At 40.7% G+C, this 123225-nt stretch overlaps 3 protein-coding genes and 2 long non-coding RNA genes across 8 annotated transcripts; 4 read left to right on the top strand and 1 right to left on the bottom strand.

Moving 5' to 3' along the window:
* Positions 1–5238: 5238 nt before the first annotated feature.
* nanog (nanog homeobox) lies at positions 5239–8104 on the top strand. The gene is made up of 4 exons (XM_077508804.1): positions 5239–5752; positions 6688–7052; positions 7129–7266; positions 7479–8104. The coding sequence occupies exons 1-4, from the start codon at positions 5353–5355 to the stop codon at positions 7836–7838; spliced, it is 1263 nt and encodes a 420-aa protein (XP_077364930.1). The 5' UTR covers positions 5239–5352; the 3' UTR covers positions 7839–8104.
* A 72-nt stretch (positions 8105–8176) lies between these two features.
* tm9sf1 (transmembrane 9 superfamily member 1) lies at positions 8177–28879 on the bottom strand. The gene is made up of 9 exons (XM_077508803.1): positions 28430–28879; positions 25264–25475; positions 17549–17680; positions 17279–17401; positions 16756–17114; positions 14116–14270; positions 13862–14047; positions 10552–10825; positions 8177–9069 (listed from the first exon to the last, which is right to left on the bottom strand). The coding sequence occupies exons 2-9, from the start codon at positions 25468–25470 to the stop codon at positions 8676–8678; spliced, it is 1830 nt and encodes a 609-aa protein (XP_077364929.1). The 5' UTR covers positions 25471–25475; positions 28430–28879; the 3' UTR covers positions 8177–8675.
* Positions 28880–28937: 58 nt separating this feature from the next.
* On the top strand, positions 28938–89816 carry fen1 (flap structure-specific endonuclease 1). 2 transcript variants are annotated; one of them, XM_077508806.1, is made up of 12 exons: positions 28938–29096; positions 29377–29498; positions 29596–29698; positions 30068–30170; positions 30764–30827; positions 78748–78857; positions 79087–79223; positions 81097–81163; positions 87759–87890; positions 87956–88104; positions 88208–88322; positions 89580–89816. In XM_077508806.1, the coding sequence occupies exons 2-12, from the start codon at positions 29417–29419 to the stop codon at positions 89655–89657; spliced, it is 1140 nt and encodes a 379-aa protein (XP_077364932.1). In that variant the 5' UTR covers positions 28938–29096; positions 29377–29416; the 3' UTR covers positions 89658–89816. The 2 variants fall into 2 exon arrangements, with proteins under 2 accessions (XP_077364932.1, XP_077364931.1); XM_077508805.1 differs by having other exon boundaries at positions 87953–88104.
* On the top strand, positions 71552–75326 carry LOC144009433 (uncharacterized). The gene is made up of 3 exons (XR_013280919.1): positions 71552–71715; positions 72267–72468; positions 73403–75326. It is a non-coding gene; the product is annotated as an uncharacterized LOC144009433 (long non-coding RNA).
* Positions 89817–100168: 10352 nt separating the features above from the next.
* LOC144009463 (uncharacterized) lies at positions 100169–102989 on the top strand. Of its 3 annotated transcripts, XR_013280936.1 has the most exons (6): positions 100173–100884; positions 100998–101102; positions 101537–101787; positions 101979–102150; positions 102555–102703; positions 102804–102989. It is a non-coding gene; the product is annotated as an uncharacterized LOC144009463 (long non-coding RNA). The 3 variants fall into 3 exon arrangements; XR_013280935.1 differs by having other exon boundaries at positions 100169–100884; positions 100998–101787; XR_013280937.1 differs by lacking the exon at positions 100998–101102 and having other exon boundaries at positions 100176–100884.
* Positions 102990–123225: the final 20236 nt, after the last annotated feature.

Here is a 123225-nt window from a genome sequence, read left to right as displayed (position 1 = left end):
ACTAAACTAAACTAAACATTTCTAGCTCAGTTTGTTTTGATTGTAGGAATCTACATTACCACGATAAATATTAATTATGATGAATAACAATTCACACTTTATATCTGAAACTAATCTCAAAGCGCTCATAACACGTGATATTGTATCTGTTCATTCCAGGTGACACGATGAAGACTACTGGTCTAGAAGCCATCCAGAAGTTCTGGATGGCTTTTCTTGATCAAGAGATGCCTTTAATGGGACCACACCTTTTGTTTTTACACTGAGTAGCTGCTTTGTTCAGCAGCTATTACATCTTCAACCTTTAGCTTTTCATCAAAATATAGGAAAATTGGTACATTTAGAAACTATGTACCATGTTGCTTAAATAAATAACTCAATAAATAATGTTGATAGTCTACCTGTTTTCATTTTTCTTAGCAAGACACAGTGTCCAATCACTAGTGAGCTATTTTTAGAACAAACTTGAGTTCGTGGACACCTACACATGTAAATTATTATTATTAATATTATTTTGATTAAGTAAACTGTAAGGCACCAGTGTCTCTCTTCCTGCTGCTGCTTTGCAATTAAGTGCACGTGCAAGTTTGCATATGCGTTTAATTGCAAAGTATCAAATTAATGTGCAATATCGCTTCTGACGCCTGCGTATCGATACGTGTTTTGTAAAGAGGCCCACAACGATATATTGCCGTGACGATTTTTTGGACACACCCCTACGCTGTTGTAAGTATGACGCACCCGCTATACCTTCGTCTGGCTGTTCTTTCCTTTTATTTCTGGCGTCAGCCATGGCCAAAAATGTAGCCGTTTGTGCGTTTACAACAGATCAGATCATCAACCAACATCTGCTGTTAACATACTTGAGAAACATTACACTACTATATAAAGAAAAAAAGACTATGCACTGCTCCTCATGGGAAATGTGGTCTTGAATTCATATAATTTTAAACACTGCTGCTTTTGTCCTAAAGGTGCCACCATAATCATTGAAAACGAAACATTTTTAAGTACTGCTTTAACAATTTAAAAAAGTTAAAAAATGAATTGAACCACATAGGCCCCAGTAGAGTTTAAATTACCAACATGCATAGAAGGCCATTATTCAAACACTTGCACAAATGATAGATGAGTAGCTGAAAAGTATGGATGACAAGAGACTGGTGGAGGTGGTGATGTTGGACTTCAGTGGTTTTATTAAACAATAATTACAATGGCATGTGATGAATGATCAATTTAAAAAAAAAAATAGAATCAATAGTTAGCATTTCTTAAATTCACATCATGGAGCAGCAAACTATTTTGTTTGAAAGCTAAATTGATTTAAAAAAAAAAGCGCTGAAGTAATTTAATTTTATAAAATTGTTGAACAATTATTCCTTTATTTGCTCTACGTAGAACTACAAAAGAGATTTTAAAGTACCAAAAATAACTATGTTTAATTGAACTTTTAATAATTAAAGATTTAACCCTTTTACCTGCTAAACTAACCCTAACCCTTAGACCAGGGGTGTGCAAACTTTTTCATTTGAGGGCCACATCCAGAAAATCAGAAGGATGCAAAGGCCACATAATGTTATGAAGAGAAATTGTGTTTAGTCCTAAAATTGTACAAATAATTTATTTGTGCTTTTGCATATTTAGAAAAATGCTACAGTATATAAACCAATTTATTTGTAATATGGCAGTAGGGTTTTTATAGTTTTGGAATGTTTCATTTTAGTTAGTTTTTATTAGTTTTCAGGGTGGTTCTGTTAGTTTTTATTAGGTTAGTTCTTTAAAAAAAATGCTTAGTTTTAGTTTAGTTTTTTAGTTTCAGTATTGGTATTAGTTTTTTTTTAATGTGTATTACTTGTGCGCAATATTTAAAAAACACCATGGGAGGGATGTCATCTGAAGGTGCTTTTCTATTGGATGCTGCTAGATGACGTCACTTCTGTGTGTCATGCTTTCAAACGTCATTATTCCGGTTGATATCAAAATAAATCTACTAAAAATCACATTTAAAATAATCTCCAAAGGCTCATGCATTAAACTAATTACCAAAGACTAAAACGAAGGACATGTTTGCTATAATTATAGTTAGTTTTGTAAACATAAAATGTAGTTCGTTTTTATTTTATTTCGGGAACAATATTGTTTTTTGAATTTTAGTTTTAGTTTTTTCATTAGTTTTAGTTAATTAAAATAACCTTTCATGGCACCTGTTTTTCGATACCCTCCCTTTTTACTTTGACCAGCTCCAAACATTTTTCTTTTTTTTCTTTTATTTGAACTGAGTCAAATGCCATTTTGAGCATATGTCGCGGGCCACTGAAACATGGAGGGCGGGCCGCAAATGGCCCCCGGGCCGTAGTTTGGACACCATTCGCATAACGTCATTTAAAAAGCCACATTATCACAGGACGATTGGTCAAGATAATCTTTTCAAGAAATCCGATAATTGGGCCTTTGCTGAATGATTGGAAGGGAGGGAAAATTTGGCTCAACTTTGGCCCAATTATCAGTAAGTGCATGTACTACTTTACAAAAGAAACAAAGTTGTTCATTTTTAAATGTGCAATTAACATGAAAAACAATTCACAACCTAAAAAAAAAAACAGCTTTATACGCTTCAAATGCCACTCTGCGGTCTTCTGAGCACATTCCAATGCTAATGTGAATAACATCTGCCGTCCATTCACGCAAACACATCACACGCCTGTCTAGTCACAGATCACAAATGCTAACGCAGGCCATCAGGTCGACTGTTATCACATCAGGTCACTGCTAACTGAATCATTATCACGTCAATAGAAGCAAGGAGGGAGGGAACACAAACAACAACTTTGATGGAAACGGCCCGCCTAATCTGATTCATCTTTTTGAAAAGGATTGCAAACGAGGGCTTCAGCAATTCGTGTCCACACGTACAACCCAGCAGGGCAGACGTAGAGAAAGGTTTTCCTTTCAGGCCATTTCAGTCCTCTGAGGACCCTACTAAATCCAACTATTATTGCAAACATTTGTGGGTTAAATACTTTGGGGTTTTCATAATAGTGATAGACCGATACATTTTTTTTCCAGGGCCAATGCCGATACCGATTATTAGTCGTCAAGGAGGCCGATAACCGATATTTCAAGCCGATATTCATTCGCAGGAAAATAGAAAATAATAGCGTAAAAAAGAAATAATAATAATTCTTTTAATTTCAAACATATAAACAATAGACAGGTTTAAAAATTAAAATTTTTAACAGATATTGTAGGGACCTTCCAGGGTCATCAGCATGTGTTATGCTAAATTCAAAAGTAATCCATCCATCCATTTTCTTGACCGCTTATTCCTCACAAGGGTCGCGGGGGCTGCTGGTGCCTATCTCAGCTGGCTCTGGGCAGTAGGCGGGGGACACCCTGGACTGGTTGCCAACCAATCGCAGGGCACACAGAGACGAACAACCATCCACACTCACACGCACACCTAGGGACAATTCGGAGCGCCCAATTAATCTGCCATGCATGTCTTTGGAATGTGGGAGGAGACCGGAGTACCCGGAGAAGACCCACGCGGGCACGGGGAGAACATGCAAACTCCACCCAGGAAGGTCCGAGCCTGGACTCGAACCGGAGACCTCAGACCTGGGAAGCGGACGTGCTAACCACTCGACTACCGTGCCACCCAATTCAAAAGTAAGCAAGTAAATAAATATTTTTCTACTGTAAATAAAGTTCCAAAATTTCAACAATTTTGATTTTTTTTTAATTATTATTAAAAAAAAATTATAAATTAAAAAGTATTGGGACATCCCAATGTTCGCAGTGAGTGAATAAATAAATAATAATCGGCCTGGCCGATAATCGGTCTATCCCTATTTCATAAGAGCTCCTTCAAATGTTTCATTATTTTTTAGAATTGAATGGTTATCCTCTGACCTCGTCAAATGCCTACGAGCTATTTGTTGTCCACCCTTCACAAAACACGGTGTTTACATTGGACAATCACTCTAAAACCTATCAAATGATTCATTAAATTATCCATGCTTGAGAGCTAGAATCTTAATTTAGTGCATTAATCTAATGTTTACTCGGAACTACAACTATTCTTTATAGTACACATTGATGATTCTGGAACTACAGATTGTCCATAAAGTGTCTTTACAATTTAACACAGTGATCACTTGTTTTGATATTTCGTTCTCCACTCCTCTGTTTATCTAACACTGTCTATATCACCATAAATTTCTAGTCATGCATTAATTGACAGATGCATTAATTCCATTATTTTAATCTTGTAAGTTTGTCACATCTGCGTATCTAATGCATCTTTTTTCTTCAATAAATCACAATATACATTGTGGTACAGAAAATGGATGGTTAGATTAGGGCTGTGAGATTAATCTAAATTCAATTACGATTTTGATTACACTCCATGATTACAAAATTGGCATACTAATTAAAAAAACCCCACTATAAATATTAAATTTGAGTTGTCATGAGGCATGCACATATGAGTCCATATAACATACTTCAATGTATACATTTGCACCTTTTCTTTAAATTTTATTTTAAAATAAATAATTTTATAAATTTTGTCTGGTTCAAAAGGAGCTCGCATAGTGTTTCAAATAATATTAGTTGTCTTAATTTTTTAATTTAATTTTATTTTTTTACATGTTTAAACGTTTTCCGTTTTGCTCCAAATATAAATTATTGTTTGAATAATCAGGATGAATATCGTTAGCAAAATAATACTGATTAATACATTTGTTCCCATAATCGAGCAGCTCTGGGCTAGATTAGGATTTTGTTGAAATGATTTTTTTTTTCCATATGAATGTTGACATATTTCTGATTTCAGAACTTGTATGCAATACTTTATTTACAATGTGTTAACAAGAGCGCGATAGCAGCTCACAATGTCAATAAAATAAAATAAATAATTTAGGCTACTTTCGTTAAATGCTTTTTCAAGCATGTAGCATAAAGCAAGTAAAGTTGCTAATATAGTTTCTTCAAAACTGCATATTAAAAAAAGTGGGTTATAACATTAAAGCATTTTAAACAACACTAACGATTAACCCATGTAGTTTTTTCTTAATCACATGGGTTTATTCAAATACTGTGCCCATAGTAGTCGTAGCTCAGTTTATTCTGTGTAGTGGGCCAATGAAAGGATCGCTCAACGGCAGGTGAGAGCATCCGATTGGCTCAAATCTCAACACCCCCATCCACACCTGCCCAATGCCCAAAGGCGTCTCCAGAAAAACAACCCCCAATGCGGTGGCGCGGTTTACAAACATTTAACGAGTAGGCCTGATTGCGTTAGTGTTGCTTTTGGAAGCATTTTTAAAACAGCCTATTTTAAAGTTTCAAATGGCAGACTGGAAGACACAGATAAACTACAACTCATCATACCATGCCTACGCCTACGGCCTCGTTTATCAGTCCGGGCACGAACAGAACCACTGCCACGTTACCGGCTGGGGCGAGGCGGGTCCCCCTGATTTGAATAACTACACACCCGGGGTGGCGCAGGTCTACTACGCCGCCACCGCCAGGACCCACGAAGAGTCTCCGCCTCACAGTCCGGAGCAGTTCGTCGCCAACGGTCATTGCCATTACCAGGGCTCCAGTCTCGTCTACCTCCAGGAGAGTCAAGCTGGCCGCTTTCTTCTGGCTGGAACGCCCCGGGCCGCCTACGACGCACCCGCCGAGGAGAGCAAAAGGGCCGCCAGCGACTCTACAAGTGACTCGGAGGCTCACGCATCTCCTGGTACGTTTCGTTTTGCTCCAAAGTTAACATTTATTTCGCGAACGCTTACGATGGGCGGGTAGTTGTGGATAAAAAACAGATTCTACCGATTTTAGTGTTGCCAGTGATACGTTTTTTTTTTTTTTTTAATTCAAAATTAAGATCGCGTGTTTTCTTTTGTGTGGGCGCTATACGACATTTAATGCGCATGTTTACTAATCTGTTCGCACTGAAATAACAAATTTGCTCAAATTACATTATACATCTAGGTAGTCTGCCGATCAATAGGGACAATTACGAACATCCGGGCATTTCTGATATTTCCGCAATGCAAATGTTTTAACTCAGTATTGCTTTTGCTTGTGACTGACTAGCATAAAACCAGGCAGCTTGTTATAGTAGTCAGACGACATTTCATGACATTTTTAAATTAAAATAATTATCACAAGTCAAATAGAAAGTTCAATGAGTGGAGAGCTTCCTTTCGCCGAGTTGACCGCCATTTTGACTTGGGAGGTTGTCCATAATTGTCAACGATTTAACTTAAAAATGGTAAATATAGATAAGGTGCGCTAAACTTCAAGGGTTAATAAGACTTGTATAATTGTAACGGATGCCAAACACAGACACAGACCACATAACACTTCCTGTAGTTATTTCGATTGAATTAGCTCATGAATTCTAGTGATGTGAAACTATAGGTAAATGTCAGCATAACAAAAATAATTTTTCAAAAAATATGCAGTGAATATTAAACTTAAATTTTCATTTGTTCATATTATTTAATAATTGTGTGTAAATAGCCAAATGATTGGATTGTCAGTATTGCACAAGATGGCCAACATAAGATTCCCCTGTATTTGTACCGTATGTTTACAAAACTGTTTCTCACATACACAAGGGTACCCACTTGTCAGTATATATAAACATAATAGACTCTCTATATTCACTCTCAGATTCATGGAGTTTTAGAAGCAGCGGAGAAAGTGGTCCTCCACAGGCAGACCCCGACACGTGGGTGAAGAAAGACCTCAGCGACGATACAAACAGCAGGAGCCCGGATGCAGGCGATCATGTGTCCAGCTCGTTTAAGGACGAGCTGCCCTCCTGCATCGATATGGACAACCAGAACGCAAACATTTTATCACTACAAGCGCCCTTACCGGCCCTGAAGAAACAAAATACCCCGAAAAGAAAGGTGCGCGTCACCTTCTCCGAAAGCCAGATGAACACTCTTGTCCATCGTTTCAGCGTGCAGAGATACCTCACCCCAGCTGAGATGAAGAACCTAGCTGAAATCACAGGGCTTACGTACAAGCAGGTAAGCAGTTTGGGTGAGAATTTGTTTGGGGGTGGGGATAGAGGCCATCTTAAGTTTTTATTCTTCTTGCTGGTAGGTGAAGACTTGGTTTCAAAATCGAAGGATGAAGCTGAGGAGACACCAGAAAGACAGCAACTGGGTGTCATTACGCAACAGCACCGCTAAGAACCGCAGACAAGCTATTAGCGGAAGTGTAATAAACCACGCTCCACCTGTAAGCAATATACTAATATTGATACTAGTGATACTAATGCCCAGTCCAGATTTCCTGTTTGTTCATAACAGAAACAGAACGGCTTGGGCATAGAGTGAGGCGTCCATTATGGAGGTCTAACCATAGTTTGGTTAAGGCCTTAAAGGCGAGACGCAACACTATCAAACATAAAATAGAACTTGATTCTGACCCCACTTTTGTCATCTTCTCAGTATCAACCAGAGACCCAAAGACCACCATTCCAGCAATGCTACAATCACGCCATGATGGATGCAGCCTTCAAGATCGGTCCTCAGAACCTGGCCTTCTATCTCGCTAGGATGGGCAGTTCCGCTGGATCTGCTCCTTATTCCACATGGCCAACTGGCACACCTCAAGCTGCAGACCTAACCAGGCCCCAGACGGCTAGCTGGGCAGTGCCCCCCAGTATCAACCAGTATGACTGCAACCCAGGTGCATTCCACTCGAGCGACAACACTGAGCCAGACACCAGCTTTGATGGCAAAGATGCAGAGACGGTCACCAGTCAGAACTCATCAAATACTTTCATTTTACATAACATGGACCAGTAGGATGATTCTACTGTGCATACATTTTTCTTGGGGTGATTTTTTTTTTCTTTCTGCATGGGTGTATATACTTCATACAGTTTTTTGTTTTTTATTTTTTTTAAACCACCAAGTTTTATTTTTACATACAACTATTTAAAGTTTGATGGTGTACTTTGTAACACTAGCATGCATGCAGCTTTTTTGTAAATGTTAAAGATAATGGATTGATTAAATCTTTCGACATTTTCCCCTATAAATACTTTTGCATGGAAATCAACAATGCCTTTGTGTCTGTATTCAGTTGTATAACATCTCAATCTTTAAAATACCTTTCTGTGACTATGGTAAAGCTAGTAGTCTATTGCTAAAATGTTTTATTGAAAAGAGTATTTCAAATCAAAACAAATCACAATATTGCTCCCCTCACCAATATTCAACATATTTCCTCTACAAGGCATCAAAATGTCATCCTCTGCAGGACCAATGGAAAAACATTGCTTTCAAAATCTTTACAACAGGCTGACAAAAATAACTGTATTGCAAGTTACTGACAGTTTGTCAACATTTGTGGCCACTAACAAAACTACTCATTCCTGATTGAGCAGAGTAGCTCCAACAAGTCACATCATCCCTTGTATGACACTCAATTTTGTTTAGACGCTAGCACCACATGCATCCTTCAATTGACAATCTTTGATAAATTATAATCAGTCCTCAACTCGGACTGCTGGCTCCAGTTTTAGTCCCAGTTTGTTCTCCTCTCATGTCAGGTGTGTGCATGAGCATGAAAAGAACAGGAGACCAAAAGATTATCCTTTTGTGTGGTGAGAAAAACTTTTCACTGCTTCCACGAGTGCCCTAGTCCATCTTCAGACTGCGGTAGATGTAGCGAATAAAAGCCAGCGACGCCCAGAAGGACACGCTGCCCAGCATGAGCGAGAAGACCAGCGCAGTGAGCAGAGAGTAGCCGAAGAACTCCGTAGTCTGCACCAGGCCGCTCATGGAGGACCTGTTCCTGTAGTAGAAGACGGAGTAAACGAAGATGAAGAGGCCGGTGGAGCCCGTGCTTAGCACGCTCCGCCACCACCAGCGATAGTCCTCGCCCGACAGCAGGAAGTAGGTGAGGGCCACCGAGATGCAGGCGCCCACTGAGAGGAGGATGGCGAAGACGCACAGCAGGATGCCATACAGCGTGTAGTGTTCCCTGCCCCACACTGTGGCGAAGATGTAGTAAAGCTCCACTGAGATGGCGCTATGAGGGGAAACAGACGGAAAGCAACAATTGATATTTGGGAGGGGCGATAAATGGCTTGATACAAAGGAGTATTTGGGCCGAGTACTGGCCTAATACTCTCTCGTATGTTTCTTTCATGGGTGTCAAAATTATCGCGTTCTCGTTAACTAAAAGTGCCTTTAACGGCACAAAAAATTTTTTAACGCTCGATTAACAACCGCTTCCTTATTTGGAAGAGAATTACAGTCGCGAAGCAGCAGAAACGTCCACGTCAAAATGCCCCAATAGAAATGCACTGTACTGCACTGGAGCTACAATACACAATGTTTAAGGGGCAGAATGTTCGAGTGGAGGAGCCGTTTGGACGGTGGAGCACTTCCACCAGTTCCCTGCTTTGACAGAACGCACTCAGTAGCACCGGTGATTAGCGTTTAGCACATCAGCATAGCTGCTACATGGGTATCCTCTCAACCCCATGTAAGAGCCAAGAGCCGAATGGATGCCGTCTTGTCACTTGGAGTGACTCCAAGCCACTTGATCTTTTGATGTGAGATGTATTTTATTCAACAACTTCAAGAAAGTCTAACATCGTCTTCTCTTTAGTTGCAGTCACGCAATGTCGGGTGAAAGTAAGATTATGTGTTCGCTTGAGAGCGGCATCATGGTGCATCCGGGAATTTAACAAAATAAAAGCGACCGACGTTGTGAAAAGGAGTCACTATAACACTATTTAGCGGTAATAAATTAAATTATACTGCATATATTTGTGGGGACTGGGGTCAATGTGTATTTGACAATTTTAAAATGTGCAGAAGATCGCAAGTTCTTGTTTAAAATTAAGTAGCTCTTAATATGAAAAGAACACATCGATCGTTTCTGGTTCGCAAGCAGTAAAGAAACGTCATTTTACAGTGCGCATCCTATTGAACTTAACAAAATAAAAGCATTCAGCGTTCCGCAAAGGAATACTAATACAATTTCGCAGTAATAAATTAAATAACAATTCGTATATTTCTGGGGACCAGGTTGTATTTTACAGTTTTAAAAATGTGCATAATTTCACAAGTTACTTCATGTTAAAAATTAGACAGCTCTTAATATGAAAAGAAAAATGCACTGAGCTGTCACCATTGTCCCACAAATGTAATTATGCCATGTTGTAGTGACGGAAAAATGATCAACGCAAATCAGTCACACTTGTTTTTTGTTTTGTTTTGTACCGTACAGTACCTATTTTAAATTTTATTTCTTTTATTCAATTGTTATTAAATTACTGTATCTATGACTAAAAAAATAAAACCATATTTAAATTAGGACATTTTTTTTATACATTTTATTGAAAATTTAGATATAAATTGAGGTATAAAATGTGCGATTAATTGTCAGTTAATTATTGAAGTCATGCGATTAATTATGATTAAAAATTTTAATCAACTGACACCTATAGTTTCTTTTCATTCAAACTCAAAAGCAACTAAAAGCTGACTTCTTTTATCTCACCTGAATGGCAAGAAGCCACCGATGGCCATGTGCACGGCAGCATGCTTGTACCAGGGCTGCGTCGGGATCTGCCGGGCGATGTTGCGAGTGCGGCAGGGGGCCTGGAAGCCACCCGCTCGGTTCTTGCCCACGATGCCGCCGATGACCGTGAGCGGGAAGCCCACCAGCACCCAGGCGCCCAGCAGGAGCAGCACGGTGGTGGCCGGCAAGGCCTGCGTAGAGCCGCTCCACCAGTGGATGGAGTTGACGACGCTCCATGTTAGGAACAGAGGAGCTGTGGGAATAATGGCTAGTAAGTACAGTTGGGCTTGAAAGTTTACATTCCTTATGTAAACTTATGAGCATGCTGCATGGTGCGACAAAAGCTGCGGCAATATTTTTAGAGGTTGAAGTTGATGTGAGTAGAGTTGTGCGTGTGAATTTTGGTGACAATTCTTAGCATTTTTGTGTTAATAAGTGACATTTAGCTTTTGTACATTTGCAGTTGTGTTCAACAGTTATGTAAACTTCTGAGCACAACTGTAGCTTAGAACAGGGGTCAGCAAACTTTCCTCTCAAAAGAGCCATTTTAGGTCAAATAACGAAAAATAAAATCTGTCTGGAGCCGCAAAACATTTAAAGATTGTAATGAAGGAAATTGTGTGTTAGTGTTAGTCGAATGCACATGTGCCAAGATCCGGTCCTCGAGGGCTAGAGTCCTGCATGTTTTAGAGGTTTCTCTACTCCAACGCACCCGATTCAATGATCAGGATAATTATCGGGCTTCTGCAGATGCTTGCTGATGAGCTTAAATATGAATCAGCTGTGTTGAAAGTGTGAAACCTCCAAAACCTGAAGGACTGTGGCCCTCGTGGACTGCAGTTTGACACCTATGGTCTAATGTAATGAGGGCCCATGAGCTAATTAGAGCTGCACCATTACAAAATTATGAAGGCATCCAATACTTTGACATTCATATTTTTTCGACCTTTCGTCTTCAAATTTTGTTGTTATTGTAATTTTTCATACATTTTTAGTTTTTTTTGCCTTTCTGTAAAATTTCTGCCATTTTTGGCAATTTTAAGGACATATGGTAATTTTCTGCCTCTTCCTTTTTTGGACATTTAATGGCTATTTTTTGGACATTTTTTTCTGCCTTTCTTGCTAGCAATTTTCTGGCATTTTGGCAATTTTGTGGACATTTTATGGTAATTTGGGGGATTTTTTTCTGTTTTTTGATTTAGGATATTGTTTAGTTATTTTTTGAATGTTTTCTTTTCTGCCTTTTTTTTAAAATTTTATTTTATTAATACATTTTCTGACCAAAAATATTTTATAGTCATTTTCTGCCTCTCTTTTGTTTTTGGATATTTTAGGTTACTTTTTTTAACATTTTCTTTTCTGCCTTTTGTTTTTTCTCAATTTTGCCATTTTTTTGTCAATTCTCTGACATTTTTGACAATTTCCTGGACATTTTATTGTAATTCTCTGCTTTTCCTCTTCCTTTTGGACATTTTATGGCCAATTAAAAAAAAAAATCATCTTTTTCTGACAACTTAAAAATTTAGACTGACATTTTTGGAATATTGAATGACTATTTTTTTTTTATCTAAGATTAATTCATTTGAAGAATATTTTATCTGATAAAAAATACAAATCCATCCATCCATCCATCCTCCGAACACAGGGGGTGCTACAGCGTATATTAAAAAAAAGAAAACAAAATTATACTAATTTTTTTAAGGAGCCATAGGAGTCAGAGTCTTAGAATAATCACTGTTACAATGTTTCAATGTAAATCTTTAAATGCCTTTAAATTAGCTTAAATTTAATGTTAGTTTCTTACTAACCTCTACTGAAATGAAACCAACATATGCGAATTCTGCTCGGTCAAAGAGTGAGTACGTTTTATGGGCCATCCTGAGAATCTTCAAATTTTGTTGTTATTGTAATTTCTCATACATTTTTAGGTTTTTCTGCCTTTCTGTCAAAATTCTGCCATTTTTGGCAATTTTAAGGACATATGGGAATTTTCTACCTCTTTTTCCTTTTTTGGACATTTAATTGCTATTTTTTTTTCCACATTTTTCTGCCTTTCTTGCTAGCAATTCTCTGACATTTTGGCAATTTTGTGGACATTTTATGGTAATTTTCGGGATTTTTTTGTTTTGTTTTTGTTTTAGGATATTTTATAGTTTATACATTATTTTCTGGCCAAAAATATTTTATGGTCCTTTTCTGGCTCTCTTTTGTTTTGGATATTTTACGTTACATTTTTAACATTTTCTTTTCTGCCTTTATTTATTTATTTATTTTAAATTAAATTCTCTGACATTTTTGGCAACTTCATGGACTTTTTAATAGTAATTTTCCTCTTCATTTTTGGACATTTTATGCTTTTTAAAAACGTTTTCATCTTTTTTCTGACAACTTATGACATTTTTAGGCTTCATTTTTTTTTTTTATCTCTAGCATTCATTAATTTGAAGAATATTTTATCTAAAAAATACAAATAAATCCATCCATCCATCTATCTATTCATTTTTCCGAACGACTTATCCTCAGAAAGGTTGCGGGGGGACCATGTTAAAAAAAGGAGAAGGAGAAGAAGAGGATAAAAAAAAATTGACAATTTTTTTTTATGGAGCCACAGGAGAGGGACAAAAGAGCCAAATGTGGCTTCAGAGCCGCAGGTTGCATGATTCAAGGTAAAGCTTTAAATGCCATGAAATGACCTTAAAGGTGTATTCAAGGATCTTTTGTCGCTGCGTTTTCCGGGTGGATCATCTTAACGATTGGTTCTCTATCCCGTCAATCAATCTGCCGTAACGACGTCGTGCGTGGTCGTCCCTAGCTGCCAAGCGCACTTCGAGTGTTTTTAGCATGTAGCCGCTAAGCTTCGGGTTCAGCCATTCATCGTTGTAGCTAACCCCGACCACACGCATACTTTGAAAATGACTGAAATCCGCAAGAGGACATCCGTCTATGAAGTGAGGCCGGCTGCAGAGACCGATGAAGAAGATGATGAAGATAAACTCGCACGTTCGGTCCACCCCTCCCCAACCCCACGAAAGAGGGAGAGCTGGTAGATGGTCTGCTGTATGCGCATTTTTTAAAAAGTGACAAACGGACGTTTGGCTTCAACTTTTTGAGAAGATCCTTGAATACACCTTTAAATTTAAAAGTTAGTTTCTCACTAACCTTTACTGAAATGAAACCAACATAAACGAGTACTGCTCGGTTAAAGAGTGAGTAAGTTTTATGGGCCATCCTGACTTGTCATCTGACAGTAGGCGTGGCCTACCAGTAACATCCTTCTGAGCAGACTCACCAGAAAAGAGCGTTGAGGTCAAGATGATGTTCCACACCCAACGCTTGCCGTTAATTTGCGTGTAAAAGCTGCACGAGATGTAACCTGACACACAGCTGGTCAGAGCATACAAAACGATGGCTGCAGAGTTAATGGCACCGTGGCGGTGCACGTTGAACATTCCCAGGAGAGCCATGACAATGATTCCTATAACATCGGAACAAACAGAAGATCAGAACTGATGCCAGCATGTGCGCGGCGAGTGAAATAAGCACCTGTGGCAAGGGTAAGGAACTGAGCCCCCACACCGAGCACGGCACACAGTAGACTTTTGTAAGGGGGGAACCGAAAGACGTCAGTGTGTATGATCTTCCAGCCGTTGTCTCCTTGGTCCAGGTCATCACAACCCACATCCTCCTCCACGTTATACCTGCAGATGAGGCAAAGCATGTTAGAATCGCTTAACACCTAATAAACAAATAGGCTACTGGGTGTTCCTGTGCACTTTGGTCTCTTAAAGGGATACTTTACTTATTCAGACATTTTTTTGGAAGTCAAACAGTAATATTTTGCCTATAATAAATTTGATATTTTCATTATTTTCCATGTACAATTAGTACCTTTAAAAAACACATTTTGCAACTTGCTGTCGACTGAAAATGGGGCTCAAGTAACCAATCACAGCTCAGCTTGTGACCTAGAAAACAGGTGAGCTGTGATTGGTTACCTGAGCCCTTGTGATGTCATTTTCAGTCGACAGCAAATTGCAAAATGTGTTTTTAAAGGTACTAATAGTATGTGAAAAATAATGAAAGTATCAAATTAATTATAGACAAAATATTAACCAATTATTGCTATAATGGGTTAAGTATGTGAAGTATCCCTTTAAGTGTGGTGCCATGCATCCATGGTGTAGCCTACACGCTTACAATGAGAACAGAAGAAAGTTGCCATTGAATTCTATTAAGGTAACTCATTTTTTTCACAAATTGGGAAAAAATTGTGCCTTTGTGTAGCGTTATCTTACCTGTGGGAATGCGTTTCCACAGCATTTGTGTGTAAATATTCGTTATTTGAAGAACTATTACTCCCGAAGTTGATGCTAACTTCCTGCTAGCATTTGAATGGGATCCGTCATTCTCTTTAGCATTAGCGCTAGGCTAACTATGCTTTAAAAACAAAGCATGTTTGGTATTTAAATTCGGGGTGTCAGGCGATTAAAATTTGTAATTGTGATTAATCGCATGACTTCAATAGTTAACTCATGATTAATTGCAAATTTTATATCTTTTCTAAATGTGCAATTAAATGTACAATAAAATGTATTTATTGTAAGTTTTCATACTCGTGAATATAAAAGTGGATACAAATGTTAAACTAAGATTGATTCAGTAATTGCATAATAATTCATAAGATTCAAAAAACGTACTGTACTGTAAAAAAACAAATGTGATATGGTTTTGTGTCAAGCTAATTTTTTTTCTGCCACTAGATGGCATAATTGCATCTGTAAGACATAGTGCATTTTCTTTTTATCTTCTAATCTTTAACATGAAGTAACTTGTGAAATTTTGCACATTTTAAAAGTGTAAAATACAACATAACCCCAGTCTCCACAAGTATATGCCTTATTAAATATATTACTGCTAAATTTTGACGTGGACATGTCTGCTATGTTGCGACTGGAATTCCCCGAAGTAAGGGGCAGTCATTAATCGCGCGTTGAAAAAAATTAGTGGCGTTAAAGGAACTTTAACTCAAAATTAATGCACTCATTTTGACACCCATTATTTAAATATACACTGTATGTAATTCTCCTTCTTGTGCGTTAGTGTTACAGTTCATTCCAACTGTTGTGACAGCTTAGTGGACGCGTCGGGAGGAAGAATTACACTGATTCGCTCTGGGCTCGCTACAAGCAACATGGTGCATTCAGGGTTCTTTCACAATGTAGGAAACTTGTAAACGGGCCTCGATCATTACGTATTAAAACTCTTTGACCGCCAAAAACGTTTAATGACGTATTCTAAAATCCTAATGAATGCCGCCAAAAACGTTAATTTACGTTTAGGTTTTTTTCTCTCAATGGGCAGCGCAACGTCTTGTGCAGCGCTGCCTTGTCACCAAACGAAACATATTAGTGTCAAAGTCCCTGTTGTGCAAAACAATGTATCTTTTCACGAAAAGCTTGTTTTTCTCTTACAGGGCTCCTTTACTTATTTGGCCATTTTTGGCAGCCAAACATTCATATTTTGCCTATAAAAAATGTGATATTTTCATTATTTCTCATCTACAATTAATATCTTTAAAAACACATTTTGCAACTTGCTTTTGACTGAAAATGACATCACAAGGGCTCAGGTAACCAATCACAGCTCAGCTTGTGAATGTCACATGACCAAACCTAGAAAACAGGTGAGCTGTGATTGGTTATCTGAGCCCTTGTGATGTCATTTTCAGTCGACAGCAAGTTGCAAAATGTGTTTTTAAAAGGTACTAATTGTATGCGAAAAATAATGAAAGTATAAATTATTTATAGACAAAATATTACCTTTTTATTGCTAAAAATGGGCTTAAATAAGTGAAGAATCCCTTTAATATTTTTATATTTTCGCTTATGTCACTCAAATGACCTAATTTCAAATGGTGATTACTAAGGAATGGAATAAGATAGAAACATACTTTTTTTTCTCATGAAAGAACGGAATCCAAGCTTTCATGTGGTATCCACCATATTTATGTCCTCATACCGCACAATATCCTGTTTGCTTTGGAAGATGAGTGAAAATGCTCCAAATTGGCTGGCACCGTTGGGATTTTTTGGATAACGTTTGGCAGTCAAATAGTTAAAGATTAATTGTCCAGCCTTACTTCACACACAAAAAAATCAACTCTCTCTTTTAGCGGTAACAAACCTGGCAAAGTCGTTCTTTAGCACCCGCATGAGAATGATGATAACGAAGCCCAGCAGCAGCACCACCAGCACCAGCGAGTTGATGATGGACAGCCAGTGGATCTCCAGCGTTTTGGGGAAGAACGAGTAGTCCCTGAGGCGCTCCGCTCGACGGGCGTGAGGCAGGGTGGACTCGAACCAGCGCACGCTGTACGTGTGTACCACCGTCAGGCTTCCTCCGCCTACCCCCACGCCGCCCACGGCCGCTCCGGCGCCATCCTCCAAGGGCACGGGTTTGACGTCCTTCACAGAGACGTTGGCGAAGATCACAGAGTCGCCGTTGTACTCGATGTTGAAGTCCAGGTGAGTCCACAGGCCCACCTGTTGTTTGTGGTGAGCGAAGAGAGGCAACGGCAACAGAGTGTCAAAGTGAGGATTTTGCAACAGGAACTTCGCGTGAATGCATCTTTTTATCTTTCACCAAGTTCCTCTTAAAAAGTCAAATATGTTACTTTGTAGCACTCGAGAGACGTGACAACGTTTACTTTGTGGCTGTGAGGGAGGAAGCCGCTCTCCTCGATGTATCCCACAAAACCCCAGATTGGAATGTCATCCAGGACAAATTCAAAGTAGTACAGCTCCTCGATGGCCTCGCGAAGCTGGTCCACCTAAAACAGACACAAAGCCAGTCCATTATGTGTTATGTAAAAATAGAATTATGATACTAATTCAATTAACAAGTATTTCTACAATATAACTCAAAAACATTGAGTTTGTCCAACAATATATTATGTCACAAACCTAAGATTTCATACCTGTTTCTCTGAAAGCGTGAGCTGGCAAAGTGTTTTCTTCTCCACATTCTCTCGAAAGCGAATTTGATACAACGATTCGGCCATTCTGTCGCCATCCAGCACTTCTCCGAGACTCAGAGACTTATGATGCACCTGCAAGAACCGTTATTAACTCTTTGACCGCCAAAAACACAATCACAATTAATAAAATCATGATTTTTGCCGCCATAAACGTTAAATGACATCAACTACGTTTTTTTTTGTTTTGTTTTTTAAATCAATGGGCAGTGCAACATCTAAGTGCAGTGCTGCCTGGTCAATGGTTTGTGGAATCAAAAACACTAACTATAGCCATGGCAGCATTGTATCTCTTCAATGGGCTGCCCGTCTATCAAATTACAATGAAACGTGACGAAATCTGATGAAATAGAACGTTTTCAAGGATGATGTGAATGATAACGTTTTGATAACGTGTGGCAGTAAAAAGAGTTAATAAAATAGAGATGGCACAAAACTCAAGTTGGATATCAACGTGCCTTAAAAATAGGCCCTACTATGGTTCGTAATATTCCGAAACATATTTAGGTTTCAGTTCACAAGATGAATATCAGAAAAAGTTCAGAATTCCAGCTTTTATTTGATGGTATTTACTATTTATTATGGCTGTTTGATACCACTTTTTTTTTTTTTTACCCATACCAGAACAAGTACTCAACTCTTGAGTAGTTACCAATAATACAAATACCACTAGTACTTTTAGTACATAAAATTTCCCCAAAAAACAATTGCAAATAATTTTGAAGAAATACCTATATATCCCAATGTAGCATCTTTTGCTTAAAGGGATACTTTATTTATTTAGCCATTTTTGGCAGTCAAACATTAATATTTGGCCTATAATAAATTTGATATTTTCATTATTTTCCATGTATAATTACTAGTACAATTAAAGGGGCTGTCTGCCGGATTCACTCAGGAAAATGCACTTTTTAAATACAGGATGTACACACTTTAACTTTCTCTCAGTCTACACATCTGTGTTTTTGTTAATCTTTTGTGCTAATTTCGTCCTAAACCCCCACCTCCCCAGCCTGTATTTTGCCATTTTGTGTTTGTTTTGTACAGCGGGACGTTTCTGTGGAAAGACAGTATTTATAACCCTCCTTTTTTTTTCATTCACTCACTCACAGAAGCTTACATGTGTGAATGAGTGAGTGAAGAAAAACAAAAAATCTGTGCGTGGTTTCAAATTGCCGCGGGAGTGACGTCACATAGCTTTTTTTTTTTTAAGAGCTCAGAATTGTTCATTCGGTAGTCTTACCGATTCAACGTCTTGTCATCATTGCTCTTTTTTTTTTTTTTTTTTTTTTTTTTTTTTGTGTGTATGTGTGCGTGCGTTTGCGTGCGTGCGTGCGTGCGTGCGTGCGTTTGCGTGTGTGCGTGCGTTTGCGTGCGTGCGTGTGCGTGCGTGCAAATACGTATAAATTTATACTCATTCATTCACCTAAAACCTTATAAATATCCCATTACCCTTCGCCTTAACCAGGTACTTCAGAATCTTGCCAGAGTCGTGAGGTTTAAATGGTCAGGAGACCAGAGAAAAGGTCAGAAAAAAAAAGAAATAAAGAGAAAAGAAAGGTAAATCAAAGTGAAATCCAGCACTGATCAAACACTTCCTGCCTTCCCCATGATTACAAAATCAAAGTCTTACGCCAACCCCGGAAGCCTCTAAATTCCAGCAAATTTAGCGAGATCTCAAGAGACCAGAGGAAAAACTAAAGAGAGGAAGGAGGGAAGGATCGATAAGGCAGAGTGAGATCCATAGAAGCCAGTACATCCAATCCATCAAAGTGAAGTCCAGCACCAACAAGACCTTATGCCAACCCCAGAAACCTCATACTTCTAATAAATTAAGATCTCAAGTGACCAGAGGAAAAACTAAAGAGAGGAAGGAGGGAAGGATAGATAAAGCAAAGTGAGAACCACAGACACCAGCACCAACTGATTCAAGGGGCTGTGGGAGGGAGAGGGTACTTCTGTTGAGTTTCAGTAGATGCTGGTGCGACGGATCTGGCATGCATAAGGACCACCACCAAAGAAAGAAGCCGTCAACCGCGGTCCAGCAAAGCGAGCACCCCCCCCCCGGAATCCCCAGGCCGCGGCAGCACCAAGGCCACCCCCAAGCCACCCGAGCGTACACCGGTCGGCGAGCCGACCCAGACACCCGGAACACCCCCGCCCCAGCCCCGGCCCACACCCCCGAGCCCAAGGCCGCAGAACGAGGCCCAGCGGGCCCCCCACAGCGCCCCACCGGTCCCCAGCCCCCATCCCCCCACGACCCCCCCCGCACCCCACCCAAACCCGCCATCCACCACGACCCAGGCCCCACCACCACCCCCCGACCCCCAAACCCCCGAACACACCCCGACCCCCAGCACCCAACCCCCCCACCCACCCATACCTCCACCCCCCTCCAAACAAGTCGCCCCCCCCCCCCCCCCCCCCCCCCCCCCCCCCCCCCACGGCCGCCACCCCCCCCCGCGAACCCGGCCCCCACCGCGAGAACCCCCCCACCCACCCCCGGAAAACCGGCACCGGGCAGCAGAGCAGAGAGGGAAGATGTGCCCACCCCACCTCCAGCCGCGCGAGATTTGCACAGCGGCGGGAGGGGGGAAGCAGAGGAGGAAGCACCAGGGGAGAAGGCGGAACACCAGAACACCGAGCCCGGTGGGGAGAGGCCCTGGTCGTCACGCCAGAGTACTAGTGACACCTAACCCTGTTACTGAGTCCGCCAGCTCGCCGACTGGCGAGCTCTACCCTTACACCGTGAATGTGGCCCCACCCAGTGTATATACAAGTGTGTGCGTGTGGTGCATTAAAATTGGGAGCAGGTGAGTCGGCGCAGAGGGAAAAAATTTCCCCTACTCCGACACACCCGTATCCCCCCCAAAAAAAATGAATATGTATATGTGTGGTGCATTAAAAAAGGGAATGGAGGGACAAAGTGGTGGGGCAGGGACACAAATGGGGGGGACCACAGCGCTGCCAGGCACTGCAGTCCATCCCCTCTGATGGCTCCCCGCCCCAACTCACCCCTCCCCTTGGACGTGAGGTGCATTAAAATTGGAGGGGAGTTGAAGGGTGAAGACGGTGTTTCCACCCTTCCCCACCCCACCAAGAAATGTGTTGTGTGCCCTATGTGTATATTTACAAAGTGTATAGTGCAAGCTAGTGAAGTGAGTAAGAGGAGCGACCAGCGGGGCCTCCCCCAACCCGGCGGGTGTAGGTGGCACGCCCGCCCCCCAGCACCCCCACCCCCACCCGCCCCCCACCTCATCCACCCGGCACCACAATGGGCGGACAGCCAGCGCAGCAGGGCTACCGGACAGCCCACCGGCCACCGGAGCCCGCCCGGGGCGCCAGGAGTTCTACCGGAGTGGGGCAGGCCCCAAACCCTCGCCCGGCCCCCGGAGCCCGACGCCCGGGCCGGGGAGGGAGCCCCAGGCCCAGGGAGAGGGAGGGGGAGGGGCCGCAGGGCAGACAGGGAAGGGGGGGGGGGGGGGGGGGGAGCGGGGAGAAGACGACAAGAAGGCGAAAGGGCGGCTGCAGGGCAGGAGGGGGGGGGGGGGGGGGGGGGGGGAGGAGGGGGGGCGACAAGGGAAAAGGGACCGGGAGGCAGAGGAGGATGGGCGGGAGGAGGCGAGGAGGGAGAGGCGACGGGGGGGAGGAAGGGGGAGGGGAGAGGGAACCACGGGGCACACCGGAGGCCCACCCACCCCGAACCGCGCCGCCGGGCACGGAGCAGCGGACCGCGCCGGGACGGCACCGCCCCGGGCACCAGGGGAAGCACCCCAACACCGCACCCCACAGGGGGCCCAGGGAGCGGCCAAGACGCAACCGCCACCGAGCAGACAACGGGGGGGGGGCAGAACCACCCCCGCCCGACCACAGGGGACGGCGTCAAGAAAATTGACTAATTAGCATGCAGTAACACCAAGTGTTGATGCTTAGTGCCCACTAGAAATAGATCTTAAGGAGTTAATGAGTATAGTGTCGTATAGTGTGGTATGCTCGAGCCCACTAGCAGCAACTAGGTTCCTGACTATATAAAAATAAAAACAATCAGATACAAAATACCAAATACAGAAGCAGCGAAAACAGAAGTTGTAACGATGTGGTGGCTCTCGTTAACAGGCAGAATCTTGGCAGTATTAAATTGCCAAATTGAGATTAAAATATTCTATGTACATAGACCATATTTGTTTAAATCTTGATACTTGATTTTTATTTAAGGCAGAGATTTTTTCCATTGAGATATAATTTATTAGTAAGTTTAACCAGTGGTCGATATTTAGAGATTGTTTATTTTTCCAATTGACAAGGATTATTTTTTTAGCAATAGTAAGGGCTATAAATATAGATTGAGATTGTTTACATGGTAGCTCAGTTATTGTTAAGTCACCTAGTAAACACAATCTTGGAGATAAAGGAAGCCTACAGTTTAATATATCAGCGAGCTTTTCCAAGATTTTAGTCCAGAAATGCAGCACTGGAGTACATGACCATAAAGCATGAAGATAAGTATCGGCAGTGTTTTGTGAGCACTGGAGACAAATGTCGGAGTCAGAGAGTCCCATTTTTTTCATCATATATTGTGTAATATATGTTCTATGAAGTATCTTATATTGGATAAGTTGCAAATTTGTCTGTTTGGTCATTTTAAATACATTTTCACAGATTTGGGTCCAAAAGTCTGGTTCCGGAACTATAGACAAGTCTTTTTCCCATTTTAAAGTCGGTAAATACGTTTTATTTGTGTATAAAAATAACTTATATATTTTTGATATTTTCTTTATTGTTGTTGGAGAAAGCTTTATAATATCTTTAGCTAAGACAGGCAGTTGGAGCGTATCCTGAAGTGTTGGGATTTGTTTCTTAACCATATTTTTAACTTGCAGATAATGTAAGAAATTTCCCTTTTTTATTTCATATTTCTGGACCAAGTTTGTATACGATATAAACTTATTATCTTAGAAAAGATGATGAAGGTGTGTAATTCCTTTCTGCTCCCATAGGCTTAAATGGAACGACTGATTATTAAGTTGAAAGTCGGGGTTATGCCAAATGGGAGAGAGCCCACAGGGCGGCAATTGGGAGTTTGTAATTTCTAATGCCTTCCACCAGGCAGTCAGGGTGGCGGCGATCATTGGGTTTTTAAAACAATTATGTCGTCTTATTGATTTTGTAATAAAGAGTAAATCTGACAGTCTGAGATTATTACAATCCTTCTGCTCCAATTCCAACCAACAGTTAGTATCTCTGTTGGGTTGTGTCCATAGCACAAGATATTGTAGTTGATTAGCTAAATAATAGTACATAAAGTTTGGTGCCTCTAAACCTCCTTTAGATTTACTTTCCTGAAGAGTAGATAGACTAATTTTGGCTTTTTTTTTATTCCAATAGAATTTTATGATAGCAGAGTCCAGCGATTGGAACCAGTTAGACGTAGGTTTAAATGGAATCATTGAAAATAAATAATTAATCTTTGGTAAAACTTTCATTTTTATAGTAGCTATCCGTCCTATTAAAGAGATCGGAAGATTATTCCAGCGCTCCAGGTCACTACGGATACTATCCAATAATGGTGAAAAATTTAAAGAAGTTAATTCAGTTAACTTAGGTGAAATTTTAACACCTAAGTATTTTAAATTACCTGTCGGAAAGGAGTAGTGTGGATCCTGACTTGTAGGATTCCATGAATTTTCTGTAATAGGTAATAATGTTGATTTTGTCCAGTTAATAGAGTAATCTGATAAGTGAGAGAATTTAGTTATTAATTTAAATGCTTCCCCTAGCGAGATAGCAGGTTCTTCTAAATAGAGTAATATATCATCGGCATATAGATTAATTTTATGTTCTATTGTCCCGGAGTGGATTCCTTGGATCCGTCTATCCTGACGTATGGCTAATGCAAGCGGCTCAATAAATATAGCAAATAATAAAGGAGACATTGGGCACCCTTGTCTTGTTCCCCTTTGTAAAGTAAAACTCTGTGATGTAATCCCATTAGTAGTAACTGTAGCTTTAGGAGAATCATATAATATTGAGACCCATTGAATGAATGACTCCCCGAAGCCTAATTTATTTAAGACAGCAAAGAGGAAGGACCAGTTAACTTTATCGAATGCTTTTTCTGCATCCAGCGAAATAACAACTGCCTTTTTATCATACCGCTGTGACATACTAATCAAGTTAAAGAGTCTCCTAATATTATTAGTAGAATGACGACCTTTAATAAAACCTGTTTGATCACTATGAATAATTGTCGAGATTACCGTCTCTAATCGAGATGCCAAGGCCTTAGCGATAATTTTAATATCGGTATTAATTAGTGATATCGGTGACGTCACATAGCTGACACGTTCGCCCGGCCCCGTTTACGACATGCCACCCCCCGTTCTGCGATTGGCTGGAGGGTTGTAAACACTGTCTTTCCACTGAAACGTCCCGCTGTTTACAAAACAAACACAAAATGGAAAATACAGGCTGGGGAAGTGGGGGTTTAGGATGAAATTACCACAAAAGATTAACAAAAACACAGATGTGTAGACTGAGAGAAAGTTAAAGTGTGTACATCCTGTATTTAAAAAGTGCATTTTCCTGAGTGAATCCGGCAGACAGCCCCTTTAAAAACCATTTTGCAACTTGCTGTCGACTGAAAATGACATCACAAGGGCTCAAGTAACCAATCACAGCTCAGCTTGTGAATGTCACATGAGCAAACCTAGAAAACAGGAGAGCTGTGATTGGTTACCTGAGCCCTTGTGATGTCATTTTCAGTCGACAGCAAGTTGCAAAATGTGTTTTTAAAGGTACTAATTGTACGTGAAAAATAATGAAAGTATAAAATTAATTATAGACAAAATCTTAATGTTTTATTGCTATAATGGGCTAAATAAGTGAAGTATCACTTTAAAATTACATGAAATGAATGGCAATTTTCTATTCTTCAAAATGGCCACAAGAGGGCGACCAACACTGGTCTCAGTAACTCGTGAGTACATACCCTGGAATAAAGCCGGACGTATCGATATTTGACCATCCTTAGTATTTACATGTAGATGTGCTACACAACTCAGGACAGAGTTCAAGTTAGTAAAAGTATCGGAACATGTCACTCGATGGGTGTTTCTACTTGTAGTTGTTCAGGTGTTGCCTTTTAGATTAATTTTTTAAACAATAGAGACTGACGAGATAAACTCCCAGAAACTAACGGCCTGAAAAAGTCATTGCACGTAATGGTCACACCACCAAATATTGAGTATTTTTCACTTAGTTCATTTAATAATGTTAGTTCCAATAATTTTACTCACTTCAAAGTACAAAAGGTGCTCTGTCCTGAGCTGTTTAACACGCCTCGCTGTATAAATACCAAAAAATAAAAGCTGGAATTTTGAATTTTTTACTTATATTCATCTTTTGATGTGAAACCCAAATGTCTTCAGTATTCAACAAAAACAAAGGAATTGACATTGACGTAGCAACTATCACACTGCTACCTATGGACAATTTAGTCTAAACATTTCACTGTTGGATGGCTGTTAGTGTTTTTGCTTGAGCCAAAAATATCCTTTAATACCCAATTGAAGGTTTTGGCGGTCTCTCAATGTATACATCCGTCCCTTTCTTTGTATTACCTCAACCAGTGAAAACCTCGTGCGTGACAACAGACTGACCTTGTCTGGCCTGCAAACCGGCAAGGTGTAGAAGTGATACGTCTCCTGAGGGTTATGATAAGGACCCACTTTGTTGACATACAAGGACACGTTGTCCCCCGACTTATAGCTGAGCGCCCCAGCTACCAGGAGGCACAGGACCAAGACACACGGCAGGCTCATTGTCGTCTGGAGGCTGCCTGGCAGGTGTCCTCTTCCACAGTGCATAACTCCTGGTGCAGACACAAAAAAATTATCCATCACTTTTCTTTACCACTTTGGAATGCATCAATATCAGCATCAGTGTTAGTACTTTATGTCTATACTTGATTTTAACTGTTTGACCGTCAAAAACGTTTAATGACGTATGCTAAAATCCTAATGAATATCGCCAAAATCGTTAATTTACGTTTATTACTTTTTTTTGTTTTGGTTTTTCTCTCAATGGGCAGCGCAGCGTCTTGTGCAGCGCTGCCTTGTCACTAAACAAAAAATATTAGTGTCAAAGTCACTGTTGTGCAAAAAAAAATGTATCTTTTCACAAAAAGCTTGTTCTTCTCTTAATAGTTTTGTATTTTCGCTTATGTCACTCAAAGGGCCTAATTTCAAATGGTGATTACTAAAGAACGGAATAAGGTCGAAACATACTTTTTTTCTCACGAAAGAATGGAATCCAATCTTTCATATGGTATCCACCATATTTATATCGTCATACCGTACCATATTCTGTTTGCTTTGAAAGATGAGTGAAAATGCTCAAAATGGTCTGGCACCGTTGGGGTTTTTTGGATAACGTTTGGCAGTCAAAGAGTTAATATGGTAAAATAGTATTGCTATGTGACATGGTATCAGTTAGGGCTGGGTAAGCTAACCTCACGATACGATACGTATCACGATACAGGGGTCACGATACAATACGTATCGCGATACATATGTATCCCAATACTTGATTTTCAAGGCGATACGTATTCCGATATATTACATTAATTTACTTGCATTTTATAATAACAGTCATATGTATACCTAAAGGATATGTTTTTTTATGCTGACTGACACAAAAATATTTTTGTTAGCAGCTCTTCTGGTTTACCACCAAGCGGCATGCCTGGTTTAAATGTGCATGCACTGGAGAGCAAGCAGCTTTCACAGACACACCGGGAAAATTTATTAATATGCATGAGCTGATATGAGCAAAAATATCAACGTATTAAAATTATAGCTATAAAATGTGCTTATTTGAAATAAAAACAGCATTTTTTTTTTCATGTAACACATTCTATTTCGTTTTTAAACAAAATATACAAAAATTGGTACATTAAGACATGTGCCATGTTACGTTTAAATAAGTAAAATATATGTTGATGTTTTTCCTTTGCTTTCATTTTCTTAGCAAGACACAGTGTCCAATCACTGGTGAGCTATTTTTGCATTAATTGAAGGCAATTAACTTCAAAGACACTGCTGGTTTTTATTTTTTGGGTACAAAGCAAACTGCAAAGGCAAACGTTAACTGCCTATTTAAAGGTAACGAGCAATATCGATTCTGACGCCTGCGTATCAATACGTATATTGTAACGAGGCCCGCAACGATATATTGCCGTATCGATTTTTTGAACACACCCCTAGTATCAGTGTTTTTCTTTAACAAGCAAGCAAATGTACAACTATGCTCAAGAAAAGTATGTTTCTGAACAACACCTAATTAATTTAAATAAAATATTTTGCAATATGTCGGCATTCTACATGAGCGAGTGGTATTGTAAATTGGTATTGGTGGTATAGGTAAATGTATTTGTACTTTCAAACAACCATTCACACCATCACTGAGAAAAACCCATACCAGTTCAAACCGAAGTTCAGAAAACAAAACGTCTGAAAGGTAAGCAGTTTTCAGAGATTAGTGTGAGTTTGTTTTTCTTGTACTTGGTGTTTTTATTTGAGATTATCGGAATGCGATCCCTATTTCAAACAAAGGTTGTGTATTTTTGTGTTTGATGTGTTGTACTGTTAGTATCGTTAGTTTTTTTTCCATTCATCCATTTTCTTAAGGGCTCTTGAACTGAACATCTTGTGATGAACTGAGTGCTACATGTAACATTTCATTTGACAAAACATCACATATGGTTTGCACAACCGACTAAAAGTAGTATAAGCTAAAGAATTCAAGACTTGAATATTCAATTACTTTCATTATTTAACTTAAACATCATATAATGTTTGTTTTCAACCATCTTGGAACATATGCACCAAAATGTAATCTCGACTTCAAAAGTATTTTGGAGTTAAACAATCAGTTTTGTGAACCAAAGTCATGTCTTTCACACAAGAAGAACAATTGAAGCTGTTCATTCAATTTTTATTACATTATTAACCCCTGGAAGGATAACTTTCTCATTTTTTTTATTTATTGAGAATGATGGGCTTGGTTTACTTTGTGACAACCTTTTTGCATGCATTGTAACAGTGTGTACATATTTGTTCTTTTTTTTTTATTGAATGCAGTAGACATACTTCTGGCATTTGTGTAATAAATTAAAAAACAGACCGAAATGACCCTAATGACCCAAATGCAATGTTGACTTTAAACTTTTAACATTTTTAGCTGCTTGTGAAATTTCCAGCTTGCATGCTGCACTTGCTCATATCCTGTGCATCACATGGGGGCTAATCGCCCCTCCATAAAACCTAGTGACGCCACTTCATGTTACACCAAAATGCCATAACATTACATCTGGATGATGGGGCCCATAAAGCAAAGTTGATATTTTCGCATTTGAGCATGGCTGTTTTTAATATACTGCATTTAAAAAGGGGGACAGGGCAGAGGTACGTTGTACTGTAGTGTAGCTGTATAACCTAAATTTCTCGTCTCTTTTCTGACTTCTTCTCTGAGGTTCTGTTAGGAACTAAGTTAGTTAGGAGTGTGGTCTTTGACCTTTTCCATGGGTAATGTGCTACGTGACAAATTGCGTTGTGGCTATATGAATAACATTGAAATTGAATTGATTTGCTTTATTGAACTAGAACTCTAATAAGGGATCTTTTACAGTACATTACGCCAAAATGTCAAAAACCACATGAGGTCATAGCAGCTTGCTTACTGGTTTGTCATTGCTGTTTGCCATTAAGTTTTTATTACCATTTGATCGCCCCAGAGTGACAGATGTACGATGTTGAGCCAACAAACCTGTTTCTCTGTCGGAATCGTCGAACTCCAGGCCCCCACGTCGACGACGGAGCTCAGTGTATAGACTTAAAAACGCAAAACATTCGGAGGAATTCTCAGCAAATTGTGCTCAAGTGTTAATTAAACACGCAATCGAGCCATTTACGCCAAATTACTTCTTACAAGCACCGTCGTCAGAAAAGCAACGACATGAAAAGCGTTTGACTCCACGTCACCTAAAAAAACAAAAATATGAAAGCTCACTTCAGTTTTCCGGAGTGGGCGGAGAAACAAAACACGCCTACGTTGTACTACTGTACTCGTTTATGATCAATATAAATTATCCTCCGCGGACAATTTGAAACGATTTTAACTATGTTTTGTGTTTATAAGCTACCAAATGTGTACGTTTAAAAAGTGTGAAATGTCAACCTGATAGCAACAAACCATAAATTGTGGACCGGATTTCCTTGTTGAGCAACTGGCCAATCAAACACACGTTTGCTATAACAAGTCATGTACATGCACATGAACGCATCGATAGGGAACTAACAACTGTGTTTACCAGAGATACGCTCGATAGATAGGTTATTAATGTCTGCAAGTTAATTTCCCGCGAAATCGACGCACATCCTGTCCTGGTGGCGGACGCATCGCGACACTTGTGTAGGCTACTTGAATGTGCTTGGTAAACAATTTCATCCTTTTGTCGTAATTTCAGTCTGTTGTTGTTGTCTTTGCATGTCAGGTTTGCTAAATAAAACGCGTGTTTAGTTCTCGAGCTAATTGGAAATAAATGTGCGTTCCGTCATTAAATCGGGAAATTTGTTATTTGTTCGTGCTTAACTGTTTATTTTTGTATTGCGTTGAGTCTATTTGGTCTATTCTCCATCTGGGTGCATTTGCAACAGCAATCATCGTAATTTTGTTTGTTTATTTATTTATTTATTTATTTATTTATTTATTAGAACTTTGCACACTTGATTTGAACTCCACGTCACGACAACAATGGGTATACATGGACTCGCCAAACTTATTGCTGACCAGGCTCCAAGTGCCATTAGAGAGCAAGACATCAAGAACTACTTTGGTAATGGATGTACTACGTGATTATGAGCCATTAAATATTAACTGATATGATGGGCAAAGAAAACCAAAATGCCATGTTGTTATTTTTTTCTCCCCAGGCCGAAAAATTGCCATTGATGCCTCCATGTGCATCTACCAGTTTCTGATTGCTGTGCGACAGGATGGCAACATGCTGCAGAATGAGGATGGAGAGACAACTAGGTAAAGTTCTTCACATAAAACAAAAAAAACAAAAAAGGCATAGCATTATCTAGTGTGTGGCGATTATTCAATATTGATTTTAAGAATAAGAAACTGTCAACATTGGGAATCATTTTCAAATTGTTTTTCAATAATGTTTATGTTAGTCTTTTAAAAAATATGTTTAGATTATGTACATGTTTTGACAAAAGGTATGTTTTTCAAAGAGGAATCACTCATTTTTACAGTAAAAAAATTAAAGTTAATGCTAGGAAAAAACAAGCTGGGGAAAAGTTTTGACTTGATGTGGCGCAGCCCTCGTGATAGCACAGTAGTTGTTGACATTGTATATTGTTGTACGCCGATTTTAACTTTGCCTCTCATTCCCAGCCACCTCATGGGAATGTTCTACAGGACCATCCGCATGCTGGAACATGGCATTAAACCCGTTTACGTGTTTGATGGCAAGCCCCCGCAGCTCAAGTCCGGAGAGGTTTGTGTTTACTTATGCTGCTGTTGTTCAATATGTCCCTGCTTGCTTGTGTTATGGGGTACCAAACAATCATTCCTTTCTATGTAAAGTATTCACCAGATCTTAAAGTGGCATGATTACATGCTTAGAATATTTGAAGCATTCTTAGTCTAACAGCAGAATAGTAATTGGCATTTCATCCTTAGACCCCTTTTCACTCTGCACTCGTTGACTGGCAGCGCAGATTTGGAATTCCTGACATAGCAGTCAACCAGAAATTCAACACAGAGTCTTTTGGCACTGGTTTAAACGAGAAGTTGACGAGTTTTCTTTAGGTACTCTCGGCATTCTTCCGCAGAAAATGTTCAGTTCATGGAAGACTTTAATTCAGGGGTCACCAACATGGTGTCGGCAGCCACCAGGTAGCCTTCATGGAACACACGAGTAGCCCTTGGGCCTGTTCTACAAATTGCTCATAGTGATGCGACGTAATTTCCTCAGAATTTTGTAGGCGTGAGTTGAAATTGCAAACATTTGCAAAGACATACTGATATTTAACAGTTTCTTGAAATAAATGGATCTCAGTCTAACTTTACTCTTCTGTTTCACCACAGCTGGAAAAGAGAGTGGAGAGAAGAGCAGAAGCTGAGAAAATGCTCGCACAAGCCCAGGAACTTGGTACAGTATTCTACTGATGGTGGAATTTCTATTAAGTTTTTTTTTTTTTTTTTTTTTTTTTTTTTTTTACAAAATATGTGTGAAACATTCTGGCTTTTTTTTTTTTTTTTTTTTTTTTTTTTTTTTTGCTGCTGCTGTTTGATAGATTCAATTCAACATTTTTAAGAAGTAAAAGTTATGCTATCTGCCCCTAAATAATTGTCTACATCCACCAATGCCCAGATATTTACAAATAATCTTGACCTTACCAAACAGACAGTTAAAATATCCAATCAGTAAAGAGCGGACGTGACATCATTAAAGCTGGAAGTGTGGAAGAGTAGTAAACACACATACTATATGAAATATATAATATTCTTATTCAAGTATGTGAGCAAACATTAGCAGTGGTCGGATATTGAATAAGAATGACTCAATGTGTTTCTGGTCATTTAACTCTTTAACTGCCAAAAACATCAAATAATGATGAGTAAAATCACGATGTATGCCGCCATAAACGTTAAATGTTGTCAACTGCGTTTTAATTTTTTTATTTATTTATTTTTTTTTATTTATTTATTTATTTTATTTTTTTTTAATGGCCAGTGCAACGTCTAAGTGCAGCGCTACCTGGTCAATGAGTTGTGAAATCAAAAACACCCACTAACTACGGCCAGCAGATGGCAGCATTATATCTCTTTTCAATGGGCTGCCAATGTATGAAATTACAATCAAGCATGACGGAATCTGATTAAATAGAATGTTTTCAAGGGTGACGTGAATGATCAAAGCCTTTTTCAAACTAAACCTAATTCACAGAGCGTCACTAAACAAAAACAATATATTAGTGTCAAAGTCACTGTTGTGGATAAAATGTATCTTTTCACAAGAAGCTTATTTTCTCATCTTTTCAATTTTCGCTAAATGCCATTCAAATTACGGAATAAGGTAGAAACGTACTTTTCTTTGTAATGAAAGAATGGAATGCGATCTTTCATTTTGTACCCACATTGTATATGAAGTAAAAGCACACAATATTCTGTTTGCCTTGAAAGATGAGTTAAAATGCTTGAAATCGGCTGGCACTGTTTTTTTAGGGCCCGAGCAGCGACCGCTGCAAGGTCCCTATTGTTTCTGAAGGAATTCTTATTAGGGCCCGAGCAGCGGCGGAGGTGCCGCTTCGAGGCCCTATTGTTTTTGTAGGAATTCTTCTTATTATTAGGGCCCGAGCAGCGGCGGCAGCGGCGGCACCGGCGGCGGTGCCGCTGCGAGGCCCTATTGTTTTTGTAGGAATTCTTCTTCTTCTTATTATTATTATTATTAGGGCCCGAGCAGCAGCGACACCGGCGGCGGTGCCGTGCGAGGCCCTATTGTTTTTGAAGGAATTCTTCTTATTATTATTAGGGCCCGAGCAGCGGCTGCACCGGCGGCGGTGCCGCTGCGAGGCCCTATTGTTTTTGTAGGAATTCTTCTTATTATTAGGGCCCGAGCAGCGGCGGCGGCGGTGCCGCTGCGAGGCCCGATTGTTTTTGTAGGAATTCTTCTTATTAGGGCCCGAGCAGCGGCGGCGGCGGTGCCGCTGCGAGGCCCTATTGTTTTTGTAGGAATTCTTCTTATTAGGGCCCGAGCAGCGGCGGCAGCGGTGCCGCTGCGAGGCCCTATTGTTTTTGTAGGAATTCTTATTAGGGCCCGAGCAGCGACCGCTGCGAGGTCCCTATTGTTTTTCAAGGAATTCTTATTATTCTTCTTCTTTTTATTTGTTATTATTCTTTTCCGCAAACAATCACATTTTTGAGACACTAAACGTGAACGAAAACTCACCAAACTTTACACACACGTCAGGCCTGGCGAAAAATTTGATATTTTAAAGTCGCCATAGGTGATAACAGAAAAATGGCTCCATAGCGCCACCTACATAGGTTAAACAGATCCCTGGCCCGCTACGATTGTCCGACGGCTATGAAAATTGTGTGGCACCTGTAGCACATCCAGATGAACAAAAACCTCTTTGATGTGTGTACCCTAAAATAGACAGGAAGTGAGATATGAGTATTTAAATGTCCAATTTTGGCCAATTTTTGCACATTTACAGGGGTCATACTTTTGCCTGCTTCTCCTACACGGTTAATCCAATTCACTTCAAACTTGGGATGTACCATCTCAAGACCTGGGACAACACCATGGTAAAAAATCTAAAGTTTTCGACATATTATATGACGGCGGTGGGGCATCAAATTTAGAGTTTCAAAACTCTTACTAAACGTAGTATTGCCCGTTGTATGTTTAACCTAGAGCTACGAAAATTGGTACACATATGTAACAGACTATGACCTACAAAAAAGTCTGTTGGTGCCATATGCTAAACCCAACAGGAAGTCCGCCAGAGGCGGGGCATCAAATTTGGAGTTTCAAAATTCTTACTTAATGAAGCATTCCCGGCTGTACGTTTCACCTAGAGTTACCAAAATTTAAAGACATATGTAACAGCCCTCAAGGTACAAAAAACTCTTTTTGAACCATATGCTAAACCTAACAGAAAGTCCACCATTTTGATTTACTTTGGAACGTGTTCCCATTTTTTTGGCCATTTCATAGGGGTCCTATTTTAACGAACTCCTCTTACAGAGTTTATCCGATCATCTTCAAACTTGGTGTGATTCATCTTAAGATGTTGAAGATGAAAAGTTATTGAAAGCTTTTTATTTCGCTGCACGCTGTTGTCGTGGCATGCACTTGTTTGCAAAGGAAAAAAATTCTTCTTAATGAAGAATTCTCAGTTGTACGAAGCAGCTAGAGCTACGAAAATTTGTAGACATATGTAACAGCCCACGATGTACAAAAAAAGTCTCTTGCTGCTTTGTGCTAAACCCAACAGGAAGTCCCGCAAGGGCCGGGCATCACTTTTTGAGCTAAAAAACTCCTCTTTAACGAAGCATTCCCGGTTGTACCTTTCACCTAGCGCTATGATAATTTGGAGGCATACATAAGAGCCCACGATGTACAAAAAAGTCTTTTAGAACCATATGCTAAGCCAAACAGGAAGTCCGGCATTTTGATTTACTTTGCTATTTGTAGCCATTTTTTGGGGGCCTTTTATAGGCCTCATATTTTCTACAAAACTTATCAGATTGTCTTCATTCTTTGGCATGTTTCATCTGAAGTATTGCCGGTTATACGTTTAATCTAGAGCTACGAAAATTGGTACACATATGTAACAGACTATGATCTACAAAAAAGCCTGTTGGTGCCATATGCTAAACCTAACAGGAAGTCCGCCAGAGGCAGGGCATCAAATTTTGCATTTCAAAATTTTTACTTAATGAAGCATTTCCGGCTGTACGTTTCACCTAGAGTGACCAAAATTTGAAGACATATGTAACAGCCCTCGAGGTACAAAAAACTCTTTTTGAACCATATGCTAAACCTAACAGGAAGTCTGCCATTTTGATTTACTTTGGAACATGTTGCCATTTTTTTGGCCATTTCATAGGGGTCTTATTTTAACGAACTCCTCCTACAGAGTTTATCCGATCATCTTCAAACTTGGTGTGATTCATCTTAAGATGTTGACGATGAAAAGTTATTGAAAGCTTTTTATTTCGTCGCACGCTGTTGTCGTGGCATGCACTGTTGGCAAAGGAAAAAAAAATCCTTCTTAATGCAGCGTTCCCAGTTGGACGAAGCAGCTCGAGCTACAAAAATTTGTAGACATATGTACACATTTGTCCACATATATATATTTACATATGCATGTAAAAAAATTATGTCAGGCTAAACTAAATGGTTGATTAGGCCCCACACATTCTCACCTTACCATACCCGGCCCTCTTTGCAAAAGGTTTGAACACTCCTGGCCTAAACCTAGGTGTATACTCAAACTATGCACGCACATAAAGCCTGGAACAAAATGTGTAATTTAGAGGGTTCTTGTTTTGTTTTTTGTATTCCTTATATTTCATGTCATTATACTTGACACACTATTTTTACTACTCACTGAATCAGTTATAAGAACATTTAATTGATACAATCCAATCACATCCTAGAGAATTGAAAACACATTCAATCATGAGGTTGTTAAGACACATTTACTTCTGTAGCACTTAACCACAAACAAGTTGCGACATCCCCTGATCTAACCCTCCAACCGGGCAAGGAAAAACTTTCAGGGGTCATATTTTAACGAACCCCTCCTACAAAATTTATCCGACTGTCTTCAAACTTGGTGTGTTTCATCTTAAGATGTTTAAGATGCAAAGTAATCGAAAGTTTTTTATTTTGTAACACGCTGTTGCCATAGCAATGCATTGTTTGTCAAGTGCTGCTTTTTTTTTTTATACACATGAAAACTCATGGAACTTTGCAAACACATCAGACTTGTCATGAACATGAATTTTCAGAGATTTATTGTGCAATTTGAAATAAATAGCGCCCTCTAGACCTTTTTATGAAGCATTTCCGATTGTATGATTATGCTAGACCTACAAAAAAGTATTATGTAGCCATTTGCCAAACCAAAGAGGAAGTCCGCTATTTTGATTTTATTTTGGGAATTATACATAATTTTTGGCCTTCTTCATTAAACTTTGCACAGACAAGGCATGGAAAAAACTAACATTTTAAATGGTCCTTGTTCCATGTAACAGTACCCCAACGTGCCAGTACCCTGACGTGCAAGTAACCCAACGTTGTGCTCAATAGCGCCCTCTATGCATTTTTATGGAGCATTTCCAATTGTATGATTCAAGCGATACACAACTAAAGATGACTTGACCTAGATTTGTGAAAACTGGGAGGCATACCTATTAGCTTAAGACCTACAAAAAGTATTCTGTAGCCGTATGCTAAACCTAAAAGGAAGTCCGCCATTTTGAATTTATTTTGGGAATTGCGCACCATATTTTGCGTTTTGATTAAACTTTGCACACACAAGGCTTGTCAAAAACATTTTAGATGGTCCTTGTCCTATTTGACAGTACCCCAACGTGCCAGTACCCCGACGTGCAAGTACCCCAACGTGGCACGCCTTTGCTGTAGCGATGCATTGTTTGCAAAGAATTTTTTTTTTTTATATGATTCAGCTAGATGTGTGAATATTGGGAGGCATACCTATCAGCCGAATACCTCGACAAAGCATTCCATAGCAATGTGAACAAACACAAAAAGCATGGCAAAACATTTACAATTTAGACGGTTTCTTATGAAACAGTACCCTAACGTGCCAGTACCCCGACGTGCAAATACCCCAACGTGGCACGGGTTGCGAGGGCCCTTTATAGCTGCTCGCAGCTCTAGTTAGGGCCCGAGCAGCGGCGGCGGCGGTGCCGCTGCGAGGCCCTATTGTTTTTGTAGGAATTCTTATTATTATTATTATTATTATTAGGGCCCGAGCAGCGGCGGCGGCGGTGCCGCTGCGAGGCCCTATTGTTTTTGTAGGAATTCTTCTTATTATTATTCTTATTATTATTCTTCTCCGCAAACGATCACATTTTTGAGACACTAAACGTGACCGAAAACTCACCAAACTTTACACGCACATCAGGCCTGGCGAAAAATTTGATATTTTAAAGTCGCCATACATGATAACAGAAAAATGGCTCCTTAGCGCCCCCTACATAGGTTAAACGGATCCCTGTCCCGCTACGATTGTCCGACGGCTATGAAAATTGTCTGGCACCTGTAGCACATCCCAATGAACAAAAACCTCTTTGAAGTGTGTACCCTAAAATAGACAGAAAGTGAGGTATGAGTATTTAAATGTCCAATTTTTGCCAATTTTTGCACATTTACAGGGGTCATACTTTTGCCCGCTTCTCCTACACGGTTAACGCGATTGACTTCAAACTTAGGATGGACCATCTCAACACCTGGGACAACATCATTGTCAAAAATGAAAAGTTTTTGATATAATATATGACGGCGGCGGCGCATCAAATTTAGAGTTTAAAAATTCTTACTTCACGAGGCATTGCCGGTTGTACGTTTAATCTAGAGCTACGAAAATTGGTACACATATGTAACAGACTATGACCTACAAAAAACTCTTTTTGAACCATATGCTAAACCTAACAGGAAGTCCACCATTTTGATTTATTTTGGAACGTGTTGCCATTTTTTTGGCCATTTCATTGGGGCCTTATTTTAACGAACTCCTCCTACAGTGTTTATCCGATCATCTTCAAACTTGGTGTGATTCATCTGAAGATGTTGAAGATGAAAAGTTATTGAAAGCTTTGTATTTCGTCGGACGCTGTTGTCATGGCATACACTGTTTGCAAAGGAAAAAAAATATCCTTAAAGAAGCATTGCCAGTTGTACGAAGCAGCTAGAGCTACGAAAATTTGTAGACATATGTAACAGCCCAAGATGTACAAAAAAGTCTCTTGGTGCCCTGTGCTAAACCCAACAGGAAGTCCCCCAGGGGCCGGGCATCACATTTTGAGCTAAAAAAACTCCTCTTTAACAAAGCATACCCGGCTGTACGTTTCACCTAGAGTTACCAAAATTTGTAGAGGTATATAACAGCCCTCGAGGTACAAAAAACTCTTTTTGAACCATATGCTAAACCTAACAGGACGTCCGCCATTTTGATTTACTTTGGAATGTGTTGCCATTTTTTTTGCCCATTTCATAGGGGTCATATTTTAACAAACTCCTCCTACAGAGTTTATCCGATCATCTTCAAACTTGGTGTGATTCATCTTAAGATGTTGAAAATGAAAAGTTATTGAAAGTTTTTTATTTCGTCACACGCTGTTGACGTGGCATGCACTTTTTGCAAAGGAAAAAAATCCTTCTTAATGAAGCATTCCCAGTTGTACGAAGCAGCTAGAGCGACGAAAAATTGTACATATGTAACAGCCCAGGATGTACAAAAAAAGTCTCTTGGTGCCATGTGCTAAACCCAACAGGAAGTCCCGTAGGGGCCGGTCATCACATTTTGAGCTAAAAAACTCCTCTTTAACGAAGCATTCTCGGTTGTACGTTTCACCTAGCGCTATGATAATTTAGAGGCATACATAAGAGCCCACGATGTACAAAAAAGTCTCTTGGAACCATGTGCTAAACCAAACAGGAAGTCCGCCATTTTGATTTATGATGGGATTTGTTGCCATTTTTTGTGGCCTTTTTCAGGGGTCATATTTTAACGAACCCCTCCTACAAAATTTATCCGACTGTCTTCAAACTTGGTATGTTTCATCTTAAGAAGCTTAAGATGCAAAGTAATCGAAAGTTTTTTATTTTGTCACACGCTGTTGACATAGCAATGCATCGAATTGCACACCATATTTTGCGTTTTGATTAAACAGACAAAGCATTCCCGGTTGTACGTTTCACCTAAAGCTATGATAATTTGCAGGCAAACATAAGAGCTCAGGATGTACAAAAAAAGTCTCTTGGAGCCATATGCTAAACCAATCAGGAAGTCCACCATTTTGATTTACGTTGGGATTTGTAGCCATTTTTTGTGGCCTTTTTTAGGGGTCATATTTTAACGAACTCCTCCTACAAAATTTATCCGACTGTCTTTAAACTTGGTGTGCTTCATCTTAAGATGTTTAAGATGCAAAGTTATCGAAAGTTATTTATTTTGTCGCACGCCGTTGTCATGGCGATGCATTGTTTGCCAAGTAAAATGCTGCTTTTTTGTTTTGGTCTAAACATGTGCAAAAACTCATGAAACTTTACACACACATCAGGCTTGTCATCAGCATGAATATTTTAGAGATTTCTTATTCAATTTGCAATAAATGGTTCAATAGCGCCCTCTAGACATTTTTATGAAGCTTTTGCAAATGTTTTGTGTTTTATGATTCAGCTAGATTTGTAAAAATTGGGATACCTATCAGCCTAAGACAAAAAGGTTTCTAAAGCCATATGCTGAATCAAAAAGGAAGTCTGCCATTTTGATTTACTTTGGTATTTGTAGCCATTTTTTGGGGCCTTTTATAGGGGTCATATTTTCAACAGAACTTATCAGATCGTCTTCATTCTTTGGCGTGTTTCATCTTAAGATATTTAAGATGAAAAGTTATTGAATTTTTTTATTTTGTCACACTCCTTTGCTGTAGCCATGCATTGTTTGTGAAGAAAAATGCTTTTTTGAGAGTCTAAATATGGGTGAAAACTCAATAAAACTTTGCACACACACCAGACCTGTCTGGAACATGAATATTTTATTTAGAGATTTGTTGTGCAATTTGTAATAAATGGCTCAATAGCGCCCTCTAGACATTTTTATGAAGTATTTCCGATTATATGATTCAGCTAGATGTGTGAATATTGGCAGGCATGCCGAATATATTCAAAAAGTATTCTATATAGCCATGTGCCAATCCATTTTGATTTTATTTTGTTAATTGTGCATCGTTTTTGGCCTTTCCATGAAACTTTAAAAACACAAAGCATGGCAAAAACGTTTACAATTTAGATGGTTTCCTATTTGACAGTACCCCAACATGCCAGTACCCCGACGTGCAAATACCCCAACGTGGCCCGGGTTGCGAGGGCCCTTTATAGCTGCTCGCAGCTCTAGTTATTCTTATTATTATTCTTCTCCGCAAACAATCGCATTTTTGAGACGCTAAACGTGAACGAAAACTCACCAAACTTTACACGCACATCAGGCCTGGCGAAAAATTTGATATTTTAAAGTCGCCATACATGATAACAGAAAAATGGCTCCATAGCGCCACCTACATAGGTTAAACGGATCCCTGTCCCGCTACGATTGTCCTATGGCGACGAAAATTGTGTGGCACCCGTAGCACATCCAGATGAACAAAAACCTCTTTGATGTGTGTACCCTAAAATAGACAGAAAGTGAGGTATGATCATCTGAATGTCCAATTTTGGCCCAGTTTTGCACATTTACAGGGGTCATACTTTTGCCCGCTTCTCCTACACGGTTAACCTGATTGACTTCAAAGTTGGGATGGACCATCTCAACACCTGGGACAACATCATTGTAAAAAATCTAAAGTTTTTGATATACTATATGACGGCGGCGACGCATCAAATTTAGAGTTTAAAAATTCTTACTTCACGAAGCATTGCCGGTTGTACGTTTAATCTAGAGCTACGGAAATTGGTACACATATGTAACAGGCTATGACCTACAAAAAACTCTTTTTGAACCATATGCTAAACCTCACAGGAAGTCCGCCATTTTGATTTATTTTGGAACGTGTTGCCATTTTTTTGGCCATTTCATTGGGGTCTTATTTTAACGAACTCCTACAGTGTTTATCCGATCATCTTCAAACTTGGTGTGATTCATCTTAAGATGTTGAAGATGAAAGGTTATTGAAAGCTTTGTATTTCGTCGCACGCTGTTGTCATGGCATGCACTGTTTGCAAAGGAAAAAAAATATCCTTAAAGAAGCATTCCCATTTGTACGAAGCAGCGAGAGCTACGAAAATTTGTAGACATATGTAACAGCCCAAGTGGACAAAAAAGTCTCTTGGTGCCCTGTGCTAAACCCAACAGGAAGTCCCCCAGGGGCCGGGCATCACATTTTGAGCTAAAAAACTCCTCTTTAACAAAGCATACCCGGCTGTACGTTTCACCTAGAGTTACCAAAATTTGTAGAGGTATATAACAGCCCTCGAGGTACAAAAAACTCTTTTTGAACCATATGCTAAACCTAACAGGACGTCCGCCATTTTGATTTACTTTGGAATGTGTTGCCATTTTTTGGGCCATTTCATAGGGGTCATATTTTAACGAACTCCTCCTACAGAGTTTATCCGATCATCTTCAAACTTGGTGTGACTCATCTTAAGATGTTGAGGATGAAAAGTTATTGAAAGCTCTTTATTTCGTCGCACGCTGTTGTCGTGGCATGCACTTTTTGCAAAGGAAAAAAATCCTTCTTAATGAAGCATTCCCAGTTGTATGAAGTAGCTAGAGCTACAAAAATTTGTAGACATTTGTAACAGCCCACAATGTACAAAAAAGTCTCTTGGTGCCATGTGCTAAACCCAACAGGAAGTCCCCCAGGGGCCGGGCATCACATTTTGAGCTAGAAAACTCCTCTTTAACGAAGCATTCCCGGTTGTACGTTTCACCTAGCGCGATGATAATTTGCAGGCATACATAAGAGCCCACGATGTACAAAAAAGTCTCTTGGAACCATGTGCTAAACCAAACAGGAAGTCTGCCATTTTGATTTACGATGGGATTTGTTGCCATTTTTTGTGGCCTTTTTTAGGGGTCATATTTTAACGAACTCCTCGTACAAAGTTCATCCGACCGTCTTCAAACTTGGTGTGTTTCATCTTAAGATGTTTAAGATGCAAAGTTATCGAAAGTTTTTTATTTTGTCGCACGCTGCTGCTATAGCGATGCATTGTTTGCCAAGTAAAGTGCTGCTTTGTTTTTTTATCTATACATGTGTGAAAACTCATGAAACTTTGCAAACACATCAGACTTGTCATGAACATGAATTTTTAGAGATTTATTGTGCAATTTGCAATAAATAGCGCCCTCTAGACAATTTTATGAAGTATTTCCGATTGTATGATTCTGCTAGATTTGTGAAAATTAGGACAGACCCCTATCAGCCTAATACCTACAAAAAAGTATTATGTAGCCATTTGCCAAACCAAAGAGGAAGTCCGCTATTTTGATTTTATTTTGGGATTTATACATCATTTTTGGCCTCTTTCATTAAACTTTGCACAGACAAGGCATGGAAAAAACTAACATTTTAAATGGTCCTTGTTCCATGTAACAGTACCCCAACGTGCCAGTACCCTGACGTGCAAGTAACCCAACGTTGTGCTCAATAGCGCCCTCTATGCATTTTTATGGAGCATTTCCAATTGTATGATTCAAGCGATACACAACTAAAGATGACTTGACCTAGATTTGTGAAAACTGGGAGGCATACCTATTAGCTTAAGACCTACAAAAAGTATTCTGTAGCCGTATGCTAAACCTAAAAGGAAGTCCGCCATTTTGAATTTATTTTGGGAATTGCACACCATCTTTGGCCTTTTGCACTCACAAAGCTTGTCAAAAACATTTTAGATGGTCCTTGTCCGATTTGACAGTACCTCAACGTGCCAGTACCCCGACGTGCAAGTACCCCAACGTGGCCCAGATTGCGAGGGCCCTTTATAGCTGCTCGCAGCTCTAGTTAGGGCCCGAGCAGCGACCGCTGCGAGGTCCCTATTGTTTTTCAAGGAATTCTTATTATTCTTCTTTTTAGGGCCCGAGCAGCGACCGCTGCGAGGTCCCTATTGTTCCTGAAGGAATTCTTATTATTATTCTTCTTCTTCTTTTTCTTTGTTATTATTCTTTTCCGCAAACAACCACATTTTTGAGGCACTAAACATGAACGAAAACTCACCAAACTTTACACGGAGATCGGGCCTGGCGAAAAATTTGATATTTTAAAGTCGCCATACATGATACATGAAAAATGGCTCTGTAGCGCCACCTACATAGGTTTAACGGATCCCTGTCCCGCTACGATTGTCCTATGGCTACGAAAATTGTGTGGCACCTGTAGCACATCCAGATGAACAAAAACCTCTTTGATATGTGTACCCTAAAATAGACAGGAAGTGAGGTATGAGTATTTGAATGTCCAATTTTGGCCCATTTTTGCACATTTACAGGGGTCATACTTTTGCCCGCTTCTCCTACACGGTTAACCCGATTGACTTCAAACTTGGGCTGTACCATCTCAACACCTGGGACAACATCATGGTAAAAAATCTAAAGTTTTTGACATACTATATGACGGTGGCGGGGCATCAAATTTACAGTTTCAAAATTCTTACTTAACAAAGCATTGCCGTGGTACGTTTAATTGAGAGCCACGAAAATTGGTACACATATGTAACAGACTATGATCTACAAAAAACTCTTTTTGAACCATATGCTAAACCTAACAGGAAGTCCGCCAGAGGCGAGGCATCAAATTTTGTGTTTCAAAATTCTTATTTAATGAAGCATTCCCGGCTGTACATTTCACCTAGAGTTACCAACATTTGAAGACATATGTAACAGCCCTCAAGGTACAAAAAACTCTTTTTGAACCATATGCTAAACCGAACAGGAAGTCCGCCATTTTGATTTACTTTGGAACGTGTTGCCATTTTTTGGGCCATTTCATAGGGGTCTTATTTTAACGAACTCCTCCTACAGAGTTTATCCGATCATCTCCAAACTTGGTGTGATTCATCTTAAAATGTTGAAGATGAAAAGTTATTGAAAGCTTTTTATTTCGTCGCACGCTATTGCCGTGGCATGCACAGTTTGCAAAGGAAAAAATTCCCTCTTAATGAAGCATTCACAGTTGTACGAAGCAGCTCGAGCTACGAAAATTTGGAGACAAATTTAACAGCCCACAATGTACAAAAAAGTCTCTTGGTGCCATGTGCTAAACCCAACAGGAAGTCCCGTAAAAAACTCCTCTTTAACGAAGCATTCCCGGTTGTACGTTTCACCTAGCGCTATGATAATTTAGAGGCATACATAAGAGCCCACGATGTACAAAATAGTCTCTTGGAACCATCTTCCAAAACAAACAGGAAGTCCGACATTTTGATTTACGTTGGGATTTGTAGCCATTTTTTGTGGCCTTTTTTAGGGGTCATATTTTAACGAATTCCTCCTACAAAATTTATCCGACTGTCTTCAAACTTGGTGTGCTTCATCTTAAGATGTTTAAGATACAAAGTTATCGAAAGTTATTTATTTTGTCCCACACCGTTTCATGGCGATGCATTGTTTGCCAAGTAAAATGCTGCTTTTTTTTTGGTCTAAACATGTGCAAAAACTCATGAAACTTTACACACACATCAGGCTTGTCATAAGCATGAATATTTTAGAGATTTCTTATTAAATTTGCAATAAATGCTTCAATAGCGCCCTCTAGACATTTTTATGAAGTCTTTCCGATTATATGATTCAGCTAGATGTGTGAATATTGGCAGGCATGCCTAATATATTCAAAAAGTATTCTATATAGCCATGTGCCAATCCATTTTGATTTTATTTTGTTAATTGTGCATCATTTTTGGCCTTTCCATGAAACTTTACAAACACAAAGCATGGCAAAAACGTTTAAAATTTAGATGGTTTCCTATTTGACAGTACCCCAGCATGCCAGTACCCCGACGTGCAAATACCCCAACGTGGCCCGGGTTGCGAGGGCCCTTTATAGCTGCTCGCAGCTCTAGTTATTTTTTGTTATTATTCTTTTCCGCAAACAATCACATTTTTGAGACACTAAACGTGAACGAAAACTCACCAAACTTTACACACACGTCAGGCCTGGCGAAAAATTTGATATTTTAAAGTCGCCATAGGTGATAACACAAAAATGGCTCCATAGCGCCACCTACATAGGTTAAACAGATCCCTGGCCCGCTACGATTGTCCGACGGCTATGAAAATTGTGTGGCACCTGTAGCACATCCAGATGAACAAAAACCTCTTTGATGTGTGTACCCTAAAATAGACAGGAAGTGAGATATGAGGATTTAAATGTCCAATTTTGGCCAATTTTTGCACATTTACATGGGTCATACTTTTGCCTGCTTCTCCTACACGGTTAATCCAATTCACTTCAAACTTGGGATGTACCATCTCAAGACCTGGGACAACACCATGGTAAAAAATCTAAAGTTTTCGACATACTATATGACGGCGGTGGGGCATCAAATTTAGAGTTTCAAAACTCTTACTAAACGTAGTATTGCCGGTTGTATGTTTAACCTAGAGCTACGAAAATTGGTACACATATGTAACAGACTATGACCTACAAAAAAGTCTGCTGGTGCCATATGCTAAACCCAACAGGAAGTCCGCCAGAGGCGGGGCATCAAATTTTGAGTTTCAAAATTCTTACTTAATGAAGCATTCCCGGCTGTACGTTTCACCTAGAGTTACCAAAATTTAAAGACATATGTAACAGCCCTCAAGGTACAAAAAACTCTTTTTGAACCATATGCTAAACCTAACAGAAAGTCCACCATTTTGATTTACTTTGGAACGTGTTCCCATTTTTTTGGCCATTTCATAGGGGTCCTATTTTAACGAACTCCTCTTACAGAGTTTATCCGATCATCTTCAAACTTGGTGTGATTCATCTTAAGATGTTGAAGATGAAAAGTTATTGAAAGCTTTTTATTTCGCTGCACGCTGTTGTCGTGGCATGCACTTGTTTGCAAAGGAAAAAAATTCTTCTTAATGAAGAATTCTCAGTTGTACGAAGCAGCTAGAGCTACGAAAATTTGTAGACATATGTAACAGCCCACGATGTACAAAAAAGTCTCTTGCTGCTTTGTGCTAAACCCAACAGGAAGTCCCGCAAGGGCCGGGCATCACTTTTTGAGCTAAAAAACTCCTCTTTAACGAAGCATTCCCGGTTGTATCTTTCACCTAGCGCTATGATAATTTGGAGGCATACATAAGAGCCCACGATGTACAAAAAAGTCTTTTAGAACCATATGCTAAGCCAAACAGGAAGTCCGGCATTTTGATTTACTTTGCTATTTGTAGCCATTTTTTGGGGGCCTTTTATAGGCCTCATATTTTCTACAAAACTTATCAGATTGTCTTCATTCTTTGGCATGTTTCATCTGAAGTATTGCCGGTTATACGTTTAATCTAGAGCTACGAAAATTGGTACACATATGTAACAGACTATGATCTACAAAAAAGCCTGTTGGTGCCATATGCTAAACCTAACAGGAAGTCCGCCAGAGGCAGGGCATCAAATTTTGCATTTCAAAATTTTTACTTAATGAAGCATTTCCGGCTGTACGTTTCACCTAGAGTGACCAAAATTTGAAGACATATGTAACAGCCCTCGAGGTACAAAAAACTCTTTTTGAACCATATGCTAAACCTAACAGGAAGTCTGCCATTTTGATTTACTTTGGAACATGTTGCCATTTTTTTGGCCATTTCATAGGGGTCTTATTTTAACGAACTCCTCCTACAGAGTTTATCCGATCATCTTCAAACTTGGTCTGATTCATCTTAAGATGTTGACGATGAAAAGTTATTGAAAGCTTTTTATTTCGTCGCACGCTGTTGTCGTGGCATGCACTGTTGGCAAAGGAAAAAAAAATCCTTCTTAATGCAGCGTTCCCAGTTGGACGAAGCAGCTCGAGCTACAAAAATTTGTAGACATATGTACACATTTGTCCACATATATATATTTACATATGCATGTAAAAAAATTATGTCAGGCTAAACTAAATGGTTGATTAGGCCCCACACATTTTCACCTTACCATACCCGGCCCTCTTTGCAAAAGGTTTGAACACTCCTGGCCTAAACCTAGGTGTATACTCAAACTATGCACGCACATAAAGCCTGGAACAAAATGTGTAATTTAGAGGGTTCTTGTTTTGTTTTTTGTATTCCTTATATTTCATGTCATTATACTTGACACACTATTTTTACTACTCACTGAATCAGTTAAAAGAACATTTAATTGATACAATCCAATCACATCCTAGAGAATTGAAAACACATTCAATCATGAGGTTGTTAAGACACATTTACTTCTGTAGCACTTAACCACAAACAAGTTGCGACATCCCCTGATCTAACCCTCCAACCGGGCAAGGAAAAACTTTCAGGGGTCATATTTTAACGAACCCCTCCTACAAAATTTATCCGACTGTCTTCAAACTTGGTGTGTTTCATCTTAAGATGTTTAAGATGCAAAGTAATCGAAAGTTTTTTATTTTGTAACACGCTGTTGCCATAGCAATGCATTGTTTGTCAAGTGCTGCTTTTTTTTTTTTTATACACATGAAAACTCATGAAACTTTGCAAACACATCAGACTTGTCATGAACATGAATTTTCAGAGATTTATTGTGCAATTTGCAATAAATAGCGCCCTCTCGACATTTTTATGAAGCATTTCCGATTGTATGATTATGCTAGACCTACAAAAAAGTATTATGTAGCCATTTGCCAAACCAAAGAGGAAGTCCGCTATTTTGATTTTATTTTGGGAATTATACATAATTTTTGGCCTTCTTCATTAAACTTTGCACAGACAAGGCATGGAAAAAACTAACATTTTAAATGGTCCTTGTTCCATGTAACAGTACCCCAACGTGCCAGTACCCTGACGTGCAAGTAACCCAACGTTGTGCTCAATAGCGCCCTCTATGCATTTTTATGGAGCATTTCCAATTGTATGATTCAAGCGATACACAACTAAAGATGACTTGACCTAGATTTGTGAAAACTGGGAGGCATACCTATTAGCTTAAGACCTACAAAAAGTATTCTGTAGCCGTATGCTAAACCTAAAAGGAAGTCCGCCATTTTGAATTTATTTTGGGAATTGCGCACCATATTTTGCGTTTTGATTAAACTTTGCACACACAAGGCTTGTCAAAAACATTTTAGATGGTCCTTGTCCTATTTGACAGTACCCCAACGTGCCAGTACCCCGACGTGCAAGTACCCCAACGTGGCACGCCTTTGCTGTAGCGATGCATTGTTTGCAAAGAATTTTTTTTTTTATATGATTCAGCTAGATGTGTGAATATTGGGAGGCATACCTATCAGCCGAATACCTCGACAAAGCATTCCATAGCAATGTGAACAAACACAAAAAGCATGGCAAAACATTTACAATTTAGACAGTTTCTTATGAAACAGTACCCTAACGTGCCAGTACCCCGACGTGCAAATACCCCAACGTGGCACGGGTTGCGAGGGCCCTTTATAGCTGCTCGCAGCTCTAGTTCTTATTATTATTCTGATTATTATTCTTCTCCGCAAACAATCGCATTTTTGAGACGCTAAACGTGAACGAAAACTCACCAAACTTTACACGCACATCAGGCCTGGCGAAAAATTTGATATTTTAAAGTCACCATACATGATAACAGAAAAATGGCTCCATAGCGCCACCTACATAGGTTAAACGGATCCCTGTCCCGCTACGATTGTCCTATGGCGACGAAAATTGTGTGGCACCCGTAGCACATCCAGATGAACAAAAACCTCTTTGATGTGTGTACCCTAAAATAGACAGAAAGTGAGGTATGATCATCTGAATGTCCAATTTTGGCCCAGTTTTGCACATTTACAGGGGTCATACTTTTGCCCGCTTCTCCTACACGGTTAACCCGATTGACTTCAAACTTGGGATGGACCATCTCAACACCTGGGACAACATCAATGTAAAAAATCTAAAGTTTTTGATATACTATATGACGGCGGCGACGCATCAAATTTAGAGTTTAAAAATTCTTACTTCACGAAGCATTGCCGGTTGTACGTTTAATCTAGAGCTACGAAAATTGGTACACATATGTAACAGGCTATGACCTACAAAAAACTCTTTTTGAAGCATATGCTAAACCTGACAGGAAGTCCACCATTTTGATTTATTTTGGAACGTGTTGCCATTTTTTTGGCCATTTCATTGGGGTCTTATTTTAACGAACTCCTCCTACAGTGTTTATCCGATCATCTTCAAACTTGGTGTGATTCATCTTAAGATGTTGAAGATGAAAAGTTATTGAAAGCTTTGTATTTCGTCGCACACTGTTGTCATGGCATGCACTGTTTGCAAAGGAAAAAAAATATACTTAAAGAAGCATTCCCATTTGTACGAAGCAGCAAGAGCTACGAAAATTTGTAGACATATGTAACAGCCCAAGATGTACAAAAAAAGTCTCTTGGTGCCCTGTGCTAAACCCAACAGGAAGTCCCCCAGGGGCCGGGCATCACATTTTGAGCTAAAAAAAAACTCCTCTTTAACAAAGCATACCCGGCTGTACGTTTCACCTAGAGTTACCAAAATTTGTAGAGGTATATAACAGCCCTCGAGGTACAAAAAACTCTTTTTGAACCATAAGCTAAACCTAACAGGACGTCCGCCATTTTGATTTACTTTGGAATGTGTTGCCATTTTTTTTGGCCATTTCATAGGGGTCATATTTTAACAAACTCCTCCTACAGAGTTTATCCGATCATCTTCAAACTTGGTGTGATTCATCTTAAGATGTTGAAAATGAAAAGTTATTGAAAGTTTTTTATTTCGTCACACGCTGTTGTCGTGGCATGCACTTTTTGCAAAGGAAAAAAATCCTTCTTAATGAAGCATTCCCAGTTGTACGAAGCAGCAAGAGCGACGAAAAATTGTAGACACATGTAACAGCCCAGGATGTACAAAAAAGTCTCTTGGTGCCATGTGCTAAACCCAATAGGAAGTCCCGCAGGGGCCGGGCATCACATTTTGAGCTAAAAAAACTCCTCTTTAACGAAGCATTCCCGGTTGTACGTTTCACCTAGCGCAATGATAATTTGGAGGCATACATAAGAGCCCACGATGTACAAAAAAGTCTCATGGAACCATCTGCTAAACCAAACAGGAAGTCCGCCATTTTGATTTACGTCGGCATTTGTAGCCATTTTTTGTGGCCTTTCTTAGGGGTCATATTTTCACGAACTCCTCGTACAAAATTCATCCGACCGTCTTCAAACTTGGTGTGTTTCATCTTAAGATGTTTAAGATGCAAAGTTATCGAAAGTTTTTTATTTTGTCACATGCTGTTGCCATAGCGATGCATTGTTTGCCAAGTAAAGTGCTGCTTATTTTTTTGGTCTATACATGTGTGAAAACTCATGAAACTTTGCACACACATCAGACTTGTCATGAACATGAATTTTTAGAGATTTCTTGTGCAATTTGCAATAAATCGCGCCCTCTATACATTTTTATGGAGCATTTCCGATTGGATGATTCAAGCGCGAAATAACTAAAGATGACTTGACTTGACCGAGATTTGTGAAAACTCAGAGGCATACCTATTAGTCTAAGACCTATAAAAAGTATTCTGTAGCCGTATGCTAAACCTAAAAGGAAGTCCGCCATTTTGAATTTATTTTGGGAATTGCACACCATATTTTGCGTTTTGATTAAACTTTGCACACACAAGGCTTGTCAAAAACATTTTAGATGGTCCTTGTCCTATTTGACAGTACCCCAACGTGCCAGTACCCCGACGTGCAAGTACCCCAACGTGGCCCGGGTTGCGAGGGCCCTTTATAGCTGCTCGCAGCTCTAGTTAGGGCCCGAGCAGCGACCGCTGCGAGGTCCCTATTGTTCCTGAAGGAATTCTTATTATTATTAGGGCCCGAGCAGCGACCGCTGCGAGGTCCCTATTGTTTTTCAAGGAATTCTTATTATTCTTCTTTTTATTTGTTATTATTCTTTTCCGCAAACAATCACATTTTTGAGACACTAAACGTGAACGAAAACTCACCAAACTTTACACACACGTCAGGCCTGGCGAAAAATTTGATATTTTAAAGTCGCCATAGGTGATAACAGAAAAATGGCTCCATAGCGCCACCTACATAGGTTAAACAGATCCCTGGCCCGCTACGATTGTCCGACGGCTATGAAAATTGTGTGGCACCTGTAGCACATCCAGATGAACAAAAACCTCTTTGATGTGTGTACCCTAAAATAGACAGGAAGTGAGATATGAGTATTTAAATGTCCAATTTTGGCCAATTTTTGCACATTTACAGGGGTCATACTTTTGCCTGCTTCTCCTACACGGTTAATCCAATTGACTTCAAACTTGGGATGTACCATCTCAAGACCTGGGACAACACCATGGTAAAAAATCTAAAGTTTTCGACATACTATATGACGGCGGTGGGGCATCAAATTTAGAGTTTCAAAACTCTTACTAAATGTAGTATTGCCGGTTGTATGTTTAACCTAGAGCTACGAAAATTGGTACACATATGTAACAGAATATGACCTACAAAATAGTCTGTTGGTGCCATATGCTAAACCCAACAGGAAGTCCGCCAGAGGCGGGGCATCAAATTTTGAGTTTCAAAATTCTTACTTAATGAAGCATTCCCGGCTGTACGTTTCACCTAGAGTTACCAAAATTTAAAGACATATGTAACAGCCCTCAAGGTACAAAAAACTCTTTTTGAACCATATGCTAAACCTAACAGAAAGTCCACCATTTTGATTTACTTTGGAACGTGTTCCCATTTTTTTGGCCATTTCATAGGGGTCCTATTTTAACGAACTCCTCTTACAGAGTTTATCCGATCATCTTCAAACTTGGTGTGATTCATCTTAAGATGTTGAAGATGAAAAGTTATTGAAAGCTTTTTATTTCGCTGCACGCTGTTGTCGTGGCATGCACTTGTTTGCAAAGGAAAAAAATTCTTCTTAATGAAGAATTCTCAGTTGTACGAAGCAGCTAGAGCTACGAAAATTTGTAGACATATGTAACAGCCCACGATGTACAAAAAAGTCTCTTGCTGCTTTGTGCTAAACCCAACAGGAAGTCCCGCAAGGGCCGGGCATCACTTTTTGAGCTAAAAAACTCCTCTTTAACGAAGCATTCCCGGTTGTACCTTTCACCTAGCGCTATGATAATTTGGAGGCATACATAAGAGCCCACGATGTACAAAAAAGTCTTTTAGAACCATATGCTAAGCCAAACAGGAAGTCCGGCATTTTGATTTACTTTGCTATTTGTAGCCATTTTTTGGGGGCCTTTTATAGGCCTCATATTTTCTACAAAACTTATCAGATTGTCTTCATTCTTTGGCATGTTTCATCTGAAGTATTGCCGGTTATACGTTTAATCTAGAGCTACGAAAATTGGTACACATATGTAACAGACTATGATCTACAAAAAAGCCTGTTGGTGCCACATGCTAAACCTAACAGGAAGTCCGCCAGAGGCAGGGCATCAAATTTTGCATTTCAAAATTTTTACTTAATGAAGCATTTCCGGCTGTACGTTTCACCTAGAGTGACCAAAATTTGAAGACATATGTAACAGCCCTCGAGGTACAAAAAACTCTTTTTGAACCATATGCTAAACCTAACAGGAAGTCTGCCATTTTGATTTACTTTGGAACATGTTGCCATTTTTTGGCCATTTCATAGGGGTCTTATTTTAACGAACTCCTCCTACAGAGTTTATCCGATCATCTTCAAACTTGGTGTGATTCATCTTAAGATGTTGACGATGAAAAGTTATTGAAAGCTTTTTATTTCGTCGCACGCTGTTGTCGTGGCATGCACTGTTGGCAAAGGAAAAAAAAAATCCTTCTTAATGCAGCGTTCCCAGTTGGACGAAGCAGCTCGAGCTACAAAAATTTGTAGACATATGTACACATTTGTCCACATATATATATTTACATATGCATGTAAAAAAATTATGTCAGGCTAAACTAAATGGTTGATTAGGCCCCACACATTTTCACCTTACCATACCCGGCCCTCTTTGCAAAAGGTTTGAACACTCCTGGCCTAAACCTAGGTGTATACTCAAACTATGCACGCACATAAAGCCTGGAACAAAATGTGTAATTTAGAGGGTTCTTGTTTTGTTTTTTGTATTCCTTATATTTCATGTCATTATACTTGACACACTATTTTTACTACTCACTGAATCAGTTATAAGAACATTTAATTGATACAATCCAATCACATCCTAGAGAATTGAAAACACATTCAATCATGAGGTTGTTAAGACACATTTACTTCTGTAGCACTTAACCACAAACAAGTTGCGACATCCCCTGATCTAACCCTCCAACCGGGCAAGGAAAAACTTTCAGGGGTCATATTTTAACGAACCCCTCCTACAAAATTTATCCGACTGTCTTCAAACTTAGTGTGTTTCATCTTAAGATGTTTAAGATGCAAAGTAATCGAAAGTTTTTTATTTTGTAACACGCTGTTGCCATAGCAATGCATTGTTTGTCAAGTGCTGCTTTTTTTTTTTTATACACATGAAAACTCATGGAACTTTGCAAACACATCAGACTTGTCATGAACATGAATTTTCAGAGATTTATTGTGCAATTTGCAATAAATAGCGCCCTCTAGACCTTTTTTTGAAGCATTTCCGATTGTATGATTATGCTAGACCTACAAAAAAGTATTATGTAGCCATTTGCCAAACCAAAGAGGAAGTCCGCTATTTTGATTTTATTTTGGGAATTATACATCATTTTTGGCCTTTTTCATTCAACTTTGCACAGACAAGGCATGGAAAAAACTAACATTTTAAATGGTCCTTGTTCCATGTAACAGTTGTCAAGTGCTGCTTTTTTTTTTTTTTATACACATGAAAACTCATGAAACTTTGCAAACACATCAGACTTGTCATGAACATGAATTTTCAGAGATTTATTGTGCAATTTGCAATAAATAGCGCCCTCTAGACATTTTTATGAAGCATTTCCGATTGTATGATTATGCTAGACCTACAAAAAAGTATTATGTAGCCATTTGCCAAACCAAAGAGGAAGTCCGCTATTTTGATTTTATTTTGGGAATTATACATAATTTTTGGCCTTCTTCATTAAACTTTGCACAGACAAGGCATGGAAAAAACTAACATTTTAAATGGTCCTTGTTCCATGTAACAGTACCCCAACGTGCCAGTACCCTGACGTGCAAGTAACCCAACGTTGTGCTCAATAGCGCCCTCTATGCATTTTTATGGAGCATTTCCAATTGTATGATTCAAGCGATACACAACTAAAGATGACTTGACCTAGATTTGTGAAAACTGGGAGGCATACCTATTAGCTTAAGACCTACAAAAAGTATTCTGTAGCCGTATGCTAAACCTAAAAGGAAGTCCGCCATTTTGAATTTATTTTGGGAATTGCGCACCATATTTTGCGTTTTGATTAAACTTTGCACACACAAGGCTTGTCAAAAACATTTTAGATGGTCCTTGTCCTATTTGACAGTAGCCCAACGTGCCAGTACCCCGACGTGCAAGTACCCCAACGTGGCACGCCTTTGCTGTAGCGATGCATTGTTTGCAAAGAATTTTTTTTTTTTATATGATTCAGCTAGATGTGTGAATATTGGGAGGCATACCTATCAGCCGAATAACTCGACAAAGCATTCCATAGCAATGTGAACAAACACAAAAAGCATGGCAAAACATTTACAATTTAGACGGTTTCTTATGAAACAGTACCCTAACGTGCCAGTACCCCGACGTGCAAATACCCCAACGTGGCACGGGTTGCGAGGGCCCTTTATAGCTGCTCGCAGCTCTAGTTCTTCTTCTTCTTCTTTTTCTTTGTTATTATTCTTTTCCGCAAACAACCACATTTTTGAGGCACTAAACATGAACGAAAACTCACCAAACTTTACACGCAGATCGGGCCTGGCGAAAAATTTGATATTTTAAAGTCGCCATACATGATAACAGAAAAATGGCTCTGTAGCGCCACCTACATAGGTTTAACGGATCCCTGTCCCGCTACAATTGTCCTATGGCTACGAAAATTGTGTGGCACCTGTAGCACATCCAGATGAACAAAAACCTCTTTGATATGTGTACCCTAAAATAGACAGGGAGTGAGGTATGAGTATTTGAATGTCCAATTTTGGCCCATTTTTGCACATTTACAGGGGTCATACTTTTGCCCGCTTCTCCTACACGGTTAACCCGATTGACTTCAAACTTGGGCTGTACCATCTCAACACCTGGGACAACATCATGGTAAAAAATCTAAAGTTTTTGACATACTATATGACGGTGGCGGGGCATCAAATTTACAGTTTCAAAATTCTTACTTAACAAAGCATTGCCGGTGGTACGTTTAATTGAGAGCCACGAAAATTGGTACACATATGTAACAGACTATGATCTACAAAAAAGCCTGTTGGTGCCATATGCTAAACCTAACAGGAAGTCCGCCAGAGGCGAGGCATCAAATTTTGTGTTTCAAAATTCTTATTTAATGAAGCATTCCCGGCTGTACATTTCAACTAGAGTTACCAACATTTGAAGACATATGTAACAGCCCTCAAGGTACAAAAAACTCATTTTGAACCATATGCTAAACCGAACAGGAAGTCCGCCATTTTGATTTACTTTGGAACGTGTTGCCATTTTTTGGGCCATTTCATAGGGGTCTTATTTTAACGAACTCCTCCTACAGAGTTTATCCGATCATCTCCAAACTTGGTGTGATTCATCTTAAAATGTTGAAGATGAAAAGTTATTGAAAGCTTTTTATTTCGTCGCACGCTGTTGCCGTGGCATGCACAGTTTGCAAAGGAAAAAATTCCCTCTTAATGAAGCATTCCCAGTTGTACGAAGCAGCTAGAGCTACGAAAATTTGGAGACAAATTTAACAGCCCACGATGTACAAAAAAGTCTCTTGGTGCCATGTGCTAAACCCAACAGGAAGTCCCGTAGGGGCCGGTCATCACATTTTGAGGAAAAAACTCCTCTTTAACGAAGCATTCCCGGTTGTACGTTTCACCTAAAGCTATGATAATTTGCAGGCAAACATAAGAGCTCAGGATGTACAAAAAAGTCTCTTGGAGCCATATGCTAAACCAATCAGGAAGTCCACCATTTTGATTTACGTTGGGATTTGTAGCCATTTTTTGTGGCCTTTTTTAGGGGTCATATTTTAACGAACTCCTCCTACAAAATTTATCCGACTGTCTTCAAACTTGGTGTGCTTCATCTTAAGATGTTTAAGATACAAAGTTATCGAAAGTTATTTATTTTGTCGCACGCCGTTTCATGGCGATGCATTGTTTGCCAAGTAAAATGCTGCTTTTTTTTTTTGGTCTAAACATGTGCAAAAACTCATGAAACTTTACACACACATCAGGCTTGTCATAAGCATGAATATTTTAGAGATTTCTTATTAAATTTGCAATAAATGCTTCAATAGCGCCCTCTAGACATTTTTATGAAGTCTTTCCGATTATATGATTCAGCTAGATGTGTGAATATTGGCAGGCATGCCTAATATATTCAAAAAGTATTCTATATAGCCATGTGCCAATCCATTTTGATTTTATTTTGTTAATTGTGCATCATTTTTGGCCTTTCCATGAAACTTTACAAACACAAAGCATGGCAAAAACGTTTAAAATTTAGATGGTTTCCTATTTGACAGTACCCCAACATGCCAGTACCCCGACGTGCAAATACCCCAACGTGGCCCGGGTTGCGAGGGCCCTTTATAGCTGCTCGCAGCTCTAGTTAGGGCCCGAGCAGCGGCGGCGGCGGTGCCGCTGCGAGGCCCTATTGTTTTTGTAGGAATTCTTCTTATTATTATTATTCTTATTATTATTCTTCTCCGCAAACAATCGCATTTTTGAGACACTAAACGTGACCGAAAACTCACCAAACTTTACACGCACATCAGGCCTGGCGAAAAATTTGATATTTTAAAGTCGCCATACATGATAACAGAAAAATGGCTCCTTAGCGCCCCCTACATAGGTTAAACGGATCCCTGTCCCGCTACGATTGTCCGACGGCTATGAAAATTGTGTGGCACCTGTAGCACATCCCAATGAACAAAAACCTCTTTGAAGTGTGTACCCTAAAATAGACAGAAAGTGAGGTATGAGTATTTAAATGTCCAATTTTTGCCAATTTTTGCACATTTACAGGGGTCATACTTTTTCCCGCTTCTCCTACACGGTTAACCCGATTGACTTCAAACTTGGGATGTACCATCTCAACACCTGGGACAACATCATTGTGAAAAATGAAAAGTTTTTGATATACTATATGACGGCGGCGGCGCATCAAATTTAGAGTTTAAAAATTCTTACTTCACGAGGCATTGCCGGTTGTACGTTTAATCTAGAGCTACGAAAATTGGTACACATATGTAACAGGCTATGACCTACAAAAAACTCTTTTTGAACCATATGCTAAACCTAACAGGAAGTCCACCATTTTGATTTATTTTGGAACGTGTTGCCATTTTTTTGGCCATTTCATTGGAGTCTTATTTTAACGAACTCCTCCTACAGTGTTTATCCGATCATCTTCAAACTTGGTGTGATTCATCTTAAGATGTTGAAGATGAAAAGTTATTGAAAGCTTTGTATTTCGTCGCACGCTGTTGTCATGGCATGCACTGTTTGCAAAGGAAAAAAAATATCCTTAAAGAAGCATTGCCAGTTGTACGAAGCAGCTAGAGCTACGAAAATTTGTAGACATATGTAACAGCCCAAGATGTACAAAAAAGTCTCCTGGTGCCCTGTGCTAAACCCAACAGGAAGTCCCCCAGGGGCCGGGCATCACATTTTGAGCTAAAAAAAACTCCTCTTTAACAAAGCATACCCGGCTGTACGTTTCACCTAGAGTTACCAAAATTTGTAGAGGTATATAACAGCCCTCGATTTACAAAAAACTCTTTTTGAACCATATGCTAAACCTAACAGGACGTCCGCCATTTTGATTTACTTTGGAATGTGTTGCCATTTTTTTTGGCCATTTCATAGGGGTCATATTTTAACAAACTCCTCCTACAGAGTTTATCCGATCATCTTCAAACTTGGTGTGATTCATCTTAAGATGTTGAAAATGAAAAGTTATTGAAAGTTTTTTATTTCGTCACATGCTGTTATCGTGGCATGCACTTTTTGCAAAGGAAAAAAATCCTTCTTAATGAAGCATTCCCAGTTGTACGAAGCAGCTAGAGTGACGAAAAATTTTAGACATATGTAACAGCCCAGGATCTACAAAAATGTCTCTTGGTGCCATGTGCTAAACGCAACAGGAAGTCCCCCAGGGGCCGGGCATCACATTTTGAGCTAAAAAACTCCTCTTTAACTAAGCATTCCCGGTTGTACGTTTCACCTAGCGCTATGATAATTTGCAGGCGTACATAAGAGCCCACGATGTACAAAAAAGTCTCTTGGAACCATGGGCTAAACCAAACAGGAAGTCCGCCATTTTGATTTATGATGGGATTTGTTGCCATTTTTTGTGGCCTTTTTCAGGGGTCATATTTTAACGAACCCCTCCTACAAAATTTATCCGACTGTCTTCAAACTTGGTATGTTTCATCTTAAGATGTTTAAGATGCAAAGTAATCGAAAGTTTTTTATTTTGTCACACGCTGTTGCCATAGCAATGCATGGGAATTGCACACCATATTTTGCGTTTTGATTAAACACCTAAAGCTATGATAATTTGCAGGCAAACATAAGAGCTCAGGATGTACAAAAAAAGTCTCTTGGAGCAATATGCTAAACCAATCAGGAAGTCCACCATTTTGATTTACGTTGGGATTTGTAGCCATTTTTTGTGGCCTTTTTTAGGGGTCATATTTTAACGAACTCCTCCTACAAAATTTATCCGACTGTCTTTAAACTTGGTGTGCTTCATCTTAAGATGTTTAAGATGCAAAGTTATCGAAAGTTATTTATTTTGTCGCACGCCGTTGTCATGGCGATGCATTGTTTGCCAAGTAAAATGTTACTTTTTTTTTTTGGTCTAAACATGTGCAAAAACTCATGAAACTTTACACACACATCAGGCTTGTCATCAGCATGAATATTTTAGAGATTTCTTATTCAATTTGCAATAAATGGTTCAATAGCGCCCTCTAGACATTTTTATGAAGCTTTTGCAAATGTTTTGTGTTTTATGATTCAGCTAGATTTGTAAAAATTGGGATACCTATCAGCCTAAGACTTACAAAAAGGTTTCTAAAGCCATATGCTGAATCAAAAAGGAAGTCTGCCATTTTGATTTACTTTGGTATTTGTAGCCATTTTTTGGGGCCTTTTATAGGGGTCATATTTTCAACAGAACTTATCAGATCGTCTTCATTCTTTGGCGTGTTTCATCTTAAGATATTTAAGATGAAAAGTTATTGAATTTTTTTATTTTGTCACACGCCTTAGCTGTAGCCATGCATTGTTTGTGAAGAAAAATGCTTTTTTGAGAGTCTAAATATGGGTGAAAACTCACAAAACTTTGCACATGCACCAGACCTGTCTAGAACATGAATATTTTATTTAGAGATTTGTTGTGCTATTTGTAATAAATGGCTCAATAGCGCCCTCTAGACATTTTTATGAAGTCTTTCCGATTATATGATTCAGCTAGATGTGTGAATATTGGCAGGCATGCCGAATATATTCAAAAAGTATTCTATATAGCCATGTGCCAATCCATTTTGATTTTATTTTGTTAATTGTGCATCGTTTTTGGCCTTTCCATGAAACTTTAAAAACACAAAGCATGGCAAAAACGTTTACAATTTAGATGGTTTCCTATTTGACAGTACCCCAACATGCCAGTACCCCGACGTGCAAATACCCCAACGTGGCCCGGGTTGCGAGGGCCCTTTATAGCTGCTCGCAGCTCTAGTTCTTCTTCTTCTTCTTTGTTATTATTCTTTTCCGCAAACAACCACATTTTTGAGGCACTAAACATGAACGAAAACTCACCAAACTTTACACGCAGATCGGGTCTGGCGAAAAATTTGATATTTTAAAGTCGCCATACATGATAACAGAAAAATGGCTCTGTAGCGCCACCTACATAGGTTTAACGGATCCCTGTCCCGCTACGATTGTCCTATGGCTACGAAAATTGTGTGGCACCTGTAGCACATCCAGATGAACAAAAACCTCTTTGATATGTGTACCCTAAAATAGACACGAAGTGAGGTATGAGTATTTGAATGTCCAATTTTGGCCCATTTTTGCACATTTACAGGGGTCATACTTTTGCCCGCTTCTCCTACACGGTTAACCCGATTGACTTCAAACTTGGGCTGTACCATCTCAACACCTGGGACAACATCACGGTAAAAAATCTAAAGTTTTTGACATACTATATGACGGTGGCGGGGCATCAAATTTACAGTTTCAAAATTCTTACTTAACGAAGCATTGCCGGTGGTACGTTTAATCTAGAGCTACGAAAATTGGTACACATATGTAACAGACTATGATCTACAAAAAAGCCTGTTGGTGCCATATGCTAAACCTAACAGGAAGTCCGCCAGAGGCGAGGCATCAAATTTTGTGTTTCAAAATTCTAACTTAATGAAGCATTCCCGGCTGTACATTTCACCTAGAGTTACCAATATTTGAAGACATATGTAACAGCCCTCAAGGTACAAAAAACTCTTTTTGAACCATATGCTAAACCGAACAGGAAGTCCGCCATTTTGATTTACTTTGGAACGTGTTGCCATTTTTTGGGCCATTTCATAGGGGTCTTATTTTAACGAACTCCTCCTACAGAGTTTATCCGATCATCTCCAAACTTGGTGTGATTCATCTTAAGATGTTGAAGATGAAAAGTTATTGAAAGCTTTTTATTTTGTCGCACGCTGTTGCCGTGGCATGCACAGTTTGCAAAGGAAAAAATTACTTCTTAATGAAGCATTCCCAGTTGTACGAAGCAGCTAGAGCTACGAAAATTTGGAGACAAATGTAACAGCCCACGATGTACAAAAAAGTCTCTTGGTGCCATGTGCTAAACCCAACAGGAAGTCCCGTAGGGGCCGGGCATCACATTTTGAGCTAAAAAACTCCTCTTTAACGAAGCATTCCCAGTTGTACGTTTCACCTAGCGCTATGATAATTTAGAGGCATACATAAGAGCCCACGATGTACAAAAAAGTCTCTTGGAACCATGTGCTAAACCAAACAGGAAGTCCGCCATTTTGATTTATGATGGGATTTGTAGACTTTTTTTTGTGGCCTTTTTTAGGGGTCATATTTTAACTCCTCCTACAAAATTCATCCGACCGTGTTCAAACTTGGTGTGTTTCATCTTAAGATGTTTAAGATGCAAATTTATCGAAAGTTTTTTATTTTGTCGCACGCTGCTGCTATAGCGATGCATTGGTTGCCAAGTAAAGTGCTGCTTTGTTTTTTTTTATCTATACATGTGTGAAAACTCGTGAAACTTTGCACACACATCAGACTTGTCATTAACATGAATTTTTAGAGATTTCTTGTGCAATTTGCAATAAATCGCACCCTCTATACATTTTTTATGGAGCATTTCCGATTGGATGATTCAAGCGCGAAATAACTAAAGATGACTTGACTTGACCTAGATTTGTGAAAACTCAGAGGCATACCTATTATATTATTATTATTTTTTGTACCTTACAAGATTATCTCTTGTGCCACATTAAACCCCTTTGCAGGCCTGAGCCAAACCACGGTCCATACATTTGATACCACTGCTTTATTTCAATGGTCAAGTACTTCATAACCACACCTACTTATGCTTGTCCTTGCATATATAGTAGACAACAAAGAGCTCTTTCAACAAAAGACATTTCCATCTACAAAGTCATACAAGGTAAGCACTCTATAAATTCTGCAATCACTACACTTCTATTCCTAAATTATCACTTCAAATACCAACAATGGTTAATACAGCTACAAATTTCTTGTATGTTTATGAAGTATGATACTGTATTTATTTCTACTCCTTTGCTTTTCTACAGAACATGAACAAATCAACAAGCAAATTCTCTTTTGATAAAGACCCTCTAATCAACTCCATACGCAAAGATTGCCACCTTTTTCCGTAAGTATACAATACATAAACTAAACAGGACAACTTTCTCAATCATATACAGTATGCCATACATATATGTATTAAGTTCTCATTTATTAACAGGTTTGTTAAAGGCACCTTTAGTGTGTTTTTCTGTTTGTAATGTTTCTCCACGAGCACGTCTAGCCATTGATATCATGTAGAACACATATGCTAACCTTTTAGAGACAATTGAAGCTTACTTGCACAGTAGCCACTATCTTAACCACTTAATTCACATGTCTACTTGACAACTTATTACATGTAGTGAAATGGTACTTTGTGCGTCTTATGCTTTTTTCTGAACACTGCTTTTCAACTCTTTCCTTAAAACCAATACATGCGGCACTGTTATACTGTATAAATATATATGTCCGTGTGTATATATAACCATTTATGTACCTGTCGTATCCTTACTTTTATTCATCATTTCATCACACAATCCTAAAACATTGCTTTTTGACCCAGAGGATTCAACTATACCATTTTTGCGTGTCTTATTACTTACTAGCTATATTATTTATTAACGGGCAAAAACTATGAATATAAGATCACCGTCAAATATTACGTCTGTAATATCCATATACAGTGCATTACATAATATGCATTTGTATTAAGACACTACCATGCTAAAAATATGCACACGACTGTTCTGTAAACTACACCTAAGACAACCAAACTTCACAGATCTAACATGATTCTTCATTCTTTTTTGTTCTACAGATGTATCAAATGCTGCCACACAGACAGAAGAAGCCACTGAGGACATGCACGAAGACGATGATCACAATATAACAGGACAGGTTAACCCCCCTGAAGTTTTAGCCCGCAGGTCAAAGCGTCCTAGGACTAATTCATCCATGGAGGTTACATTATCCTAAGACAGCCTATGTGCTAACCCAAACTCTTTGACCCCAAGGGATTCATCTGTCCCAGAAAACTTTTACACTAAAGAGTTTATCTGTCCTAGGGCGCTGTTAACCCCAGGTTAAAGTGTTATTTAATCTGTCCTGTTACAACAGCTATACATAAACAGCTGCATTCCTCTCCTGTTCCATCTCTCGCACTTCTTTCATCTCTTTTTCTCCTCTACTTATACCTATGCTTGCTCATGTGCTTTTTTCCCCTTTAGATGATGTCATTGGTTAGCCTGCTTCAAAGCTACATTTTTTCTTGAATAACTGTCACACATTTACTGTTTGCTGGACCCTACAAAACTGTCACAATACTTCACTATGTCATGAATACATATGTGTTGCACAGCGACACCACATTAAGAGTCATCAAAAAGCTTTTTATTTGATCACACACCATCTCTGTGCCATGCAATGTTTTCAAATAAACAGATGCTGGTTTTGAATATCAAACGAGCGACTTTTCATGAAACTTTGCACACACATCAGAAAGTCCACACTTTTGAATTTATTTTGGGAATTGTGCATCATTTTTGGCCTTTTACTGCACCTTTTTACACACAAGGCACGGCAAATGCATTTCTATTTTCCATGGTCCTTGTCTATTTAACAGTACCCCAACGTGCAAGTCCCCCGACTTGCATATACCCCAACGTGGCCCGGGTTGCGAGGGCCCTTTATAGCTGCTCGCAGCTCTAGTTATTATTATTATTCTTATTATTATTATTCTCCGCAAACGATCACATTTTTGAGACACTAAACGTGACCGAAAACTCACCAAACTTTACACGCACATCAGGCCTGGCGAAAAATTTGATATTTTAAAGTCGCCATACATGATAACAGAAAAATGGCTCCTTAGCGCCCCCTACATATGTTAAACGGATCCCTGTCCCGCTACGATTGTCCCGACGGCTATGAAAATTGTGTGGCACCTGTAGCACATCCCAATGAACAAAAACCTCTTTGAAGTGTGTACCCTAAAATAGACAGAAAGTGAGGTATGAGTATTTAAATGTCCAATTTTTGCCAATTTTTGCACATTTACAGGGGTCATACTTTTGCCCGCTTCTCCTACACGGTTAACCCGATTGACTTCAAACTTGGGATGTACCATCTTAACACCTGGGACAACATCATTGTGAAAAATGAAAAGTTTTTGATATACTATATGACGGCGGCGGCGCATCAAATTTAGAGTTTAAAAATTCTTACGTCACGAAGCATTGCCGGTTGTACGTTTAATCTAGAGCTACGAAAATTGGTACACATATGTAACAGGCTATGACCTACAAAAAACTCTTTTTGAACCATATGCTAAACCTAACAGGAAGTCCACCATTTTGATTTATTTTGGAACGTGTTGCCATTTTTTTGGCCATTTCATTGGGGTCTTATTTTAACGAACTCCTCCTACAGTGTTTATCCGATCATCTTCAAACTTGGTGTGATTCATCCTAAGATGTTGAAGATGAAAAGTTATTGAAAGCTTTGTATTTCGTCGCACGCTGTTGTCATGGCATGCACTGTTTTTAAAGGAAAAAAAATATCCTTAAAGAAGCATTCCCATTTGTACGAAGCAGCTAGAGCTACGAAAATTTGTAGACATATGTAACAGCCCAAGATGTACAAAAAAGTCTCTTGGTGCCCTGTGCTAAACCCAAGAGGAAGTCCCCCAGGGGCCGGGCAGCACATTTTGAGCTAAAAAAACTCCTCTTTAACAAAGCATACCCGGCTGTACGTTTCACCTAGCGCTATGATAATTTGCAAGCATACATAAGAGCCCACGATGTACAAAAAAAGTCTCTTGGAACCATGTGCTAAACCAAACAGGAAGTCCGCCATTTTGATTTATCATGGGATTTGTTGCCATTTTTTGTGGCCTTTTTCAGGGGTCATATTTTAACGAACCCTTCCTAAAAAATTTATCCGACTGTCTTCAAACTTGGTGTGTTTCATTTTAAGATGTTTAAGATGCAAAGTAATCGAAAGTTTTTTATTTTGTCACACGCTGTTGCCATAGCAATGCATTGTTTGCCAAGTGCTGCTTTTTTTTTTTTATTTATACATGTGTGAAAACTCATGAAACTTTGCAAACACATCAGACTTGTCATGAACATGAATTTTTAGAGATTTATTGTGCAATTTGCAATATATAGCGCCCTCTAGACATTTTTATGAAGCATTTCCGATTGTATGATTATGCTAGACCTACAAAAAAGTATTATGTAGCCATTTGACAAACCAAAGAGGAAGTCCGCTATTTTGATTTTATTTTGGGAATTATACATCATTTTTGGCCTTTTTCATTAAACTTTGTACAGACAAGGCATGGAAAAAAATAACATTTTAAATGGTCCTTGTTCCATGTAACAGTACCCCAACGTGCCAGTACCCTGACGTGCAAGTAACCCAACGTTGTGCTCAATAGCGCCCTCTATGCATTTTTATGGAGCATTTCCAATTGTATGATTCAAGCGATACACAACTAAAGATGACTTGACCTAGATTTGTGAAAACTGGGAGGCATACCTATTAGCTTAGCATTTTTGAGACACTAAACGTGAACGTAAACTCACCAAATTTTACACACACATCAGGCCTGGCGAAAAATTTGATATTTTAAAGTCGCCATAGATGATAACAGAAAAATGGCTCTGGAGCGCCACCTACATAGGTTAAACGGATCCCTGTCCCGCTATGATTGTCCTACGGCTATGAAAATTGTGTGGCACCTGTAGCACATCCAGATGAACAAAAACCTCTTCGATATGTGTACCCTAAAATAGACAGGAAATGAGATATGAGTATTTAAATGTCCAATTTTGGCCCATTTTTGCACATTTACAGGGGTCATACTTTTGCCCGCTTCTCCTACACGGTTAACCCGATTGACTTCAAACTTGGGATGTACCATCTCAACACCTGGGACAACATCATGGTAAAAAATCTAGAGTTTTTGACATACTATATGGCGGCGGCGGGGCATCACATTTAGAGTTTAATAATTCTTACTGAACGAAGCATTGCCGGTTGTACGTTTAATCTAGAGCTACGAAAATTGGTACACATATGTAACAGACTATGACCTACAAAAAACTCTTTTTGAACCATGTGCTAAACCTAACAGGAAGTCCACCATTTTGATTTACTTTGGAATGTGTTGCCATTTTTTTGGCCATTTCATAGGGGTCTTATTTTAACGAACTCCTCCTACAGTGTTTATCCGATCATCTTCAAACTTGGTGTGATTCATCTAAAGATGTTGAAGATGAAAAGTTATTGAAAGCTTTTTATTTCGTCGCACGCTGTTGTCGTGGCATGCACTGTTTGCAAAGGAAAAAAAATATTCTTAAAGAAGCATTCCCAGTTGTACGAAGCAGCGAGAGCGACGAAAAATTGTAGACATATGTAACAGCCCAGGATGTACAAAAAAGTCTCTTGGTGCCATGTGCTTAACCTAACAGGAAGTCCCCCAGGGGCCGGGCATCACATTTTGAGCTAAAAAACTCCCCTTTAACGAAGCATTCCCGGTCGTACGTTTCACCTAGCGCTATGATAATTTGCAGGCATACATAAGAGCCCACGATGTACAAAAAAAGTCTCTTGGAACCATGTGCTAAACCAAACAGGAAGTCTGCCATTTTGATTTATGATGGGATTTGTTGCCATTTTTTGTGGCCTTTTTCATGGGTCATATTTTAACGAACCCCTCCTACAAAATTTATCCGACTGTCTTCAAACTTGGTGTGTTTCATCTTAAGATGTTTAAGATGCAAAGTTATCGAAAGTTTTTTATTTTGTCACATGCTGTTGCCATAGCGATACATTGTTTGCCAAGTAAAGTGCTGCTTATTTTTTTTGGTCTATACATGTGTGAAAACTCTGCACACACATCAGACTTGTCATGAACATGAATTTTTAGAGATTTCTTGTGCAATAAATCGCGCCCTCTATACATTTTTATGGAGCATTTCCGATTGGATGATTCAAGCGCGAAATAACTAAAGATTAATTGACTTGACCTAGATTTGTGAAAACTCAGAGGCATACCTATTAGTCTAAGACCTACAAAAAGTATTCTGTAGCCGTATGCTAAACCTAAAAGGAAGTCCGCCATTTTGAATTTATTTTGGGAATTGCATACCATATTTTGCGTTTTGATGAAACTTTGCACACACAAGGCTTGTCAAAAACATTTTAGATGGTCCTTGTCCAATTTGACAGTACACCAACGTGCCAGTACCCCGACGTGCAAGTACCCCAACGTGGCCCGGGTTGCGAGGGCCCTTTATAGCTGCTCGCAGCTCTAGTTAGGGCCCGAGCAGCGACCGCTGCGAGGTCCCTATTGTTTTTCAAGGAATTCTTATTATTAGGGCCCGAGCAGCGGCGGCGGCGGTGCCGCTGCGAGGCCCTATTGTTTTTGTAGGAATTCTTCTTATTATTATTATTCTTATTCTTATTATTCTTCTCCGCAAACAATCGCATTTTTGAGACACTAAACGTGACCGAAAACTCACCAAACTTTACACGCACATCAGGCCTGGCGAAAAATTTGATATTTTAAAGTCGCCATACATGATAACAGAAAAATGGCTCCTTAGCGCCCCCTACATAGGTTAAACGGATCCCTGTCCCGCTACAATTGTCCGACGGCTATGAAAATTGTGTGGCACCTGTAGCACATCCCAATGAACAAAAACCTCTTTGAAGTGTGTACCCTAAAATAGACAGAAAGTGAGGTATGAGTATTTAAATGTCCATTTTTTGCCAATTTTTGCACATTTACAGGGGTCATACTTTTGCCCGCTTCTCCTACACGGTTAACCCGATTGACTTCAAACTTGGGATGTACCATCTCAACACCTGGGACAACATCATTGTGAAAAATGAAAAGTTTTTGATATACTATATGACGGCGGCGGCGCATCAAATTTAGAGTTTAAAAATTCTTACTTCACGAAGCATTGCCGGTTGTACGTTTAATCTAGAGCTACGAAAATTGGTACACATATGTAACAGGCTATGACCTACAAAAAACTCTTTTTGAACCATATGCAAAACCTAACAGGAAGTCCACCATTTTGATTTATTTTGGAACGTGTTGCCATTTTTTTGGCCATTTCATTGGGGTCTTATTTTAACGAACTCCTCCTACAGTGTTTATCCGATCATCTTCAAACTTGGTGTGATTCATCTTAAGATGTTGAAGATGAAAAGTTATTGAAAGCTTTGTATTTCGTTGCACGCTGTTGTCATGGCATGCACTGTTTTTAAAGGAAAAAAAATATCCTTAAAGAAGCATTCCCATTTGTACGAAGCAGCTAGAGCTACGAAAATTTGTAGACATATGTAACAGCCCAAGATGTACAAAAAAGTCTCTTGGTGCCCTGTGCTAAACCCAACAGGAAGTCCCCCAGGGGCCGGGCATCACATTTTGAGCTAAAAAACTCCTCTTTAACAAAGCATACCCGGCTGTACGTTTCACATAGAGTTACCAAAATTTGTAGAGGTATATAACAGCCTTCGAGGTACAAAAAACTCTTTTTGAACCATATGCTAAACCTAACAGGAAGTCCACCATTTTGATTTATTTTGGAACGTGTTGCCATTTTTTTGGCCATTTCATTGGGGTCTTATTTTAACGAACTCCTCCTACAGAGTTTATCCGATCATCTTCAAACTTGGTGTGATTCATCTTAAGATGTTGAAAATGAAAAGTGATTGAAAGTTTTTTATTTCGTCACACGCTGTTGTCGTGGCATGCACTTTTTGCAAAGGAAAAAAATCCTTCTTAATGAAGCATTCCCAGTTGTACGAAGCAGCTAGAGCGACGAAAAATTGTAGACATATGTAACAGCCCAGGATGTACAAAAAAGTCTCTTGGTGCCATGTGCTAAACCCAACAGGAAGTCCCCCAGGGGCCGGGCATCACATTTTGAGCTAATTACTCCTCTTTAACGAAGCATTCCCGGTTGTACGTTTCACCTAGCGCTATGATAATTTGCAGGCATACATAAGAGCCCATGATGTACAAAAAAGTCTCTTGGAACCATGTGCTAAACCAAACAGGTAGTCTGCCATTTTGATTTATGATGGGATTTGTTGCCATTTTTTGTGGCCTTTTTCAGGGGTCATATTTTAACGAACCCCTCCTACAAAATTTATCCGACTGTCTTCAAACTTGGTGTGTTTCATCTTAAGATGTTTAAGATGCAAAGTAATCGAAAGTTTTTTATTTTGTAACACGCTGTTGCCATAGCAATGCATTGTTTGTCAAGTGCTGCTTTTTTTTTTTTATACACATGAAAACTCATGGAACTTTGCAAACACATCAGACTTGTCATGAACATGAATTTTCAGAGATTTATTGTGCAATTTGCAATAAATAGCGCCCTCTAGACATTTTTATGAAGCATTTCCGATTGTATGATTATGCTAGACCTACAAAAAAGTATTATGTAGCCATTTGCCAAACCAAAGAGGAAGTCCGCTATTTTGATTTTATTTTGGGAATTATACATCATTTTTGGCCTTTTTCATTAAACTTTGCACAGACAAGGCATGGAAAAAACTAACATTTTAAATGGTCCTTGTTCCATGTAACAGTTGTCAAGTGCTGCTTTTTTTTTTTTTATACACATGAAAACTCATGAAACTTTGCAAACACATCAGACTTGTCATGAACATGAATTTTCAGAGATTTATTGTGCAATTTGCAATAAATAGCGCCCTCTAGACATTTTTATGAAGCATTTCCGATTGTATGATTATGCTAGACCTACAAAAAAGTATTATGTAGCCATTTGCCAAACCAAAGAGGAAGTCCGCTATTTTGATTTTATTTTGGGAATTATACATCATTTTTGGCCTTTTTCATTAAACTTTGCACAGACAAGGCATGGAAAAAACTAACATTTTAAATGGTCCTTGTTCCATGTAACAGTACCCCAACGTGCCAGTACCCTGACGTGCAAGTAACCCAACGTTGTGCTCAATAGCGCCCTCTATGCATTTTTATGGAGCATTTCCAATTGTATGATTCAAGCGATACACAACTAAAGATGACTTGACCTAGATTTGTGAAAACTGGGAGGCATACCTATTAGCTTAAGACCTACAAAAAGTATTCTGTTGCCGTATGCTAAACCTAAAAGGAAGTCCGCCATTTTGAATTTATTTTGGGAATTGCGCACCATATTTTGCGTTTTGATTAAACTTTGCACACACAAGGCTTGTCAAAAACATTTTAGATGGTCCTTGTCCTATTTGACAGTACCCCAACGTGCCAGTACCCCGACGTGCAAGTACCCCAACGTGGCCCGGGTTGCGAGGGCCCTTTATAGCTGCTCGCAGCTCTAGTTCTTCTTTTTATTAGGGCCCGAGCAGCGACCGCTGCGAGGTCCCTATTGTTCCTGAAGGAATTCTTATTATTATTCTTCTTCTTCTTCTTTGTTATTATTCTTTTCCGCAAACAACCACATTTTTGAGGCACTAAACATGAACGAAAACTCACCAAACTTTACACGCAGATCGGGTCTGGCGAAAAATTTGATATTTTAAAGTCGCCATACATGATAACAGAAAAATGGCTCTGTAGCGCCACCTACATAGGTTTAACGGATCCCTGTCCCGCTACGATTGTCCTATGGCTACGAAAATAGTGTGGCACCTGTAGCACATCCAGATGAACAAAAACCTCTTTGATATGTGTACCCTAAAATAGACAGGAAGTGAGGTATGAGTATTTGAATGTCCAATTTTGGCCCATTTTTGCACATTTACAGGGGTCATACTTTTGCCCGCTTCTCCTACACGGTTAACCCGATTGACTTCAAACTTGGGCTGTACCATCTCAACACCTGGGACAACATCATGGTAAAAAATCTAAAGTTTTTGACATACTATATGACGGTGGCGGGGCATCAAATTTACAGTTTCAAAATTCTTACTTAACGAAGCATTGCCGGTGGTACGTTTAATCTAGAGCTACGAAAATTGGTACACATATGTAACAGACTATGATCTACAAAAAAGCCTGTTGGTGCCATATGCTAAACCTAACAGGAAGTCCGCCAGAGGCGAGGCATCAAATTTTGTGTTTCAAAATTCTAACTTAATGAAGCATTCCCGGCTGTACATTTCACCTAGAGTTACCAATATTTGAAGACATATGTAACAGCCCTCAAGGTACAAAAAACTCTTTTTGAACCATATGCTAAACCGAACAGGAAGTCCGCCATTTTGATTTACTTTGGAACGTGTTGCCATTTTTTGGGCCATTTCATAGGGGTCTTATTTTAACGAACTCCTCCTACAGAGTTTATCCGATCATCTCCAAACTTGGTGTGATTCATCTTAAGATGTTGAAGATGAAAAGTTATTGAAAGCTTTTTATTTTGTCGCACGCTGTTGCCGTGGCATGCACAGTTTGCAAAGGAAAAAATTACTTCTTAATGAAGCATTCCCAGTTGTACGAAGCAGCTAGAGCTACGAAAATTTGGAGACAAATGTAACAGCCCACGATGTACAAAAAAGTCTCTTGATGCCATGTGCTAAACCCAACAGGAGGTCCCGTAGGGGCCGGGCATCACATTTTGAGCTAAAAAACTCCTCTTTAACGAAGCATTCCCGGTTGTACGTTTCACCTAGCGCTATGATAATTTAGAGGCATACATAAGAGCCCAACGATGTACAAAAAAGTCTCTTGGAACCATGTGCTAAACCAAACAGGAAGTCCGCCATTTTGATTTATGATGGGATTTGTAGACTTTTTTCGTGGCCTTTTTTAGGGGTCATATTTTAACTCCTCCTACAAAATTCATCCGACCGTGTTCAAACTTGGTGTGTTTCATCTTAAGATGTTTAAGATGCAAATTTATCGAAAGTTTTTTATTTTGTCGCACGCTGCTGCTATAGCGATGCATTGGTTGCCAAGTAAAGTGCTGCTTTGTTTTTTTTTATCTATACATGTGTGAAAACTCGTGAAACTTTGCACACACATCAGACTTGTCATTAACATGAATTTTTAGCGATTTCTTGTGCAATTTGCAATAAATCGCACCCTCTATACATTTTTTATGGAGCATTTCCGATTGGATGATTCAAGCGCAAAATAACTAAAGATGACTTGACTTGACCTAGATTTGTGAAAACTCAGAGGCATACCTATTATATTATTATTATTTTTTGTACCTTACAAGATTATCTCTTGTGCCACATTAAACCCCTTTGCAGGCCTGAGCCAAACCACGGTCCATACATTTGATACCACTGCTTTATTTCAATGGTCAAGTACTTCATAACCACACCTACTTATGCTTGTCCTTGCATATATAGTAGACAACAAAGAGCTCTTTCAACAAAAGACATTTCCATCTACAAAGTCATACAAGGTAAGCACTCTATAAATTCTGCAATCACTACACTTCTATTCCTAAATTATCACTTCAAATACCAACAATGGTTAATACAGCTACAAATTTCTTGTATGTTTATGAAGTATGATACTGTATTTATTTCTACTCCTTTGCTTTTCTACAGAACATGAACAAATCAACAAGCAAATTCTCTTTTGATAAAGACCCTCTAATCATCTCCATACGCAAAGATTGCCAACTTTTTTCCGTAAGTATACAATACATAAACTAAACAGGACAACTTTCTCAATCATATACAGTATGCCATACATATATGTATTAAGTTCTCATTTATTAACAGGTTTGTTAAAGGCACCTTTAGTGTGTTTTTCTGTTTGTAATGTTTCTCCACGAGCACGTCTAGCCATTGATATCATGTAGAACACATATGCTAACCTTTTAGAGACAATTGAAGCTTACTTGCACAGTAGCCACTATCTTAACCACTTAATTCACATGTCTACTTGACAACTTATTACATGTAGTGAAATGGTACTTTGTGCGTCTTATGCTTTTTTCTGAACACTGCTTTTCAACTCTTTCCTTAAAACCAATACATGCGGCACTGTTATACTGTATAAATATATATGTCCGTGTGTATATATTTGTATATTCTTTCAAATAAACTCGTTTTGACACACACAGCCATTGAGTAACATGCAACACGACCACAACGTTTTGCACCAACACGTTACCTCTGCTATTTAGAATCATGGAATCTAACATGACTGATTTTCATTGAATGCTTTGTCATTACAGTATGCATGCATTGATCATGCTTTCAGTCGCAACGACTTATACCAGCGCAGCCTTGATCTTCATTCCCAAATGAACCAACTAGTCCATGTGACTCGAGTCAATCGAGCACTTGAAAAACAGATAGACTTCAAAACCAAGCTTGTGAAAGAACTCCAGACTGCATTGGATATAAAGGATGCATGTGATGCATTTGTCCGTGATGGTAAGCTATATGACATGGAAGACACACAAACACTAACACAGCAAGCATCCCCATCCTACACATTGTGTATAATGAATGACATGTTTGACAATGGACATTTTTACATTTTTTTGTTAATGCACGTTCCTTTTTTTCTGTTAGGAATATCTTGAAGGTAACATTGGACTGTTAACTAAAACACTGACTGATTATTGAGCCGCAATTTCTCAATGTATATAATGTGAATACATACTACACTTGATTACTTTCAAATGTGACTGATATCATGTAGCTATGCTGCGATCTTGCCCTCTTTCATCCACTGATAGACACTTCAAAGTTCTTTTTTTTCTGTATCTTCTCAAAATAACTGACATATTCATGGAAAAGATTGTATTTAAATTCTATCGTTATTAATTACTATTATTATGTTTATGTCTTTGCCCCTGATTATGATGTTTCTATACCATAGATTTTTTTTTTTTTAAATTTTTTGGACATACTGTGACTTGACCTTTACAATACTAATTTTTACTAAGAAAAAATCAATCACACACCATAATATTTTATACTTATCCTGCATGTATCTGGACACACCATGCCAAATTTGACACTTACATAACCATTTATGTACCTGTCGTATCCTTACTTTTATTCATCATTTCATCACACAATCCTAAAACATTGCTTTTTGACCCAGAGGATTCAACTATACCATTTTTGCGTGTCTTATTACTTACTAGCTATATTATTTATTAACGGGCAAAAACTATGAATATAAGATCACCGTCAAATATTACGTCTGTAATATCCATATACAGTGCATTACATAATATGCATTTGTATTAAGACACTACCATGCTAAAAATATGCACACGACTGTTCTGTAAACTACACCTAAGACAACCAAGCTTCACAGATCTAACATGATTCTTCATTCTTTTTTGTTCTACAGATGTATCAAATGCTGCCACACAGACAGAAGAAGCCACTGAGGACATGCACGAAGACGATGATCACAATATAACAGGACAGGTTAACCCCCCTGAAGTTTTAGCCCGCAGGTCAAAGCGTCCTAGGACTAATTCATCCATGGAGGTTACATTATCCTAAGACAGACTATGTGCTAACCCTAACTTTTTGACTCCAAGGGATTCATCTGTCCCAGAAAACTTTTACACTAAAGAGTTTATCTGTCCTAGGGCGCTGTTAACCCCAGGTTAAAGTGTTATTTAATCTGTCCTGTTACAACAGCTATACATAAACAGCTGCATTCCTCTCCTGTTCCATCTCTCGCACTTCTTTCATCTCTTTTTCTCCTCTACTTATACCTATGCTTGCTCATGTGCTTTTTTCCCCTTTAGATGATGTCATTGGTTAGCCTGCTTCAAAGCTACATTTTTTTCTTGAATAACTGTCACACATTTACTGTTTGCTGGACCCTACAAAACTGTCACAATACTTCACTATGTCATGAATACATACACTCCTGATCAAAATCTTAAGACCAGTTAAAAAATTGCAAGAATTTGCATTTTGCACTGTTGTATCTTAAGAAGGTTCTAAGTAGAGTTTCAGAATGCAAAAAGAAGAAATGGGAACAAGAGACCAAATGTTTTGAACAGGCAATTAATTGAAAAGAACAATTTAACTGAAATAGGCTGTTCATCAGCTGATCAAAAGTTTAAGACCATAGCTCAAAAAAAGCCCTAAAACAGAAATTAAAGTCTCGAAAACAGACTCAGTAATGAGTAACTCCACCATTATTGTTGATCACTTCAAAAATTTGTGTTGGCGTGCTTGATGCGAGTGTTTCCAAAAGGCTTGTAGGAATGTTGCTCCAAGTGGTGAAGATGGCTTCACGAAGGGCATCCACTCTCTGGAACTGATGTCCATTTTTGTAAACTTCCCTTGCCATCCATCCCCAAATGTTCTCAATTTGATTTAGATCAGGGGAACATGCAGGATGATCCAAAAGAGTGATGTTATTCTCCTGAAAAAAATCCTTTGTCAGACGGGCATTGCGAATTGCAGCATTGTCCTGCTGAAAAACCCAGTCATCACCACACAGACGAGGGCCCTCAGTCATGAGGGATGCCCGCTGCAACATCTCCACGTAGCCAGCTGCTGTTTGATGCCCCTGCACAACCTGGAGCTCCATTGTTCCATTGAAGGAAAAAGCATCCCAGATCATGATGGCGCCCCCTCCGCTGTGCCGTGTTGAAAAAAATTCAGGTGGCATCTCCTTGTCATGCCAGTAGCGTTGGAAGCCATCAGGACCATCAAGGTTAATTTTTTTCTCATCAGAGAATAAAACTTTCTTCCAACTTTGAACGTCCCATGTTTGGTGCTCCCTTGCAAAGACAAAACGGGCAATTTTGTGGCGTTGAAGAAGACGTGGCCTTTGAAGACGTTTTTTGTTTTTGAAGCCGTTCCTTTGCAGATGCCGTCTGATGGTTATTGGGCTGCAGTCAGCACCAGAAATGGCCTTAATTTGGGATGAGCATCGCCCCGTCTCTTGATGGGCAGCCATTCGGATCCTCCGGCTCGGTGCCGGTGAGATTTTTTTGGGTCTACCACTTGATTTTTTTTATCCATAAACCTCAGGATCTTTTAAGAAATGCAAAATGACTGTCTTACTGCGTCCAACCTCAGCAGCGATAGCACGTTGTGAGAGGGCTTGTCTATGCAGCTCAACAATCCTGCCACTTTCGAAGGCAGTGAGTTTTTTTTGCTTTTCCCATCAAAAGGTCTTGACAGTGTGATTACTTGACAGAAAATGACATGGAATCCAAATTTTTGCACAGATTTGGGCTTTTAAAGGATGTGGTCTTAAACTTTTGATCAGCTGATGAACAGCCTATTTCAGTTCAATTGTTATTTTCAATAAATTGCCTGCTCAAAATATTTGGTCTCTTGTTCCCATTTCTTCTTTTTGCATTCTGAAACTCTACTTAGAACCTTCTTAAGATACAACAGTGGAAAATGCAAATTCTTGCAATTTTTTAACTGGTCTTAAGATTTTGATCAGGAGTGTATGTGTTGCACAGCGACACCACATTAAGAGTCATCAAAAAGCTTTTTATTTGATCACACACCATCTCTGTGCCATGCAATGTTTTCAAATAAACAGATGCTGGTTTTGAATATCAAACGAGCGACTTTTCATGAAACTTTGCACACACATCAGAAAGTCCACACTTTTGAATTTATTTTGGGAATTGTGCATCATTTTTGGCCTTTTACTGCACCTTTTTACACACAAGGCACGGCAAATGCATTTCTATTTTCCATGGTCCTTGTCTATTTAACAGTACCCCAACGTGCAAGTCCCCCGACTTGCATATACCCCAACGTGGCCCGGGTTGCGAGGGCCCTTTATAGCTGCTCGCAGCTCTAGTTCTTCTTCTTTTTATTTGTTATTATTCTTTTCCGCAAACAATCACATTTTTGAGACACTAAACGTGAACGAAAACTCACCAAACTTTACACACACGTCAGGCCTGGCGAAAAATTTGATATTTTAAAGTCGCAATAGGTGATAACAGAAAAATGGCTCCATAGCGCCACCTACATAGGTTAAACAGATCCCTGGCCCGCTACGATTGTCCGACGGCTATGAAAATTGTGTGGCACCTGTAGCACATCCAGATGAACAAAAACCTCTTTGATGTGTGTACCCTAAAATAGAAAGGAAGTGAGATATGAGTATTTAAATGTCCAATTTTGGCCAATTTTTGCACATTTACAGGGGTCATACTTTTGCCTGCTTCTCCTACACGGTTAATCCAATTGACTTCAAACTTGGGATGTACCATCTCAAGACCTGGGACAACACCATGGTAAAAAATCTAAAGTTTTCGACATACTATATGACGGAGGTGGGGCATCAAATTTAGAGTTTCAAAACTCTTACTAAACGTAGTATTGCCGGTTGTATGTTTAACCTAGAGCTACGAAAATTGGTACACATATGTAACAGACTATGACCTACAAAAAAAGTCTGTTGGTGCCATATGCTAAACCCAACAGGAAGTCCGCCAGAGGCGGGGCATCAAATTTTGAGTTTCAAAATTCTTACTTAATGAAGCACTCCCGGCTGTACGTTTCACCTAGAGTTACCAAAATTTAAAGACATATGTAACAGCCCTCAAGGTACAAAAAACTCTTTTTGAACCATATGCTAAACCTAACAGAAAGTCCACCATTTTGATTTACTTTGGAACGTGTTCCCATTTTTTTGGCCATTTCATAGGGGTCCTATTTTAACGAACTCCTCTTACAGAGTTTATCCGATCATCTTCAAACTTGGTGTGATTCATCTTAAGATGTTGAAGATGAAAAGTTATTGAAAGCTTTGTATTTCGTCGCACACTGTTGTCATGGCATGCACTGTTTTTAAAGGAAAAAAAATATCCTTAAAGAAGCATTCCCATTTGTACGAAGCAGCTAGAGCTACGAAAAATTGTAGACATATGTAACAGCCCAGGATGTACAAAAAAAGTCTCTTGGTGCCATGTGCTAAACCCAACAGGAAGTCCCCCCCGGCCGGGCATCACATTTTGAGCTAAAAAACTCCTCTTTAACGAAGCATTCCCGGTTGTAAGTTTCACCTAGAGTTACCAAAATTTGTAGAGGTATATAACAGCCCTCGAGGTACAAAAAACTCTTTTTGAACCATAAGCTAAACCTAACAGGACGTCCGCCATTTTGATTTACTTTGGAATGTGTTGCAATTTTTTTTGGCCATTTCATAGGGGTCATATTTTAACAAACTCCTCCTACAGAGTTTATCCCATCATCTTCAAACTTGGTGTGATTCATCTTAAGATGTTGAAGATGAAAAGTTATTGAAAGCTTTTTATTTCGTCGCACGGTGTTGCCGTGGCATGCACTTTTTGCAAAGGAAAAAAAATCTTTCTTAATGAAGCATTCCCAGTTGTACGAAGCAGCAAGAGCGACGAAAAATTGTAGACATATGTAACAGCCCAGGATGTACAAAAAAGTCTCTTGGTGCCACGTGCTAAACCCAACAGGAAGTCCCGCAGGGGCCGGGCATCACATTTTGAGCTAAAAAAAACTCCTCTTTAACGAAGCATTCCCGGTTGTACGTTTCACCTAGCGCAATGATAATTTGGAGGCATACATAAGAGCCCACGATGTACAAAAAAGTCTCATGGAACCATCTGCTAAACCAAACAGGAAGTCCGCCATTTTGATTTACGTCGGCATTTGTAGCCATTTTTTGTGGCCTTTCTCAGGGGTCATATATTAACGAACTCCTCCTACAAAATTCATCTGACTGTCTTCAAACTTGGTGTGTTTCATCTTAAGATGTTTAAGATGCAAAGGGAGCGAAAGTTTTTTATTTTGTCGCACGCCGTTGCCATAGTGATGCATTGTTTGCCAAGTAAAGTGCTGCTTTTTTTTTTTTTTGGTCTATACATGTGTGAAAATTCATGAAAATTTGCACACACATCAGACTTGTCATGAACATGAATATTTAGAGATTTCTTGTGCAATTTGCAATAAATCGCGCCCTCTAGACATTTTTCTGGAGCATTTCCGATTGTATGATTCAAGCGCAATATAACTAAAGATGACTTGACTTGACCTAGATTTGTGAAAACTGGGAGGCATACCTATTAGTCTAAGACCTACAAAAAGTATTCTGTAGCCGTATGCTAAACCTAAAAGGAAGTCCGCCATTTTAAATTTATTTTGGGAATTGCACACCATCTTTAGCCTTTTGATAAAACTTTGCACACACAAGGCTTGTCAAAAACATTTTAGATGGTCCTTGTCCTATTTGACAGTACCCCAACGTGCCAGTACCCCGACGTGCAAGTACCCCAACGTGGCCCGGGTTGCGAGGGCCCTTTATAGCTGCTCGCAGCTCTAGTTTTTTTTTTGTTTTTAATATAACGTGTGGCTGTAAAAGAATTAAAATGGAGTTTAATGCCAAATGAAAACGCCCATGTCATTTTGAATGCTATGATGATACTTCGAATATGTCACAGCAAAGAAACAAATTAGATTAAAAGTTTTTTTTTGAGCGGGGCTGAATTCTCTTTCAACAGCTAGACCAATTTTCTTTCGTTTAAGAACATGAGTGTGGCTTGCCAGACTACTCCATAGCAGCCCTGAAGTTAAATTTGTATATCGATGAAAATAAGTGATTAGTAGCCAACGTGCTTTGTCTTTTGCACGTCTTGGGAAACTTGATTTGGTCTCAAAAGAACCTGGAATTCCTCTAAAATATTATTTTGTTTGTTTGTTTGTTTGTTTTTCCCGACTTAGGGGAACAAGAAAACATTGACAAACTCTCAAAGCGTCTGGTCAAAGTCACCAAGCAGCATAATGATGAGTGCAAGAAGCTGCTGACACTGATGGGAGTGCCTTACATTGAGGTTAGTAGTACTGTATGAGATTTGATTTGTTGGACAAATGTTCTCCAATTTAATAAAATAGATTTAAAATAAAATCCACCTGGTCGAGCACAATTGCCTCTTTGATGACTAAAAGTTAGCTGTGGTGGTAATATGGATCCTAAAATAGAGAAATCACTTTTTGATTATTTGCTATGGAAAAAAGGTGCTTTGGTTACTGTCAAAGTGTTTTTATTTCATGTGTTTGCAGGCGCCATGTGAGGCTGAGGCCAGCTGTGCCGCTCTGGTCAAAGCAGGGAAAGTCTTTGCCACAGCAACAGAAGATATGGATGGGCTGACTTTCGGAACAAACGTCCTGCTAAGACACCTCACAGCCAGTGAAGCAAAGTAATTTTCATCTACTACAGTTTTTGGGGAGTCTCCATTTTCTCTATGCCATATGTAAAAAAAAAAAAAAAAAAAAAGGGTTATTGATTGTGCTGATGAATCCAATTCATTAGCATCAGTGTTGTAATCTTAATTTACTCTGTATTATTGGTCTGGAATGTTTTAACGCAGTGTTTGGATAAATTTGTTTAAATAAATTTGTTTGTGTTTGGATAAATTTGGATACCAGCATTTGGCTTTAGCCTCAGGTGTTAGCTAGCTAGCTAGCGCTAGCTCCCCTGATAGCTCCCGTGGTGCTTGTTTACCTGCTAAAGAGCTAGCTACCTAGCTAACTAGCACAAGGGGCTAAAGCACGTGGGGTACTTTATGGACCTGGATTTGCCACCTCTAGCTATTATTATTGTAGCATGTCTTGCTATTAGCAGAGGTGGCAAATCCAGGTCCAGAAAGTAAAAACCCTGCCACCGTTTGGCTTTAGCCTCAGGTGTTAGCTAGCTCGCTAGCTCCCCAAATAGCTCCTGTGGTGCTCATTTACCTGCTAAAGAGGTACCTAGCTAGCTACCTAACTAGCACAGGGAGCTAAAGCAGGCAGGGTACTTTCTGGACCTGGATTTGCCACCTCTAGCTATTTTTATTGTAGCATGTCTTGCTATTAGCAGAGGTGGCAAATCCAGGTCCAGAAAGTAAAAACCCTGCCACCTTTTGGCTTTAGCCTCAGGTGTTAGCTAGCTAGCGAGCTCCCCAGATAGCTCCCGTGGTGCTCGTTTACCTGCTAAAGAGCTACCTAGCTAGCTAGCTAACTAGCACAGGGAGCTAAAGCAGGCAGGGTACTTTCTGGACCTGGATTTGCCACCTCTAGCTATTTTTATTGTAGCATGTCTTGCTATTAGCAGAGGTGGCAAATCTAGGTCCAGAAAGTAAAAACCCTGCCACCTTTTGGCTTTAGCCTCAGGTGTTAGCTAGCTAGCGAGCTCCCCAGATAGCTCCCGTGGTGCTCGTTTACCTGCTAAAGAGCTACCTAGCTAGCTAGCTAACTAGCACAGGGAGCTAAAGCAGGCAGGGTACTTTCTGGAATTGGATTTGCCACCTCTTGCTCTTATTATTGTAGCATGTCTTGCTATTAGCAGATGTGGTAAATCCAGGTCCAGAAAGTAAAAACCCTGCCACCGTTTGGCTTTAGCCTCAGGGGTTAGCTTGCTAGCGAGCTCCCCAGATAGCTCCCGTGGTGCTCGTTTACCTGCTAAAGAGCTACCTACCTAGCTAGCTAGCTAACTAGCACAGGGAGCTAAAGCAGGCAGGGTACTTTCTGGAATTGGATTTGCCACCTCTTGCTCTTATTATTGTAGCATGTCTTGCTATTAGCAGATGTGGTAAATCTAGGTCCAGAAAGTAAAAACCCTGCCACCGTTTGGCTTTAGCCTCAGGTGTTAGCTAGCTAGCGAGCTCCCCAGATAGCTCCCGTGGTGCTCGTTTACCTGCTAAAGAGCTACCTCGCTAGCTAGCTAGCACAAGGGGCTAAAGCCAAACTGTGGCAGGGTATTTACTTTCTGGACCTGGATTTGCCATCTCCACATACCACAACAGGCCATATGAGTAGGCCAAACAATATTTTATGAATTGGGAATGGCGGAAAAAATGCTCAAAATGAATTCGTGACTATTTTTGAAGCTCATCGCGGGAATCCCAAAAGTGTGGGAAAGAAAAAAAATCATCATTTTGAAGAAACAATGTGAATTGTTGTATCGGGGAAAAAAAAGATTAATCTTAGTTTCATCAGTCATTAACAAAATCAACCAAATGTGTTCAGTCCGTGGACTGTACTGTCCGTCTTCACTGAAAATACTGAAGAAATGTCATCTTTTTTTGTTGATAGGAAGCTTCCGGTACAAGAGTTCCACTTCAGTCGCATTCTTCAGGACATAAACCTGACAAACGAACAGGTAAAATACAGTCAAACAGCCATTGGCACACTGAACTGTGTTGTCAGTAGGGATGTTACGATATCCAAACGTCACAATACGATATTATCATGATATGAAGCTCACAATATGATAATTATCACGATATTTTGGGGAGGTTGGCGTTATTTCAAAAAGGTCACAATATTGTAAATAAAAGAGAGCTCATACTAAAAAAAAAAAAAAAAAAAAAAAAAAAGAAGCACAATATTGGGCTTTTGTACATAACATCGTTATTTTATTTTTATTATTATTATGATATTATGTTATGTTGTTAATGCACGCACACATTGAGTTCCTCCACATATTGACTTGCTTCACAGGCATATTATGTTCCCCTTCATCTGACAATTAGTGTAGATTTTAAACGCAGAAGGGCCAAAACATCCCTAATGAAAATTAAAGTGCACTAAAAAATTAGCCACGAGAGGGTGCTAGAACCGCACAAATGGAAATCAACCTAACTTTTTTTTTTTTTTAACAGATATGTTGCATTTAAATATCGTCAACATGACGATACATTATTGTGGCAGTTTTAATATCAAGATATCATGCTTATCGTTACATCCCTAGTTGTCAGGTGATGGTTTTTAGTTTGATGATTGGCTAATAATTGAAAAACTGAAATTAGCCCCCTCGTGCAATCGTCTTACTTTCTTGATAGGGATGATGGATTTAGAAAAATAATCTGTCAAATTTATTATACATAAATATTTGGTCATATAGGTTAGGCTTACGCTAAAACTAGGGCTGGGACAACGCGTCGACGTCATCGATGACGTCGACACAAAAAATACGTCGACGCAAAAAATGCACGTCGATGCGTCACTTTTGGCGCCATCATGCAATGTCTGGGCCACCAAATATACGTTACCTTGCAGACAAAACACAGGGCGCAAAAAAACACACAAAAAAAAAGAAATAAATTAAAAAATAAAGCAGACCGTACAATGTTGTGCACAATTACAGTGTAGCAATGGAGGGCAACGATCGTTGTGGTTTGCGGACACCCGGAAGACATGACAAGCAAGCTACGTGTACCCGCAGGCGCCGGTGTCGGTACCATATGTGTTCGGCCTGCCAGATCCATTCGGGGGCCTTCGCGTCTGGTCGGCGCTTGCTGATGACGTCAGTACAGCAAGCGAGCAGTGTCAAATGTGTTCACGTTGGTTTGGTGTCCGAATTTTGCGGTTCACGTATCACAATACATCACAAAAACAGTCGTAATGATTATAGGAACACATTAGCACGTCAACTGACAATATTTCGTCCCATCGCAGTTTTACTTTTTTGCATTTATGTGCTATTTTACCTCCATTTTTTATATTTATTTTATCTAATGTATTTTTTCAATCTATTTCATTATTTAGTCAATCTTAAAGTATCCTGCTTTTATACTTACGTTTATTTACGTTTTTCAATCTCAGCCCATACATTTTGTTATTTAAATGACATCTTTAATATTTTCTTGCCAATGTCACCTCAGAGGTGACACTGCACTATGAGTTGCGGAGGGTCGTGCGTATTGCAGAAAATAATTACCATGATGATGATAATAAAATGATGGAATTATTGCCTGAGATGTGACATTTCCTCACCAATATGTTCTGTACTCAGCCTCAGGTTATTAGGTAACTACGAATTTATTTGTAACCTTCATGTGTGTGCATGTGTGTCTCATGGACTATTGATATAAATATTAATCAAAGGTAATGGCCTACTACCGTAAAGTCGAAACTCATAAGTTAACTTCATCAACTACAGTAGCACATTTTACTTTTTCTTTAAAGATGTCAAATGCATTAACAAATCAATGAATGACACATGAATGAATGAATGAATGAATGAATGCACAACTTTTCTTTATATGTTCAGTATTTTTTTCCTTCCACAAAACAACAACAACAAACAAGTCTGAAAGGGTTTCACGGCAAACCTTTAATCCTAGACAAGGGAAGACGAGAGATCAATACATTAGAATAGCCACGGTGAGATGTAATTGATTGATGATGATTGATGAATGATTTTGACGCGTTACGAATCCTTGCCTTTTGGGTCGCCGAACAGTTTGATCCAGTAGTGCGGCTGTGATAAGTCCCATTAGATAAATAATAATAAATTTCTTCGTAAAAAGCTTCAATGTTTTCCCTCCAACGACTGGAAAGTTGCCTCACCAATCACAATCGTCGACATCTCAGCCAATCCTGTAGCGTAAAACGTCTCAGCCAATCCTGTAGCGTAACGTCATCTGTAGGCGAAGGACCCCGAATGGATCTGGCAGGCCGAATACATATGGTACCGACACCGGGTCAAAAATGGAGAAAGTGTGGAGTTTTTTTTTTTTTTTTTTTTTTTTTTTTTTTTTTTTTGAATTGTCGAAGTGTGAAGCAAGCTAGCAATGACACAATACAATGATGTGTCTATTGTTTCTAATAGATAGATGACGCGGAAGCTGAGAACCGGAATTGCCTCCTTTTTTATCTTCCGTTGTGCGCAGTGCGAAGGGATATAGTTATTGAATCAAAAAATAGCAGCGACCGCAGCATCGAGTAGCATCGAGTCCGGGGAGAAGAAACAACCTCGTAATAAGACGTCCGAAGTATGGGAGTACTTTACACCTAAAAATGCAAAGTACTTGGAATACCATAAAAGCAGAACCGCGATTAAGAGGAGGCACCCGGGAGCTTCTTGTGTGGAGAAGACATCGTAAGTTTTCAACTTTTTTTTTTCCTTGTTGGCAATGAGTAACCCCGTCATTCATCCAAACTGCACCACGTCAACAAAAAAAAAAGGGGCAAGCCTGACAGCTGAGCATGTTGAGATGCGAACATCCACCCCAACACAACACATGACTACAACCAGTGTTGCCGGTAACGCGTTACTCAAAAAAGTTGCTTTCTAAAGTAACTAATAGTCTAACGCGTTACTTTATTCTACAAAGTAGTCTGATTAAAGTTACTGTCCAGAGAATCAATGCGTTACTCCACATTTTCATGAAGAAGGCAAGCTATCTCACTGTTGTAACAGTCACAAACAACTACTGCTAACTACGAAGATGAGGCAGAAGTCATTGATCACCACACTGAATTCAGCCATGGTCTGGTCATGAATGGTTTGCACATTCAAAACAAAAGTGATGATACTTTTACTACTAGTTTTATTAACCAACAGGCACACAACACAACAAAAAAAGTGTGCATTATGGACCATAAAAGTGGTAAAAAAATAATTTATTTCCATCCTCAACTGGTCCGTGAAGCATTATGGGATGAGGTCGTCTCCGCCCTCTCGCCAGGGGGAGTGACGTCAGACAAGTTACGTTTTCAGTAGGGGTGGAACAAAAAAACGATTCGACCGAACCATCGTTCGTCAAGGGGAGCTAAACGACCGTATCGGTTGCGAGTGAGGCTTTATGGTTTTCATAACAATAGCAAGAGTTCTGCGCCGTGCTCTACTTGTTTTGTTTACATTTCAGTAGCATCACCATTCAAGCTACTTCCGTGTTTCCGTGCTCGCGACACGGCGCGCGCGCGCGCAACGAGTGACAACATACAAATGGAGACAGTTAGCAGAAGCCGGTGCCGTACATCTCGGTATTTCCCATGGCTATCGAGTCCTCTCGGTGCACTTGTATGTCCCGGGCCGGCGTTGGTACTGCGCGCGAGCCAAAAAGAATAACTCCCGTGACGATCCAATGCATGGATTCAAACGACACAGGTATGTCCCACAGCCAACACACCAGCTAAGCTAAAAGCACACTGCAAGTATCTCATTTCTCAGTTTGTGGCTCCCTGTCAACGTCTACAACTAGCATGAGCAGCAGATAGGAGAACTGAGACGTGCCCGCGATTACGACAGCCCAAAAAACAAAATATAAACAGTAGTGATTCTGTGGTCATCATCGTGTCTCAGATTAAAAAAACAAAAAAAGATGTCATACATTAACCAAAAATGAAAGTGATGACAAAAGAAAAATAAATGTTAAATACAAAAATTGTTGATTAAAAAGGGAAATGAACTTTTGGAAATATTTTTGCATATATTAAGTGGTTAAAATGTGTTTGATAGATTTATTGTTCCATAAGGTGGCTTCATATTTCTTTTGGCTGGACGGTAGGTTTATTTCATGTCTTAAATTTATGTTTCTGAAATACTTCACAATGTGCAAATATTCTGTTTAATTGTGTTGGTGTCTGTCTAAAGGTTAAATATTTATATTTAACATTAAATTATCAACCTTTTGTTTTCCTGATCCTTATTTTGAAGAGAAAAAACAAACAAACCAAAAAACAATTATAACTGTCAATAACTACTAATAAATATTTAAACTGATACATGTGTACACACTGGAATAGCGGAACAAACAAACAGAGGAATTTAGGGGATTTTCATTTTCAACCTGGATAGATTTGTATTTTTTGTTTTATAAAAAGTATTTACGTTACAAGAAGTCAAGAGAGACTGCCTATTTTGTTTTTCATAAAAAAAAACCTTTATTTTCATGTTAAAAATGCACTTTCAATAAAGTATTTGGAACTCCGTTTCTACTGCATTATTTTTATGTTGAGATGGTGTTATCGGCAGCTGCTGAAAGTAACTAAAAAAGTAACTTTTAATCTAACTTAGTTACTTTTAAAATCAAGTAATCAGTAACGCAATTTAGTTACTTTTAAAACCAAGTAATCAGTAAAGTAACTAAGTTACTTTTTCAAGGTAACTGTGGCAACACTGACTACAACACACACACACCTGAGCAGATGCACAGAGAAACGTGAGAGTGGTGGTTGAGTTGTTTTGAAAATTGCAGCCGTCACCACTGCTATTAGTTTTTTTGTTTGTTTGTTTGTTTGTTTGTTTTTTATGTTGATAAGATTTTGGTTCAGATTCTGGCTTTAGCAGTTTTAGTTATTAAAAGAGAGCTTTATTTTATTATTTCTTTATTGTAGGATTCTGTTGCATTAGAGCTGTGTGCACTTTGTCGTATTGTTCAATAAAATTCATTTTTGAACTTGAATAAAAATATATTGGAAAGAAGAAAATTGTGTTTTACTCATGGAGATAAATTATGATTAATTACTATAGAGGTAAAATTATAGGAAGATAATCGAATCGGAATCGAATCGAATCACAGTTAAAAGTGAATCGTTAGATTCATCGATGCATCGAAAAACTATTTTCTAGATTAATCAATTACAAATATAATCGTTTAACCCAGCCCTAGCTAAAACCAATAATATGAAAGCTAGTTCATCCACTTCACTTAGTTGTTAACTTCCTGAATACTTTGACTTGAAGTCTTTGTGTTCACTACGATAACTTAAAAAAATCCTGTAAACATGTCATTCAGTCATAAATCAGATTACAATACTGCAAACAAATCTGTGTCTTTATCACTTCAATTTTTTATCTAATATAAAATCAAATCAATCAAAACGTTATTTATATAGCACTTTTCATACAAAAAGCACTGGGCCTAAAATTGAGCTCTGTGGCACACCACATGTGATTGTTAATGTGATTTGTGTCCTAGAGCAGCAGGTTTCCAAACTTAGCATAAAAGTTCTGCCTGTGAGGTAGCATGTTACCGATTTATGGACAGCACCTAAGTGTAATATGTAAACATGTACATTAGACTGCACGTCTTTAGGACTGAACTTGCAAAGGCACTATATAAATAAATACCAGTACAGTGTTCCCTCGTTTTCCGCTGGGGTTAGGTTCCAAAAAATACCCGCAATAAATGAAATCCGCGAAGTAGTTAGCTTTATGTTTTACAACTCTTATAAATGTTTTAAGGCTCTAAAATCCCCGACCGCACAATTTATACACTTTTCTCATTGAGGCATTTACATGTTTTCACATTTCTCTCTTGTTCAAACATTGACAATGTTCAAACCTTCATAAATTTTATAAAATGGGTATATTACTGTAAAAAAATATGCAAAATTGTACTTAAAAAAAATCCGCGATACAGCGAGACCGCGAAAAGTGAACCGCGTTATAGCGAGGGAAGACTGTAATAACATTTAAAGCTATCTGACTGAAATTAAGTTGTGCCGTTTTAATTGATTATTTCTTTTTGTCTTTCAAAATGGCAGTCTTGCAGCAATGACATTAACTCATTCACTCCCAACCGTTTTCACTGAAGCAAACCCCCTTCGCTCGCTGCTGTTTTGCTGAATTTTGACTGACTTTGATTTGATTCACCTGGGGGGAAAAAAAAGTATATTTCTATCAATCTGTTTCCGTTTTTCAGCAATTAGCATTAGAATATAGCTTGATTTCATCATTATTCACAAATATATTTAAAACTGTGGGGAAAACAGCTTGTTTCAACATGGCCCTGGTTCATCTCTTATACTCTGCTGCCACCTGCTGGCCGTTTTTGCAATAACTGCCATTGCTTCAACCGTTATTTTCAGTTCAGACGCTGCATCAAAGCCTTCTGTATACTCTAGCATAAAAAAAAATAAAATAAAATAAAAAAAAACTGGAAATATTTAAAATAGAACGTATTTATACGTCTTTGGGAGCAAATGAGTTAATCAGCCCTACTTCGTAATGCTTTGCCCACCAGTTCATAGATTTGTGCATTCTGCTGGGATGCGACTACTGCGGCACCATCAAGGGGATCGGTCCCAAGCGAGCCATCGACCTGATCAAGCAGCACGGCAGCATCGAGGAGATCCTGGAAAACATTGACACAAATGTAAGGGAAAAAGAAAATTGCTTTATTTGTTTGGCCATTTATTGCCGATATCTTGCACGTAGAAGCACCCGACTCCAGAGGACTGGCTCTACAAGGAGGCCCGGGAGCTGTTTCTGAAGCCTGAAGTGGTGGATTGCTCCGCAGTGGAGCTGAAGTGGAACGAGCCGAACGAGGACGGGCTGCTGCGTTTCATGTGCGAAGAAAAACAGTTCAGGTAAAGCGCAAGCATTTTGTATTACCATCTCACAGGTGAACAGCAACCCGGAGTCTTTTCTTCATATTCCTCTCCTTGCTCACCTTTCTGAATGTCCATGTAGTGAGGACAGGATCCGCAACGGGTGCAAGAAGATTGTAAAGAGTCGTCAAGGGAGCACACAGGGTCGACTTGACTCCTTCTTCTCAGTCACCGGGTCGCTGTCGTCCAAACGCAAGGTACTTTCAAGGGAACGATAGAGCAGTTGTATGGTTGTGGAAGGCCAGCACTCGTATGAATGTGGATTTTATTTGTTTTTTTTCTGCCAAATAGTGTTTTTGGCAACCGTCAGGATTGTTTTGCTTTTTATTGTGGTTGTTGTTCAAAACTAGGGGTGTCAGGCGAGTAAGATTTTTAATCGCATAACTCACAATTCATCACAAATTTTATATCTGTTCTAAATGTGCAATTAAATGGACAATAAAATGTTTTTTTTCTAAGTTTTCATACTCCTGTGAATATAAAAGCGGAAACAAATGTTAAACTAATATAAACATGGCTGCATCTTTTAGTCATTGATACAGTAATTTCATAATTCATAAAATTAAAAAACATACTGTACTGTAAAAAAAAAACCAATGTGATATGGTTTTGTGTTGAGCTCATTTTTTTTCTGCCACTAGATGGCATAATTGCATCTGTAAGACGCAGTGCATTTTTCTTTTCGTCTTCTAATCTCTAACATGAAGTAACTTGTGAAATTCTGCACATTTTAAAGTTGTAAAATACAACTTGACACCAGTCTCCACAAATATATGCATTATTAAATATATTACTGCTAAATTTTGACGTGGTCGTGTAAGGGGCAGTCATTAATCACGCGTTGAAAAAATTAGTGGCATTAAAGGAACTTTAAATTACCTCAAAATTAATGCACTAATTTTGACACCTCTATTCAAAACAAAATGTTTTTCATTCAAAATGACAACAATGCAAACTAAAGTGATTAAAATAGTTGAATAAAATAAACATCAAAATAAGTATATCAGGAATGAAGATTGGATTACATTTATTCATGTAAATATAAACACAAAGAACCACAGAATAACCAAAAGTGTTAAGTAAACCCAAATATTATAATTACGTATACTAGTTTAGTTAAATAAGTGACAAATGATATCTACATTATAGAATGGTGTGAGTTAGCAACATTTACACATCCCTTCCCGCATTATGCTCTTATTCTGAAAGACAAAGCGCACTATTTTCCATAGAAGTAGCTCACAGTGATGAAAAGATTGGATTCCAAATTTTGTGTAAATTTATTTTTATTTATTATGACTTCAGGGCTGTTCGTTTGGTTTGTTTGGTGTTGAGTCGAATCCTATCAGATAGTACATGGCACTTCAAACAAGGCGATGTCGCTTCAATTTGTACTCAGTCAACAGTTATTACGACGTGTTGTATTTCTGACCAACTTTTTTTTTCCCTCGTAGGAGCCTGAAGTCAAAGGATCTGCTAAAAAGAAGCTGAAGACTGGAGCCACACCGGGAAAATTCAAAAAAGGCAAATGAAAGTCAGAAATGAAGATGAAATAATAAAATGAAAAGAAATAATTTGGATGAATGGTGTCGAAGGAAAAGTACAAGTAAACATTTGACTTTTTTGTTTTCCTTTCTAGTGCATTTTAAGGCTGTTTTGCATATTTTATAGAATAAAGGCTTATAGAAGAAGTGTCATTCTCTTTGTTGGAGCCATATTGTAGTGTTCTTTGTTTTCCTTCTTTTTTGTGCGATTTCTGGGTTCTACCGCATGGTGGCGCATGTGCCCCCAGGAAATAATTAAATGGAACTTATGATAATGAGAGCCAGGTGTGTGTGGAAAGGTGGAAGGCAAACAGTTTTTGGACCGTCGTCGTGTACGTGGAAAGGTTTGTGTGGTGTTTTGGAACATTGGACTATTGGCATTAAATTGTGTTGACCACGCAACGCAACAAGTTTTGGATTTTGCATTTTTATTTTTTCTACTGACACGCGTCCGAAGAGTTGTAGCCGGTTCACCCCAACACAAATATAGCATCTTATAGGAAAGAGACAATAGACCCCTTCAAAGTCTGTAAACAATGTGACGCAATTTAAAGGGCGGGGCTTAGCTGGAGGCAAAAACACCTCAGTGGCGTGTGGTTCTAACACGGGTCAGCATATTTTCACAGAAAGTTCACGTCGGAAAGGACGCGGAAAACGGCCATTTGAGTTAATATGCGAGTAAACTGATAAAAATAGAATAGAATAGACAGACAACCAGCGTTGTTTACATCTAGCTCCACTTCGTTGCCTCCAGCGGTTGTTTTTGCCTCCAGTAAACAGTGACGTCATCATGACGTAGGACATGAAGGGGGTCCATATACTCTTCTTTCTTCGACATGAACTTTGGTATAAATATAGGCTTAAGACAGGGGTCGGCAAACTTTTGTACTCGAGAACATAGGTAATTTGATTAATTTAAACCTGGGCCAGATTATTTGGAGATGCGATTAAGTTTGAATAAAATTTGCATGTTTTGTCCAGGTACTTCTGTAGCGAGTGGTGACGGGAATCGGAGGCAGAGTGTTGAAGTCCGGAGCCAAAGGCCGGCGTTTTATTGACATCAGCTTCTCAGTGTTTAACAGCAACACTCTGCTCGAGGCTCACAGGCTAACTAACATTTTGTCCTTTTATCCTTTCATCCTAACCAACTCCTCCCCACCCGGAACTCCCCCTTCGTCCCAACGTTCCGTGAGTGAATTATGTTCCCATCACGACACAAGCCCCCCCAGAATTCACCCTTAATCAAACTCCGGATGACGGGGCGGCAAAACGGCCCGACCCCTGCGGGTAACCCGGGAAGGACCCAGGGAGCGAGGGCGGGAGGGGCACAGCAGAAACATCAGAACAGTCCCGCGAACCAACTGGCGGAGATGCAGGAACAACTGGAAGGGACCCTGCATGGTCCACAAGGCGCAGCCCAGGGGGGCGGACGCGGCGGGGGGCGGGGGGCGCGGGGCAACTCCAAGGGTCCGGCCAGGTCAACATGAGCCGGTTTAACTTGCAACCCGGTGTCGGAGCCCCGAAGCAACTGGTCGGCCGCCATCCGGGAAAAGTCGAGGCCCAGCTGTACCGTGTTGACGGCAGCCCTGGACAGACAATCCGCGACCACGTTGTACTTGCCAGCAATATGTCGGATGTCCGTGGTGTATTCAGATATGAACGATAGCTGGAGCTGTTGCCGCGCGGACCACGGCTCGGACAACTTCGACATGGAGAAGGTGAGGGGCTTGTGATCGACGAAGACCGTGAACTCACGGCCCTCCAGGATGAAGCGGAAGTGGCGGATCGCCAGCCAGACAGCAAGGAGCTCCCTGTCGAACGTGCTGTACTTGCGCTCCCGAGGGACTAACCGGCGGCTGAAAAAGGCGAGCGGCTGCCACGCACCTTTGACGCGCTGCTCTAAAACGGCCCCGACGGCAAAATCGGATGCGTCAGTAGTGAGGGCGACCGGGGCATCCGGGCGTGGGTGGGCCAACAAGGCCGCTCGGGACAGCGCAGCTTTCGTCTCTTCAAAAGCCTTGACTCTCACATCTGTCCAGTCGACCGCACGGTTAGGAGCCCCACCCTTAAGTGCGTCGTAAAACGGGTGCATCACATGGGCAGCGTGGCGGATGAACCTGTGGTAAAAAGTCACCATCCCGAGGAACTTGTGGTGTATGGCTTTAAGCCATTGTTTATGGTCGCAGGGTTGTGACGTCACGGCGACCGGGCCCGAGTGAGTTTTGGAATGAGACAATAAAAAATTCAGTGAGCACAAGCCGTCGTCCGCTCGTTATTGGGGCATAACATTAGCGACGAGGATGGAGCATCCGCTTGCACCCCTGCCTCCTTTTCTAACGCTACCTGGCGAACCGCCGGTTCCGTGGCCCCGCTGGTACGAGTCATTTACGACGTTTAGCGAGGCTATTGGCTTGGCCGACGCTAGCGATGCTCGGCTAAGGGCTATGCTAATCCACAGCCTGGGCAGCGAGGGACAACGGATTTTTCGAACTCTTGGACCCGCACCGAAGTTTGATGACTGTGTGGATTTGCTGTCCGGACATTTCGCTGCTCCACAGAGCGTTATAGTACACCGCATTGTTTTTCGCCAACGCATACAGCGGCCGGGTGAGTCTGTTCACCGTTACGTCGCCGACCTCCGGGGTTTGGCTAGCCTGTGCAAATTTGGAACTTTGGAGGAGGAAATGATTCGGGATCAACTGGCAGAGCACACGACCAGTCCCCGACTTCGGGAAAAACTGTTTATGTCACCGGACGGCACGACTCTGTCGAAGGCAGTGGAGTTGGCTTTCCAGCTCGAGTCGGCTGCTAAATTGACGTCTCAGCTGGCGGGTCCGGGCCCGCCCTCTCCTCGCCCCGCTGCGCTGGCGCAGGCTGTAGCTCCGTCGGCGAAGGTGAACGTCGCGGGAGGCCGGGCCGCTACACCCCGGCAGCATTGTGGGAACTGCGGGTCGCCATCTCACCCTACACGAGCGCCTGGCTGCCCGGCCACGGGGCAGCGGTGCCAACGCTGCGGTAAGATGAACCACTTTTCCCGGGTGTGCCGTTCTGCGCCTTCCTCTGCATCCCCCCCGGCCTAGTTCGTCTACAACGACCATACATTCAGTAGGCTCCGGTGCCAAACCATTTAAGTGGTGCACGGTGGAACTAGACGGTGTTGAACTCTCGCTACTACTAGACACGGCGGCTTCCAGATCCTTTCTGAACGAGTCCACAGTGCGCCGACTTTTCCCTCGGATGTCATTTGAGGCTGGAGCGGAAGTTCTTTACGGCTACGGGCACGCTAAGATTGGCATGGTGGGCACTGCCACCTTCGCTGTGCGTTATGGCTCTACGGTCCTCCCAAAATTTACCTTCCAGGTGTCTTGCCAGGGTGCCAACCTCCTCGGTTTCGACCTGTTCTGCGCCCTGGGCTTCTCCATCACTGATAACCTGGGTGCCACCATACTGACGGTGGCCACGCCATGGTTACACCGCTGGCCATCCCTGTTCACGGGGCTTGGCTGCCTCACTAGCTGATCACCAGCCACTTGTGGATCCAGCTGTGACCCCAGTCATCCAACCTCTGCGGCGGCTGCCCCTGGCCCTGCGTGATGATGTCACGGTTGAGCTGCACAAACTCCTCGATGCAGGCATCTTCGAGCGAGTGGACGCTTCACCTTGGATCTCCAATCTGGTCGTAGCAAAGAAAAGAACGGGTGGCCTGCGGCCCTGCCTCGACCTCAGGCGGGTGAACGAGGCAGTGATCCCCGACAAGTACCCTTTACCCACCACGGAGGACCTTTCGGCCAAGTTTCACGGGTCTACGGTCTTCTCCAAGCTTGACCTCCGACAGGGCTACCTGCAGGTTCCTCTCCACCTCGAGAGCCGCAACCTCACTGCTTTTGTGACCCACATAGGGGTTTTCAGCTGTTTTAGCTCCGCTCCCAGCTGTTTCCAAAAGATTATGTCCACCATCTTCGCTGGCATCCCGGGGGTAGTCGTGTACCTGGATGACATCGTGGTGCATGGAGCGACATCTGAGCTGCACAATGTCCGCCTCGCCATGGTACTTGACGTGCTCGCTCGCCACAACCTCACACTTAATGGGGACAAGTGCATCTTTGCTTCTTCATTCATTGAGTTTGTGGGTTTCCGCCTGACCGCAGACGGCTTGAGCCCGCTCCATTCCAACGTTGACGCTGTCCTGTGCCTGCCTGAGCCCTCCTGTCCCGCCCAGTTGTCATCCTTCCTCGGGATGACAGAGTTCTACCTGCGGTTTCTGCCTCGTTATTCGGAGACCACTGCCCCGCTGCGTGCTCTCCTCAAACAGGACACGCCCTGGTCCTGGACGCCTGAGTGCTCTGCTGCGGTCCGCCGGCTGAAGGCACAACTCACCTCCCCACCGGTGCTGGCCCATTTCGACCTGCAGAGCCCCACGTTTGTGACCTGCGATGCTTCTAACACCGCCGTCGGCGCCGTCCTGTCCCAGCTCCAGGGTGGGACTGAACGAGTTTGCTTCGAGGTCACTCACCCCGACTGAAGTACTCCGTGGGGGAAAAGGAGGCCCTGGCTTGCGTCTGGGCGTGTGAGCGGTGGCACATGTACCTATACGGTCGACATTTCACGTTTCGCACGGATCACCAGGCCCTCACGGCCCTCCTTGCCACAACTGGTTCGGGGCACAAGCCGTTCCGTTTGTACCGGTGGACGGAGAGATTGCAGGCTTATAACTTCAAGACGATTTTCACACCAGGCAGGGACAACGTGGTGGCTGACAGGCTCTCTAGGGCCACACCCAACTCCTCGCCTGATGCTGTCGACGACCACTCTGAGTCGGAGCTGGTCGTCATGCTGCATGAACCCCTCCAGGCTGCTGTATCTCTGCAGGATCTCCAGACAGCGTCTGCGCAGGACCCATTGTTCTCCCAGCTTCGTACCTTCATCCAGGAGGGATGGCCAGCTAAGGTGCCGGAGGAGCTGGCTGCCTACCACCGGGTCAGAAATGACCTTTCCTGTTGGAGTGACGTCTGTTTAGCGAGGGGACTGTGTGCAGTGATTCCCGGTGCTCTGCGGGGGCGCATCCTGGCCATGGTCCATGAGGGTCACCTGGGAGTCGTGAGAGTGAAACAGCACTGCAGGGGTTTGGTTTGGTGGCCGGGTATCGACAGGGACATCGAGACCATGGTGAAGGACTGTGTGGCCTGCCTCACCAGTGGCAAGACGGGCATGACACCGCCACCGCCTTTGCAGCCCCTCGCGTGGCCAGCTGCTCCGTGGTCCCACATCCAGGTGAACATCTGTGGGGACCTGCATGGCGTTCCCCAGCATCAACGGTTCCTCCTGGTGGCCTATGAGCTGCACTCCAAATGGCCGGAAGTGTATCCTGTTGGGTCTGTAACTACTCAGGTCGTCACTGACTTCCTCTCTTCTCTCTTCGCCCGTTGGGGTGTGCCTGACACCATCACTACCGACAACGGGCCTCAGTTCATCTCAGCGGAATTTGCCTCCTTCGCGGAGAGGAGGGGGATCAAACATGTCAGGACTACCCTGTATCACCCACAAGCCAACGGGGGCGTAGAGAGGTTTAACCAGACCCTTAAGAATGGACTCAGAGCACACCTTGCTGATCATTTTCCATTTTTAGCAGCACTGCAGAACACCCTGCTGCACTACAGAGCGACGCCTCATGCCACCACAGGTTGCTCACCAGCACTCCTCATGCTGGGTCGGGAACTCCAACTTCCTTTGGATCGTCTACGGCCTCCTCGACAACCCACTCCAGGAGTAGCAACACCTCCAAGTGACAGAGTGGCAGAGCAGCAGCGTCGCATGAAACAGCGCTACGACAGGATGCGTCGGGTGAGACTCGCAGTTTCAGATTGGGTCCGGATCCGTAGACCCAGCCGACCACACAAATTGCTTTCGTTTTCGTCGTAACCTCAGCAGATCACAGAGCAGCTGGGACCAGCCACATTCCGTCTGACTGATGGCTCACGGTGGCACGCCAGCCGTCTTAGACGAGTTGCTTCACCACCGGCCCCTGACGGGAAGGCTGCAGCTGAACCGGATCAGGTGGATGTGGACTGGGACTTCCTCTGCACACCCGGGGGCCCCAGTAGTAGACCCACCAGAGCTGAATTTACCAGTTGGACCCGTGCGTTTTGAGCCACGCCCGGCCCGGGTCCGCCGGAGACCTCTGTACCTCCAGGACTATGTTTAACAGTTAAGGGCCACTGAAGTTTAGTACATAGCCTGTCACGTGGCAGAATATTCCACAAGGTTATGCGGGTGAACTGGTAGTCTACCCAGTTCATCCAGACAGGCCATTTACGTTGAAGTTTTTGTTAATGTTATGTTATTTGCGGTTGGTTTGCACTTCTTTGTTAGGGGGGTGGGGGGGGGGTGGGGGTAAATGTGGTGTATGGCTTTAAGCCATTGTTTATGGTCGCAGGGTTGTGACGTCACGGCGACCGGGCCCGAGTGAGTTTTGGAATGAGACAATAAAAAGTTCAGTGAGCACAAGCCGTCGTCCGCTCGTTATTGGGGCATAACAGAACTCACGGAGACCCTGGGCCGTCCGGGGTCGTGGAAAAGCGGCAACAGCTTCCACTTTTGTCAGGAGCGGGGTGGCGCCATCCTCGTTGATGAGGTGGCCGAGGAATTGGATGGAGGGCACACCAAAGACACATTTAGCTCGGTTAATAATCAGTCCAGCCTGGCTGAGCTTGGAGAAAAGCTGCCGGAGGTGTGAAAGGTGTTCTCCGATAGAGGAGCTGGCCACTAGGATGTCATCCAAGTAGACGAAGACGAACGGCATGTCCCGGAGAACAGAGTCCATGAGACGCTGAAAAGACTGGGCCGCGTTTCTAAGGCCGAATGGCATTCTGAGAAACTCGAACAGTCCGAAAGCTGTTATCACAGCAGTCTTAGGCACATCGGCGGGGTGTACCGGAACTTGGTGATAGCCCCGTACCAAGTCCACCTTGGAAAACAGCTTCGCACCTGCCAGGTGGGCAGAGAAGTCCTGTATGTGCGGGACCGGATAGCAACCGTGCGTCGTGGCATCATTGAGGCGGCGATAGTCTCCACACGGTCGCCATCCGCCGTCCGACTTCGGAACCATGTGGAGAGGCGAGGCCCACGGGCTGTCCGAACGACGAATTATGCCAAGGCGTTCCATGTTGGCGAATTCAGACTTAGCTGTGGCCAATCTATCAGGGTTGAGGCGTCGGGCCTTAGCGTGAACCGGCGGGCCCAGGGTCTCGATGTGGTGCTCGACCCCATGCTTGGTAGAAGTGGCTGCAAATGTAGGTGTGATCAGGCTGGGGAATTCTCCAAGAAGGCGCGTGAACACGTCGTCATCTGAGAGCGGGCTGGCAAGGCCCTCAAACATCTCCACATCACACCCACAAGCAACAGTGGAAAACGTCAAAGCGTCCAACAGGCGGCCATCTTTAACATCCACCAGTAGACTGTGGGCCCACAAAAAGTCCGCGCCAAGAAGGGGAAAGGAAATGTCCGCAGTGACAAAGTCCCAAGTGAATCGGCGCTCCCCAAAACATACATCCACTGTCTTAGTGCCCATCGTTGGCCGCTGACAGGTGCGGGCCGTGAGTGCCCCCGGCAGCATCTTCAGCCGAGGCAGGCAAAACGCTTCTGCAGGCGCTGGAGTCACAAAGGAATTTGAGTCTGGAGAGGGTGTCCATGACAAACAGCAGCCGGCACATTGCGCCCGCACTCACAGCTGCAACTGAGTGGAGGCGTTGCCGTTTTCCAACGCAACAAAGGAGCAAGGGGCGCGGCACCTCTTCGCCTTGGTTCCAAAACGTGCGTGAAAATAGCATCAGCCAGGGGCTGATCAGCCATCCACGGCAGCGCGTGCCTTATGAGGTGCAGTTGCGGCCGCCGGGACTGGGAAGGCGCGCACAGAGGCCAAGACCTCGTGGTTGTAACACTGGGTGGCCAGGAAAAAACGGTCAGCTTCCTCCGCCAGAGCACGTGGCTCGAAGATGGTAGTGTTCGCTAGCGCTGTCTGGACATGAGGAGGCATGTGGCGCAGAAACAGTTCAATAAACAAAAAGTTCGGCTCCTCCGCGCCAAGCAGGTTCAGCATTTTTTCCATTAGTTCGGACGGATTACTGTCCCCCAGGCCCTGGATGGCGAAAAGGCGGCGAGCCCGTTCCGGCCGTGACAGCTCGAAGGTCTTAAGGAGGTACGCTTTGAGCCCCGCGTACATATCCCGTGCCGGGGTAGAGGTGATAAAACTCACGGCTCTGGCCGCCGTGGAGCTCCCGAGCACGGACACGACGTGGTAGTAGCGCGTGGAATCATCCGTAATTCCCTGGATGGCAAACTGAGCTTCAGCTTGTACAAACCACGTCGCCGCGGCCGACTCCCAAAACTCCGGTAACTTGAGACCAGCGGAGTTCGCCATGTCGCTCAATTCGATCAAATTCTCAGCCTCGGAAACGTCAACGAGGTGGATGTCGGGGTGACCAATGTAGCGAGTAGTGACGGTAGTCGGAGGCAGAGTGTTGAAGTCCGGAGCCAAAGACAGGCGTTTTATTGACATTAGCTTCTCAGTGTTTAACAGCAACAACTCACTCTGCTCAAGGCTCACAGGCTAACTAACATTTTTCCTTTTATCCTTTCATCCTTTCATCCTAACTAACTCCTCCCACCCGGAACTCCCCCTTCATCCCAATGTTCCGTGGGTGAATTATGTTCCCATCACTACACTTCCATGCACACAAAATCATACGTGTTAGGCAGCGGCAGCTATAATCCCACAAGTTGTAGCTTGGAGGTCTTCAAAAATAATTTTCTATAATAAACCAATTTTCTATAATAAACCAATACCTTAGCTTTGAGACAGTTAAAATCCCTCATATGATGGTGACGTTGCCATCCCTGCATGAATGAAATACTTTTCTATCCATTTGTTTTCTATACAAAATCCATCCATCCATTTTCTTAACCGATTACTCCTCACAAGAGTCTAGGGTGTGCTGGAGCCTATCCCAGCCAGCTTCGGGCAGTAGGCGGCGTACACCCTGAACTAGTTATAGAATCAATATCAGTAAAATAATAATAATAATGTTCAGGAAAAATACTAGTTTAGATAATTGAGAGAGAAGCCGTACATCGGGGTGTCCAAACGTTTTCATTTGAGGGCCACATACAGAAAATCAGAAGGACGCAAGGGCCACATGTTATGAAGAGAAATTGTGTTTTGTCCTAAAAATTGTACAAATAATTTGTTTGTGCTTTTGCATATTTAGAAAATGCTACAGTTTATAAACCAATTTATTTGTAATGTGGCAGTAGGGATATTTAGGGCCCGAGCAGCTACCGCTGCGAGGTCCCTATTGTTTTTCGATCGGATTATTATTATTATTATTATTAGGGCCCGAGCAGCGGCGGCACCGACGGCGGTGCCGCTGCGAGGCCCTATTGTTTTTGTAGGAATTCTTCTTATTATTATTATTATTCTTATTAGGGCCCGAGCAGCGGCGGCGGCGGTGCCGCTGCGAGGCCCTATTGTTTTTCAAGGAATTCTTATTATTCTTTTTCTTTATTATTCTTTTCCGCAAACAATCACATTTTTGAGACACTAAACGTGAACGAAAACTCACCAAACTTTACACACACGTCAGGCCCGGCGAAAAATTTGATATTTTAAAGTCGCCATAGGTGATAACAGAAAAATGGCTCCATAGCGCCACCTACATAGGTTAAACGGATCCCTGTCCCGCTACGATTGTCCGACGGCTATGAAAATTGTGTGGCACCTGTAGCACATCCCGATGAACAAAAACCTCTTTGATGTGTGTACCCTAAAATAGAAAGTGAGGTATGATCATCTGAATGTCCAATTTTGGCCCAGTTTTGCACATTTACATGGATCATACTATTGCCCGCTTCTCCTACACGGTTAACCCGATTGACTTCAAACTTGGGCTGTACCATCTCAACACCTGGGACAACATCATGGTAAAAAATCAAAAATTTTTGACGTACTATATAACGGGGGTGAGGCATCAAATTTAGAGTTTCAAAACTCTTACTAAACGTAGTATTGCCGGTTGTACGTTTAACCTAGAGCTACGAAAATTGGTACACATATGTAACAGACTATGATCTACAAGAAAGTCTGTTGGTGCCATATGCTAAACCCAACAGGAAGTCCGCCAGAGGCGGGGCATCAAATTTTGCGTTTCAAAATTCTTACTTAAAGAAGCATTCCCGGCTGTACGTTTCACCTAGAGTTACCAAAATTTGAAGACATATGTAACAGCCCTCAAGGTACAAAAAACTCTTTTTGAACCATATGCTAAACCTAACAGAAAGTCCACCATTTTGATTTACTTTGGAACGTGTTGCCATTTTTTTGGCCGTTTCATAGGGGTCTTATTTTAACGAACTCCTCCTACAGAGTTTATCCCATCATCTTCAAACTTGGTGTGATTCATCTTAAGATGTTGAAGATGAAAAGTTAGTGAAAGCTTTTTATTTCGTCGCACGCTGTTGCCATGGCATGCACTTGTTTGCAAAGGAAAAAAATTCTTCTTAAGGAAGAATTCCCAGTTGTACGATGAGCTAGAGCTACGAAAATTTGTATACATATGTAACAGCCCACAATGTACAAAAAAGTCTCTTGGTGCTATGTGCTAAACCCAACAGGAAGTCCCCCAGGGGCCGGGCATCACATTTTGAGCTAAAAAAAAAACTCCTCTTTAACGAAGCATTCCCGGTTGTACGTTTTACCTAGAGTTACCAAAATTTGAAGACATATGTAACAGGCCTCGAGGTACAAAAAACTCTTTTTTTTTAACCATATGCTAAACCTAACAGGAAGTCCGCCATTTTGATTTAATTTGGAACGTGTTGCCATTTTTTTGGCCGTTTCGTAGGGGTCTTATTTTAACGAACTCCTCCTACAGAGTTTATCCCATCATCTTCAAACTTGGTGTGATTCATCTTAAAGACCAAATGTGAAGTAAGGTTGGCCAACCATGTTTTTGAGTAATACCAATGGCTAAACCATTGTAAGCATATTTTCGTTATTTTTTTTGACGCAACCCTTTCAGGTTCTTAGTTTAACCCATAGCAACGCCCTTGACAACGAAAATGCTTTTCTTCGACAATCTTCGGAAATTTTCGGAAATGACGTCACACCGGGAAGTCGCGAGAGAAGTCGGCCATTGAACTGCATTGTTTGCATTGCTACTCGGTAAGATGACCCGGCGATGTGTGGTGATGTATTGTTCTCAAGCTAAAGAAAAGTTGTATGAGTGGCCAAAAGATAACAGGGCACGTAAATGGTCAACTTTAATTCGCACGAAGCGAATGAATTTCACGCCATCGTCGAGGAGTGTTCTCTGTTACAAACACTTCGAAGATGCCTGCTTCCTCAACCGGTCTGCTTATGATAATGGATTTGCAAAAAAAGTAAGTATGATTACAATTATTTAGAAAAAAACGTGGAATTTATGGATAGATCACTGATGACTTTGACAAAGCAGAGCTTCCAACAGTTGTGGAATGAACAGTAGAAACTAGCGACGTGAACCGAAAGCTAACGTCTCGGTGCTATTCATATCAACGATGAGTAATAATGGCAGTGAGACAAATTGTTCTGAAAGTAAATTTCAATAGGTTGGCAGCATTGCTTTGTTGATCAAAGAACATGACACGTCCTTTTGAAAAACTTCCAATCATATGTCAATCTTACTGCATTTTATGAGTCATTAAATAATTAAATATTTGGTAAGGCAGGGTTAGATGAAATGTGATAGTTGTTTTTTATTTTTTTATTTTTGCCGGTAGGTTTTATAGGTTTTATGAGCGACGCATATTTTTAGTGTCACCTTATGTTTCTGCAGGTTATTGCTCAATACAACTGCTGTCCCAACAATTCACCTGCCTCCACAAGACCAGCAGCAGATTCAAAATCCACCTGCCCAGCGTGCAGCAGCAGCTAACCGAGAAAGGAAGCGAGCCGTAGCTGAGGCTATCACCTCTGCAGCTGCCTCTGAACAAGAAATGGCTGATTACGAGGGTCAGTTATTGCAGGATCAATCCTGTTCAAACAGCCAAGATGATGAAGTTATGCCACCACATAGTGTGGATAAAAGTAAGTTAGGCGGAGTTGTTTTTGTCACTATGTACTTACCAGGTATTATTTATATTTTTATTCTTAGAGTTGTTGCTAGTTTAACCTGAAAATATAAATATTGTCATACCTTGTATCTGTAGAACAACCAAACATCTGTCACACGCCAACTAACATTTATAACAAACTAAGGAAATGAAATTCATTTGAAGGTACTGAAGTCAATGTCGCAGTGGTGGAACTCCTGACAAATACCATGTTTGTCAACGATGTCATGAAGATGTCTCACCTCGGACAGACCAGTGGTGTGTAAGCTTTTCACAGTGTGGTGAATCACTTTGCCCCAAAGATGTCCAACTTCTCGTACAAAGGAATGAAAAGCAGGTGCGTTTTAAGAAAACTTTGATATGTATGAAATGGAGACTATAGTGGTGATGAGGGGGGAAAGTAACGTAATGAAGCACTTGCTTTGAGGCTCCTCTAGATGGTGCTCATGGCTTAAACATAACAGCTAGTGCAATGGAAATTTATTAAATTTCCACTGCATCTGTTCAACCAAAAATGCCATCTCAAAGAATCGAAAAAAAACATATATATATATATATATATATATATATATATATATATATATATATATATACATATATATATGTATATAATGTGCTTCTTCAAGTGTGATTTGTCCATGACTAGTAGAACATAAGGATGAAATGTAGAACTTAGAGATATAAAGCTATTTCATCACAATGTGACAATTTCTTTATAAGGCAATTTTTGTTCAATTCCAGAATCATTCTCGCTGCTATGCATTATAATGAAAATGCTGGGAGACCACAGAAAGTGACGAAGGAAGGAATACACTCCTACTGCATCGTTTATCCCAAATATAAGAGTGGTGGCTATTCTCTGAGAAAGATATTGGTGGATGAAACTTATGGTAAGTTATGAAACAAAAACAATTCCAGGCAGATGCATTACTGAGTGTAACCCGTATGTCACCCAAATATTTATCATCCCAATTTTTTTTTTTTTTGTAGACTATGTGAATGACTGCCTTTCAGAGGCGATGAAAGTGATTGACGTTCCAAATAAGTACAAAACCGAATGATGTGGTAGTCGAGCCACAATTTCTTACAGCAGCAGTGAACAGACCGGACAAGTCAAATGTTATTGCTGAGCACCATACGAGATTCCTCAGGAAATAAAGAATCATATTCCTTGTATTAAGTTGTCCTCATTTGTTTATTATGTGACTGCTGCCCGCAAAGCAGTAGCGAAGCTACTGCTGCGGAGCAGTCACATATTACTATCCAGAAAAAAAGCGTTTATTATGTGACTGCTGCAAAGCAGTCACATATTACTATCCAGAAAAACGGCGTTTATTATGTGACTGCTGCGAAGCAGTCACATATTAGTATCCATCCAGGAAAAGCGTTTATTATTATTATGTGACTGCTGCGAAGCAGTCACATATTAGTATCCATCCAGGAAAAGCGTTTATTATTATTATTATTATTATGTCTTATTCTTCACATTTTTTCAGACGAAATGCGGGTCGTACCGTAGAACGTACCGGCACAAGTGAGGTATCAAAAGATGCGTCTCGATTTGACTCGGCGGGGTACCATTTTTTTTCGGAATTTCGAGTTACCATGGCGACGCAATTCCCCAAAAAACCCCCCAAAAAGTCCCATAGGAATGAATGGAGAAGGGGAAAAAACCTCCACAAATTTAACACCTTTTTCGAAGCCACGCTGCGCGCACATACATTGACCGACCGAGACGATTTTTAGCTCATTTTGTTGCAATTTTTCCCATCTTTAGCTCTGTGTTGAAATTTTTTTTAAGAAATGTAAGCGCTCCCTCCTGTGCGGGTTCAAAGACAGGGTGTGAAATGAAGAAAAAGAGGCTCTTTACATTAGTGTGTATTGCGTTTGCTAGAGTGGGGCAATCAGTGTTAGAGTGGAGAGACAAAAAAAATTATTTCGAAAAATTTCACTTCAACTCGTCACCGTGGCCACAATATTTGCTCACTAAACATCCAATTTGGACATTTTGTAGTCACAAGGGTCTTCTTTCTGACAAACCCACTTTTGTGCGGCAAAGGTGTCATTTAGTACCTTTTATTTGACTTCAAGCGAGGGGAAGTCGCACTTTTTCGCCCATTCAGCCCCATGTTATTTTCGCCGCCTTTTTCTTGTCATTTTTTTTAAAAGTCACACGTTTTCAACCTGCTCTAATTTGGTAATTTTTCATCCGATTTAAAAAATGAGAACATGCTTGCGTTCCCCAAAGCCTTGCCGTTCTAACGGGGCATTTCTGAAATCTGTATCTTAAACCGTTCAGTCGTGAGAGCCTTTTGTTCGAGGTGTGCGCTTTCTCATAGAACTCAATTGAAGCAAGCAAAATGTTCGCCCACCTGGTACTTAGGAAATGTGTGTGCGTGAATGCGCATATTTGTTAAAGTGACAGTAACCCATTTTCAGTTTAGTGATTATGGCTTAACTTCCACATTTCTTGATCAATTAAAACCATTCGAATTTTAAACTCTTCACATCATTCCCTATTTTCGCTTAATAAAAAAAAATCAAAGCACAATATAATATTTTTGTTTATGAAATGTAATGTAATGAACTGCTATTTAAATGGTGCTTTTTGAGCTATTCTGCCCACTCTCTCACTTCTGCACAGCAACTGCCTCAGCCAATCAGAGCTGCTTGTTGTCATCCACGCCTGGAATTTCCCCACCACCGCCCACACACAGTGGCGGCCATCTTGGCCAGGGATTCTCACATTACTGTCCATACAGAGCGGCGGCCATCTTGGCCAGGGATTCTCACACTACTGTCCATACAGAGCGGCGGCCATCTTGGACAGGGATTCTCACACTACTGTCAATACAGAGCGGCGGCCATCTTGGCCAGGGATTCTCACACTACTGTCCATACAGAGCGGCGGCCATCTTGGCCAGGGATTCTCACACTACTGTCCATACAGAGCGGCGGCCATCTTGGCCAGGGATTCTCACACTACTGCCCATACAGAGCGGCGGCCATCTTGGCCAGGGATTCTCACACTACTGCCCACACAGAGTGGCGGCCATCTTGGCCAATTGTTGAGGTGCACCCAGGATTCTCGGCCTCTGCCCACATGGAGCGGCGGCCAAAAAAATAAATTAAAAAAAATAAAACATGGAGCGGCGGCCATTTTGGTCAATTGATTAGCTAGGCCAGGGACTTCAGCACCACTGCACACACACAGAGTGGCGGCCATTTTGGTCAATTGATTAGCTAGGCCAGGGACTTCAGCACCACTGCACACACACAGAGTGGCGGCCATCTTGTCCAATTGTTGAGGTGCACCCAGGATTCTCGGCCCCTGAGTGGCGGCCATCTTGGCCAATTGATTAGGTATGACAGGGATTGACCTAATTTCAACAGGAAGTGACCTGATTTCACCAGGAAGTGAGCATGCTAGTGCTAAGTTAGCATGCTAATGTTAGCTGAGCATGCTAATGTTACGTTAGCATGCTAATGCTAAGTTTTTTTTAATTTTTTATTTTTTTATTTTTTTTTACAATTTTTTTTTTTTTTTAATTTTTTTTTTTTTTTAATTTTTTTTTTTTTTTAATTTTTTTTTTTTTAATTTTTTTTTTTTCCTAATGCTAAATTTAGCATGCTAATGCTACGTTAGCATGCTAATGCTAAGTTAGCATGTTAATGCTAAGTTAAAATGCTAATGCTAAGTTAGCATGCTAATGCTAATGTTAGCTTAGCATGCTAATGATCATGCTAAGTTAGCACGCTAATGCTAATGTTAGCTTAGCATGCTAATCCTCCTGCAAAGTTAACATGTAGGAAGTGACCCAGAGTGCGTTCGGCTTTCCGCCTTGCGAGAGTCAGCAGTCACATCCAAAATTTCCACGGGAAATTTTTTTTTTCTAGTTATGTGACTGCTGCGAAGCAGTCACATATTAGTATCCATCCAGGAAAAGCGTTTATTATGTGACTGCTGCGAAGCAGTCACATATTAGTATCCATCCAGGAAAAGCGTTTATTATTATTATTATTATGTGACTGCTGCGAAGCAGTCACATATTAGTATCCATCCAGGAAAAGCGTTTATTATGTGACTGCTGCAAAGCAGTCACATATTAGTATCCATCCAGAAAAAGCGTTTATTATGTGACTGCTGCAAAGCAGTCACATATTAGTATCCATCCAGAAAAAGCGTTTATTATGTGACTGCTGCAAAGCAGTCACATATTAGTATCCATCCAGAAAAAGCGTTTATTATGTGACTGCTGCGAAGCAGTCACATATTAGTATCCATCCAGGAAAAGCGTTTATTATGTGACTGCTGCGAAGCAGTCACATATTAGTATCCATCCAGGAAAAGCGTTTATTATTATTATTATTATGTCTTATTCTTCACATTTTTTCAGACGAAATGCGGGTCGTACCGTAGAACGTACCGGCACAAGTGAGGTATCAAAAGATGCGTCTCGATTTGACTCGGCGGGGTACCATTTTTTTTCGGAATTTCGAGTTACCATGGCGACGCAATTCCCCAAAAAAACCCCCAAAAAGTCCCATAGGAATGAATGGAGAAGGGGAAAAAACCTCCACAAATTTAACACCTTTTTCGAAGCCACGCTGCGCGCACATACATTGACCGACCGAGACGATTTTTAGCTCATTTTGTTGCAATTTTTCCCATCTTTAGCTCTGTGTTGAAATTTTTTTTAAGAAATGTAAGCGCTCCCTCCTGTGCGGGTTCAAAGACAGGGTGTGAAATGAAGAAAAAGAGGCTCTTTCCATTAGTGTGTATTGCGTTTGCTAGAGTGGAGCAATCAGCGCTAGAGTGGAGAGACAAAAAAAATTCTTTCCAAAAATTTCACTTCAACTCGTCACCGTGGCCACAATATTTGCTCAGTAAACATCAAATTTGGATATTTTGTAGTCACAAGGGTCTTCTTTCTGACAAACCCACTTTTGTGCGGCAAAGGTGTCATTTAGTACCTTTTATTTGACTTGAAGCGAGGGGAAGTCGCACTTTTTCGCCCATTGAGCCCCATGTTATTTTCGCCGCCTTTTTTTGTCATTTTTTTTAAAAGTCACACGTTTTCAACCTGCTCTAATTTGGTCATTTTTTATCCGATTTAAAAAATGAGAACATGCTTGCGTTCCCCAAAGCCTTGCCGTTCTAACGGGGCATTTCTGAAATCTGTATCTTAAACCGTTGAGTCGTGAGAGCCTTTTGTTCGAGGTGTGCGCTTTCTCATAGAACTCAATTGAAGCTAAATGTTCGCCCACCTGGTACTTAGGAAATGTGTGTGCGTGAATGCGCATATTTGTTAAAGTGACAGTAACCCATTTTCAGTTTAGTGATTATGGCTTAACTTCCACATTTCTTGATCAATTAAAACCATTCGAATTTTAAACTCTTCAGATCATTCCCTATTTTCGCTTAATAAAAAAAAATCAAAGCACAATATAATATTTTTGTTTATGAAATGTAATGTAATGAACTGCTATTTAAATGGTGCTTTTTGAGCTATTCTGCCCACTCTCTCACTTCTGCACAGCAACTGCCTCAGCCAATCAGAGCTGCTTGTTGTCATCCACGCCTGGAATTTCCCCACCACCGCCCACACACAGTGGCGGCCATCTTGGCCAGGGATTCTCACATTACTGTCCATACAGAGCGGCGGCCATCTTGGCCAGGGATTCTCACACTACTGTCCATACAGAGCGGCGGCCATCTTGGCCAGGGATTCTCACACTACTGCCCATACAGAGCGGGGGCCATCTTGGACAGGGATTCTCACACTACTGTCAATACAGAGCGGCGGCCATCTTGGCCAGGGATTCTCACACTACTGTCCATACAGAGCGGCGGCCATCTTGGCCAGGGATTCTCACACTACTGCCCATACAGAGTGGCGGCCATCTTGGCCAGGGATTCTCACACTACTGCCCACACAGAGTGGCGGCCATCTTGGCCAATTGTTGAGGTGCACCCAGGATTCTCGGCCTCTGCCCACATGGAGCGGCGGCCATTTTGGTCAATTGATTAGCTAGGCCAGGGACTTCAGCACCACTGCACACACACAGAGTGGCGGCCATCTTGTCCAATTGTTGAGGTGCACCCAGGATTCTCGGCCCCTGAGTGGCGGCCATCTTGGCCAATTGATTAGGTATGACAGGGATTGACCTAATTTCAACAGGAAGTGACCCAGACAGACCTAAATTCAACAGGAAGTGACTTAATTTCAGTAGGAAATGACCTAAAATGACCTGATATCAACAGGAAGTGACTTAATTTGAACAGGAAGTGACCTAATTTCAACAGGAAGTGACCCAGACTGACCTAAAATCTACAGGAAGTGACCCGATTTCAACAGGAAGTGACCTAATATCAACAGGAAGTGACCCGACTTCAACAGGAAGTGACCTGATTTCACCAGGAAGTGAGCATGCTAGTGCTAAGTTAGCATGCTAATGTTAGCTGAGCATGCTAATGTTACGTTAGCATGCTAATGCTAAGTTTTTTTTTAATTTTTTATTTTTTATTTTTTTTTAATTTTTTTTTTTTAATTATTTTTTTTTTTTTTAATTTTTTTTTTTTTTTTTATTTTATTTTTTTTTTATTTTTTATTTTTTTTTCCTAATGCTAAGTTTAGCATGCTAATGCTACGTTAGCATGCTAATGCTAAGTTAGCATGTTAATGCTAATGCTAAGTTAGCATGCTAATGCTAAGTTAGCATGCTAATGCTAATGTTAGCTTAGCATGCTAATGATCATGCTAAGTTAGCACGCTAATGCTAATGTTAGCTTAGCATGCTAATCCTCCTGCAAAGTTAACATGTAGGAAGTGACCCAGAGTGCGTTCGGCTTTCCGCCTTGCGAGAGTCAGCAGTCACATCCAAAATTTCCACGGGAAATTTTTTTTTTCTAGTTATTATTATTATTATTATGTCTTATTCTTCACATTTTTTCAGACGAAATGCGGGTCGTACCGTAGAACGTACCGGCACAAGTGAGGTATCAAAAGATGCGTCTCGATTTGACTCGGCGGGGTACCATTTTTTTTCGGAATTTCGAGTTACCATGGCGACGCAATTCCCCAAAAAACCCCCCAAAAAGTCCCATAGGAATGAATGGAGAAGGGGAAAAAACCTCCACAAATTTAACACCTTTTTCGAAGCCACGCTGCGCGCACATACATTGACCGACCGAGACGATTTTTAGCTCATTTTGTTGCAATTTTTCCCATCTTTAGCTCTGTGTTGAAATTTTTTTTAAGAAATGTAAGCGCTCCCTCCTGTGCGGGTTCAAAGACAGGGTGTGAAATGAAGAAAAAGAGGCTCTTTACATTAGTGTGTATTGCGTTTGCTAGAGTGGGGCAATCAGTGTTAGAGTGGAGAGACAAAAAAAATTATTTCGAAAAATTTCACTTCAACTCGTCACCGTGGCCACAATATTTGCTCACTAAACATCCAATTTGGACATTTTGTAGTCACAAGGGTCTTCTTTCTGACAAACCCACTTTTGTGCGGCAAAGGTGTCATTTAGTACCTTTTATTTGACTTCAAGCGAGGGGAAGTCGCACTTTTTCGCCCATTCAGCCCCATGTTATTTTCGCCGCCTTTTTCTTGTCATTTTTTTTAAAAGTCACACGTTTTCAACCTGCTCTAATTTGGTAATTTTTCATCCGATTTAAAAAATGAGAACATGCTTGCGTTCCCCAAAGCCTTGCCGTTCTAACGGGGCATTTCTGAAATCTGTATCTTAAACCGTTCAGTCGTGAGAGCCTTTTGTTCGAGGTGTGCGCTTTCTCATAGAACTCAATTGAAGCAAGCAAAATGTTCGCCCACCTGGTACTTAGGAAATGTGTGTGCGTGAATGCGCATATTTGTTAAAGTGACAGTAACCCATTTTCAGTTTAGTGATTATGGCTTAACTTCCACATTTCTTGATCAATTAAAACCATTCGAATTTTAAACTCTTCACATCATTCCCTATTTTCGCTTAATAAAAAAAAATCAAAGCACAATATAATATTTTTGTTTATGAAATGTAATGTAATGAACTGCTATTTAAATGGTGCTTTTTGAGCTATTCTGCCCACTCTCTCACTTCTGCACAGCAACTGCCTCAGCCAATCAGAGCTGCTTGTTGTCATCCACGCCTGGAATTTCCCCACCACCGCCCACACACAGTGGCGGCCATCTTGGCCAGGGATTCTCACATTACTGTCCATACAGAGCGGCGGCCATCTTGGCCAGGGATTCTCACACTACTGTCCATACAGAGCGGCGGCCATCTTGGACAGGGATTCTCACACTACTGTCAATACAGAGCGGCGGCCATCTTGGCCAGGGATTCTCACACTACTGTCCATACAGAGCGGCGGCCATCTTGGCCAGGGATTCTCACACTACTGTCCATACAGAGCGGCGGCCATCTTGGCCAGGGATTCTCACACTACTGCCCATACAGAGCGGCGGCCATCTTGGCCAGGGATTCTCACACTACTGCCCACACAGAGTGGCGGCCATCTTGGCCAATTGTTGAGGTGCACCCAGGATTCTCGGCCTCTGCCCACATGGAGCGGCGGCCAAAAAAATAAATTAAAAAAAATAAAACATGGAGCGGCGGCCATTTTGGTCAATTGATTAGCTAGGCCAGGGACTTCAGCACCACTGCACACACACAGAGTGGCGGCCATTTTGGTCAATTGATTAGCTAGGCCAGGGACTTCAGCACCACTGCACACACACAGAGTGGCGGCCATCTTGTCCAATTGTTGAGGTGCACCCAGGATTCTCGGCCCCTGAGTGGCGGCCATCTTGGCCAATTGATTAGGTATGACAGGGATTGACCTAATTTCAACAGGAAGTGACCTGATTTCACCAGGAAGTGAGCATGCTAGTGCTAAGTTAGCATGCTAATGTTAGCTGAGCATGCTAATGTTACGTTAGCATGCTAATGCTAAGTTTTTTTTAATTTTTTATTTTTTTATTTTTTTTTACAATTTTTTTTTTTTTTTAATTTTTTTTTTTTTTTAATTTTTTTTTTTTTTTAATTTTTTTTTTTTTAATTTTTTTTTTTTCCTAATGCTAAATTTAGCATGCTAATGCTACGTTAGCATGCTAATGCTAAGTTAGCATGTTAATGCTAAGTTAAAATGCTAATGCTAAGTTAGCATGCTAATGCTAATGTTAGCTTAGCATGCTAATGATCATGCTAAGTTAGCACGCTAATGCTAATGTTAGCTTAGCATGCTAATCCTCCTGCAAAGTTAACATGTAGGAAGTGACCCAGAGTGCGTTCGGCTTTCCGCCTTGCGAGAGTCAGCAGTCACATCCAAAATTTCCACGGGAAATTTTTTTTTTCTAGTTATGTGACTGCTGCGAAGCAGTCACATATTAGTATCCATCCAGGAAAAGCGTTTATTATTATTATGTGACTGCTGCGAAGCAGTCACATATTAGTATCCATCCAGGAAAAGCGTTTATTATTATTATTATTATGTCTTATTCTTCACATTTTTTCAGACGAAATGCGGGTCGTACCGTAGAACGTACCGGCACAAGTGAGGTATCAAAAGATGCGTCTCGATTTGACTCGGCGGGGTACCATTTTTTTTCGGAATTTCGAGTTACCATGGCGACGCAATTCCCCAAAAAAACCCCCAAAAAGTCCCATAGGAATGAATGGAGAAGGGGAAAAAACCTCCACAAATTTAACACCTTTTTCGAAGCCACGCTGCGCGCACATACATTGACCGACCGAGACGATTTTTAGCTCATTTTGTTGCAATTTTTCCCATCTTTAGCTCTGTGTTGAAATTTTTTTTAAGAAATGTAAGCGCTCCCTCCTGTGCGGGTTCAAAGACAGGGTGTGAAATGAAGAAAAAGAGGCTCTTTCCATTAGTGTGTATTGCGTTTGCTAGAGTGGAGCAATCAGCGCTAGAGTGGAGAGACAAAAAAAATTCTTTCCAAAAATTTCACTTCAACTCGTCACCGTGGCCACAATATTTGCTCAGTAAACATCAAATTTGGATATTTTGTAGTCACAAGGGTCTTCTTTCTGACAAACCCACTTTTGTGCGGCAAAGGTGTCATTTAGTACCTTTTATTTGACTTGAAGCGAGGGGAAGTCGCACTTTTTCGCCCATTGAGCCCCATGTTATTTTCGCCGCCTTTTTTTGTCATTTTTTTTAAAAGTCACACGTTTTCAACCTGCTCTAATTTGGTCATTTTTTATCCGATTTAAAAAATGAGAACATGCTTGCGTTCCCCAAAGCCTTGCCGTTCTAACGGGGCATTTCTGAAATCTGTATCTTAAACCGTTGAGTCGTGAGAGCCTTTTGTTCGAGGTGTGCGCTTTCTCATAGAACTCAATTGAAGCTAAATGTTCGCCCACCTGGTACTTAGGAAATGTGTGTGCGTGAATGCGCATATTTGTTAAAGTGACAGTAACCCATTTTCAGTTTAGTGATTATGGCTTAACTTCCACATTTCTTGATCAATTAAAACCATTCGAATTTTAAACTCTTCAGATCATTCCCTATTTTCGCTTAATAAAAAAAAATCAAAGCACAATATAATATTTTTGTTTATGAAATGTAATGTAATGAACTGCTATTTAAATGGTGCTTTTTGAGCTATTCTGCCCACTCTCTCACTTCTGCACAGCAACTGCCTCAGCCAATCAGAGCTGCTTGTTGTCATCCACGCCTGGAATTTCCCCACCACCGCCCACACACAGTGGCGGCCATCTTGGCCAGGGATTCTCACATTACTGTCCATACAGAGCGGCGGCCATCTTGGCCAGGGATTCTCACACTACTGTCCATACAGAGCGGCGGCCATCTTGGCCAGGGATTCTCACACTACTGCCCATACAGAGCGGGGGCCATCTTGGACAGGGATTCTCACACTACTGTCAATACAGAGCGGCGGCCATCTTGGCCAGGGATTCTCACACTACTGTCCATACAGAGCGGCGGCCATCTTGGCCAGGGATTCTCACACTACTGCCCATACAGAGTGGCGGCCATCTTGGCCAGGGATTCTCACACTACTGCCCACACAGAGTGGCGGCCATCTTGGCCAATTGTTGAGGTGCACCCAGGATTCTCGGCCTCTGCCCACATGGAGCGGCGGCCATTTTGGTCAATTGATTAGCTAGGCCAGGGACTTCAGCACCACTGCACACACACAGAGTGGCGGCCATCTTGTCCAATTGTTGAGGTGCACCCAGGATTCTCGGCCCCTGAGTGGCGGCCATCTTGGCCAATTGATTAGGTATGACAGGGATTGACCTAATTTCAACAGGAAGTGACCCAGACAGACCTAAATTCAACAGGAAGTGACTTAATTTCAGTAGGAAATGACCTAAAATGACCTGATATCAACAGGAAGTGACTTAATTTGAACAGGAAGTGACCTAATTTCAACAGGAAGTGACCCAGACTGACCTAAAATCTACAGGAAGTGACCCGATTTCAACAGGAAGTGACCTAATATCAACAGGAAGTGACCCGACTTCAACAGGAAGTGACCTGATTTCACCAGGAAGTGAGCATGCTAGTGCTAAGTTAGCATGCTAATGTTAGCTGAGCATGCTAATGTTACGTTAGCATGCTAATGCTAAGTTTTTTTTTAATTTTTTATTTTTTATTTTTTTTTAATTTTTTTTTTTTAATTATTTTTTTTTTTTTTAATTTTTTTTTTTTTTTTTATTTTATTTTTTTTTTATTTTTTATTTTTTTTTCCTAATGCTAAGTTTAGCATGCTAATGCTACGTTAGCATGCTAATGCTAAGTTAGCATGTTAATGCTAATGCTAAGTTAGCATGCTAATGCTAAGTTAGCATGCTAATGCTAATGTTAGCTTAGCATGCTAATGATCATGCTAAGTTAGCACGCTAATGCTAATGTTAGCTTAGCATGCTAATCCTCCTGCAAAGTTAACATGTAGGAAGTGACCCAGAGTGCGTTCGGCTTTCCGCCTTGCGAGAGTCAGCAGTCACATCCAAAATTTCCACGGGAAATTTTTTTTTTCTAGTTATTATTATGTCTTATTCTTCACATTTTTTCAGACGAAATGCGGGTCGTACCGTAGAACGTACCGGCACAAGTGAGGTGTCAAAAGATGCGTCTCGATCTGACTCGGCGGGGAACCATTTTTTTTCGGAATTTCGAGTTACCATGGCGACGCAATTCCCCAAAAACCCCCCCAAAAAGTCCCATAGGAATGAATGGAGAAGGGGAAAAAACCTCCACAAATTTAACACCTTTTTCGAAGCCACGCTGCGCGCACATACATTGACCGACCGAGACGATTTTTAGCTCATTTTGTTGCAATTTTTCCCATCTTTAGCTCTGTGTTGAAATTTTTTTTAAGAAATGTAAGCGCTCCCTCCTGTGCGGGTTCAAAGACAGGGTGTGAAATGAAGAAAAAGAGGCTCTTTACATTAGTGTGTATTGCGTTTGCTAGAGTGGAGCAATCAGCGCTAGAGTGGAGAGACAAAAAAAATTCTTTCCAAAAATTTCACTTCAACTCGTCACCGTGGCCACAATATTTGCTCAGTAAACATCACATTTGGATATTTTGTAGTCACAAGGGTCTTCTTTCTGACAAACCCACTTTTGTGCGGCTAAGGTGTCATTTAGTACCTTTTATTTGACTTGAAGCGAGGGGAAGTCGCACTTTTTCGCCCATTGAGCCCCATGTTATTTTCGCCGCATTTTTTTGTCATTTTTTTTCAAAGTCACACGTTTTCAACCTGCTCTAATTTGGTCATTTTTTATCCGATTTAAAAAATGAGAACATGCTTGCGTTCCCCAAAGCCTTGCCGTTCTAACGGGGCATTTCTGAAATCTGTATCTTAAACCGTTGAGTCGTGAGAGCCTTTTGTTCGAGGTGTGCGCTTTCTCATAGAACTCAATTGAAGCAAGCAAAATGTTCGCCCACCTGGTACTTAGGAAATGTGTGTGCGTGAATGCGCATATTTGTTAAAGTGACAGTAACCCATTTTCAGTTTAGTGATTATGGCTTAACTTCCACATTTCTTGATCAATTAAAACCATTCGAATTTTAAACTCTTCAGATCATTCCCTATTTTCGCTTAATAAAAAAAAATCAAAGCACAATATAATATTTTTGTTTATGAAATGTAATGTAATGAACTGCTATTTAAATGGTGCTTTTTGAGCTATTCTGCCCACTCTCTCACTTCTGCACAGCAACTGCCTCAGCCAATCAGAGCTGCTTGTTGTCATCCACGCCTGGAATTTCCCCACCACCGCCCACACACAGTGGCGGCCATCTTGGCCAGGGATTCTCACATTACTGTCCATACAGAGCGGCGGCCATCTTGGCCAGGGATTCTCACACTACTGTCCATACAGAGCGGCGGCCATCTTGGCCAGGGATTCTCACACTACTGCCCATACAGAGCGGCGGCCATCTTGGACAGGGATTCTCACACTACTGTCAATACAGAGCGGCGGCCATCTTGGCCAGGGATTCTCACACTACTGTCCATACAGAGCGGCGGCCATCTTGGCCAGGGATTCTCACACTACTGTCCATACAGAGCGGCGGCCATCTTGGCCAGGGATTCTCACACTACTGCCCATACAGAGCGGCGGCCATCTTGGCCAGGGATTCTCACACTACTGCCCACACAGAGTGGCGGCCATCTTGGCCAATTGTTGAGGTGCACCCAGGATTCTCGGCCTCTGCCCACATGGAGCGGCGGCCAAAAAAAAAAATTAAAAAAAATAAAACATGGAGCGGCGGCCATTTTGGTCAATTGATTAGCTAGGCCAGGGACTTCAGCACCACTGCACACACACAGAGTGGCGGCCATTTTGGTCAATTGATTAGCTAGGCCAGGGACTTCAGCACCACTGCACACACACAGAGTGGCGGCCATCTTGTCCAATTGTTGAGGTGCACCCAGGATTCTCGGCCCCTGAGTGGCGGCCATCTTGGCCAATTGATTAGGTATGACAGGGATTAACCTAATTTCAACAGGAAGTGACCTGATTTCACCAGGAAGTGAGCATGCTAGTGCTAAGTTAGCATGCTAATGTTAGCTGAGCATGCTAATGTTACGTTAGCATGCTAATGCTAAGTTTTTTTTTAATTTTTTATTTTTTTATTTTTTTTTAATTTTTTTTTTTTTTTATTATTTTTTTTTTTTTAATTTTTTTTTTTTTTAATTTTTTTTTTATTTTTTATTTTTTATTTTTTTAATTTTTTTTTTTTCCTAATGCTAAGTTTAGCATGCTAATGCTACGTTAGCATGCTAATGCTAAGTTAGCATGTTAATGCTAAGTTAGCATGCTAATGCTAAGTTAGCATGCTAATGCTAATGTTAGCTTAGCATGCTAATGATCATGCTAAGTTAGCACGCTAATGCTAATGTTAGCTTAGCATGCTAATCCTCCTGCAAAGTTAACATGTAGGAAGTGACCCAGAGTGCATTCGGCTTTCCGCCTTGCGAGAGTCAGCAGTCACATCCAAAATTTCCACGGGAAATTTTTTTTTTCTAGTTATTATTATGTCTTATTCTTCACATTTTTTCAGACGAAATGCGGGTCGTACCGTAGAACGTACCGGCACAAGTGAGGTATCAAAAGATGCGTCTCGATTTGACTCGGCGGGGTACCATTTTTTTTCGGAATTTCGAGTTACCATGGCGACGCAATTCCCCAAAAAAACCCCCAAAAAGTCCCATAGGAATGAATGGAGAAGGGGAAAAAACCTCCACAAATTTAACACCTTTTTCGAAGCCACGCTGCGCGCACATACATTGACCGACCGAGACGATTTTTAGCTCATTTTGTTGCAATTTTTCCCATCTTTAGCTCTGTGTTGAAATTTTTTTTAAGAAATGTAAGCGCTCCCTCCTGTGCGGGTTCAAAGACAGGGTGTGAAATGAAGAAAAAGAGGCTCTTTCCATTAGTGTGTATTGCGTTTGCTAGAGTGGAGCAATCAGCGCTAGAGTGGAGAGACAAAAAAAATTCTTTCCAAAAATTTCACTTCAACTCGTCACCGTGGCCACAATATTTGCTCAGTAAACATCAAATTTGGATATTTTGTAGTCACAAGGGTCTTCTTTCTGACAAACCCACTTTTGTGCGGCAAAGGTGTCATTTAGTACCTTTTATTTGACTTGAAGCGAGGGGAAGTCGCACTTTTTCGCCCATTGAGCCCCATGTTATTTTCGCCGCCTTTTTTTGTCATTTTTTTTAAAAGTCACACGTTTTCAACCTGCTCTAATTTGGTCATTTTTTATCCGATTTAAAAAATGAGAACATGCTTGCGTTCCCCAAAGCCTTGCCGTTCTAACGGGGCATTTCTGAAATCTGTATCTTAAACCGTTGAGTCGTGAGAGCCTTTTGTTCGAGGTGTGCGCTTTCTCATACAACTCAATTGAAGCTAAATGTTCGCCCACCTGGTACTTAGGAAATGTGTGTGCGTGAATGCGCATATTTGTTAAAGTGACAGTAACCCATTTTCAGTTTAGTGATTATGGCTTAACTTCCACATTTCTTGATCAATTAAAACCATTCGAATTTTAAACTCTTCAGATCATTCCCTATTTTCGCTTAATAAAAAAAAATCAAAGCACAATATAATATTTTTGTTTATGAAATGTAATGTAATGAACTGCTATTTAAATGGTGCTTTTTGAGCTATTCTGCCCACTCTCTCACTTCTGCACAGCAACTGCCTCAGCCAATCAGAGCTGCTTGTTGTCATCCACGCCTGGAATTTCCCCACCACCGCCCACACACAGTGGCGGCCATCTTGGCCAGGGATTCTCACATTACTGTCCATACAGAGCGGCGGCCATCTTGGCCAGGGATTCTCACACTACTGTCCATACAGAGCGGCGGCCATCTTGGCCAGGGATTCTCACACTACTGCCCATACAGAGCGGGGGCCATCTTGGACAGGGATTCTCACACTACTATCAATACAGAGCGGCGGCCATCTTGGCCAGGGATTCTCACACTACTGCCCATACAGAGCGGCGGCCATCTTGGCCAGGGATTCTCACACTACTGCCCACACAGAGTGGCGGCCATCTTGTCCAATTGTTGAGGTGCACCCAGGATTCTCGGCCCCTGAGTGGCGGCCATCTTGGCCAATTGATTAGGTATGACAGGGATTGACCTAATTTCAACAGGAAGTGACCCAGACAGACCTAAATTCAACAGGAAGTGACTTAATTTCAGTAGGAAATGACCTAAAAATTACCTGATATCAACAGGAAGTGACTTAATTTGAACAGGAAGTGACCTAATTTCAACAGGAAGTGACCCAGAACTGACCTAAAATCAACAGGAAGTGACCGGATTTCAACAGGAAGTGACCTAATATCAACAGGAATTGACCCGACTTCAACAGGAAGTGACCTGATTTCACCAGGAAGTGAGCATGCTAGTGCTAAGTTAGCATGCTAATGTTAGCTGAGCATGCTAATGTTAAGTTAGCATGCTAATGTTACGTTAGCATGCTAATGTTACGTTAGCATGCTAATGCTAAGTTAGCATGCTAATGCTACGTTAGCATGCTAATGTTACGTTAGCATGCTAATGCTAAGGTTTTTTTTTATTTTTTATTTTTTTATTTTTTTATTTTTTTATTTTTTTTTATTTTTTTTTTATTTCTTTTTTATTTTACTTTTTTTTTTAATTTTTTTTTTTTTTCCTAATGCTAAGTTTAGCATGCTAATGCTACGTTAGCATGCTAATGCTAAGTTAGCATGTTAATGCTAATGCTAAGTTAGCATGCTAATGCTAAGTTAGCATGCTAATGCTAATGTTAGCTTAGCATGCTAATGATCATGCTAAGTTAGCACGCTAATGCTAATGTTAGCTTAGCATGCTAATCCTCCTGCAAAGTTAACATGTAGGAAGTGACCCAGAGTGCGTTCGGCTTTCCGCCTTGCAAGAGTCAGCAGTCACATCCAAAATTTCCACGGGAAATTTTTTTTTCTAGTTATGTGACTGCTGCGAAGCAGTCACATATTAGTATCCATCCAGGAAAAGCGTTTATTATGTGACTGCTGCAAAGCAGTCACATATTAGTATCCATCCAGAAAAAGCGTTTATTATGTGACTGCTGCGAAGCAGTCACATATTAGTATCCATCCAGGAAAAGCGTTTATTATTATTATTATTATTATTATGTCTTATTCTTCACATTTTTTCAGACGAAATGCGGGTCGTACCGTAGAACGTACCGGCACAAGTGAGGTATCAAAAGATGCGTCTCGATTTGACTCGGCGGGGTACCATTTTTTTTCGGAATTTCGAGTTACCATGGCGACGCAATTCCCCAAAAACCCCCCCAAAAAGTCCCATAGGAATGAATGGAGAAGGGGAAAAAACCTCCACAAATTTAACACCTTTTTCGAAGCCACGCTGCGCGCACATACATTGACCGACCGAGACGATTTTTAGCTCATTTTGTTGCAATTTTTCCCATCTTTAGCTCTGTGTTGAAATTTTTTTTAAGAAATGTAAGCGCTCCCTCCTGTGCGGGTTCAAAGACAGGGTGTGAAATGAAGAAAAAGAGGCTCTTTCCATTAGTGTGTATTGCGTTTGCTAGAGTGGAGCAATCAGCGCTAGAGTGGAGAGACAAAAAAAATTCTTTCCAAAAATTTCACTTCAACTCGTCACCGTGGCCACAATATTTGCTCAGTAAACATCAAATTTGGATATTTTGTAGTCACAAGGGTCTTCTTTCTGACAAACCCACTTTTGTGCGGCAAAGGTGTCATTTAGTACCTTTTATTTGACTTGAAGCGAGGGGAAGTCGCACTTTTTCGCCCATTGAGCCCCATGTTATTTTCGCCGCCTTTTTTTGTCATTTTTTTTCAAAGTCACACGTTTTCAACCTGCTCTAATTTGGTCATTTTTTATCCGATTTAAAAAATGAGAACATGCTTGCGTTCCCCAAAGCCTTGCCGTTCTAACGGGGCATTTCTGAAATCTGTATCTTAAACCGTTCAGTCGTGAGAGCCTTTTGTTCGAGGTGTGCGCTTTCTCATAGAACTCAATTGAAGCAAGCAAAATGTTCGCCCACCTGGTACTTAGGAAATGTGTGTGCGTGAATGCGCATATTTGTTAAAGTGACAGTAACCCATTTTCAGTTTAGTGATTATGGCTTAACTTCCACATTTCTTGATCAATTAAAACCATTCGAATTTTAAACTCTTCAGATCATTCCCTATTTTCGCTTAATAAAAAAAAATCAAAGCACAATATAATATTTTTGTTTATGAAATGTAATGTAATGAACTGCTATTTAAATGGTGCTTTTTGAGCTATTCTGCCCACTCTCTCACTTCTGCACAGCAACTGCCTCAGCCAATCAGAGCTGCTTGTTGTCATCCACGCCTGGAATTTCCCCACCACCGCCCACACACAGTGGCGGCCATCTTGGCCAGGGATTCTCACATTACTGTCCATACAGAGCGGCGGCCATCTTGGCCAGGGATTCTCACACTACTGTCCATACAGAGCGGCGGCCATCTTGGCCAGGGATTCTCACACTACTGCCCATACAGAGCGGCGGCCATCTTGGACAGGGATTCTCACACTACTGCCCACACAGAGTGGCGGCCATCTTGGCCAATTGTTGAGGTGCACCCAGGATTCTCGGCCTCTGCCCACATGGAGCGGCGGCCATTTTGGTCAATTGATTAGCTAGGCCAGGGACTTCAGCACCACTGCACACACACAGAGTGGCGGCCATCTTGTCCAATTGTTGAGGTGCACCCAGGATTCTCGGCCCCTGAGTGGCGGCCATCTTGGCCAATTGAGTAGGTATGACAGGGATTGACCTAATTTCAACAGGAAGTGACCCAGACAGACCTAAATTCAACAGGAAGTGACTTAATTTCAGTAGGAAATGACCTAAAAATGACCTGATATCAACAGGAAGTGACTTAATTTGAACAGGAAGTGACCTAATTTCAACAGGAAGTGACCCAGGACTGACCTAAAATCTACAGGAAGTGACCCGATTTCAACAGGAAGTGACCTAATATCAACAGGAAGTGACCCGACTTCAACAGGAAGTGACCTGTTTCACCAGGAAGTGAGCATGCTAGTGCTAAGTTAGCATGCTAATGTTAGCTGAGCATGCTAATGTTACGTTAGCATGCTAATGCTAAGTTTTTTTTTTATTTTTTATTTTTTTATTTTTTTTTTATTTTTTTTTTTTAATAATTTTTTTTTTTTATTTTATTTTTATTTTTTTTAATTCTTTTTTTTTTTTTAATTTTTTTTTTTTTTTAATTTTTTTTTTCCCTAATGCTAAGTTTAGCATGCTAATGCTACGTTAGCATGCTAATGCTAAGTTAGCATGTTAATGCTAATGCTAAGTTAGCATGCTAATGCTACGTTAGCATGCTAATGCTAAGTTCGCATGCTAATGCTAAGTTAGCATGCTAATGCTACTGCTAAGTTAGCATGCTAATGCTACGTTAGCATGCTAATGTTACGTTAGCATGCTAATGCTAAGTTTTTTTTTTATTTTATTTTTTTTATTTTTTTTTTATTTTTTTATTTTTTATTTTTATTATTTTTTTTTTATTTTTATTTTTTTTATTTTTTTTTTTTTTTCCTAATGCTAAGTTTAGCATGCTAATGCTACGTTAGCATGCTAATGCTAAGTTAGCATGCTAATGATCATGCTAAGTTAGCACGCTAATGCTAATGTTAGCTTAGCATGCTAATCCTCCTGCAAAGTTAACGTGTAGGAAGTGACCCAGAGTGCATTCGGCTTTCCGCCTTGCGAGAGTCAGCAGTCACATCCAAAATTTCCACGGGAAATTTTTTTTTTCTAGTTATTATTATGTCTTATTCTTCACATTTTTTCAGACGAAATGCGGGTCGTACCGTAGAACGTACCGGCACAAGTGAGGTATCAAAAGATGCGTCTCGATTTGACTCGGCGGGGTACCATTTTTTTTCGGAATTTCGAGTTACCATGGCGACGCAATTCCCCAAAAACCCCCCCAAAAAGTCCCATAGGAATGAATGGAGAAGGGGAAAAAACCTCCACAAATTTAACACCTTTTTCGAAGCCACGCTGCGCGCACATACATTGACCGACCGAGACGATTTTTAGCTCATTTTGTTGCAATTTTTCCCATCTTTAGCTCTGTGTTGAAATTTTTTTTAAGAAATGTAAGCGCTCCCTCCTGTGCGGGTTCAAAGACAGGGTGTGAAATGAAGAAAAAGAGGCTCTTTACATTAGTGTGTATTGCGTTTGCTAGAGTGGAGCAATCAGCGCTAGAGTGGAGAGACAAAAAAAATTCTTTCGAAAAATTTCACTTCAACTCGTGACCGTGGCCACAATATTTGCTCAGTAAACATCACATTTGGATATTTTGTAGTCACAAGGGTCTTCTTTCTGACAAACCCACTTTTGTGCGGCTAAGGTGTCATTTAGTACCTTTTATTTGACTTGAAGCGAGGGGAAGTCGCACTTTTTCGCCCATTGAGCCCCATGTTATTTTCGCCGCCTTTTTTTGTCATTTTTTTAAAAAGTCACACGTTTTCAACCTGCTCTAATTTGGTCATTTTTTATCCGATTTAAAAAACGAGAACATGCTTGCGTTCCCCAAAGCCTTGCCGTTCTAACGGGGCATTTCTGAAATCTGTATCTTAAACCGTTGAGTCGTGAGAGCCTTTTGTTCGAGGTGTGCGCTTTCTCATAGAACTCAATTGAAGCAAGCAAAATGTTCGCCCACCTGGTACTTAGGAAATGTGTGTGCGTGAATGCGCATATTTGTTAAAGTGACAGTAACCCATTTTCTGTTTAGTGATTATGGCTTAACTTCCACATTTCTTGATCAATTAAAACCATTCGAATTTTAAACTCTTCAGATCATTCCCTATTTTCGCTTAATAAAAAAAAATCAAAGCACAATATAATATTTTTGTTTATGAAATGTAATGTCATGAACTGCTATTTAAATGGTGCTTTTTGAGCTATTCTGCCCACTCTCTCACTTCTGCACAGCAACTGCCTCAGCCAATCAGAGCTGCTTGTTGTCATCCACGCCTGGAATTTCCCCACCACCGCCCACACACAGTGGCGGCCATCTTGGCCAGGGATTCTCACATTACTGTCCATACAGAGCGGCGGCCATCTTGGCCAGGGATTCTCACACTACTGTCCATACAGAGCGGCGGCCATCTTGGCCAGGGATTCTCACACTACTGCCCATACAGAGCGGGGGCCATCTTGGACAGGGATTCTCACACTACTGTCAATACAGAGCGGCGGCCATCTTGGCCAGGGATTCTCACACTACTGTCCATACAGAGCGGCGGCCATCTTGGCCAGGGATTCTCACACTACTGCCCATACAGAGCGGCGGCCATCTTGGCCAGGGATTCTCACA

This window comes from Festucalex cinctus, chromosome 20, assembly GCF_051991245.1.
Source record: "Festucalex cinctus isolate MCC-2025b chromosome 20, RoL_Fcin_1.0, whole genome shotgun sequence".
Classification (NCBI taxonomy): Eukaryota; Metazoa; Chordata; class Actinopteri; order Syngnathiformes; family Syngnathidae; genus Festucalex; species Festucalex cinctus.
This window is presented reverse-complemented; position numbering and strand designations above follow the sequence as displayed.

Coding starts and splice junctions, on each gene's coding strand:
- nanog (XM_077508804.1), top strand. CDS start 5,353: ATGGCAGACTGGAAGACACAGATAAACTACAACTCATCATACCATGCC. Junction 5,753..6,687: donor GGAGGCTCACGCATCTCCTG/GTACGTTTCGTT, acceptor ATTCACTCTCAG/ATTCATGGAGTTTTAGAAGC. Junction 7,053..7,128: donor CAGGGCTTACGTACAAGCAG/GTAAGCAGTTTG, acceptor TCTTGCTGGTAG/GTGAAGACTTGGTTTCAAAA.
- tm9sf1 (XM_077508803.1), bottom strand. CDS start 25,470: ATGCACTGTGGAAGAGGACACCTGCCAGGCAGCCTCCAGACGACAATG. Junction 14,048..14,115: donor GTTCCTTACCCTTGCCACAG/GTGCTTATTTCA, acceptor CCGATGTTATAG/GAATCATTGTCATGGCTCTC. Junction 9,070..10,551: donor GGTGGCTTCTTGCCATTCAG/GTGAGATAAAAG, acceptor TTCCCCTCATAG/CGCCATCTCAGTGGAGCTTT.
- fen1 (XM_077508805.1), top strand. CDS start 29,417: ATGGGTATACATGGACTCGCCAAACTTATTGCTGACCAGGCTCCAAGT. Junction 29,699..30,067: donor GAGGATGGAGAGACAACTAG/GTAAAGTTCTTC, acceptor TCTCATTCCCAG/CCACCTCATGGGAATGTTCT. Junction 79,224..81,096: donor CTCACAGCCAGTGAAGCAAA/GTAATTTTCATC, acceptor TTTTGTTGATAG/GAAGCTTCCGGTACAAGAGT.